At 35.8% G+C, this 144179-nt stretch overlaps 3 protein-coding genes and 1 long non-coding RNA gene across 4 annotated transcripts; 2 read left to right on the plus strand and 2 right to left on the minus strand.

Annotated features, from left to right (window-relative positions):
* Positions 1 to 421: 421 nt before the first annotated feature.
* Positions 422 to 1114, plus strand: LOC121410522. Its single transcript, XR_005969353.1, has 2 exons — positions 422 to 579; positions 1043 to 1114. It is a non-coding gene; the product is annotated as an uncharacterized LOC121410522 (long non-coding RNA).
* A 152-nt stretch (positions 1115 to 1266) lies between these two features.
* LOC121410521 (26S proteasome non-ATPase regulatory subunit 6-like) lies at positions 1267 to 30770 on the minus strand. The gene is made up of 8 exons (XM_041602671.1): positions 30563 to 30770; positions 12893 to 13098; positions 11462 to 11607; positions 10684 to 10903; positions 9580 to 9688; positions 8463 to 8631; positions 5467 to 5572; positions 1267 to 4286 (listed from the first exon to the last, which is right to left on the minus strand). Exons 1-8 carry the CDS (start codon positions 30705 to 30707, stop codon positions 4218 to 4220), a joined length of 1170 nt encoding a protein of 389 aa, XP_041458605.1. The 5' UTR covers positions 30708 to 30770; the 3' UTR covers positions 1267 to 4217.
* A 15728-nt stretch (positions 30771 to 46498) lies between these two features.
* Positions 46499 to 61854, plus strand: LOC121410523 (ubiquitin-conjugating enzyme E2 N-like). The gene is made up of 5 exons (XM_041602672.1): positions 46499 to 46653; positions 54541 to 54642; positions 54859 to 55003; positions 56685 to 56825; positions 59507 to 61854. The coding sequence occupies exons 1-5, from the start codon at positions 46624 to 46626 to the stop codon at positions 59542 to 59544; spliced, it is 456 nt and encodes a 151-aa protein (XP_041458606.1). The 5' UTR covers positions 46499 to 46623; the 3' UTR covers positions 59545 to 61854.
* A 6532-nt stretch (positions 61855 to 68386) lies between these two features.
* Positions 68387 to 115150, minus strand: LOC121410524 (DDB1- and CUL4-associated factor 1-like). The gene is made up of 34 exons (XM_041602673.1): positions 115070 to 115150; positions 99283 to 99409; positions 98382 to 98532; positions 97914 to 98027; positions 97152 to 97289; positions 96170 to 96877; positions 95684 to 95785; positions 94180 to 94379; positions 93439 to 93577; positions 92217 to 92423; positions 91545 to 91714; positions 90751 to 90870; positions 90372 to 90474; positions 89748 to 89870; positions 88430 to 88583; positions 87925 to 88002; positions 87349 to 87492; positions 86781 to 86884; positions 86310 to 86498; positions 85495 to 85712; positions 84963 to 85038; positions 83639 to 83700; positions 82220 to 82298; positions 81552 to 81623; positions 80860 to 80916; positions 80452 to 80534; positions 79380 to 79464; positions 78852 to 79085; positions 78301 to 78394; positions 77527 to 77631; positions 72389 to 72462; positions 71737 to 71841; positions 69147 to 69378; positions 68387 to 68787 (listed from the first exon to the last, which is right to left on the minus strand). Exons 2-34 carry the CDS (start codon positions 99384 to 99386, stop codon positions 68711 to 68713), a joined length of 4701 nt encoding a protein of 1566 aa, XP_041458607.1. The 5' UTR covers positions 99387 to 99409; positions 115070 to 115150; the 3' UTR covers positions 68387 to 68710.
* Positions 115151 to 144179: the final 29029 nt, after the last annotated feature.

Genomic DNA, 144179 nt, shown 5'->3' on the forward strand with positions numbered 1-144179 from the left:
CCAATTCAAAAGCATTGCTTATTAGGGATAAAAACCTTTCACTTATATGTATTGTATTACCTTGTATAAATATTTCATTTGTATTACATAGACCTGAAAGTTTGCTATTTGCCGATCTCCCCTCTCATTTTGTTCACTTTTCCGCCTTTTGTTTTTTTTTTTCTTCTTGATGTCTTTATCCCTCTGTTAGTTTCGTTTTTTTTTGTGCTTTGAATTCTCGTTTTTCTCTTTGGCTTGTTACTAAAGGCCCTGTAAGTTGCCCGTGAGTTTTGGGTAAGGAGGCTGTCGTTTGACCTTTTCTTTCTCCAGATTTCTTTTCTTTCTCAATCTCCGTTTCCCACTCTTTTGCTTCTTTTGTTTCCATCTCTCCACTTCCTTTCCTTTCCTCTCTCCTCCCATTTTCCCTTCTCTTTCTCAATCTTTTCCTTTTTTCTTGTATTCCCTTCCTTTCCTTCTTTTTCCTCTCTCTCTTTCAAATAAAAGAAACCCTTCAGCTCATTAGAAGTACATGAATATAATAGCGCTCATCAATCTCCCCAGACTATAACGCGCGCTAATCTTTTCCATTAAGTAGATAAGGTGTCACGCGCGTAAAACATTCCCCATAGACTTGTGTGTTAAAATGGCACTTTTGAAAAATTCATAAATGTGAAATTAGAGGGTGGAATGTTTACTACCACTGGATAGGATATATATCTGGTATTCCATATCTGACCAGGAAAGGGTAGCGTAGCCAGCTCATTTTCAAAATAAATTGCCATTTATGAAGATAACTATGAATGGATCAAATTCATCGACTCAAACAGTAAAATAGCCCTAATTAGTCCGCCAGTCAAAAAAATAGTTCCAAGTCACTTTTTTATCTTCCCAGTTTGGGCGAAGGAAGTTCAGTAGTTACCATTTCTAGAATCAGTGTTAGATTTTGAATCATATTCATACAGTTTTGTCAATCAGCAACATCAAATTGAAAAAAATTCGAATGGGTTGGGTCGAACGAATATCTTGAGCCCTCCTGATGTAATTAGGCTCATGGCACCATAAGTATGTAGTTTCAACGTCGATCTATTTGTTGAATTAGAACTTTGCATAATATGATGGCGCTCTTTAAAATTCTGAAAAGAAGTTTAGAAATGGATGAGAATCGGAATTTGGGTAGACAAAGCAGGACATGATTATACTAGAATCACTAGTTTAATTTTGAGACAAATCTCAAATCAAACACAGGACTCGCTGATCAAAAAGAAATTGAAAAAAAATAATATCATACTCATTCCACAGAAATATTTATTTTGTAGAGTAATTTACGCTGAAAAATCACAAGTACATCTCTGCACATTTACATATCTTTCAAAGTGAAATCTAACAATATCATCTGATTATTACAACATTGTAGAAGAGTATATTCATATAAATCACCAATCCAATACCTTGTACCATGATGTACTTAAGAGTTAATTTGATCTCAAGGTGGATGGTACCATGATATACAACAAACATTTGGATTGATATCAATGGTAAGTCTCTAGAAAAAAAACATTTACTAGAGGCTTAAATGGACCTAAGAAATGACTTAATGTTAAAGGACACTTGGTATTGACAATATTTGTTTACCCTACTGCCAAGGGACCTATGGCTTTATATCCTCTCAAAGCAAATGTAGTGAGGACCTTTATCTTACCACATGACAGAGCATAAATTGGTTTGGAATGTACCTTCACTTTGTGGTACATATGGGTAGTGTCACAAGGGAGGTACTCCCCCATCTGCTCCAGCCGGTACCACTGACTACTGAGTTTTTTTAAATAATGACATGAATTGCCCAATTAAACTTTATTGAAAACTTGTTTGGTCTCATTCAAAATGGTTTGAATCCTTTTTGTATCTACCAGTATATTAAACCACCATTCAGTCCCATTGCCTCTTAGCCGTACTACCAGTTTGCTTATGACAATTTTACTCAATGATCATTTAATCTATTACCCATTTCATCCAAAATCATTTTGTGTATTGGATTAGATGAACTAGTATTAGACCAAATGGCCATTACATAAATCGAGGGAATAAAAAGAGCAAGGCAGTAATTCAACAATTTCATCAATTGATAAAATGATAACTAGCACAAGTACCATTCCAAGTGAATATATGACATAATGGTAATTAGACTGAAAGGTGATTAAACCAGGAAAGTGGTCTAACATCCTCCTTTACTGATTAATCCAAAGAGATGATTAACAACAAAGGGTTTTAAACCAAAGTAATATTAGATAATCTGAGAATCAGACTAATTGGTACTAGACCAACAGGGTATGGATTTAGAAATGTAACTTTCTAAGTGATTTTAAACTACATTACCTCACTTGGCATACAAAATATATACAAAATGCTGAATAAGCACAAAGATAAACACTTTCTACCACTCTGTCACATAAAGAAATTTAGCCACTTGTTAATTGCATAAATATTTAGTCACATTCAATGCCTTTTCCTATGCCTTGTTGTGTTAAAATATGAATAGCAGTATGTTACAATCTACCACATGTTATGTGTTGTTTATAGAGACACTCTGATCTAGCAACATTATACTGCATATGACATGAGTATTTAGATTTTATCAAAGGTAAAGCTACTTGAATATCATTTCATCAACAAAGTTTGTAATGTGGTCGAACAGAGACAATAATTATCTTTAGAGGCACTATTACATATACAATAAGATCAAAACTAAGAGATGCTTTTGGAGCTCCTGATTCAAAATTCAAGTGACCCAATTCTACTGAAAAAAAAATCCCTTCTTCAAGGTAAAGATAAGTTCAGGTAATGAGATTGAATTGCGGTGGGAAATACCTCAAAGTGATTGGAGAATGTGCTTGTAATGCACATAAGAATGAATATATGCTGTAAGATCACCAAAATGACTTGATATTTATTGCATATTGTTGTAAATCACATGCAATGCACACAAAAAATACAATTTTGGGGGACTACATACAAATGTTCCAGCAGCTTTATTCATAAGTTAAATTTAAGGGCATCTGAAGATCAATTATTTTGCATTTGACCATTTTACCATATGGATATCCTTCCTAAATATTTTAGGCAATACATGTAGGAAAAATTCTACCATTTCATTTTTCTCTAAACATTTTCACTTAAAAGCTATGCCATTTTGATGTTTGTGTGTGTGATGCTTGGGAGATATATTTTTTAATTCTATAAAATGTGAAATATAAGCTACATAAGATCTCTAAGAAAGATACATAGTTCTGCTCTAATACTACAATGTTCAGCAATAGTTTGATACCATTTTCATTGGTTGGAGTAGCAATAAGTTAATATTATGATAAGCATACTCTTTAGTACAGATTTCTCTCCCAAAGTCATATCTTTTAGAACAAAAGAAATCTGTTCAACTTCAGCAAAATTTCAATAAGGATACTAAACAACATACAGTTTGCACAATCTCGTCTGGAAAAGTGCTTGAATTTAGGCCATTATTTGACTGAGAGAAATAAACTCATGCAGACTTAACAATGTATTTCTTGCATCCTGTAACTATTTCTTTAGCACCAAGTACGTGCAATGAATCTCAGTAATATTTTCCAAAGTTCAGAATTGTCCAGACAAATTTCCTCACTTATTCTACTAAACATAAATTATACACTTCCAGCATAATATGATTTTTGTCAAAGTTGCAGGCTAACTCATTTCTTTATTACCTTATCATGTCATGACTTGTATGGAGTAATGTAATGAGATTTCCCATGAATATACAAACAATGTATTTTGAACTTGAGTTTTTTTTACCAAATGTTTGCCTCTTATCCCACTTACTCTATACACCTTCCTATTAACAGAGCATTATAACTGAACATTGTTATACCATGTGTGGATAAGCCATAAGAGATGTGTACATCCAGCAGATGATACGCATATTTTACAGCTATATCCTACATGTTTAAATAGAATAAAAGTATTCTTCATTCATATGTTACATCAATTAGATTGAATACTACTAAACTAATGTGACACTTATCCATTTATATTTAGGCAAAAAAGGTATATGCTAGTATATATTTGAACAAAGATTCAATGTCTTTCTTGCTCAAGCATAAGATGATGTTTGAAGATGTAGCCTTCCAATTAAAGTTTTGTATGAGGAAAATTGCAAGGCATGACTGAATTTCTTCATGTGACAGTTTGTTTGTTCACTAATTGGTCTATATGTTGATAACTCTACTCAGCTTTTGTACTCTGTTCAGAAGAATATCACCCTGCTTGATGGTAGCCTAAAACATACAAAATCAAAATGAGAAATAAAGAAAAGAAGCATAAGACACAATCACTTTCTATCAAATACTACAAGGATTTAGATTCATCAGGTTGCTTGTTTCAAACAATGTCACTAATTGCTGTTTCTTCCACTGAGATAGGATGAATGTTTGGCTCATCAAATTCGAGTGAAGCTTGATAATGACCAAACAAAAAATGAACTTTTCTAGGTACGAAAATAAAACATATGGTTGATAAACGACTAATGTATAATAATACATAGCATTAATCAGGCATCGATTATCTAGTTGCCTAATCAATGGCGCACTATATATTACCCCGGCTTTAGCTCCAGCGGCTAAAGGCGCTTGGTGCATTCAAGGGATAAATTCAGCAGGGTACCTGTTCCACCTCACCTGGATTGAGTGCAGCACAATGTGGGTTAATTTCTTGCTGGAGAAAAATATGCCATGGCTAGGAATCACACCCACGTCCCTCTGATTGAAAGACAAGAGTCGTAATCACTAGACCATGATGCCCCACGTATTACATTCACAGAGATAATTTATTTTGCCAATGGAGCAGATAATTCATTTTAAAAGGAAAAATCACATCATCTCTGGTTCTGAATTGCCAAATTATGAAAACCAATCTATTTTCAATGCATTTTTTATGGAAAAGGAACAATGAACTTCACTTTTAAGTGAAGTAAAGTGGTTATCTATCGGTAAGCAAAATTCCATATCAGTGTGAAGCCAGGTTTAACTCTATACTAAACAAGAATTTTAAACCACAATCCTTAAGCTTAACAACTTAGCATTTAACGCTGCAGTAATAGAAAGTAGCAATATGCAGCAAAATACAGTATACTACGTATCAAAATATTTGGTTGCAATAACACTTTTGCATATGGGCACCATCGGAAATGCAGGGCCTTTGTCTCGCTTCAACTACGAAGGCAAGACAAAAATCATGACAATACACAAAAAGTCATTAAAATCTATGCCGTACTGAGACTTTTTCTTCTGATTTCAAAGATACAGTATTTCTTTTGTTTTCATTTCAGAAATCAAATAATTTGTACTTGGTGAATGGGTAGGTAACATGAAGTGTGGGTCTAAGCTCACACAAGGTTAACTAAACACATAATATGAAAGCGTATATACAAAAAAATGGGGTATACTTTTGGTCATTTACCTGATACTGGTAATTTTTGCTGTCTGGTCGATTTGTCTCAACAATACCACCAACTTTGTCAATTTTGCAATGAAGCCTTCCAGCTGCTATAAATCTAGAGAGTTCTCTGTGAAAATAACAGTAGTATGAAAACTGCTGAATGAAATTAGATAACATATACATCAACAGAGACATCCATAATGACACTTTGAAGATAAGTATTGAGAGAATGGTTGCTTTAATGATAAATCTGTATCATGAAAAGCTTTCTTCTTTTAAACAAGTGGAACGCCTCTGGCAGTCTCGCCTGCATTACGCGATTTAATATAGCAGCAGTGCTAACTTTGAAAACTACTCTGAAATAATCATTCACAAAAACACCATTCATATAATGACATAATACTTGATTACTCTTATGTCCAAGTTTTATAAACTAGATCCATAAACTTTCAGAGTTAGGATGGTAATTTAACAAATACATGTACCCCCAAAGTTCATTGACCTTAAATGACCATTGACCATGGTCATTTGACCTGAAACTCGCACATGATATTCAGTGGTAATTGATTAACCTAATGTCCAAGTTTCATGAACTAGATCCATAAATTTTCAAAGTTATGATAGTAATTCGACAAATACCCCCAACTTGACAAAAGTTTATTGACCCTTAATGACCTTTGACCTTGGTCATGTGACCTGAAACTAAAGCAGGATGTTCACTAATACTTAATTAACCTTATGCCCAAGTTTCATGAACTAGGTCCATATACTTTCTAAGTTATGATGTCATTTCAAAAACTTAACCTTAGGTTAAGATTTGATATTGACGCCTCCGCCGCCATCGCTGTCGGAAAAGCGGCGCCTATAGTCTCGCTCTGCTATGCAGGCGAGACAAAAATTGTATCTTTTATCGTGGGTGACATTCATACTCATTTTTGTTGTGATTAGGCAACAACAGCCAAGACTTTAAGGGGCCAAATAAACTCCCCTCTCTCCCCTCCCCAGGCTATGCAATTTCACATAACCCAGGATATACAGGGTTTATTGGAGTTTTTTCTTTCATACCACATGCTATTATGTATCATTTCACAAAATAAGTGACAAAAAATAATGATGACTTGCTAACTGATACTTTGTGAGCATACCTAATTCAAGGCTCGACATTAGCGGTGGCCCGGTGGCCCGGGGCCACCAAAAATTCATCTCGGGCAACCATTATTGAAAAATGTTAAGTTTTGGTGGCCCGAATCGGGCAACCAATAATTTTCAAAGTAGCGCAATTTTTCTCCCGATTTTGCATGCATTTATCAACTTTCTACAGTTCAAATTGCAAGTCAATTCGTCATGCGCCTTTTTTGTTAATCTACACACAAATACACACACACAAAGATTGCAGTCATGACAGTATGTAGACCTACCGCTAGCATACAGTGAAATCACTGCAGCTGGCTGTGCGCTAGCAGACTATTCAGACTCAGGGAGCTGCGATGCGAAATGTTACTGCTAAGAAATCTTCCCCAGAACTTTGAAAATCTACGTCAAAGTCACATTTTACACCAATGAAATGCCCTTCTACAGTCCATATTACTGAAACCTGATAATTTGCAAGCATTAAAAGGAGGAATTATGACCTCTCTTTTGACTCAAAAAGACCGATTTCCAAATGCATTAATACACATAAAACACATAGGTGAGTACATCACAGTCCCACATGTGCATTTGTATGTATGTTGATATTTCTTTCTTGTTTATAAATGACCTCTTAAACCACTCCTAAGGAAGTAAATACTTTGGGAAGGCATTTTATTGATATGAAATGTGATTTTTCCATCATTTTGTCAAATATAGGGAAGGAATTTTCTCACTTTTTTTCCAGATAACTTTTGCCGTTTTCTTATTTTTTTCTGTCATTTTTTTTTACAGTGATTAAACCATTTATACCCCTTCCCATTGAATATGCCTGATTAAAGAACATGTTTCTACTGAATAATAATAATAATAATAATTTTCCCATTTTTTTTTAATAATTTTGTCTTATTAATTTTTCTTACATTTTCTTTTGTCTTTTTTTCAATTTTTTTTCCTGTTCTTTGTTTTTTCTTACTTCATTTTTTATTTGTCTTATTTCACTTATTCATTTTTACAATTTTTGTTTCTTTTTTCAATATACTATTCTAAAAATTATTTTTGTTTATTTCCCCCTTTTATACATTGTTCTAATTCTGCAGCATATTTTCTGTGATTTTCTCCTGCTATAATATGCTGGAAAATAAACTGGATTTGGGGCCTGCATAATCTAGGTTTTACGATCAAAAAGGAAGAAAGGAAAAATCATTGTTTTGTAAATCAATCTGAGTTTGCTATATGCACTATTTATTTACTTTACCATTATGAGTGTGTGTCTACATTGTATATGGAGATTAAAAGTCCACACAACCTGGGAACAATACAATTCTTTTAATCATTTCATATTCACAATGATAGAACAATTTATATATTACCACAAAATAAGCAAAGTAAAATAACAGCAAGCACGATTTACGTACAAGATGTACAAAGAATAGTGGTACATGGTAGTGACTGCAGAATATTTCAGTTTGTTTTATTCATTTTTAATTAATGTTTTTCTTTATATTTTTCGGGCCACCAAACTTTACTAATGGGCCACCAAAAAAAATTATTTAAAGGTTTTGGTGGCCCGAATGGGCCACCACCAAAAAAAGTTAATGTGGAGCCTTGCCTAATTGTTGATTTCTCAAGATAAAGCTGTCATTGCATTAGAGGACAGATTTTAATTGGATAACACAAGTAATCACAGGCTTTGCAAAACATCAGAGAAATTGGTACATCATGCACTATGTGCCATGCAAGAACAGTAGAACATTATTTGAATTGATAGCAACACTTCTGAAGAAGTTTCAATAAAGAACTCTCTTTCTCAAAAAAAAATCTATACTTCTATTAACATCACTGTACTAAATTCCATGTAAAAATCTTGATGGTCACAGATTACTTACTGGTCAATGAAATCCACACTGACCCCAAATGTGTCAGCCATGTACTGCAGGGTCAAGCTACGATAAGACTCCAATAACTGTGTGTAGGCAAGAATCCTCATCTCTCTTACATAGTATCGATAGTGGGGAGCAATCAGCCTATCTGTCTTCATTTCCTGTTCCACATTTGCTAATAACAATTGGAAAGAAGAAAATACATAATAAGTACAATAGGCCTACACTTCAATATTTGATTTCATCTGATATTTTGAAGGAAATTGAGCACAAATTTCAAAATCACTCTTTAATAATGGTAAAATTATCATTTTTGCATGTTTTGAATGTGTTCTAAAGTCCTTGGGTGGGGCCCGTGGGGGTAGGGGGCTATATCTACAACAGTTGTAATTATACTGGTTGGTAATGTTTGGGAAAAGTGGAGAACTCAATGTATAAAACCCACCAACTAAATATATGTTTAAATAAAAAAAAGGATTTAATAGGGGAAGTGGGAAAATTACGCAGTATGCTAGAGGGGTTTTTTATGCAAGCAAATTGTGTTACAACAAACAACCTAGCTACAACACTGATTTTCCATTTAATGCAATTTATCTTTGGTTAAAATTTTTTAAAAAAGGTGTGAATGATGACATTCAATAAATCATTCCTATCTGTTACAATATGATTTCTACCTTGATTTCATCTCAGTTCATAGCAAATTTTGGATATTCAATCAGAACATTTCAATGTGCCTCTGTATACCTTCTGTAATCTTCCTTCATCCATACTAACATTTTGAAGATAATTTTTGAAATCTCTCAAATAATTATAAAATATTCTTTGGAATATCAATATGCTATAATTCTTCATTTCAACACATTTTTAAACATATTCCTACATTGATACCCGAGTATGAAGCTCTTTAGCAATGATTAAATATGCTTGAATACATTTTTAAAACTTTGCTCTACAAAGAATCTGCAAATATGCACCTTGTAACCCAGCTATTGACATCATTCAAAAATAAAGGGAAACTAGTAAGAGATGGGCTTTTAAAAATGAATTTCAAATAACATATTAAGTGACACATAAATGCACACTAGACATTATACTTTCATCTTGACAGAGGTTTGTATCTTACCTAGAGTCTGAAAGAATTCCCCATACCGACACTCGTACAAAGAGAAGAGGAATGTACGGAGTTTGGGCAAGCTGTGAAGAACTTCTAGAATCTCTGACCCTTTTACAACCTGTAAACAAATGAAAATTGCACAAAAGAATTATTCATTCAAGAAAGCACAAATATTCAGTGACTTCTAAAAATGGTCATTATGATCTAACATTACATACCGGTAACACAATCTGTTTCATGAAAACATACTCTAAATTTTGACGGATAAAATTACAAAGAACTCCAGATTACTTGTGCAGAATGAATCTCATAAGACTGTGAAGCAAAATCATAACCAAAAATAAGATTATTACTTGCCTTGAAGAGACTAAGCAATCTATTTTATTCCTAAATATAATCTTCAATACTAATGCAGAAAAAAGGTGAATTACAACAAGTCTCAAGTCAAGTTCTTTGTACAGTCATGATCTCCATGTATCAAATGCCACTAGGGTCAGTAATGTGGTCTGCAAACTGGCTGCTCTCAGGTACGGTGAGAGGATGTAGCTCAAATATTTGTCATATTTCAAGATAGTTAAATGACTTCTTGTTATCTGTAAAGTTCTGGTATTGTTGATTATATACTAGGAAGAGATACGGTACAACTCTCATTCTGTCTGAAGCACATAATTGTAATTTTGATGTGGATTCGGAATGACATAACTGACTTCTCTAATCAGGGACTGCCTGAAATCATGAATCATGGCAATGCACACAATGAGCTCACTAACATTGAAGACTGCATCACTGACATAATTTCTTGACCAGCTTATATTTGGCAAAACTTTCAATTAATCCATGTAAAGCAGATTAACTCAAATGTAAAATAGGCTACAGCAATCAAATATTGTCAATAAAGGGAATAATTTTCCTGTTCCTGATATCACATCGCAAATTGCTCCACATTATTTAACGACTGCAACCTAAAGTCTTTTGTGTAGCAGATTTTTACATAGGACTGTACAGATCTTAACTCAAAAGCTTATGCTTATGACCAAAAAACCTAATCAAATTTGGAAAGCAAAATTATTCCCTGCAATAGAATGATAAAACAAATTTAAAAAAAAAACTCACCTTAGTTCTAAGTTCTGTCCTCTCTAATGCTATCATAGATACAATGACTGTGTATTTGACAAACTGTTTGTAGTCCATTAGCTCATAGGAGGTGAACGTTGAGACAGTATCAAGAAAAAAGTTAGCAGCTGTCTTGAACTCCCTGATAGACATATTGTAGACACCTTGATAGACTTTGAGACGATTTCTTCTATCCCAGTCTCCACCCTCATCAATCATGCTAATATAAATTAGAATTATTAAAAACATACAAATGGTCAGTTTTAACAGTTCAGTTACTAAAGGAAACTTGATCTACCATGACAGTTGAGTTACCAGTACACTTCCATACAGTATTAAAGTCAATATTGCATTGGTTTCATTTCATCTCATCATTATTTCACCCTATTCAATTATGAAATCATAAGATACACTCTTTTTTTCTAGTATATGTCCTGCCTCAAATGAGTTTGGACTTGATTACACTACTACGACTTTCAATCTTTTTTTATTAAAAGCTTAGGTGATAACATTCAGTTGTGTGATAACAGTTTCTTTACAATCCACTTAAGCAGGTTTATCATTCGATATTATAGACACATCATTGGGAAATTTCCTCACCTAAAATTTTCACACATTAATTTCAAATTTTTAATCAATTAATGATGACTGTAGTAATCATTATCACAGCAATACCTTTAAGGATTCATGAATGTACCTTGGTATATGTACAGTAGCTTCAGAGTAAATTTGCCTTGTTCATATTTGGGGGAGGAAGAATTTATCTATCTGAACTCACCTCTTGGCCTTGTCTATATTCCTTGTGATAACATCATTATCATTCCAGAAAAGTCCAACACGGATGAGATGAAAGATAATATCAAGACGGTGTCCTAAAGCAACTGTTTTATCAAATGCCTTCCTGAATACAGTCATGCAAGATTCCTAGAAGAAAAAGTTATACTAGTTTTGATATGTCCACTTGTACTCGCTATACTGGTTACAGATGTAAATTTTATTGTATTTAGAGAGCTGTAATGTTTAGATAGCCACCCAGAGATTTATTTGTATTGAGTAAATTAAATTTACTGCTAATTATTTAACATTGCTGTATTGGAAAGTGAAGACTTGCAACATGCTCCTGCTTTCTATTTCTTTGATATTGGATTCAAACAACTATTATGCTAAATACTTGTATTACAGATAAACATTTAATCGTTAAGAACGTAAAATCTATGTTTTTTAATTCTTTTATTGTGTTAAAAATTTTTGAGATCAGAAAACTGGTTCAAAAATTAGGAGCATCCGTGCAATCTGACTCAGTCCAAGTTATATTAACAATGTACTTAATATGACTGTATAAGCATTAACTAAAAATATCACTGAAGGTGATTAATACTAGAACTGAGTCATCCTGTTTTTTTTTTCATTGACCGGTGCCTGCCCTGTATTTTTGGACGGAGCCCGGTGTTGGACCGCTGAAATAATGTATATGTATTTCATTATTTTAGCAGCGCAACGGTCTGAAAAAAATTTGCACTGGTGACCATCATCGAAAGCAGGCCCGATGAACCACCAGGTTCAACTTAGGCCTAAAGATAAATTTATACCTCTACCCCATAGACACACTATTTCCAACTCATTTGGAAAATGGGTATTGCATGTCTTTACCACAAGACCAATATTTGTGCAGTGTTTGAATACGCAATGAGTTGTGCTGGGTTTGGGCAATACCATGCTATTACCATGGAAACATTTCTGACCCATGCAAAAAAATTATCCTTGCACATTTTTTTCTCAAGACCAATGTGTGTGCCAAATTACAAGAGAATTGTTAAATACTGAGGAAGAAGCTTGATCCAAAACATTTGTAATGGACAAATCACCCCACCAGTCGCTGATTCCTATATACCCCATTGAAACTTTATTTGGCATGGGTATAATGACAAACCATTTCTATAGCAAAAGAGCTTGAAAGGAATAAAAAATAACTTGTGTATTTATATCTTTAATCAAGCTCTAATTAATGCATTTTCATGAACATTTACTTTAAAAAACAAGTTAAGATGTAAATTAATCCACAAGAATTTTCTCTGGATTTTCTGTAATGATAATCCTACAAAATACTGAGCACAACACTACATTCTACAGGGTTATTTGTAAATCAATTAACCATATCATTCCTTACAATGAAAACTCTAGTTCTCATACTACCAAACACTCTACCTACCTTATCTCCTATCCGACAGAAGAATTCTGCTTTTGCTAAAAGAGCATCCCGGACTTCAGTTTCTCCGAGATTCTGTTCAGCATCTTCCAGTGTTTCATCTAATTTCTTCATTTCTGTCTGATTTTTCTCCTTCATCGTTTTCAAGAGAGAAGCATCTACTTTCCAGCCAAGTTCTTTGCATACATCTTCATAAAATGGAGCCATACCTTCATTTAGGTAAAAATGAAATGAACAATCAAATTTTGATTAATACTAGACTGTCTCACTGTATATCAAGGATTTTCTGCACAAGTCATAATACCTAAATGCCTGACAACCAACCATTTATAAAAGGAAAAACATCAGTGCATGATCAGCTACAAACAAATGGGTGAAATAAGCTAAACTATGTCATCCTACCCTATATAATGTTGTAAAGGCATTGATTATTTTGGGGCTTCATTAACCCTAATCTAATAGTATACTGAACTGGGAAAAGTTTATGATTTAAATTTAATGCAAAATAAATAGGGGTTCAGGTTTGTTTTAGACAATCCAAAAGCAATTAAATATGGCATACACGATGTCAACAAACCTGTTCCTGCCCTCTGTGTTTGTTTGGCGAAATCTGACTAACAATTCAAACAAAGACGGCAAGATTGAAGCCAAAATAATGCAGTTTCCGATGCTCTATGTGGCTGAAATTCATGTTAATGATCGATTAATTCAGATTATTTGGGGAAAATATACAACCTCAGTACACTCATGGAGGTAAATAGTCATAATATCTCGCTGCTTATTTGGTATTTATTAGACGTAACAGCTTCTGATCTTTGCTGTTTTTGCTCTAAAAATCCACAGACCAGCTTGACCCAGGAAAAACCACTCCAACTCGCCGGTCTCCGAATACCAGCCCAGCCCGGGTCCCAGCATTATAGATACAGTAAACATGTATTATTTAACTAAGCCTGAGTCGAATCGATTTTAAAATCGGTGTTCGATCGATGGCATCGAGGCCCGATGCAGATTTATCAAATTCGGTGCATCAAAGAAAATAAAAGAAAAAAAAAAGAAAAGAAATAATGACTTTTCATTTCGTACAAAAATCATCAAAATAGCAAAATGTCAATATCTAACTAAACTACTACTCACTTGAATTATATTCCCCAAAATGAAACAATTCATTTGTTTATGACCCGATTATTTGCCATTATTTGAAGTTTATTTTTATCAAAGTTTGTCTTACTCGCGCGTGCACGGCCGAGATAATTTATGCCTGATGATGAAATTTAATCATGAATGAAATTTCTTCATCGAGATCGCGCATGCGCACTGCATCAAAAGACCAAAATGATACTCCCGATGATACTGCTTGGATATGATTTAAAAAGAAAAAAAAACATTTCTTCCTAAGGCTAAGACCATAGAACATTATTTAATCGTAATATTTTAACTTTAATTTACATAAAATAATCATAAATATGAATTAAGAGCTCGATTTGTGAATTGGTATTTTGTTTCAATTTGTGAATTGACATCGTATAGAATTGGGCAGCGCGCTGCAGCTGAGCTGGATCTGGCTGAGAGCTGTGCCAGCGCACTTCATTCTTGAAAAATAAAATCATGTCTGGATTAATTCTCGAACATCGTGACGGTGTGACAATTGCGGAATATTACAGTAAATATAAATTTAGGGGCTCACTTTTACATGGCCATCCCGAGAAATTATGTTTTTTGTTATTTATTCAGAGCTCATTTTCATCTCCGCGGTATGGCACCGGTTGGCTAGCTATAGCACGCCGGTAGTTTCGGGGTGATAAGAGCGTGGTGCCCCGCCGCCGGTACCGGGGTACTTACGTGTGTGATTGTGACTCGATGCGACGGAGCTGAAAAAAATTACTTGATTTCTCCGCCAAACTGTCGATGCATTGATGTTCGATCGAATTTAAGCTGTCGAACACCGGTTTACAAAATAATCGATATGACTCAGGCTTATATTTAACATTAATTTAAAAGCCAGTTTGAGGGATGTGAATTCCCCGAGTTAAGCATTGCATATTTCAAGTAACTTTGGTGAAATGCAAGATATACATAATGGTTTGAGTAAAGTTATAGTTTAAGTCAATGACATTTAAGATAGTAAAGAGCCAAGGTAATTTTGATTTTAAGTATCATTAGTTGATAAGAAAGACAATGCAAATTATTAGACAAATGAGACAGAGTCAAGGTTTTTGTTTATTTAGCCACATATATTTGGCAGGTTCATTCAAGGTTCTTTGTCTGAACACAATGACAGAAAGTACATTTAGTTACAGAAAACAATATTTATCCAAGATTCAAATGTCACAATAAATTTGTGCAATACAATTTACATTTATTTATTTCATACAGGTAAATCTAATGTAACTGCATGCTTATTGTTTGTTTATGCTACACTACACATTTAGCATGCTTGATGGTGTGTTTGATGGTATACTTAATGCATGCAGCATCGTATAACAAGAATTCAGCATCACAGAGTCTTTTGTTTCTGAGTACTATTGAGTCACTTGCAGTTAACGTCACAACCGCCCTTCTTACATGTATTTTGATGATAAATATCACCCCAACTTCAAAATGGAATTAACAAGGGTAATTGTACCTAAAACAACATTTTGATATCAAATATTGATATCTTGCATTTGTAGGGTCACCTCAAACCATGAACCATGGGGGCATCACAATCTGTTACCCAAGCAAAATGATGGCTAATACATGTACTAGGGTCATATGGACTAGTGTATAAGTAAAATTTTCACTGCACTAATCTCTTCTTCACTTTTGTTTTAGCTAAAAAAAAATAGAGTTTCAAATGATATTGTCTGTATCAACACGCAATAAATACATCTTTGGCAAGTACAATGTAGTCCCATACATGCATTTGTGTGGGTAATACTATGTTTTTAATGTAAGTTTGACTTTGAGTAGGGAAGAATTATTTTTTTTAATTTGTTTTTGGATAAGACATAACTTCCTCCTTCTTTCTTTTTGTTTTTCTTATTTGACTCCTTTCTTTTTTCTTGGTTTCATTCTTCATTCTTACTTTTTTTATCCTTCCTACTTTGCTTTGCCTTGGCTCTAAGTTTTGGGTCCCTTTTTGTTTTCTTCCTTTTTTATCCTATCTTCAGTTTACACTCCTTTCCTCCCTTCTATTCATTTTTTTTCTTCCTTCCTTCTCTGTTTTCATTCCTTTTCTTATTTAGTTCCATTCTTTCTCTGTTTAAACGTTCTTATATTTCTTTACTTCTCTATTTCTTTCTTTCCTTTTTTAAAACATGTTCATTCATCCGTTGACCTGCTTTCATTCATTCTTCATGATCTTCTTCCTTTTCAAAGATTTATCATTTCCTTCCCTCAGGCTCTTATTTCTTCTGGCTTCCCTTCCTTCTTTCTTTTCTGGCTTCATATTTTTTAATAGAACTTTTTTCTCTCCAATCCTAAGAAAAGAATTTATAACCTCAATCCTTTCTTCCCTCAATCCTTTCTTCCCTTTTCCCCATGTTTTTTACTTTCTTGATTTAGACCCTTGGACTAGGTCTAAAGGAATAATCTATTTTAACTTTTGTTACTTCTTTTTTTTTCATTTCTTCTTCAAATTGTCATTGAGATACTACTAGGGTGTCTGAATCCACACTGAAAAGTATGAGCATAAAACAGTTGGCAGTAGAGCTGCCAACTTGGATTTAAAAAATACTTGCATCTGCCGATAGATATCAGGAATCGCAAAATATTTGTTTTAATCAATAAATATCATATAAATTACTTTATATTTATCAACCGAAACAAATATTTTACGAATCGTGATATTAATTGGCAAATGCAAGTATTTTTTAAATCTAAGTTGCAGCTCTGCACGCGTACTGTATCTAGGTATCAATAACAAAAGAAATAAAAATGGCGAAGTAAACAGACGGGGTAAGTGAATGCTCTTGCTCTTAACTTCTTTCAGTTTTAATACTTTTTACCCAAAAGTATGGTCAGTTCCCCCATGTCTGCGCGGTCTCCCAAGTCTGCGCACCCGCGTATCTGCGCAATTCTAGTAAAAGAATATACGCAACGAGCACGAACTTTGCACATTCAATGCATAGACAGGGATTCATAAAAAAATCCGACTCAAAATGGTGGAAAAATAATGAATTCAGGGCATTCCATGTGATGGTCTCAAAATGCAGCCTTTTGTCATCAAAATCCCCGAATCGTGAGCAAAGTGAATGAGTGCGCAGACATTTTTTTTTTCAATCTGAAAATGACTGCCCGAGGTTTTTTCCAAGAAAATCATATATTTCTTTCAAATTTTTATGAGATATTTGGCACACTAACTCATTTATGATGTAAGGAACATTATCAACTGAAAGATTTTGTGAAATAAGAAGAAATTCATGTTAAATCTTAACTCAAATTGTTAGGTGCGCAGACTTGGGGCCCATCATACTTATGTAAACAAAAACAAGTTTTATAAAAAAATGGGAGTAAACATAAAACTTGCCTAGTCTTGAGGACGCAATGATGATGATTTTTTTAAATATGTCATATATTTCTTCATCATTGACGTCTTGACACTCTCTCCATAGTGCCTTCAGCGAACGACCAAAACAAAGATGGATTCCCCCAAAAAATCCATCCTTTTAAACCGAATTAAAGAGCATTCATTTAATTTTATTAATTCTTACACCTTCCTACGCCTAATGCGTAGGAAGGTTTTAAATATTACTATCTAAAAATGTAAAAAAATGAAGATTTCTTACCTAACTGATGCCGCGTAGACCCCTCGTTCCACATGTAAACAACGGAAATACAATAGCGTCGACCCTTGAACCGCTTATGTATGACGTACTTCCGGAAAGCAATGCCGTCTTAACGAACAATTTAGAGATAAAAAATCTTATTTAACAAATATTAAAATTTATTTTGTGATCATAAATAATTTAAATATATTAAGATGAATTATTTATGATCACAAAATGAATTTTAACATTTGTTAAATAAGATTTTTTATCTCTAAATTGTTCGTTAAGACGGCATTGCTTTCCGGAAGTACGTCATACATAAGCGGTTCAAGGGTCGACGCTATTGTATTTCCGTTGTTTACATGTGGAACGAGGGGTCTACGCGGCATCAGTTAGGTAAGAAATCTTCATTTTTTTACATTTTTAGATAGTAATATTTAAAACCTTCCTACGCATTAGGCGTAGGAAGGTGTAAGAATTAATAAAATTAAATGAATGCTCTTTAATTCGGTTTAAAAGGATGGATTTTTGGGGGGAATCCATCTTTGTTTTGGTCGTTCGCTGAAGGCAATATGGAGAGAGTGTCAAGACGTCAATGATGAAGAAATATATGACATATTTAAAAAAATCATCATCATTGCATCCTCAAGACTAAAACTTGCCCATGTACACTCACACATTGTACGAGGTTAGTATGTACTAACCTCGTACAATAGACCGTGTTTGACCCTGGATTTCGAAGTAGTCGGCAAACATCGCTTCATTGCTGAAGTAATATTTGCCGAAGCTCCTTCTCGCTACGCACCGGGGCTCTTGCCGGTAAGTAGCAAGAGTTTGTTGAATATAAAATAATAATCCGATAAAAAAAAGCACATTTTGCTTACCTCGGCCTCGAAAGTGACTTCGCTTGTCTCTTCCACGGAAATACAAGGAAGCCCGTTGGTGGCGCTAATAATTTCACAACCTTGATTCAGCTCCTCGGTAATTTTATAACTGTATCTAAATTCTTTGAATGCGCAATCCTCATGATTAATTTACTAATTATGGGCACCAATTAATGAAATGCCTTCAAAAAACATAATTAATGATTATTATTGGTGATGATAACACTCATTTGCATTAATTTAAAAAGATGACTGATTAAAAAAAAATGAAAATAATATACGTGCCTGGAAAGAAACCAGCAGTACAAGCTTTAACTGGGCGTTGTGGCGTGCGCCTGTAATCCAAGCTGTGGGGAAGTTACAAATTGATGCAGAGGTTCAAGCCCCGGGTTCGAGCCCTGGTCACGTCTTTCGGATGGTGACGTTAAAGGTCGGTCCCAGACGTAAATAATCATATCTGATTGATACACGTCTGACAAAACTCAAACACACACACACACACACACACACACGTACGTCAATAATACGTATACGGTGTACCAAAGTCTATACAATGAAAAGATTGGACACTTCACGGACTTTGCGTAATGCCTTGCGTCGATATGCGTGTAAAATAGTGTAGGTGCCTATTCTTTCCCTTGTCGTGTCTTTGATATGAATATAAATCGCGCGCCCTCTTCAGGAGAAAATTGATATCAACGCTGACTGATTTCTATCTCCGTAAAATCTTCACTAAAGATCAAGAAAATATACATATTTTTAGAAAGAAACTTCAAGGAGAAGTCACGGAAGGATCTAAATGATTCGGTAAGTGTCATAGCAGGATGTGGAATGTTTATTTAAACATAATATTTTATGTGGGCAAAAGCCCACTGTATTTTCGAAGTGTAGTGGTGTGTCGCGTGCGTATGACTGATAATCCTTCACTCGCGAGACGATATGAACCCATGGGTGGCCCATGTAGGCCTACATAACTTTGGGCGAAAAACAAAAAATAAAATTGGTGATTTAGGTCTGGGTTCAACACGGGTAATCCTGGCCTCCACTGAGAGGCATGTAAAGCAAATCCAGGCGTTAGGGGAGTGATATACGTAGAGTATTAAACTTTCACTCCCCAGACGCCTCCAGGCCACTCCTAGTACCAATGAGGTCCAAACATTAACATGTATGGACCTCATAGGCGACATTACCCAAAAATATGGGTTAGACAATGCTGTTCTGATTTCCAACCCAAGACTTTGGTAAATGTACGCCTTAATACAAATTGGAGTTACGTGATATGACTTTCATTTGTTGGGGAGACATTAAAAGTATTAATTAAGTAGTTCAAATTAAAATATATTATCATTAAACTTACATTTCAGGCCCTTTTTGTTGATTTTCGGTGAGCGTTCCACACAGCTGCGACGAGTGATCAACTCCGAAGTGATACGCGAACTGGTCAGCTGATCGGTCAGGTGATCGGTAGATTATCTTTTTGTCAGACGTTCATAATTTATGTAAATCGTATCAATCTTCAGTATCTTGATTCCAAAGTATCAGTATTGCAGATAAATGTCATTATTGATTGGAATCAGTGGCGGATCGGGGGGGGGGGGGGTGGAGGGTGGGATTGAGCATTTCTGCCCGATCCCCCTATTGAGATTTGTAGTAAATATTTTGGAATTAAATACGTTGTTCATACTAGTTATGCGACCCCTCCCTTATGATGATCACAGCATTATTTGTAATGGGGATATTTCGTTCATAATTATTCTTGTCTCTTCTTTCTCCTTTTTAGCCTTTTTTTGCTTGTTAAAACCTTTTTTCCTTTTTTTTTGGGGGGGGGGCTCGCCAAATTTTACGTGGGTCAAAATTACCTTCATTTTTTTAGTGACAATCTTTTTTTCATTTGACCAGTTCTACGCGAGACAAAATTACCTTCGATCATTGTTATAGTTAAAAACTTTTTTTTATTTTTTATTTATTTATTTTTTTTTTTTGGGGGGGGGAGGTTGCCAAATATCATGCGAACGTTTGTCAGCTTTTACTGTTTTATTCGACTTATAATCAAATATTAAATGGGGCTTACCACAGTTTTTTTTAAAGTCAATTCATATAAGAATATTCCTCCTCGGGATTTGAGCTTTCTTTCATGAAATATCAATTTTTTTCATGATTACCAAAAATACTTAAAATTTTTTATCGGTGTATGCCTATAAAGCTTTAGCTCATGCGTTGCGCCTGCCATATTTTAATGCTGATCAACTTTATGCTTTTAATGAATTCCTAAAAACAATAAATTCTCAGATCATCAATTTTGTCGCAATCGAATAATTCGATTGCGTCTCTCTATCAGTTTTGAATATTCATAAAAAATATCAGCTCGTGCTTTTTGCTCATAATATTTTGATTAGTAAATTCTTCTCTTATATAATCGAGTCGGATAGATAGATAACTAGAGAGAGAGAGTTGGGGGGGGGGTCCCTCAGCTACTTGTCCTCGCTTATTTGTTATTATTTGTTATTATGCTCATGTTGTGAGAGCTTTGTGTTTTCACATTTTTTTCTTTTTCAACCTTTTTATTGTCTCGGAGCTTCCCTCTATTTCTTTACACTATATTATAATGTAGTCCTGTTTCAATCATTGGCGGCGGAAGCCCCAAATTTTAGGAGGGGACAACCTAAAAAATTTTGACAAGCAAAAAAAAAGGCTCTCAACCCAAACATTTTAGGGGGGACGTAGGAAAATAAATTGACAAGCAAAAAAAAAAGGTCAACAACAAATTTAGGGGGGAACGTCCCCGCTTCCGCCGCCTATGGTTTCAATTCTTTTTTGTTCTCATTTCAATGAAAACATCATTATTAAACTGACGTACATGTAGAAGACTTTATTACGAAATTTTGACATTGTTTTGTTTCATTTGTTTGGCTTTCTTTTTTTCTTCTCCTCATCTTCTTTTTCTTCTTACTTTTTCCCTTTCCTTATTTTCTCTTCAGTATTTCATTCAGGTATCCGCCAATTTATACAACACCAAGCATATAGAGGCGGATAATCAGTGAGGGAGCATGACGGTGTGCCGCTCTAAAAAAAGGAGGAATATTGGAAGAAAAAAAAAAGAAGAAGGGATGGGGAAAAAATAAAGAAAAAAAAAAGATGATGATGGCAATGACGATGATGAAAATTATCTTGGTGATGATGATGGTTGTGGTGACGGTTGTGGTGATGATGATGGTGATGCTAATGATAGTGGTGATGATGATGATGACGAGATGTAATTTTGTTATTTTGTCTTTGAAAAAATTAAGTAGTGCAAAGTTGAATTCATTTAAAGTTTATTATGAAAATAGCAGAAAAAAAATTGGTATGCGTTCGAGGAAAATCCATCCCCCACCAATCTTTTTCAAAGGTAAGATTTTTTTTTTTGCCCGGGGGGGCCACTTCCATTCACGAGTGGATACCATGCGCGACCATGGGGTCTCGAAAAGCACCCCAAACACGTAATTTCCATATTCTGAAAATGCACCCCTTAACAAGTATTGGCGTGTGAAACCCTACCCTTAACAAGTATTGGAAACAAAACGATACTCTTGGCAAATATTCCCTGAAATGAACCCCTAAACAAGTACAGGAATGTTTTATTGTTACGGGTCCTTCGGTCGTCGACTTTACCTTATTTGGTTTAGTATGACCCCACCTTCTACACCTCGCGCAAATCGGACTCTAAACACGAAGTGTTGGAGCAAAAAGGACATCCTTTATAAAACATTTTGATTTTGTTTTATCATCCCCGCAAATTAGACCCTAAACACGACGGTTTTCCTAGCGAATTAATAGATACCCTTTTTTCGTTATTTTTGTGTTTTTGACACCCTTATCACGTTACGTAGGTAACGTGCCCTATCGTGAAAAGGACATCCTTTTTACGTTTTTTTTGGTCGCGCATGGTATCCACTCGTCAATGTAAGTGCCCCCCCCCCGGCCCCGGGTTTTTTTGTGACGGCGTAGGCCTTTGCAAGCAGCTATTATTATGGTAAAAAAGTAAATGAAATGTCAAGAAATACATGATAATGATTTTTATGGTACATTTTAGTAGGCCTATATCAATTCATACTTGTTATCAAAAAGAAAAAAGTGGGTCGTTACGGACCATTAAAAATGGGAAATTTGGGCATTTTATATTTAGGATAGAGCAACTGCTCGTTATAGACGTCACGATAAATCAAGCATTCTAAATTCTATCAACTCCATTTTTTGTCAAATAACACCTTCATCGATATTTTGAAATGATTTTTCTCATATTTTCATCATCTTTTTATCAGGGTGAAATTCCCCTTTAATTTACAAAACAGATTCGCAAACAATATCAAGAGTAGTGGGAGGCAAGGGTGGAAATCTAAGGTAGGGGACCAGGGGCTGGAAAACAGGCAAAAAAAAACAAAAACAAACTAACAAAAAAAAAAAAAAAGGAAGGTTTATCACCCCCAAAAGAAGGTCGTCTCGTCCAAAATACATGTTTTACTTCGATTTAAATGATGTAGGCCTATTTCTTTCCATCATATATAAAAGAACAAAAATAGTAGGGGGACATTTGATAATGTGCCCCTACTATTTTGGGTTAGGGGGAAGTGTCCCCCTGGGATTTGCGCCCATGTGGGTGGGGGGTGCTGCACCTCCTTTCGGAATCATTATGGAACAGTGTGAATAGTCGCTGTGATTTCGATCTCATACCTATAAAAAAAATAGAACAAAAGAACGCCTTGACCACAGGCCAAAATGCCTAACAATTTTTCCGCGGCATTAACAACTCTCGTAAGGGGCGCTCCATTTATAAATAGAGTTGCATGTGTAGCTGTCTATGGCAACAGAATCCATCGCAGAATTGAAGCCAGAAGCGTGGGAATTTGGCAGAAAATTCAAGAAAAGAACCGGTGAGTACCGATTTAAGAGTAATTATATATTCATTAACATTTATTGAATCATAAGAATAAAGATTTTTTACGGAAAGAAAGCTTAGTTCTAAGCTAGGGCTGCCCAAATGCGCGTGAGTGGAGTCTCAGTTTCTTAACACACGGGTAAGTATCACCCATGGGTTCATATCGTCTCGCGAGTGAAGGATTATCAGTCATACGCACGCGACACACCACTACACTTCGAAAATACAGTGGGCTTTTGCCCACATAAAATATTTTGTTTAAATAAACATTCCACATCCTGCTATGACACTTACCGAATCATTTAGATCCTTCCGTGACTTCTCCTTGAAGTTTCTTTCTAAAAATATGTATATTTTCTTGATCTTTAGTGAAGATTTTACGGAGATAGAAATCAGTCAGCGTTGATATCAATTTTCTCCTGAAGAGGGCGCGCGATTTATATTCATATCAAAGACACAAGGGAAAGAATAGGCACCTACACTATTTTACACGCATATCGACGCAAGGCATTACGCAAAGTCCGTGAAGTGTCCAATCTTTTCATTGTATAGACTTTGGTATACCGTATACGTATTGACGTTCGTCAAAGCTTGTACTGCTGGTTTCTTTCCAGGCACGTATATTATTTTCATTTTTTTTTTATCAGTCATCTTTTTAAATTAATGCAAATGAGTGTTATCATCACCAATAATAATCATTAATTATGTTTTTTGAAGGCATTTCATTAATTGGTGCCCATAATTAGTAAATTAATCATGAGGATTGCGCATTCAAAGAATTTAGATACAGTTATAAAATTAGGCTTACCTTTAGAATCCAATGTCATGAATCGATTACAAAAATCTCTAGATTTTAAAACGAGAAAAACAATGGATACGACGTACTTTTTCAGAACTTTATACTTAATAAGTCTTTGAGACAGAAGTGGATACATGGATACTAAGATACGTGGATACACATGGATACGAGGATACGTGGATACTACTGGGATACGTACGTGGATACGTAGGATAAGTGGATACATGGATACGATGATACATGGATACGAGGATACGCGGATACGAGGATACGCGGATACGTGGATACGAGGATACGGCCGGGCATCTGGGATGTTTGTGGAAAAGGGGGAAAGGAAGGGAGAGTCCAGGGTGACCAGATTTCACAAAATGAAATACGGGACAATAAGATCAACAAAGAAGCCCACACAGTGTGGGCTTCTGAGAATCCATAGTATAATTATAAGACTTTCGAAAAAAAATATAAATAATTAGAAGGAAGGTGAACGAAAGAATGAAGGAGAGAAAGAAAAGAGATGATTGGGAAGGAAAGAAAATAAAGGAAAACAGAAAAAATAACAAAGTTAGAATAAAAGAAGGATGAAAGAAATAATAAAAGAGATAAAAAAAGGTTTCCGTCATTCTTTGAAATGAATATAGAAAGAAAGAAAGAAAGGAAGGAAGGGAAGATTACTAAATGTCTGAAAGACAAAATAAAGGAGGGAATTAAAGGGGGAAAGGTGAGAAAAAGAAGGAGGAAAGAAAAATGAAGGAAATAAACATGTTTCCTTCATTCTTTGAAAGAAAGAAACAAAAGAAAGAAAGTGAAAATAAGGGAAAAGAATAAGAAGGGAAAAATAAAGAAAGGAATAAAGAGTGGAAGGGAAGAATGAAGCTAGGAGGAGAGAACGAAAAAAGAGAAAATAATGGAAGGAGAGAAAGAACGAAAAGAAACAGGAGACGAAGAGAGAAGGATGCCAAGGTAATTATAAGGAAAGAAAGAATGAAGGAAATAAAAAAGTATAATGATTAAGAAGGAAAGAAAGAAAAATGAACAGACAGAGAGAGAGAAAAGAAAACGCTAGGAAAGAAAGATAGATGGAACAAAAAAGGCAAGCAGAAAGGATAGGGTATATATAAAATAGAGAAAAAGGGAAAGTTCAAACTTCAAGTAAACAAAAAAATCCAATCATCTAATAAAAATCATAATTTTATTTGGTGTTTTTTAATGTATTTTCAAAATTTTAAACATAAAATGTTTTAGAAATGAATAAAATTTCAAAGTGAAATATATTGTCAAACTTAAAAATTAGATTTTCGAAACATCGCGGCATCGTGCACACCAAGACTCAAAACGAAAGCTGAAACAACTAGATCTATGAAAAGTCAATAACATGTTCCTCCGATTACATCTCCAAATCATTAATCTGAGAATCCATAGTATAATTATAAGAATTTCCCGCCGATTTTGTGATTATTTTGGTGGAAAAACTGTCATGTGAGATGTTTGCACCATTGAGAATTTGCTTCGATCCTCCATGCCTAGCTAGTAGCCTGCCACACACAGGCAGGAGGCCAGTTCGTTTGCAATGTATTAGGTTAGCAAGAAATCACCGCAGAACTTGCAAAAGTTTACAGTTATCGATTTAATTGTTGTCCCTGCTTCGTCAGCTGTTGGTTATTTAATGAAAATTCGCCACTTTTAAATGTATTAACTACATTTTGTTCAATATTCTGAAATACGGGACAAATAGGCGTCCCGGGAAGGGTTTGTCGGGACGCCGGGACACAGGAGCAAAATACGATTTCCACACAAAAAACGCGCTTCGGACTGATTGTGTATATACAAAACGTGATTAAAATATGAAATTTCTGATCGCAAGCCAATAGGCCCTATAACATATTTTTATTCGCGCTTTGCACTCGAATCACTAAGTTTAGTCAGATAACATTCCTCTTCACCACTTCAAATAGCGCTAAGAAAGTCATGTCTTTTCATAAACCGGTCACTTTATTCAATTTTTATCTAGGTATATTAGAAATTACATTTCATAATAAAGAATTAAGAATAAAACGAGTCATATAGGACTAATACTTATTCGTATTCATAATCAGAACGAGACATTCACATAATAACCAACCAATGAAAGTCAAATCCAATTTGTGCTCAAAACGAAATATTATATCAAAGGCGTCATTGCATGCCGATGTTCTGTTACAAATGCAGTTCTATAGTACTCCATGCTCTTTTGAAAGTCTTCTGGATGTATAAGTAGGAAGATAATTTTTTTTAAATAAGTAATTTATATGCCAATGATGCAGTATCTCATTCACAAAAATTTTATTGCACTCCCTTACTTCTTATTCCTATTTTTCTTCATTCTCTTCTCCCTCTTTTCCTTTTCTCTTCATCAAGTTCATTCTTTCTATAATTTTTGAAAAAAATAAATTATACAATGTATGCCATTCATGCAATAACTCATTCACAAAACTTTATATTCACTCCTTTACTTCTTATTCACATCTTTCTTAAAAAATCGGACAAAAAAAATAATTATCAGGTCAATTTTGAACTATTAAATCTCTAGTTTTAAGTTAAAAATGATAAATAGAACGACTCATATTAGATAATTCATAATCAGAACGAGACATTCACATTGACGAATGGCTAAGATACACCCAGGGAGTAGGAATGACTGCTTAAATCCGATGACCGAATCTGTAAGCGTTTAAGTAAAATTGGTTCTTTAGCGCTTTTTAAACAACGAGATAAAAGCGCAACAAGACATAGCCCTGAATGAAATTAATTTGTTTAAAAAAGGGATTGTGATGTAGGCCCTGTACGATGTGTCTCTTTGCAATCACAAGCAGGACGGGGTGAAATTAATCGTCGAATTGTAACCATGTCAAATATGTCTCTATGCGACATGTTTTGAAATTGATTGGTTATTTCAATATAACCAAAACGTCTCAGTGTGGTATATCGTTCTTAATATCCCCTTTCTTACTATTTTGTTGTTATCTGTTGCTCGTGTCTTATTACTTATCACTGAGCTGTACACTTGTAATTGGTTTGCGTAATATATGCAAAAACTTCAAAAGGCATAACTTTCTTATTTTACATATTTTTTTTATGAAATTGGCTTGTTACTTATTTTTCTACTGATTCAAATCAATAATTTTTTGGGTATAGACTTCACCTTTTATAAGCTGCATATTCGTACATGTTATTATATTAGCCTTTACTGAAAAATCTGTAATAATCCAAATAGTTTATTTATGTTTTGTTTACTGAAATCAACTTAATTAAATAAAATCAATTCTAAAAAGGATTAAAATTTATAGGTCAAATTGTAATAATATGGGCTTAGGCAATTGATACATGTTTCGCTATAAAGAGAACAGCCAATTTGGAACAATTCACTAAAGTATACCCTTTTCTATCTTTCTCTCAAGAAAAATACAAATTAAAAACGATGTAAATTATCTGGCAGAAAGGGTAATTAGGGTGTGTGATGCTTCGTTCTAAAAGTTCTTTTAGTATCATGTACTTCTTTATGTGGCTTCCATGTTCTAGAGTATCAGGAACTCCTTGATGTTCCTTCATAGTACCAAAGTATCCACGTATCAGTTTATCCGCGTATCCAAGTATCCAATAGTATCCACGTATCCATGTTTCCAATAGTATCCAAGTATCCACGTATCCGCGTATCCACGTATCCAATAGTATCCAAGTATCCACGTATCCGCGTATCCACGTATCCACGTATCCACGTATCCAAGTATCCATGTATCTAATAGTATCCAAGTATCCACGTATCCGCGTATCCACGTATCCAAGTATCCATGTATCCAATAGTATCCAAGTATCCACGTATCCGCGTATCCACGTATCCAAGTATCCATGTATCCAATAGTATCCAAGTATCCACGTATCCACGTATCCACGTATCCAAGTATCCATGTATCCAATAGTATCCAAGTATCCACGTATCCGCGTATCCACGTATCCACGTATCCATGTATCCAATAGTATCCAAGTATCCATGTATCCAATAGTATCCAAGTATCCACGTATCCGCGTATCCACGTATCCAAGTATCCATGTATCCAATAGTATCCAAGTATCCACGTATCCACGTATCCGCGTATCCACGTATCCAAGTATCCATGTATCCAATAGTATCCAAGTATCCATGTATCCAATAGTATCCATGTATCCAATAGTATCCAAGTATCCATGTATCCACGTATCCAAGTATCCATGTATCCAAGTATCCATGTATCCAATAGTATCCAAGTATCCACGTATCCATGTATCCACGTATCCAAGTATCCATGTATCCAATAGTATCCAAGTATCCATGTATCCAATAGTATCCATGTATCCAATAGTATCCAAGTATCCACGTATCCAAGTATCCATGTATCCAATAGTATCCAAGTATAAGTATTCATATCCATAACATAAAAATCTCCCAGTATCCCTGTATACATATCAACGTATATCATTCCTTAACCCACTCACACATTGTACGAGGTTAGTATGTACTAACCTCGTACAATAGACTGTGTTTGACCCTGGATTTCGAAGTAGTCGGCAAACATCGCTTCATTGCTGAAGTAATATTTGCCGAAGCTCCTTCTCGCTACGCACCGGGGCTCTTGCCGGTAAGTAGCAAGAGTTTTTTTAATATAAAATAATAATAAAATAATAATCCGATAAAAAAAAGCACATTTTGCTTACCTCGGCCTCGAAAGTGACTTCGCTTGTCTCTTCCACGGAAATACAAGGAAGCCCGTTGGTGGCGCTAATAATTTCACAACCTTGATTCAGCTCCTCGGTAATTTTATAACTGTATCTAAATTCTTTGAATGCGCAATCCTCATGATTAATTTACTAATTATTGGCACCAATTAATGAAATGCCTTCAAAAAACATAATTAATGATTATTATTGGTGATGATAACACTCATTTGCATTAATTTAAAAAGATGACTGATAAAAAAAAAATGAAAATAATATACGTGCCTGGAAAGAAACCAGCAGTACAAGCTTTGACGAACGTCAATAATACGTATACGGTGTACCAAAGTCTATACAATGAAAAGATTGGACACTTCACGGACTTTGCGTAATGCCTTGCGTCGATATGCGTGTAAAATAGTGTAGGTGCCTATTCTTTCCCTTGTCGTGTCTTTGATATGAATATAAATCGCGCGCCCTCTTCAGGAGAAAATTGATATCAACGCTGTCTGATTTCTATCTCCGTAAAATCTTCACTAAAGATCAAGAAAATATACATATTTTTAGAAAGAAACTTCAAGGAGAAGTCACGGAAGGATCTAAATGATTCGGTAAGTGTCATAGCAGGATGCATGTGGAATGTTTATTTAAACAAAATATTTTATGTGGGCAAAAGCCCACTGTATTTTCGAAGTGTAGTGGTGTGTCGCGTGCGTATGACTGATAATCCTTCACTCGCGAGACGATATGAACCCATGGGTGTCCTTAACCAAAACATAAACATCATCAACATGATTATATACCTTTGCACATGTCCTCCATCACGCGCCCCCTCATTGATCCCTTCATAAATCTTCCCTTTATAAGTCCTCTCATTATACATCTAATATTGCTGCCACTCTCTCTTATACATCAACCCCCGGGCATCAACCATATTGGACAAGTCGTGTACCCGTACTCCTTACGGGGCTATCCCCCCCCCTATCCTTTATCCATCTCCCTATTTATTCGTTCACGAACGTAGAGGGCGACAAAATTGCTATCATTGCACAACGGCAGCAACAATTAGGAATAGGAGGTTGCTCTTGTAATCGATTCATGACATTGGATTCTAAAGGTACTCCTAAAATTACCGAGGAGCTGAATCAAGGTTGTGAAATTATTAGCGCCACCAACGGGCTTCCTTGTATTTCCGTGGAAGAGACAAGCGAAGTCACTTTCGAGGCCGAGGTAAGCAAAATGTGCTTTTTTTTATCGGATTATTATTTTATTATTATTTTATATTAAAAAAACTCTTGCTACTTACCGGCAAGAGCCCCGGTGCGTAGCGAGAAGGAGCTTCGGCAAATATTACTTCAGCAATGAAGCGATGTTTGCCGACTACTTCGAAATCCAGGGTCAAACACAGTCTATTGTACGAGGTTAGTACATACTAACCTCGTACAATGTGTGAGTGGGTAAGTATTGCGGTGTCGCTCCCCAGACGCCTCCAGAGTCCAGGCTACCCTCTAGAACCATGCATGAGAACACACTTTTTTTGTTACGAACGGGACTACGTACGATATCCAATGACAAAGCAATAACACGGTTTAATCTACTTACTTTCTTTTTCAATCGCTGCCAAAAGATCACCTTTCGTTTTCTTGTCATTCTTATGACTGTCTAATGTTAAAAGAAATCGAAGCTGCGCTATCTGTAAGTCTGGGTTCTTCTGAAGACCCTCTTCTTCGAAGTTTTCCGAAGGCATCTTGTCCGTAAATTTGTATAGAAATTCACCAAATCGACATCCTATGCTTGCTTCGACGCATGCGCAATTTCCGGCGCGCGCCAGTACAGTGGCCTGATACTATACAGAGAAAGATAAAAAAAAAAATTTAAAAAAAGAAGAAGAAAAAGAAAGACTCGGGGATTATTTTATTTATTTACATGTATTTATTTATTTCATTTTGTTATCATATTTTTATCTATTTAATTATTTATTCATTCATTCATTTTTTATTTATTTATTTATTTATTTTATCTATTTAGTCATTTATTTATCTATTTTATTTTATTTATTTACACATGGTTTTCATTGGGGCCTTTTGTAAAAATATAATGTAAAATATGCATGGAAATAACCACAAAGATGTATATCAGCCCACAAACAGACAAAAATGATAAAACAAGACTTAAACTAGAGTGTGTCCCCCCAAAAAACTATACACTTTTGAAATGGCTGCCAAATAAAAAAATATATATCATATATCCATCGCTATATACCCCCCCCCCCCCTTCTCTCCTCCTAAGAGACTAAGCTTGGCGGCTGGGCTGGGCAGGAATTTTCCTTGCAACTTTTGAGAGGTTAGTCCTTTTGGAACTTACAATGCTGATCAACCGCGTAGCCAGGATTTCATTTTGGAGGGGGCGGTAAATGCACGCGAAGCGTGCCAACACTTACAGAGCGCGCGAAGCGCGCTCCCTAGGGGGTGGGTGCAGGGAGGGGGAGTTTCCCCCTCCCGTGCGAAGCGCGAAGCTTTTAGTGTTTCATAAATTAAAATGAAAAGGAGCCGTTTCTCTTGTCTCTAGTACCTCCAATTCGGTTGATTTTGAACCTTATTTTCAAAAGTGATTGTGAACACACAAAAGAGGTATACAATGGAGGAACTTAAAATGATAACTCCGCGCGAAGCGCGGAAGCTAAAGTGTTTTATCAATTTTTCTTGCCATAAAAAGGGTCCCGAGAAAAGGGTATTCTCAAAGATATATTGAAACTTTCTTTGGAAAGATCAGATTTGATTACAAACAATTTAGCATCAGTGCATACTTTTAACTCGCAAAACAGAGGAGAAGATTGGTAGAGGAAGATATTCCTCCCCGCGCAGAGCAATGAAACTCTGAAATTTCAAAGGGCGGACGTTTCATCAAATGTAAATATCTCTAATACCCAATCGTCTCTTATTCAATTGATTTTCTAAGATTAATGAACTTCATTACAAGGAAAATAGTGCGCATAAAGTTGAAACTTCTGTGATTTATTGAAATTATCTATCTATATAATAAAGGATGATTTTTTTTTTTTACTTATCCTGAAGCGCTTCATTTTGAATATAAAGAAACTTAAGTGTCATTCAAAATTTCAAACTGAGGGCGCAAAACAGGACAGGAGATGAATGTATACAGGGAAATGACATGAAGTTTAATACAATTTGATAAAAAAAATATTGTACTTTTTTATTTAATACGACACGAATTCCATACCTTCCTCTTTTTAAATTATGAACCTGTTTGCCCCCAAATTATGGTTGTTTATAGTAATGAGCTGAAAAGCGGGAGAAGCTGACTTTATGGAGGTGACGGCAGAAACTGATATAAAGATTTTACCCGCTCGGAGCCGACCAGACCAGAAGTTGCGCGATCAATTGAAAAAAAAAGATAACTTCATATATTTACTTCGGCCTAACTTTACTCAAATTCATGCCCTAATGTATACAATTTTAACTTTAACTGGCAAGAAGCACATAGCTGAGGTGGAAAAACAGGGTTAAGGTGGGGGAAGAATGGAGAACTTCAATATTGTCATTTAACCGCGCGCAGCGCGGAAGCAAAATTCATATAGTAATTTAGAGCAAGAAGAGTGAAGGAGTTTCTCTTTTGAGAAAAAAATAAAGAATAAAAAGAAAAAACACAAAGCTACCTTTCTTCCCTTTCCTCCCTTCCCTTTTCCTTTTCTCCTCTCTTTTTTCCCCGCCCCCACCGCCCCACCCTGGCTACGCGCCTGATGCTGATGGTTATGTTGAATGAGATAAGTTTTGGTTTCTTACGCAACTTTCATGAGTTACTGAATTGAAATTTAATGCATGAGTGAACAGGAATTGGTATTTTATGTGTAGCATATTCATCTTGTGGACTTCAGCAGTATGTTCGTGAGAGTCAGAGTAATGTGATGGTACCTGTTACAAGCAAGAGGGCGAGATATGGTAAAACTTATATTCCTCTTCTTTGTGTCATTTTACAAATTTAAGTAAAAGTAATGTTTACCCCTCCACCTCCATTTCCCAGGCTCAGTGGCGTAACTACGGGGGGGCATGGGGGGCACGTGCCCCCCCAATCGGCTGGCAAAAAAAAAAAAAAAAACGGGGAAAAGGAGAAAAAGAGGGAAAAAGGAAGAGAAACGTAGTGGGGAAAAGAAGAAATTGTTGTTTATCATAGTGTTATATTATGTTATATAACATAAGAAGCATTTTTCACAACTTTATGAAACATTATTTGCTTAATTGTATCTTCATTGTTCCTGGTGCTCACATAGACTTTTTAACGAGATATATAAAACTGCTGTACTAAAGCCTCCCGTTTTCAAATCAATGTACAACAAAATAATATATTTCCTCGCAATTAGAGTTATTATTGTTTTAAGTAGTAATATATTCTTCTTTTTTATGACTACTGAAAGTTATTGCCCTATTTTAAGGTCTTAATATAAAACATTTCCTGTCCGTGCTAACGTTCGCATTAGTGGATTGGTGAGATTTCTGCTCTTCATGAACTCCTAAAATCAGTCCTTAAAATGTCAATTTTTCTGATCTGAATATCAAAAAATTTTAGCTCGCGCTTCGCGCTCGCAGTATTTCATTAGTGAGATGCTTATGATAATCATGATTACAATGACTTCAAAAAGTGCTCCATGTGTTTAGATGTAATTCTAACAAAATCAGCAAGCGCTTGGCACTTGCATTAGATTACTATGGTGAGATATGTATACTCTGACTTAATGGATTCGTAACTATAATCCTTAAAATATCCATGTTTGGGGTCAATATATACAAAAATTTCAGCTCGCGCTTCTCGCTCGCATCATTTGGTTAGTCAAATAAGTATGGTCTGAGAGAATTCCTATAAACAACCTTTAGAATGCCCCTCTTCAGGTCTATATTTCCTAAATTTTCAGCTTGCGCTTTCGCGCTTGCAGTATTTGATTAGTAAGATACGTATGGTAATCATGATTACATGACTACAAAAGGTGCTTCATGACTGTGTTTAGATGTAATTCTAACAAAATCAGCAAAGGATGGCACTATAGCATTAGATGACTATGGTGAGATATTTATACTCTTAATGGATTCTAAAATATAATCCTTAAAATTTCCTTGTTTAGGGTCAGTATATACAAAAATTTTAGCTCGCGCTTCGCGCTCGCATTGTTTGTTTAACGAGACAGTTAAGTATCATGATTACAAAACAATTCGCTTATAATGTCAATTTTTAGCCCTCAATATCAAAAATTTTCAGCTCGCGCTCGCATTATTTAATCAGTGAGATACATATTCGTTTGATGGCACTGCATGTCCTTAAAATATCTCTATTAGGTCAGTATACCTGACAACTGAGCGCGCTTCGCGCGCTCCCTAAGTGACCCGAAATTTTTGCTGGTGCCCCCCCAATGCCGTGACCCACGGTACGCCACTGCCCAGGCTCCCTCTCTCTGTCTCACTTCCTGGATTGTAGCCCATTCAAAACTGAACTGCCAAGTGACCGGTGGCTGATGGTCATTTTTCATTGAAAGATTACCAAGAAATTGACTGATTATGATGATTAATAAAATAATTTATTGAAAAAAATGAATGTTGATTAATCACATTGCACATTGAATGAGTTGATTTATTGATAAATGGCCTAATTTTCATACCCTTTGTTTCAGTGGGCAATGTTCGCTCAAGCATGAATAGTTTCCAACTTTTTGGTGTCATTTGAAAGTTGACTTTATTGGCTTTCCATATCTATAAATCTTTTCCCACAAAGTGCTAACGTTTCGGACAGGTTGACTGTCCGAAGCGTCGAGTCTCTCTACTACTCATCATCTCTACTCGCCGACTCAAGCCAGTATCTCCTCATCAGCTCTACTCAAGCTGTTCTCACTCATCAATTCCTTCTGGTTTACAGTCCTTTTCAGGACTACTTTCAAGAAAGAATACTCTACTCTCAAATCTCCACTTTCTCGCCTATCCATTTCTACTCTTCTTCTATCCACTATTTCTATAACACTCCACATGTACCGTAAACCACATCAGCAAACAAAAGAATATAGAAATGTAAAATTGAATTTGGCTAAGCGAATTAAACTCAACACTGTGTCAACCGATGATTCGCACACAGTATTTATACACCCATCATAAAAATATTGATTCATATTTTGTAATAAGGCATGGTCCTGGAAAGCGTGGCTGCTGGGGGTGAAGCACCCCAACATTTTTCTTGGGGGACGGAGCTGCGTGTGTTATTTTCCATAGGCAGCACCCCCTTGAAATGATAAATGACACAAATGTAATGAAAATGAACAACGTTTTGTAGGAAACCGCCCCTTCAGAATTTTCCTACACAGTGCTTAAGCTAAATTTACCCTTTTCAGATCGAAATGTCAAGTATTCTTAGCTCACGCTTATTTATATAAAACGTGCTTTAAAAAAAAATTCATGCAGATCAGAATATAAAAAAAACATTTGCTCGCAATTCGCGCTCACATTATTAATGTAGGAAGACATCCAATTACCCACCCTTTCCTGATTTACAAAATAGGAATAGAATGTCCCATTTTAGGTCTGAAATCAAAGTTTTTTTTCCACTCGCGCTTCGCGCTGGCATCAATTGTATACATATCCTGTTCATAATGATAGTGCTTAGAATGCCCCGTTTTAGGTCTGAAATCTCAATTTTGTTTTTACTCGCACTTCGCGCTCGCATTAATTGTATAGTTATATACCTATCCTGTTCATGATTACAAAAATTGCTTAGGATGTCCAGTTTTTAGGTCGGCCTTCGTCAAATTTTTTCGGCTCGCGCTTCGTGCTCGCATTATTTCATTGTTGAAATATGTATCGTCTTTATGGGTAACTGCAAACTGCAAACTGTCCTTATAACAGCTCCCTTTTACGATCAGACTATAACGTATATAAATATATATATATCGCGCTGATCGCGCTCGCAGTAATTATTTGTTAGATACTCATCTTTTTCTGGATCACAAACATTGCTCAAAATGTTTAATTATCCGGACACAATACATTAAATTTATTATCCGAGCGAGCGAAGTGAGCGAGAAAAATATAACATTTTTATGAGAATCGAACTCTGAGAATGATTTTTACAATTCAGAAAATAACATATCTTACATCTTCCTTTCCTTTCATATTTTTTCGGTTGTAGAACTTTTAGGGGCAAATGTTATGCATATCGGCACCATGATTTTAAACAAAGGAGGACGCAAAATAACCTGGAGGCAACACACATTTTTTGCCTATTTCACAAAATCGAGCGAGAAGCGTGAGCTAATTTTTGTCAATGTTGTTGTTGTTTGTTGAAAATTAATGGCGACCAGTCATATTTGACTATTATCGCCAACTCGTTAGGCCAACTATTATTTCTTTTCTTTTTTTCGACGTGTCTTTAAAAAATCGTTCCTCTCCTTCTTTTTTTTTTCTTTTTTATTATTATTATTATCATCATAAAGACTATCGTATCTTACAGGTTACCGCATGATCCCGTCCTTTCTAACGACACCGTCCAGACATCGTCCTGTCTCTCCGGTGTAGACAGGGGGCTCCCTTTGGGATACTCTATAGTCTTGAAACTCGAAAAAGAAATAGAAAAAAGTATACCTGTTAAGAACTACATGTAGCTGTTTGCATTATTGGGTCATGAAGATGATATCTCACCAAATAAATAATGTGAGCGCGAAGCGCGAGCTGATTTTTTTTTATATCCCGAGGTGATTACTGGACGTTCTAAACATTATTTCGCTATCATGAACTGGATGGCTATCTAACTAAACAATTGATGCGAGTGCGTAGCGCGAGCTGATTTTTTTTTTATGTATGAAAATTATGAATACGCAGGATGTGCATCTCATTAAAACGAATAATGGAAACTCTAATCGCGAGAAATATATAGACTTGAGCACTGGTATTTTAAGCCATATGTGAACAGATATTTACTTATCTCAGTCAATAGTTACTGCGAGCGCGTTGCGCAAGCGAAATTTTGAATTTTATTTAATGACCTGAAAGATTTATTTTGATAAAAATGTTGGGAGCTATCAGTGAATGGATGATAAAATTCTTAAAATTAAAAGAACGAAAAGGCTATTTTGGAGCACTTTGCAGCTTAAGTAGGATGCTTGGGGCTTTTGACATCATGTACAATATATTTTTTTCAAAATTTCGGGGGGGATGGGACAAGTTGGGAGGCCAACTCACTGGGACAAATGCCCCGAAAGTTCGTAATTCCGAAGGTTCGTTAGTCCGAAAACGATGTGAGGTTCGTAATTCCGAAGGTTCGTTAATCCGAAAATGAAATGAGGTTCGTAATTCCGAAGGTGCGTTAGTCCGAAAACTAAATGATTAATGAACCTTATTTCGTTTTCGGATTAACGAACCTTCGGATCGGACCTTATTTCATTTTTGGATTATTGAACCTTCGGAATAGAGCCACAAATGTTCGGATTAACGAACCCTTTTTCGTTTTTGGATTAACGAACATCGAGGTATAGGCAATTTACGTGTTTCGGAATAAAGAACCTTCGGAATTACGAACCTTCAGAATTACGAAGTGTAACCAGTACACAACATATAATTTCAAAGCAGTTGCGGGTAATAAACAAAATATTTTGAGGCAGCATAGCATAGCAAATTTAAAATTTTGAAAAGTCGCCAACGAGCGAAGCGAAAGAGGATTTTTTTTTTAATTTATTTATTTAATAAAACATCTTTTTACAGGATAACATGTTCAGATAAAATACACTGTCTTTCAACACGGTCCTGTTACATAAAAATATCAAACAACAATAAAAATGCATACAAACTTAATTAAGTTAAAATACTGGGTATGCTTAATTTACAAAAAAGTTGCACAAAAAAGGAGTTCCATGTCTTTATTGCACTAAATTTAAAGGATTGCTTGAAACTTTCAATATTTGGCGTAGGTAATACAGCATTCAGTGAATCAGCATTACGTGTATACATTCCATGTCTATATATCAATAAATAGTTCATTATCATTACAGAGTCTATAGGGGCAAGTCCATTGGTAAGCTAAAATACATACAAAATAACCCCTCCTTTTATCAAAAGATTGCCATTTCAGTTTCTTCATTAAATCTGTACAACTAATAGATATTCTTTCATTACAATACGTGCCGCTCGCCTTTGCAGTCTTATTATGATAAGTTCCCTATTTTAGTCAATGAACAATTACCCCCCAAAATAGGCCTGTTAAACTTATTTTGAAATGAAATTCTAATTATGTGATAATAGCTTTGGAGAGTTTAGCCAAAGTAAACAATAAGAGGCTTTTTACAGTAAATCTAGCCAGCGTAAAGCTTTACTTAGAGGTTAGGACATAGGGGATATAACTAGCCCTTGACAAAGGATTTTTTCCTGGGGAGCGTTTCATCAATATTTTCATCCGACAAGTTGTCAGATCTGACATCTTTCCATTATTTTGATTGGCTGAGAGGCACTGTTACTATGGTTAACTGTCGGATAAAATGGGACTTGTCGGATAAAACGTCCGACAAGTCCTTTCATGAAACGCCCCCCAGATTGCATAAGATACAGCAAGCTTATAAGAGGCGCCATCTCCCTTTCTTCCCTGTCTTTTTATTTTTCAATCCTCGGCATGCAGCCCGACTGTGTTATAAGTTCTTTTCTTTTCTAATTTCTTGTCCCTTTTCTTCATATTCTAATTTTTCAACTTAGCTTTTGGTTCTATATCTTCATTTCCCGTTTTTTTTTTGCCTCTTTCTCCCATTTTCCCGCCATTCTTGCCCGTGCCATTCAGGAGTCATATCTTTTGATTTTATAACCCTCTCTTGCTTATCATGATAATGTATTAGTATTTCATTTTTTGTACTTTCTCACAGTCATGTTCCTTCCCCCCTTTTCCCACTTTCCTTCCATTTTTCCTATTTGTTTTCTTTCTTTCTGTCCCTTTCTTTTCACTTTTTCCCTTTCCCTTTCCTTTTCCCCTTTCCTCTATTTTCTTTCTTTCCTTCCCTGTCTCTATTTCTCACTTTTCTCTTTTCCTTTTTTTTTATTTTCCCTGTGAAATCCGCCCGGGGGCCGGGGGGGCAGCTTGCCCACTCCCCGCCGTCGACAGTGACTGGGAGTTTTTTATATTCAAAACGGTGAGCGTATCATAACCAGCTTATAGTGATCATGCTCCTGGTCAGGCGCGGATCCAGGAGGGGGCCGAGCCGGCCCCGGCCCCCCTATTTTTTGACAACCTGCAGAAAAAAGTGTACTCTTTATCTTGATAGGAACTACGAAAAGCAGGAAGAAAAGTAAGAAAGGGCTATTATACCCATGCTGTGTAATTTACAGCCTCGTAACGGCCGGCTCGACCCCGAAAGGAAACAAGAAAAAGATGAAGGGGAAGAATTGGAAAATAGACTTTATATAAAAAATTTCGCTCGTGCATCGCGCTCGCATTGCCTGTGTAATGAATCCCATTCAAGAGGATTAAATGGCACTTTATATATCCAGTTCTGAAATCAATTTGCACACAATATTTTAGCTCACACATCAAGCTTTCATTATTTTGTTTGATTTCCACAAATTTTCAGCTCGCGCTGTGCGCTCGCATTATTTCATTTGTGAGATACCTAACCTCTTTGGAAATTCTTTCCAAAATTTGTCAAAATGCTCCTGTATCATGTCAGTATATAAAAAAATTAAGCTCGTGCTTCGCGCTTGCATTTAATTGTTTGAGACACACAAGCTTGTTCTTTAATTTTAAATAAAAACGCGCTTAGACCATCCAGTTTTCAGGTCGGAATATCACTCTCATTATTTAATTGGTGATACTTGTATCCTCTTCATTAATCACTACAAACAGTCCTAATTGAGTCCCTTAATTTTCACGTTACTGTAATAAAATTTCGACTTGCGCTTCGCGCTTGCATGCGGTTTAGTTGGATACTTATCATTGTTCATGATTATAAAAACTGCTCAGAATCTTCAGTTCTAAGGAATAAAATATCAAAGAATTTTTTGCTCGCGCTTCGCGCTCGCATTACATATTAAGACCACATGAGATACCTTATCTTGTTTATAACAATAAAAAATTAACATATATACTTAAAACTTCAGTCTTTAGTTAGGACTACCCCCTGAAGAACCAACAAAAAATAGAATTATGGCGGCCAATCGAGAAAAACATTGCTGAAAATATTTTTCGGCCCCCCCCCCCCTATTGGCGAAAGCTGGATCCGCCCCTGACTGGTGGGTGTTTCATAAAGCTGTTCGTAAGTTAAGAGCGACTTTAAGAACGACTGGTATCCTTTCTTATGGCGAATGGTATATTCATTAGCGATGGTTTTGCGCGTAAGAAAGGATCACCAGTCGTTCTTAAAGTCGCTCAAGATTACGAACAGCTTTATGAAACACGCACCAGATATACAGTGCGTATCAAAAAAAGTTTACACTTAGAAAAATCCTGTGAAATTATACATTTATAATATCCTGAAGATTTTTCTACATTTTAACATTGGTACAGATCCATTTAAGCAAATGAAGATATAAGTGTCGAAAAATATTATTTTCGTCTTGAGTGAGCACCACTTACTTTTGAAAAGTTAGTGAAAAATGATTTGCGCAGAACTTTGAAATAGTTATGCGAATAAAAGTAGACCTTAATCCTGAAGAACATGTGGAATTTAGCTATTAAAATTGATTTGGAGATATCTTTTACCATTTTTAACTTGTTTCCCTGCCCAAAACACTTTGAAGAATACATTGCGCCCCACACACACCGAGGCCATCGTGACGATATTTGCTTTACACTGAGCTGTGATTTACATGAAGTGGCTTAGGCTTGATTTTCATTTTGTTTATCATTGTCAAGCTTGGAAAAAAGTGTGTAGAAACAAGTATTGAATGAAAAGTGAAATGTAAACCCACTTTAAATGATAAAAACTTAGTGAAAAAATGCTGTAGATTTCTGATATAAACTTTTGTTCAGATTTAGTTATGTCCTCAGATCCAGCTGGCATAATAAGGGTAAAAGTTGTGCTTACTAAGTGTTCAAATTTCAATTTGGGTGGCAAAATTGTTACAGAATGTTTGAATGTACCCGTTTGATTTCAAGTGAGTAAAAGTGCAAAGGAAATGTATGAGAAATGTTTCGCAGGGTAAGTTTGATTTCGCCCTTTCCCCTTGACACAGCGTGAAAACGAGCATTTCTGCGCAAACAGATTTCTGCGAGCTTTACAAAAATGGACAGTGCTCTCTCAAGTGTAACATTCTGTCAAAACTTTTGCTTTCATTTGATAGATGAGACCCAAACCCAAGATTGTATGTGAAAACACATTACCCACATGTTGTATATTTTTTAATTCCCTGGGCTTTTTCAAAGTGTAAACTTTTTTTGATACGCACTGTATAGCACCGGCAGAACGAAAAATCACCACTTTTTAAAAGTCACAAGCAAAATATTATGACTCTGGTTTATTGGACATTCTCATCATGAAAAATAGTAGAAGGTACACTCTTGGTTAATTATGTGTCCGATCGATAAAATTGGTCAATATCAACCAAAATTTTGGTCGATCATAATTTGGTTGATATTGACCAATTTTATCGGTCGGACACATATTAACCAACAGATTGGTCATTTTGACCAATCCTTTTTAAGAGTGTACTTTCTAAAAGACGATACAATTTTTTGCTAAATTTCACGGTTGAATAAACACAGTCAAAATTTGCTATTGGAATTTTTACACATTAATTTATATCAATGAAAATGACCGAATATGCATGATGACAATTATTTTTTGGAATCATATCTTCAGGTATATTTCCGGGATTATTTCACGGCTCAATGAACATATCATTGGTAAATTAATGTTTCAATTTGGCAACTGAAATTATGTTTTCTCAACCTTTTCCGTTTTGTTCATGACCACATGCTTCAATGATTCAAATGCGTTTATTTGGAATGTGATTAGCTCTGGCGTTATTGGGGAAAATATGCAATTGCTAACTATGGATATCTGCCATAAACCTTCTTGCCGTTTAATTTGATTGGATTTTATAAAAATCCCGATGTTTACTGTTCAGTGAGCACACAATTATCGAAAATTATGCAAATGAGGAGAAGTTCAAGGCCTTATTTGGCCTGGCCACTCTGTGCCGTATGGTTAAGGGGGTTATTTGAATGTGCGAGCCCTTTGGATAGTGTCACTCTGAAGCCATGTGCAAAGTTTCATGAGAAAACTATTGGCAGAGGAAGTAACCGTCCATGAAACAATCCCTATATCACTTCTGTTAAAATTTTGATTTCCTTCTCATTGCAACTTTAACAAGATGATTACACATTTATGTTATTTACTCATTAATCAGTAATGAATCTTTCAATGCTTGGTCTATCATATTTTTGCTGACCTCCTGAATATGATTTCCTTTTGTTTTACCATTTTTTTTTGTTTTGCTTTCTTCTGTCTATCTATGCAATATGTGATTTATAATTTTCTATCTTAATGAAAATATTTATGTAATTCAATCGATTATATTGAATGATTTTTTTTTATTATGTACTCTTTGTAAAATATCTTTGTATGTTCATATTTTGTCAACATGTATATTTCAGCCACTGGCTGCCAAGCGTGTATTATTTGCCAATAAACCATTACTATATACTATACTGTACTATACTATATATTTCACTATGGGCCTATGGGTGCACAATGTTTTAGAATGGTGAAACTTCTTTCAAAGCTGTGTTAAGCAGTATCATTTGGCAGTAATGTTTGGTCGACAACATATTCAGTCCCCTCCCACCCGATTTGGGGGTATTCGCCACTGAACTATTCGCATGGTCATCGGCGCGCGCTATTCGCCGACGCAAAGACCATAACTCTACGCCGACGACCCAATGCGACGAACATAATCCGCGCGCGCGTAAAAAGGTACCAGCTGAGAATAGCGCTATACTTTAATAGCGACCATTAACAAGACAATAAAGCTAGCAGACCAGAAATCGTTCGATTTTAGTAAGATGTATATAAATGCGCAAATCAAAATCCAACATAAAAAAAACAAGAACAAAAAACTCATATACATTCAAGTAACGCCCGAAAATTAACGTACTCTCGCTGTGTAACTATGCAACGGATAAATCACACAAAAGTTTGATGAATCAGCGCAGAATATATAATAAACCTAAATATGGCCTATATGGCATGACAACAACTGCATTGGCCATTGAAATATTTGCCCTCGTTTACCATTCTTTCCTCTCAGTGAATTTGATCAAATTCCAATTAGTATTACCTTTTGCAAATGCTGCATCATAGTAGGATCGTATCATTCAATGACTTGAATTTAGACTTGAGTATTCCGCGCCCTTTTCGTACAAGCCAGCATAATATGCCATGTCACGGGATAACGGTTTCGTCACGTGACAGATCGAGGAGTGTGTATTTGAGTTTTGTCAGACGGCGTGTATCAATCAGAAATGATTGATTAGGAGTCAATCCTAAGGGGGGGGGCAAGGGGTTTGGGACGATCGGCCACCAGTGAAAATATTGGGGTGCCAATTAAGCATATATCGTTTTGCCCCGGCCCCCCCCCCATAATTCCGTAAGTGCAAAGAATAAAATGAAATTGTAATGTTACACAGAAATCAGCAAATTAACCATACACAATATAAAATTTACATCTATTTTTACACTAACATACGAAACGATGTCATCTATCATTGCAAATTAGCAACTTTTGTTAAGGTAGACCCTACATTTACGCAGGAATCTCATCATACAGGCATAAATTAATCAATAAGCAAGAAAATATCAAACCCCTTTTCCACGCCATTTCCATATTATGCGGATCCAGGTGATATGTATATCTGTAAATTAATTCTAACAAACTACTTTTAAAAACCTTTCCATGAGCGACAGTTGATCAAAAAATGTCTCCTTGAGATTTACGCTCGAATCGATTGTTAAAACATATGTATACCGATGCATCCTATTCATAGTTTAAAATTATCAACTTTCAGCTCGCACCATTAATTCATTGCAACCCATGCATATCCACCACTTAACAATTTCTCTACATAGTCCTTGAAAGAGTGCATGAATTAACTGACCCTTCATCAGATCGGAATATCATTTTTTCCATAAAAATAAAAGTATGTAGAATGCCCAGAATCCAGGTAGCATTATTAATGTAGGAAGATACCCAATTACTAATACTAACCCAATTACTCATCCTATCCATGATTTCCAAAACATTAAAGGAGAATGAAACCATTGGAACAAGATAGCTTGTGTGAAAACAGAAAAATCAAAGAAACAGATCAACAAAAGTTTGAGAAAAATCGGACAAATAATGAGAAAGTTATGAGCATTTGAATATTGCGATCACTAATGCTATGGAGATAGCAAATTGGCAATGCGACAAAGATGTGTGATGTCACTTGTGAACAACTCTCCCAATTACTTTAGTATATATTTCACTTGAATTGCTTCTTTTATCACATCTATCCATAGATCATGTGTTCATTCTACATGAGGGCATGTAATACATATTTTTTTAGAATACATCATGGATAGAGAGTTTGTATCATCATAAGATAAAGCAAAAAGAGACATTTTGATGGTATTTTATAGTCCACCAAAGGGATAGTTGTTCATCAGTGACATCACACATCCTTGTCGCATTGCCAATGGGAGGATCTCAATAGCTTTAGTGATTGCAATATTCAAATGCTCATAACTTTCTCATTATTTGTCCGATTTTTCTCAAACTTTCTTTATTCTATTCTTTGATTTTTCTGTTTCTACACAAGCCAATTTGTTCCAAAGGTTTCATTCCCCTTTAAAGAGTGTCAAATTTTTAGGTCTAAAAACTGTCATTTTTTTCTCGCTCGCGCTTTGTGCTCGCACTGGTTATTATCTTGTTCATGATACAAAAAATGCCTAGAATTTCCAGTTTTTAGGTCGGAAAAGATTTTCTGCTTACACTTTGTGCTCGCATTAATTATTTATACGCATCTTGTTCAGGATCACAAACGTTGCTCAGAATGTTTAATATATAAATGTGTGAAGAACCTACCTTCACCCGACAAAGGAAATTATAATTGGTATGGTGTCGAAAATCTGTCGGTCCGATCGGATCGGGTTCGCCCTATCCACTAACCCGACTCTGTGGTCTAGTGGTTAAGGCACTGGCGTTCAAAGCTGGGGGCTCGGGTTCGATTCCCGGCAGAGACATTTTTTTGGCATCACCAATTTTTCCAAAAGGGTAGATAGCTCTGGGGAACCTTGATTTAAGCTACGCCTACCATTGTTCTCTTTATCCATTTCTATCACACACAATATATATATATATTAATATTCATATTATTATTCATAAAATATCAAAAGATACAGGTTATTACATTTACAAAATTCACATACCACACGACAGTATTTTACAAGAAATACAAAAAATACAATAAAATATTTTACTTACACTACCAGTCACAATTCCTCGGCCCTCTGTCACCCGTCGAAAACCAGAGAACAATAGATTCAGTGGACTGAATCCATTGTTCTCCGGCTCCAACAGGCCAGCCAACAGCGGACCATAAAAACCGTGACTGGGAGTGTATTCACTCAAAGTAACGTATCTTCCGCAACTCAGTTTCATTAAATCTTTTCTGATTATACTTTAAACTTAGATGAAATCTTATTTCTGCTTTCAAATCTTTCAATAGATAGTTTCCATTTAACACATGTTTCTTTTTATCATTACATTCTTTGACATAATTCTTATATACAGTATATTGGGCATAATTAAGGATGAAATTGACGAGTTTAGTTTTTCGGTTGCCTATAGCATATCCTATAATAATCATTTTTTCATTAATGTCAATATCAAGGCCAATAATATTCCGAATAAGACACGAAACTATTTTCCAAAATAACCTCACTTTTTTGCATGTCAATAAAAAATGACATATAGTTTCTTTGCAATTGCAAGTACGACATAAATTATCATTCAAAATTCCCCATTTGCATAAATTGTCTTTGCTGGGCAATATTTTGTGAAAAAGTTTAAAATTAAATTGTTTTATTTTATTGTCATTAATTTGCTGAAATTTGAATTTAAATATTTCACTCCAATCAAATTCGTTTGACAAGTCTAAACGATCTTGCCAAAAATGTAAACAATCGGGTTCTTCTTTATATTTATCCACTAACAAACTATAATAGTGTTTAGCTGACAACTTCTCGACATTTATTGAGTCACCTGTTGCTATACTAGTAGTATATTAGTAGAAGTAGTACCGTAGGAGTAATATCTCTCATTCATCTTTAGCCGTTGACTTTTTAAAATGTCATTATAAAATCATGTGAGAGAGAGAAAAGGGCTATTCAAATCTTGTAGAAAGACAGTTTGATAATCATTTATTTTTTATGAGAACCCCCAACTATCAGTTTCCTTTCCGTTGCCTCTTTTCTGACGTTTTGTTTTTCCTGGTCGCGTTTTTCGTCTAAATGGTTGCGAATGTAAGTGGTCGCTAAGTTTAAGCGACGTTATTTCGAGTCGATCCTGATCGATCCTGAATGTTCTCCAATTCCTGTCGCAAGTTGGCCAACTTAATTTCATCATTTAGAAGATTAATTGAAACAGACATATTGATTACTGATGTCGGGGCTACCTAGAAGAATAATAAAGGTGTGAATTTTGCATAAATTTTACTTAGAATTTTCACTTGTTCCGTGAAGACCGAATAAACGCTTCTGTTTTTCGTGTTTGCCTTCCTCAATTTTTTCAATTCTCGATCTCGAGTCGAGTCACTACCGTACGGATGACAGGGCAGCCATGTCGGTATGCTTAGCGTTAGTGCAGTACGGTGCCTATGCACGTAGACTCTCCCACACATGGGTGGTATTCTGATAATTAAACTGTATTGCAACCCGAGGCCATAATCTAAACCGGAATTTCAAACGACCATGTCAACGCTTCTTGATTTCTAACTTAATGCCTTTTTTCAATGCTGGCTTTATAATATTTCTTCCAATAAATTCATGACATGCATTAGGCCTAGATAGATCTACAAATACAATGTAGGCCTAGCAATATTTAATAACATTGCTCGTTATTAGGCCTAGGTAGATCTATCTATTGGCGATATGGCTAATCTGATCAGAACCGCAATGCATTATGTATTTGCAAATGGGGCAGTTAGCTAGTTCTGTACACGGACACTCCGCTATTGTCATGATTGTGTGTGCGCAACGGCCTTTTTGCGATCCCATAATGCATTGCGGTTCTGATTAGCGATAGCCAACGTTACTCATCAAGACGTTAGCTGGAGACTGCCAATTTCATGGTCAAGTACCCGATGCGTTTATGCCTAGACCTACATGTAGTATACATCCAGATGTCAACTCAAATTATGCCATTAAGCCTAAGGCATTAATGATGATATGCTTTTTTGAGTTTTTACCTGGATTATTACACTTTTGAGGGCAAATGCCTTTGCCCTGCCTTTATACTTATAGTTTTATACATTTTGGGCAGTGGCAATATTCGCCTGATTGTGTATCTTTAAGTTTGACTTTGTTTACATGATCACTCTGAAAATTATTATCATCATTCACATGTTTAATAATGACTCGATATTGTGCTTTTGCGGGTTTTTCTTCTTGGATTTAGATCTATCATGGATTTAAGCAAAAGAGAGAGTATCACTATCAATCAAAATACAAAACAGAAGACAAGATCCTAGAGTGAAATTCGCTTAATAACGGAATTATAAAGTATTTTAAGTAGGTCAAGGATTTTCATGGTATCGCGATCTCAAAATTCTATGGCAATCGACTAGTGCGCGCCCAACTGAAAAAGTGTCATTACTACTGTAGGTACTCTAACAAAAAAAATGAAACGGCCATTTTAATAAAAAGCATTACTGTAAATATTTTCTTTATTTACAATATCATCAAAGACATTGCTCGAAACTTACCTCAAAATTTCCTAAATAGTGGAATATAAGGTTTAAATACTCCATGAAATGTGCTTGAAATGCATGTATGCATATTGGTCCTTATACTTCGTGGGCTAGTGGCTAAAAATAGGCATTTTTCAGTCTTTACGCTGACCTTGGACTGTGTGAGACTCTGAGAGAAGCCGTGGAAACATGTCACATCAATTAGATAACCAACTTGGCTGTCATAAAATGTGAAGATGTTGCTCCATGTAACTTCATTGTTCACTCAAATTATAAAAGAAAAGTTGGGGCCAACTTAAGTATTGACTTTTGGGGCACATGTCTACCGCATAAATCTAGTGCCAGAGCCCAGCCTATTATAACTTATCATCAGAAAGTGTGACCTTAATTTGCACATGATGGTTTGGCAAAGCTTTAGAAAATAAATTAAGCTGAAAAATGTGAGGTAAATGTATCAGATCATTCAGATGGAAGGTAAGATACCTTAAAATCAGTCTGTATCACATTTTACTCGTTTGAAGACCTCTGCTTGCAAAATATCAATTTCTTGATGCTTGTCAAGGAGTTTGGATTCTTCCTAAACAGAATTGCTGATGGTTTGCCAATGTTTTCACAAGTGGAGATCTTATCTTCAAGAAAATTTTAGGTCACTTTTTCTGTTGGTGTTATCAGATTTTCCAGATATATTACTTTTTATTTCACAATATGGTCCAAAATATGGTGACACATGAGTTATGGTCACGCCACCATACAAATTAAGTAAAATTCATTTTATGCTTTTCTTTCCATTTCACAACTAGATTCTGTATAATTTCTTGACAACTTTTTGCAGCAGGATAAGAATAACTTTATTGTTTAGTAAGTTGACAAGTGGCACTTCATAAAAGTGTGGCCTAAGTTAGCCCAGGTTGAACTAAACCATGGTTAAATGAATATCACCCTATGATGTTAAGCATGTTAATCCTTTTAAAGAATAAGATCTAAATTGTCGGATAGATAGCAATTGAATTGATGTTGTACTTTGCATTGTATGCCAACTTTAGCTGAAAAATGATGAGTGATGGATATTTGGTAGCCACAGGGCACTACCACTGTGGTGGTGCTGCACTTCTGCAGTGCTGGCATTCATTTTTTGTTACTCCTGCATGGGGAAGCCAGGATAAGAGGCTTGAACAATAAAAATATTTTGCTAATTCAAGGTTACTCTCCAAGACACCTGGTACTGCTATGTACTTCTTTGTATCATTTTCAGGAAAAAGTTTCATATGGGCAATTCCACAGGTTGGTGGACATGAGCTTAAAAATTCAAATTCAATATTTTCTTGAATTTTTTAATACTTTAAGTCCTTCATACATGATAGTTTCAGGAACAAGAAATAAAAAGTTTATTTTCATATGTATACTTTGGAAAAAAATGGTCAAAAGTTGTGTCTTCCATTTTGTACCAAAATACAAGAAAAATAGTGAAAAATGAAATATGCCTTATTACCATTTTGTTATTGCAACAACATACCACTTTATATATTTCTGAAGTTTAGAAGGGTCAAATTACTTAAAATACACAACAGCTTTTCAAGTAAATTTGTAGTACTCATTCAAAACTGAATATTGCAACCTGTTGAGGTGATGTAACGTGAGTAACCAAAAAACTGACTTTGTTTTCTGAGAGAAAAATTCTTCACAGTTAATTGGTGGGATTTTAAATTCTCTTCCTTCAAACAAGCTTTGACACAGTGATGACTATCAAAATCATTAAAAAGTACAATTTTTTTATAAAAATGATGAAGAAAAACTGTAACGTGAGTAACTTTGTAACGTGAGTAACCATCATGTAATGTGAGTAACCAGTAAAAATTAATCAGTTAGGTAACATTTTCTGTGGGATGTCAAGTTTTAAGTCTCATGGTGAGTTGTGAAGTTATTTTTGATTAATTAAAAGCAAAATGAGGGTACACATCTTTGATGTGACTCTTTGTTCATCAAAATATCAGTAGTCATACAATCACACAAAAAAATGAATATTAGTAGAAGTATTCACAATGCGAGAGTGCATTAGTAAGGCTTGGTTTTGATTAACCAAACTTCCGAGTGTTCGAAGAGTGTTCGAACAACACATTGAATGCCCTTTATACCTGTAACCCTATCTAGACCGGGGTATTTTGGGAGTTGATATGGCCCGGGGGGGGGGCCTCCCAGGCCCTTCTTGAGATCTCGGCCATTGGCCGCACGATCACGCCGAAAATTTGCGTGCAGGTTGTCTTGGACATAATCTACAATACTATACAGTAATTTATTTCATGCAAATTGGTACTAAGCAATTATGCTAATTTATGCATAATTAGTAAGCGAAATCATACTTTCCCTCCTACACCCTAATAAAGCTCCAATTGTTCCAATTTTTGGTATAAAATATCTTTTTGATGTTCCTAGCAATGAATTTTACACACATTATTGAATTTTTAATGACATGTGTGTTGTTAACCATACATGGACAAAATGTAACGTGAGTAACCGTAACGTGAGTAACCACATTATCTGCACCCCAAGTAAAAACCATGTGTTCTTTATTTTTTTAATTATATACAAAGTTTGTCTCCCTAATATACTTCTTTGAAATGGATATAATCAACTTTCATAAAAGCCTTGCATGAGGAGACTTTTCACTTACATGTATGTCGACTTTTCATTTAATGCATGTCCAAATCATGTAACGTGAGTAACCGACACATTCCAAAGATTTGCCAGGAGCATAATGAAATTTCCCAAGTTTTGTTTTTATTCAAAGGATAGTCAGACTGTGTACTTTGTTGTGATAAGAAGATGTTTAGTTCCTATCAATAATAATGGAGTTACAGGTCCAAGTATGAGTCAAGGTGTCTCCAAATGTAATGTGAGTAACCGTGGAATAGCCCATATGTCCCCTTTTTTTTCAAACTGCATGGAGCCTTAAAGAGGTCTGAAATGTTTTGATAATAAACGATGATCAAAATTGGATTGCTGTTAGCGAATTGCAATACTAGTTGAGTGACTTTCTGAACCACCAGGAACAAGGAAAACAACTTTTGCCATTGGTTAGACCACCATCGTGATTTTTATCATGGAAAGTAGTGGCACAGCCATATAATTGAAAGCATTTTTAACTGGTTTGGGCTGGGGTGGGGCAAATATTTTAAAAATCTAAATGAATAAAAAAATATAAGGTAGCAGGAACCAAGCAATCAAGCAATTATTGTAACAAAGGTTTCATTAAATAAATGGTAAAATTTTTGAATGAAAATTCATTATTCATTTTGTCTCACCTGCATAGCAGAGTGAGACTATAGGCGTCGCTTTTCCGACGGCGGCGGCGTCAACACCAAATCTTAACCGAAGGTTAAGTTTTTGAAATGACAGCATAACTTAGAAAATGTATGGACCTAGTTTATGAGACTTGGCCATATGGTCAATCAGGTATTACTGCACATAATGCCTGAGTTTCATGTCATTATGACCAAGGTCAAAGGTCATTTAGTGTCAATGAACTTACGGTAGACCATGTTGGGGGAATCAACATCAAAATCTTAACCTAAGGTTAAGTTTTTGAAATGTCGTCATAACATAGAAAATATATGAACTCAGTTCATGAAACCTTGACATAAGGTTAATCAAGTATCACTGAACATTTTGCATAAGTTTCATGTCACATGACCAAAGTCAAAGGTCATTTAGGGTCAATGAACTTTGGCCGAATTTGGGTATCTGTTGAATTACCATCATAACTTTGAAAGTTTATGGATCTGATTCATGAAACTTGGACATGAAAGTAATCAAGTACATGTTATCACTGAACATCTTGTGCAAGTTTCAGGTCACATAATTCAGGTCAAAGGTCATTAAGGGTCAATGAACTTTGACCAAATTGGGGGTATTTGTTGAATTACCATCATAACTTTGAAAGTATATTGGTCTAGTTAAAAAAAACTTGGACATAAGAGTAACCAAGTATCACTGAACATCTTGTGCAAGTTATAGTAGTTTTCAAAGTAAGCACTGCTGCTATATTGAATCACGTGATGCAGGAGAGACCGCCAGAGGCATTCCACTTGTTTTTAAATATTTTTTTTTCAAATATAAATGTTTGACTTTTATTGTAATTTGTTATGACATTTAAAAGAAGAAAATAATGAAAATGAGAGAATGATGTACTGTAGAAATGGAATCTTAAGGACAGAAAACTGTTTACATTATTTGTCATCTACATGAAGATTTGACTATGATTGAAATCAGGAAATTGTTTTCAGAATTGAAACATAGAGATTAACAACCTCTACACTTGCTGGAAAATTCACATTTCGCAGTATATGAAAAAGCTTTCTGATACCCCTTTCATAAACCCAATTATGCGGCTAATAGCAGCATAATTTGGTCGTAAAATCGGAGGAGGACCAGAGTTATCCGCATTATTTTGATGCTGCAATTATCCGCATAATAGCAGCATCGAGACAAGATTTTGACTGTATGAACGCATTTCGAAAGTAATGCGGATAATTGCCATGGAGCGGTCACAAGGTCACCCTTTTCCAACGCAACCGCATCGGAGGGGGTGTGTGCGGTTGCCATGATGATTATCCTCCTTTTTCAGGACGGGCGCTCGTAAAAATAAAGCGGCTTATTTTCGGAGTTTGTGAACGCAATTTTTATTGAATTATCCGCATTACTCTTAGGCGGCTAATTGGAGGATAGGTTTTTGAAAGGAGTATTTAGTCTGTTTTCTTAAAGTGGTTTAATCTGGTCATTTATTTAGCATAAGAAGAGAAATAACCAGTACCGTGACTCCCTTATTGGCCTAACATGATTGAATTTCAGTGATTTCAAGCACATTATAACACAAAAATAAGTATTTGATTGGGTTAGAATTTTCTTTACATTACAGTTTCAGACAATGGAAACCATACAGTGTTAAATTATCTCACCATGTACTGGTAATCAGCCCATTAGCATTACACAAAGTGCTGCTTTCCAAAAGCATTGTGACCATCAGCAAATACTGGTCAGGATGTGCATATAACTTTTTTGTGAAATCAAGCAAAGCTTAAAAATATAATTTTCTTTTTTACATCCAATTTTTATGAAATTGTTAGTGTTATGCTTGTTGAGTTTTCCTCTTTTTATTCAAATTAATTTTTTGTTGGGGTGGACTTTCCTTTAAACAAAGACTGATTACATGACCAATTGTGATTGGTACTGATTGTGATCAATTACTTTCAAACACCTATTCTCTGACACTAACAATTCTAACTTTGAATATCCTCCTATTTCATGACAATAAACAATAAATTCATGGTTATAAATATTCTAAAATTTATTAAAAATTGAGTAATAAGCTTTTGGAGTGGATTTTTTTCAAAATGAAAATTTGGAAAATGATTTTTATGCAATCACTAACCACTTAAGGTGTGAATTATTTTGTACTTAATGCCTGTGTTTAGCTTTACTGTTTCACAGGAATTGCAGATTTTTGGTAAATTTAAATCATTCAATTGTTGCTGTAATTTTGGTATAAATAGGAAGTGAATACTACCCACTTTCTCAAATCATGTACCATAATAACAATTTTTACATGTCTTGAATTGTATAAATGGATGAAAATATATGACAAGTGAGGTATAATCAGTAATCTTTCCAAGTTAGTTGTATGCCCTAGGCCTAAATAGTAATGATGTGGAGGATATGAATTGAAAAACATGCTTTACATTACAAATTTGTGATTTTGCATGAAAATATTTCTATCATAAGAAAACACTCAGTTTTGTGATTCTTTTTTTTTATAAAAACCTATTCCAAAGCATGGAATAGGCTGAAATTTGCAGGATAAAATCTCTGCATCTGATATTAATTTAGTTTGTGTAAGATGAATGCAAGTCACAGTATTAAGTGCTCAAAGAACCCCTTTTGAAGAAATAGAAACATATTGCTGAGAGAACGCACTAGATATGTTAGATTTAAATACAGTGTATTTGAATTTCATAGAGAATCTGCAGTTGTGAAAAAGATTCAACGGCTGCAGCATCTCTCTAACATTGGAATGCTAGAATAGATGATACTTACGTATGACCATTTACCAAAACTTTAGCCAGGCTTTAAATTGACAATTTCCCTTGCATGAATAGTGTTTTAAATAAGCACTTGGTCACCGTTAGGGGCCAAATCAGTGAACCTTATATTTTATGCTTGACCCTAACCCAAGTGACAACCAGGGAAGCGTTTCATCAATATTTTCGTCTGACAAAATATTAATTCTGACAACTTGTTTGGATTCCGATTGGCTGAGTAGCACTGTTATATGGGAACTGTCAGATAAAACAGGACTTGTCAAATAAAATGTCTGACAAATGACAACTCCTTTCATGAAATGCTCACCAGAAGTTGTTTTGTGTCACTGACAGACTGTACAAATACAGATCCCTTTCTCCCAGAGTTCTATTTAGTTCTCATTTAGGACGACATTCAAGTTTCAACTTCTCATTATTATCATTGCATTGTTGTAAATATTCATTTATAACTAAATATATTGGAATTATGAATTTTTTTTACTTTTTTTATCTCTACCTTTCTACAACTACCCAAAATAGGAGACACAGCGTCTCAATACTGAGCCTGTACCAGGAATAAAAGCAACCCCAGATGAAGCAAATTGCAGACTATTCATGGTGACAATAGATGGACCCAAAGATGTAAGTATTGCCAAGGAGTAGAATGCTACTTCAAGTATTTTCTCACTCTTTAATATGGTAAAGCCATTAGGTCTCATCCTATTACATCTATGACTAAATTTTCAAATAATAACTTGGTCTATATTTGCCTTTCATTTATGCCTTGTCATCTGCCTGTATGTTAATTCTAAATTGATTTTTGCTGATTATCTTATTTATTTCTCCCTCTCTCATCAGTCTCCTTTTGAAAATGGGACTTTTAAACTAGAACTTTTTCTTCCTGAAGAATATCCAATGGCAGCACCAAAAGTACGGTTTATGACAAAAATTTATCATCCTAATGTGGATAAATTGGGACGTATCTGCCTTGATATACTCAAAGGTAAGTACAACCTTTTTGCTAATAATATGATCTGCATGTTTTTTTGTATTTTTTGTTTCCCCTTCCCCTGGCAAAATTCCATAGTATACTTTTTATTTATGTGGCTACATCATTATCGTATGCACGCTAACTGCCCCATTTTAAAGTGATTTGTTTGGAATTAGTCTGAAGGTGTATCTGTAAAAAATGAACCTTTGGTGAGGCTACCACCAGCATTTGGTCTTTTAGAGGTTACTTTGGAAGATTTGTGTACACTCTTAAGACTGCCCTCCTTGACAGATAACTGCAGAATAGAGATGTATCGTGGTGTAATTTAAGATGCTGCCACCAATGTTCTGTCGTTGGTGAAAGTTCATATTGTAGATGAAAAATGTCATGGGGAGATTATTTACCCTCTTATGGATATCAGTGCCAGCGATTGATCCTTATTTAGAGCTGCAGAATGTGTAAAAACTGAAATTTTGTAAAAACAGGGGATCACATTTTTGTCTCGCCTGCATATGAGAGCATGACTATAGGCGCCACTTTTCCGGCGACGGCGGCAGCGTCATCAACATTGAAATCTTAACCAAGGTTAAGTTTTTGAAAAGTCAACATCACTTAGAGAGTATGTGGACCTAGGTCATGAATCTTGGACATTAGGGTAATCAAGTATTACTGAATGTTCTACCTGACTTTCAGTTCATATTACTAAGGTCAAAGGTCATTTAGGGTCAATGAGCTTTGGCCATGTTGGGGAATTTGTGGAATTATCGTTTAAACTTTACAAGTTTATAGATCTAGTTTGTGAAACTTGGACATAAGAGTAGCCATGTATCCCTGAACATTCTGTGTGCATTTCAGGTCAAATGGCCAAGATCTAAGGTCATTTTAAGGTCAATGAACTTTGGCCATGTTCGGGGTATTTGTTGAAGTGGCATCATATTGCATAACTTAGAAAGGTTATGGATCTCCACGTGTAGTTCATGAAATATAGACATAGGGGAAATCAAGTATGATTGATTGTTTTGCACACATCTTAGCACACATGATCATGGTTTTGCACACATGATCATGGTCAAATGTCATTTTTGGTCAATGGAAATATTTTATTTTTGTGAATAATTATTCAATATCTGTTTTCAAAGTCAGCACTGCTACTATATCAAATCGTGTAATGCAGGTTAGACTGCCAGAGGCATTTCACTTGTTTTATTCTGAATAGAATCGTTAATTGATGACTATCCATTCCATTGTGAGGGAGATATGTCCTGGATCACTGAATTCTTCTTAATTCATTGTCATTAAGCTCTCTTTTTTTTAACTCACATATTTTTTTAAAGCTATAAACTCATCTACACAGTTAAAGTGTGCTCTCATTATTCTTGAGGGAGTATCATTGTCTTTTATTTGAGCAAATTGTCAGCATTCATGCTTTCTTTATCAGGTAAAAAAATCACCACCATATATTAAAAGTCAATGGTGTCACTCCTGCGTAGACTTAGTGTACCAGTATGCATAATTGAAATCCAGTAATCTGGTGAAGACTTTTTGTTTAGAAACAAATGATCATTGAGGCAATTGTCTTGGTTTGCCTTCAGGTATATGATATCTAATACGGTAGTCTTGAGATTTTAAAGTATTCAGTGTAAAAAAAAAATGTACATTAAATGGCAGGATAATCCTTCTTTGATCTTTGCAGACAAATGGAGCCCTGCTCTTCAAATCCGAACAGTGTTGTTGTCAATTCAAGCCCTTTTGAGTGCCCCTAACCCTGATGACCCATTAGCAAATGATGTTGCAGAGAATTGGAAGTTAAATGAGGCTCAGGCAATTAAAACAGGTGAGTATTTGAATGTCTCATGCATCTCATACATGATTATTAAAGTGTTGCATCCCATTACTTCAGCCCCCTTGTCACTCAATTCAATTTCCAAATATGCAATATCACAGAAATCTATTAAAAGAGATCAACCACTTAAGCCCCAGTCACATATAGAGCCCGGACCACCCCGGACCATCCCGGATCTGATCCGGGGTGGTCCGGGGAGAGATCCGTGTTGGCGCCTTGGGCATCCTTGGAGGTCCGGGGTGGTCCGTGTTGGTCCTTGAACGTCCGGGAGGCCAACACGGCAGTTTTTGACTGTCAAAAACATCCGGCGTCATCCGTGGACTGCCGGGTTGGCAAAGCCATCCGGGATGGTCCGTGTAGGTCCGTGTGGCTGCCGTGTAGGTCCGTGTAGCTGCCGTGTAGGTCCGTGTAGCTGCCGTGTAGGTCCGTGTGGCTGCCTGGAGTATCCTTGGCAGTCCGTGTTCTGTTTTCCCCATCAAAATTATTACAGCGCTATTTACTTTATGAACTTTTCAGTAGTTGTTAAACAGTTGACACAAACATGCTTAATTTATTCAAGTGGATGATTAAATGATTCAGGATATTTTCTTACGCTTTGGAGATTGGCCCCAACCTAATATTTGTAAACTTAGTGCATGTATGAAATTTTTTTTTCTCTTTTTTCCCTAATATTTACCCACTACTTTGTCTGTTATTATTATTTCACATTTCATTTAAAAAAATATTTTATATGTATATGTTATATGTTATGTACCTGTTACATCGAAATTGTACATTAAGGTTTATACTACTGCCCTACATCGACAGTAATATGCGTTATAACCTGGGCCTATCTTAATTGTTATTATGTTTTGTATAGACTTTGCAAATATCTTTCCTTTATTGTGATTTCAATGAAGTGATATCAAATCAAATCGAAATTACATTTGTCGTTCAAGATTTAAAGTACTTAACATTTAACAACTACTGTTAAAACAGTAAATTGTGTTGTATAAAAAACTGCGTTTCTACTGGTTAAGGAAGTTTTGATATATTTTTAAGACAACATGATAATTTTGCGACAAGGATGAGAAATAATTAACAAATAGATAATAAATAAATAATTAGATAAATATCAGCTCATTGTTATGAACAGATTTTCATTTGCCGTGCTGGTCAATATAGCTGCCGTGTTGGTCCTTGAGCTGACGTGTTGGTCCGTGTAGCTGACGTGTTGGTCCTTGTAGCTGACGTGTTGGTCCGTGTTGCTGACGTGTTGGTCCGTGTAGCTGACGTGTTGGTCCGTGTAGCTGACGTGTTGGTCCTTGTCGCTGACGTGTTGGTCCGTGTTGCTGACGTGTTGGTCCGTGTAGCTGACGGGTTGGTCCGTGTTGCTGACGTGTTGGTCCGTGTTGACGACGTGCTCTGCCGGCATGGTCCGTGTAGATCCGTGTGAAGCTGCCGTGTTGATGCCGTGTTTACAGTCATCAGGGGCAAAACTATCCCGGACCTTCCCGGATCATGCCGGCATTGCCGTGTTGATCCGTGAGGATCCGTGTCTATATGTGACTGGGGCTTTATTGAAAAAACTAAGATCTACCTTAATTAAAAAGACTAAATACAAGATATTTTAAGTCCACTTCTATAGACTTCAAGTCAATTGTTCTTTCAATCTGTAATGATGATAGTGAATAGCTGATCACAGTGGCATAGCTAGGATTTTTTTCCTGGGGGGAGGCACTGGGGGTTATTGTTTTTTCAGGGGGCACCATTTTTTTCTGGTGTGTGTGTATGTGTCACAAGGGTGGATCCGACTTTCGCCAATAGGGGACTGAGCCCAAAATCATCTCCACCTATATTTTCCCCGATCAGTCACTTTTTATTCTTATAAAATAACATAAACATGAAATAATCTCATATTAAAGCCTTATAAAATATGCGAGCGCGAAGCATGAGCGATTTTTTTTCATGTATTTTGTCCTGAAAATTTAATATTCTGGGCAATGTTATGTGTGATCCTGAACAAGATTTGTATGTAACTAGATGGTTACTGCAAACGCCAAGCGCGAGCAGAAATTTTTATTAACTGTTCTAGCATTATCGAAAAGGACCTGTTAAGGACTGCTTACAGTTACACATGAATACAGTATACATTTCAATAATGCGATCGTGAAGCGTGAGCAGACAATTATTGATATTCTGATGTGAAACTGGATAATTTAAGTACATTTTAAATAAAGAACATGCAGGCAATTGCGCATGTTTTAGATTTAGACCTAGATTCTGTGCATTCTGAATAAATTTGTTTAATGGAAAATTGGAATAGGCCTACACGTAGACAATAGGAACTTGGCAAATCAAACAATGTGACCACGCAGCCTGAGCTTAAAAATGCTAATATGTAGACCATAAAACGGACATTTTACAGAACACTTAAATTTGTAAATGAAAAAAAATAATGAAAGGTCGAAATGAAAGGCACAACAAATCTCCCCCCCCCCCCCCCCCCCCCCGTAGCTACGCCACTGGCTGATCGTCTAAGATCATCCCATACAAATTGTATTACATGCATTACTATTATCATTTTTCCCTCATTTCCCAGCTTTTTATGCTTTGTTTTTCTACTCATTGCTGCCTAGAGCTTCTAATGTTTTTGTTTTGTTTTGTTTGTTTTATGTTTTTACTGTTCACAGCTCAACAATGGACCTTAATGTATGCCTCTAAGAGTTAGGGAAGGGTTCTGTGGTGTTGTTGGCGGAGATATTTACCAAACATGTACTAGGATGCAAGTGGATCCTCTTGGAATGAAGATCATGCTTGTAAACCACACAGAGCAAACAACAAAGTTATATAAAATGGTAGTGTACTGAATCTAATAAAGCAGATTTGGTTCAAAATGATTTTGATATTAAACAAACTGTTCATACCTTGCCCCAAAAGAAATGAGTTTATAAAATCAGTAACAGCTTGTTTAAACTTCATGCATGGATATAGTAGGCAGGATATCCAAAGTGGCAGATTTTTTGTACATTTGAAGTTTTTATTGTAAAATTGGTTTTAAAATACTTTGTACCAGGTAACAATTGTAAAAGATTTTTATTTGGTTGCTGTGTTTTGTTTACTATCACAGACAACAATTCATGTCATATTTGAATGGCACAAGTTGAATATGATTTTGGACTTTATACATTCTTGATATTACATACCTACCTGAAAAAGCATTGGATATTTAGCAGGGGTTACTTGTGCGGTTATTTAGACAAATGCTTCAGCATAAATGGTTGTAAACCTGGTAGCTGTTATCACATATCTTATGTCCAACTGCCAAAGAAAATAATAAGATAACAAAATATCTGCCCTTATTAGAGACAGAACACTACCATTTCAATTGGATCCAGCAGTAATGTAAAAAAAAAATAATGCAAAAATAGATATTGAAAGAATTTTATAATATCTTTCCTTGTGTATGAATATTACCATATACATTCTACCTGTTCGAACCACAGGCAAATATCTTTTTAACATTTTCCATGAGTTTGGCATTGTGCCTTTAGATAAAGTAACACTGATATTATACTGCAGGAGGAGGGTGGGTACACAAATGTGTTGATGTACAAATATTGTGTTTGTCTATCATGGATCTGAATCTTCCCAAGAAGCAGAAAGTTAAAAAATCTAGGAGTTCCCAGTTATGCTATTTTTACTCTTATGATAATATATAGCAGTTTAATGATTAACCTTTTATATGCTGTAAAATTATTTAATTTGATGACATGTATGTTTCTCTATTGTAATCATTTGATACTTTGATTGAAGCCAAGGGAATGCTGTTAGTTGTAAGTTGTTTGTTGGATTGTTTGGGGGAGGAGAGTAAGGCAGGGGAGGGGGGGGGGGGTTCATAATTGGAGTTTGGATGGATATCATATATGAAGACCAGTGTTGTAAGTTTATTATTTACTAGTAACTGAAGGATTTCTTTTCTTTGTTTGATGTCACTCCTTTGGTTTAAATTTTGTACCAGAACCCCAGTGCATTACCACTTGTTTGTAAATTGAGTGAGTGATTTTATTTGTCATTCTATTAGAGGACTACAACTTGTTTCTGAGCTATTAAATGTATATTAAGCTCATATACTCTCAAACCAAGTTACTTACATGTACTATCTTGAGCCAAGTACATTAACCCTCTATTCCTAGCAAGTACATTTTCCAGTTTTACTGAGAATTCTTGTTTATTTGACAGAATTTTTTTTCCAGCCAATAACATATTCCTCATTCTTGGTAGAATAGTTTTCCCTAGTTCAATAAAAGCAAATATCAAGTACATTCTTTAATATGGAATACCTGAATTCAACTGATTGCAGATTTTTCATATTAAATGTTGCTATATAATTTTTTTGTGCAAGGTATAATATGCTTAACATGTAGTTATACATAGTTTGAATAAAAAATGTACCATGTCTGCTTATATGAAGGACAGTGTATTTGTATTTCCTTTTAAAAGTACATGTACCATCTTGTAAAGATAATATTAGAGACGTCAGACCTGCTAATTTTTTTGAAGAAATCATCAGGGTTTGGCACTATTTTAAAAAGTGAATGTGAATCTTGAAAAAATAGTCTTTTTTAGTTAAATTGCCTTTGTAGCTTTTCCCATTTCTCTCTTACGTTTTTAGACCTTCTGTTTTAGTGTACATTATACAGGCACAGGTAGAAGGAGCAAGAGAACGCAATATTGTCCAGCTATTGTATAAATCTGGACATTGTATATGACCTTCGACGTTGTGTATGGTTTTGTTGTACTTCTAGGAATACGGATGTAAATTATTTTTGTGCTCAGAACTTTTTTTTTCTTTTTTTACATTGTAGGCATCATAGATGTATTTGTTACTCTTTACTTTCAAGAAGGAATATTTTTTAGACTGCTAACAAGTCACCCATACTGAAGAAAGTTTGTCATTTTGCTCATGTCTGTGCATGTGTCTGACCATTTCTAACCCAAACCTATCGTTTCAATTCTATAATTAAAAATGTAAGTATGTCTATGAAAGAAGAAAGTCTCCTGGTCATTTTATTTTTTGTGTGTGTCCATGTCTTCTTTGCATTTCCATCCATATTGTTATTTCATCTTCTTCAAAATACTTTGTCAGATGAAATAACTTTACCTCAATTGTAAGCTCTAAGGCATTGCATACAGTAGATAAACAAATAACAGATAGGTGGAAGTTTGACATAAATCACACAAGAAATAAGGAAACTACGGCTGTTTGAAAAATAGTAGCACCCTTTATAACTTAAAAAAAATGTTAAAATCAGAAAAAGTTAGTGGCGCCCTGTTCCTATTTCTTGGACCCCCTCCTTTTTGTTTCAAATTCTGGAACCAGTAATGATTTGTACATAAATCAACTGATTGTAAGAAATTGTTAATAAAGAATGCATTTATGCAATGTGAATGTGAACTGTATTCATTCTCAAGTTTTCATGTGTGATTGCTCAAACCATGATGATAAAATCAATAACTATGAAGTTACAGTTAAAACAGAATTTGTTTTACAGCCCCATTAAATGAGTCTGGCAACTTTTTACTAGTCCATAAATCAATTTCATTTCTACTCAGAATTCTGCCTATAGGTTGATAAACATAACTGCCAAATGATATTGCTAAATACATTGTATAAGCCAAGGGGTCACTTGCTTTTCAAACATATGCACCCATATTGTACACAATGTCTATGAGGGAGGAAATCAATATTTTAACATAAGTGAAATGAGGCTTTGTTTTTATGAATGATTCTTTTTACTTTTGCTGAAAGTTTTTTCATGAAACTTTGCATATGGCTTCAGAGTGACATCCAAAAGGCATGCACTACAAAATAATCACTCGATGCAGCAGAATGGGGCCAAGGCCTGGAATTTCTTCTCATTTCCATAATTTTCCAATATTGTGTACCGGTACTCACTGAAGCATAAAACAATAATAAACAAATTGGCAATGCAACAAAGATGTGTGATGTCACTTGTGAACAACTCTCCACATTACTTCAGTATATATTTCACTTAAATTGCTTATTTTATCACATATATAGGTAGATCATGTGTTCTATCTATAGGAGGGCATGTTATACAGATTTTTAAAGAATACATCACAGATAAAGAGTTTGTATCACCGTAAGAAAAAGCAAAAAGGGACATTTTGAGGGTATTTTATAGTCCATCAAATGGAAAGTTGTTGACATGTGACATCACACATCCTTGTCGCAATGGGAGGATCTCCATAGCATTAGTGATTGCAATATTCAAATGCTCATAACTTTCTCATTATTTGACAAATTTTTCTCAAATTTTCTGTTCTTATTTTTTATTTTTCGACACAAGCCCACTTGTTCCAAAAGTTTCATTCCCCTTGAAAAGATTTCATACTTTATGCAATGCACTTTGAATGAACATACTCAAAACATGTCACACTGACCTGCAAACCGACAATTTCTTAATCATGATGAAAAGTCACCGCTCAATCCTAGTTCCACAAACTGTTCATCCACTCTCACAAATTCTTTATAATCAAAATGGGCTGAATAAAGAAATGATCTACAATTTTTGTTTGCACTTAATATCAAGAGCAAATGCAAGAACAGATGACAAAATCAAAGTGAATTGGAAGTTAATATGAAACTACAGCAGGATTATCTTTTATTGTTGCCCACTATTTCCCATTATTATTTTTTATTTAAAAAAATAGCTGATAAGTCCAATATGCACAATTCTGACTCAAAGCAATTAAATACATCAATCGCTCAAAATGTTTCATTGAACAAATTGTGCTATTGAGACTACATGTGATTTTTATACCCTTTCCACAATGGACACCTGATACAATATGCAACAATGTTTGTGCTCCAAAGAAAGAAGACTATACAGAGTTACCTGGATTTAATTCACTTTTTTAGCATCAAAATTACTTAGAAATTGAGCATTAAGAATTATATCAGTAATGGTAGCTCAATTGCAGGTGGTTGTGGAACTATGAAACCATGGTTGTGAAATTATGCCCCACCCCAAACTAGTCTCCCCTTCCCTCTCTCTCTATCCCTCTGTATCTTTCATTCTTTCCTTCCCTCCTGAACTCATTTCTCATCCCTATTTTATTCCAAGGGAATCAAATCAAACCATGATAATCATTTCTGAAGGAAAAAGAAATAAGAAAAAACAAAAAGTGAAAGCTTTTTCTTTAAACTTGGACCAAGAATAAGACAGTTTTGAAAAAGTCGGATCAAGAGGAATGATTCTCAGATTTGTATATTTTAGCAGACTCTGACAAGTGGTAGGGAATCATGGGCTTTTTGCAAGAACATTTTTCCAAGGGGTGTTCATTAGAATAGAACAGAATATTTGTATTACATCCTAATGAAATAGAAGTATTTTTTCAGACTTTTTAAGTAAAACTTGTGAAAAATGTATCACTTTTAGTCACATTGTGTATGGAACAAATGGAGGAATCGTCCCTAACCTCCAATGATATCATCTTTGTGGTCATTCGATAATCCCCATAGATATACCAGTTTTAGCAATTCATGTTCATCTTGTTTGATTCTGTTCAAACTTTATTTAGACTGGATTCCTCTTTGATGATGTTCCCCTCCTCCATCCTCATCATACAAACCACCATACATCACCTCCTTTCCATCAATCAACATAGGTACACACAAAAACCAATCAAATTTATAGTTTGTAGCTTGTAAATCCATAATTTATATTTTCCTTAGATTTAGCATAGTACATACAACATTATGAAAATAATGTACGATTTATAACATCTTATACAGAGAATCTTTTAGAACCATCTTGAATCAGTGGTCACATTATAGTGTATACTTGTACATCAAGTATATACACAACTACACATACGTATGTGTACAAGTAAGGCAAACTATACAATTCAAGCATTTAAAACATTGGTATTCAGGTGATCCATCCAATGCACAATTTTTCAATAATCATTAAAAAAAAATGTGATGAGATCAAATGACTCAGGAAAGAAAAAATTATCCATGAAGGCAAGAGAAAGAAAATAATGACATATTACCACATAAATATCACGGGGTATAAGGTAAATGTATTTTTGTGCTTTTGTGCCAAATACATAATTCCCTTTGGCTATGCAGGCATTACCTGGGCCTGTTGCGATAGATCAAACTAAATCTAAGACTGTTTTGTCGCCTTCCAACACAAAGGCCATTCGCGCGTCGCCTTCCCACGAAAGAGCCGTTATTTTGCAATGAACACTATGCGCTAACGGCCTTTGTGCGGGAAGGTGACATGCAGTGTGCGCTAACAGCCTTCCTGTGGAAAGGCATCAATTTGTAAATTGTATAAGAGATAGGAATTGAGATTTAGTTTAATATATCCCAACTATTTGTTAGACAGGGCAATGGGTCCGTTGTCGGTGAAGAAATAAAGTATGTATCACATCACTAAGTGCATGTTTGACATACACCTTAAAATTAAGTTAAGCACAAAAATAAGGAAAGGGTAAAGGAAAAACACATTCAGAACATTCACAAAAAGACACTTATGTGCTTCTGAATAACCTTGTTTGTAAAAATCTAACCATTAAGAGGACTCTCAATCAAACGCTTATCTTATTAAAGTGCATAGTGAAATCACAATTTGAAATGATACATATCAATGATGATTAGAGGGGTAATGTGTTTTCTATATCAAACCAAAAGTTTTACATGTGGCTGTCTGTATATATGTAAGGAGTAATCCTATTTAAACATTATAGTCGCTACACTTGCAATTTGTGAGGTATTATTTAAGTTGTTGAGAGTGTATGCACATCTCAAAGGAAGAAAGTAACAAACCTGAGTTTTATATCACAATCATGATGCACAATGTAATATCAGTATCAGTCTATTAAGCAATTCAACCTATACAAAGTATTTCTATAATACTGCCAAGAAATAATAACTATAATGTTCTTTGTGTCATCTCTAAAATATTACTTCCAAGGTGCATGATGGCTCAAATTATAAAACTAGTGGATATTTCATAAAGCTATGCTTATATGTCACGTATGGCTTTACCTTTGAAGAACAAACATTTTTTTTTTGTACAATAATTTCCCAACAAAGTAGGACCATATTTCCTGTTATGAAATCCAGATCAAATAGTGATTTAACCCTATCTAGGCCGGGGTATTTTGGGAGTTCCTATGGCCGGGGGGGGGGGCCTCCCAGGCCCCCCTAAGATCTCGGCCGTCGACCGCGCGATCGCGCCGAAAATTGGTACACGGGTTGCCTGGAGCATAACCTACAAGATTGTATAGTAATTTATTTCATGCGAATCGCTATTAAGTGATTATGCTAATTTATGCGTAATTAGTATGCAAAATCATACTTTTCCCTTTAACTCCCTAAATAAAGCTCCAAATGTACTAATTTTTGGTATAGAAACTCTTTGTGGTGTCCTTAGCAAGTGTACATGAAAAAAATTGTGATAGCAAATCTTGTTCTTATGTATTATATTGTTTTTTTGCAATTTCTGATGTATTTCTTTGTTTTTTTTACCTTTTGTTTTTCATTGTTTTTTCAATGAAATTTGTTGGGGACTCTTCTGTGATCATAAAAAGCATAAAATGAATACATTTAGACGAGAAAAACTAAAAATAATCATACATTTATGAATTTTGGTTGAAAACACAATTTGCATTGACTTTGTAGATGAAATCACGTTTTGAGCAATTTTCGGTCTGACATGCACTTACATAATGTTGCGTAATTTTGGAACCACGTACCCGGGTGACGCAAAATTGGTCTCAAAAGTTGCGCAAGACTTAAAAGTAAAATGTCAGCAAGCGGCGCGGTCAAAAAATTTAGCACGACGAAAATATCACGCGATTCGTTGAGGGGGGGCCTCGGAGGCCCCCCCCGGCCTAGATAGGGTTAAATTTGCATTGGATTAATACTTATTGTCATAATATCAATTTATACATGTTCATTTACATCAGTATACAACTGTGGTTTTGCAAACCAAATAGTTTGAAAATGCAATTAGCTATTCAATGACTTGAATTACATTGCTTTATAAAACACCCTCCCTTTACTAACAGATGATTAAGGCAATTTGATGAAGTTGTACGGACATACAAAAAATACACTTGCCTAAGAAGCTCACTCCATGAATGAGTAACCTTTTTCCTCATCAAGTTTGAAACAAATATAAATGTGACTGCTAGCAAAAGACACTCGAGGTTAACTATTGAATTATTGACCAAAAATAAACCTCTAATACAAAACCTCCGTGATAGTCAAGATAATTATGTCCAAAAAGCCCTTTGGCGAGAGCATGTTTACCATAACTCATAAGGCACATATAAAGCAAAGCAATACAATAAATTGAATGTAGAACCATTCATAGTAGACATGTCCATCTACATTTATTACCATAGAAACAAACATTTCTTCAATCATGTTACAAAGCATGACACAGGTTTATAACAAAGACATAAAATCAGGTTTGCCAATGATGCTCATTATCTTAGTATTTGGCACTTGTTCAACCTGTCACAGGGCAACCATTCTTATAACATGTAGCACCTTTTCATAAGCTCATTTCATTTGTAAGTTTTGCAGGGATTTAAATACTTGACCACAGGACTGGTGACCTTTTCTTGTGCTAAATGAAATGAAGAACATAAATTGCATTTAAATGTCTTTGACAATAATAATGTTAATCTAAATAGATCATATTTCAACTTTAGCTAATGGAAAAGCAAATTATAGAGAATCTGATCTTGCACAAGAACAGATGGCCAGACTTGTGTAAAGTCATGAAGAACTTATGAATAGCTTCATAAAGAACCACCGAACTGCACTCTGAAGACATTGGTCAAAATATACAAAAAGGTATTTACTAGGAGAGGTGATGAGTCCCCTTCCAAGTTTGTTTTAAATACACTAAAAATAGGAGCAGATTTCCAAAGTGCAAACCTACATTTAATATATACTTGTAATTGGATAGTATTCAATGTATGTGCAAACTTAAAGGACAAGTCCACCCCTACAAAAAGCTGATTTGAATAAAAAGTGAAAAATCCAACAAGCTTCACACTGAAAAATTTTGTCAAAATCAGATGTAAAATCAGAAAGTTTTGCTTAATTGAAAAAAAAACAGTTACATGCACGGATCCTAGTTGGTATGCAAATGGCAAATGAGGAGACTGATCATGTCATCCACTCACTATTCATTTTGTATTTTATTACATGAAATATGGATTATTCTATTTTCTCCTCATTGTCAAGTAAAACAACAAATAATTCCTCCCTGAACATGTAGAATTAGCAATGTTTAATACTATATGGTACAGTCAAGTTGGTCCTCATTGTCAAATCTGTAAAAAACTAAATATTGTATAATTCAAACAATAAAAAACAAAAGATACAGTGAGTGGGCGACATCATTGACTGTCTCATTTGCATGTCACTAAGTTGTGCATATCACTGTTTTGTGAAAATCAAGCAAAACTTTAGAATGTCATAACTTTCTTATTTTACATCAGATTTTGATGAAATTTTTAGCGTTAAGCAAGTTTTATTTTTCTCTATTAATTTGAATTAACATTTATTTGGGGTGGACTTGACCTTTAATGAGCCTAGATAGGTAGGGGGGGTAATCTCCTTTTGTGAAAAGTATTGTCAAATGTGTTCCTTGGTCTTCCCGTACTAGACAGGTATTGATACCTATTTGTTCTTAAAACTGTCAAGTTTAACATCACACAATTTTCCCAACTCAAAGGTGAAAAGGTTGAGATATTGAGTATTGTTCTAGCTCTCTTCATCTAAAATTGGAATGTTGTAACATATCTATATATCTGAATAGATTGGTGACATCAAATGGCTACCAGCTTCCAAGTGCATAACGTAAATCATCTTCATCATCATCATCCTCATCATCAAAGTTTGGTCCCAAGGAATCTATACAATTATTTAAAACAAACAAATTATTAGCATCAATAAAATAGTTCCAATGAACTAAACTATTCATCATCAGGCATTAAAATTGTGGTGTTAAGTACTATCCTATCAGTACTATTTTAAACCAATAACCATCAGTATAACTAGAATCCTCTCTCTTTCTACCTTCCTGTGTTTGACATGGAAGGTATACTGAATAAATCCTAAGCTCATTGTTTGCCTTTCTAATGGGTTTAATGTGTGCAGAAGTTACCACATTTCCCGCAACTTAGACTTCAAAAAGGTTTGAATATTTTGTTGGTTTCAAAGGTTAATTATGGTATGAATACAATATATCTAATATCAAAGTATACTCATACCTGAATCATTGAAGATGAAACTCCCAGGTGAATTCAATGACCCATCAGACCCAAGTAAACTCCCACTTCCTTGTGACAGAATGCTGATGTCATCATCATCATCATCGTCATCATTATTGCCATTATCATCATCGTCACCTCCACTGTTTTCACCATCAAAGTCATTGATCAAGTCATCAAGGTCATCCATACTGTCATCGTCGTCATCGGATCCATCATCATCCCCCTCCGTCTACAAAACAATATTCGAAGTTAACATATTTATGATTCAAGAACAATAATGTATCACAAAAGAGCAGGTATGTGCATTGAAAACAAGAATATTTTTACTTTTGACAAATAATGCCAGTAGATTAACAAGTGGAATGCCTCTGGCCGTCTCACCTGCATCACGCGATTCAACATAGCAGCAGTGCTGACTTTGAAAACTACTATAACTCGCACAAGATGTTCGGTGATACTTGGTTACTCTTATTACCATGTTTTATGAACTAGACCAATACATTTAAGGAGATAGGATGGTAATTAACAAATACCCTAATGTGGCCAAAATTCATTGACCTCACATGACTTTTGACCTTGATCAAGTGACCTGGAAACTTGCACAGGATATTCAGTTATACTTGATTACTCTTATGTCCAAGTTTTAAAAGTCAGATCAATAAGCTTGCAAAGTTATAATGGTAATTCAACAGATACCCCCATTATGGCCAAAGTTCATTGACCTTTGACCTTGGTCATGTGACCTAAAATGCCCACAGGATGTTCAGTGATACTTGATTACTCTTATGTCCAAGTTTTATGAACTAGACCAACATACTTTCAAAGTTATGATGGTAATTCAACAAATACCCCCAATTCAGCCAAAGTCTATTGACCCTAAATGACCTTTAACCTTGATCATGTGACCTGAAACTTGCACAGGATGTTCAGTGATACTTGATTAAACTTATGTCCAAGTTTCATGAACTAGGTCCATATATTTTCTAAGTTATGATGACATTTCAAAAACTTAACCTCAGGTTAAGTTTTCGAGGTTGATTCCTCCAACATGGTCTAAGTTCCTTGACCCTAAATGACCTTTGACCTTGATCATGTGACATGAAACTCTAATAGGATGTTCAGTAATACTTGATTAACCTTATGGCCAAGTTTCATGACCTAGGTCCATATACTTTCTAAGTTATGATGTCATTTCAAAAACTTAACCTCAGGTTAAGATTTGATGTTGAGGCCGCCATCGCCGCCGCTGTCGGAAAAGCGGCACCTATAGTCTCACTCTGCTATGCAGGTGAGACAAAAACTATGTAAAATCAATGCAAGGATACAGCAAAACCAGTCTCTACACTTTCTTGCCATATTTCTTGTATTGAAAGAAATTATAATTATGTAAAGAAGGTGCAGAGCAAGGAGGAAGAGAATGAAAAATATTGTTGTGTTGGGATCGGTAATTATAATCAAGAAGGGAAGCGTAAAGAAGAAACTTTAGAGAAAGTTATACAGTTCAAAATCACAGGGTATTTAATCATCAGTTACAGTTTACAAGTTTACAATCTGAAGTACATGAAGATTCAGATATAACATGAGACCATGAATATAACTATTTTGAAGTATAGGATTAAATTCTGAAATTCAGATAACATTTGATGGACGTCTAAGTCTTGAAGTCAGTCAGTCTTTCTCGATGAGTGTGGGTCTGGCATTATCCTCTATTTATATCATTTGTTCTGGGGGTGTAACAATTTAAGGTGGGAGTGATCTCTAAACTTGATCTGATTGGTCTACAGGTAACTGTCTATCAAACTCTCTCTGGTATAAGGAGTGTGCTGATCAAGGTTCCCACAGAAATTTGAAAACAGAATTCCATGATTTTTCCATGACTAAATTGCTGCTTTTCACGACTTGCTTTCTGACATGGTTTCCAAAATCAGACACAGCAGAGTATGATAATTAAGTATGAGAGAACTTTGCGAGACATGTAAAATGGAAAGCTGCCATAGCCATGAGGTAAATGCAATTCCATGACTTTTCACAAATTTTCCAAAATCCCTGACTTTCCAGGACCACAAATTTTTCCAGGATTTTCCATGACCGTGGGAACCGTGGGTGATGCTCTGTGCAAGTGACTTGGGCTGGACGTGTGTGTCATAGTTCTTAGAACTTTTGTTCCTTGAAGTTAGCCAACGTCACTGAGGGTTGGTCTTTATGGTCAAGGCTTGGGAGTTAAATGGTATTGGAGGTTTAGCAATTCTTTGATAACACTGGGGGAGTTTGTAAACAAGTGAAGGTGAATGACTGAAAGGATAACAGGAAGTTAAATTACATACTACACAAAAATAGTAGTGGGACAAACCCAAGAGGATAAAATAAGGAGAGGAAAGAAATTTTAAAAAGATGGAGGAGGAAAAACCGGATGTTGTAAAGAGGAGAATACAACATCATATATACAGACTAAATAAACCTTCATTTTTTCAGTCGAACCACTCATGTGGGCTTACATTATTTAAACTTAGCACAAGAAACAGCACTTCAGTGTCTAATAGTGCAAGTTTCTTTGGTGGCTTAGCTATATAACAAGTTATAATCTTACCTGCTCCTCTTCATCATCATCTTCCCCATCTGCCTTGCGAGGGCGCCCTACTTCATACATCCTACAAATGCTTTCAACATCCAGGCTATCTGCACCCCCTTGTTGCTGTACAAAATAAAATGGAATATATTAATTTACCCCCATTAATGCATGTAAGAAGGAAGACTGTGTTCAACACAATAATCAAAGTCACAGAACCTGTTCTTCAATTCAAGCCTGAAAAAAGCACTCTACAGCTTTGACAAGAAATTAATAAGGTTTTTTTAATCACTCCACAGGGTAAATGTTAAACAAAAACTAATAACTAACTGCAGATTGCAATTCAACACTAACAAATCTGGTGAAATTACAGATCCACATCATATTCAAGGAAATCAATTCTTTCTTTGGTTACATGAATACATCTCTTTGAAACCTCAAAACTTTGAAATTTGGTCAGTCTGTCATTGATATGCAGATGTCCTTCCATATAGCAATTAAAATGATATAGTGAACTTAAAGCTTTACCTATGACCTTCTTCAGGAGAAAAGATTTATTGTAGTTCCAATATCATTGTCATTTTAAATGTGATCTATAACTGAAATAGATTGGCGTTGGACTAATGATGTAATTGAAAAGTAATTACTTTCTATCATTTCTGAGTATACTCACTTCAACCAAAGCTAGATAAGTGTCTTGAGGATCAGTGGCAAGATCAAATATATTCCTCTTCACATCCATGGTCGCTACAAAAGGAAAGCAGTAAAATCATGGTTCAAAACTTTCACATTGTAATCAGTTGTAAAAAGGCAATAGACTTGCACAATTCATATTAATGGATCTAGACTGCATGGATCACTAGGTCATAGGGAGTCAAGATTCGCATGATATTATGATTTACAATATTGGCCTTATAAAGTACTTCATCATAAAATGACTGATGAAAGGGGCTCTTCATTACAATGTATGTAAAGACAATTGTGAATTGTCTATGTTGTTCACAACTAACAAACGCTTCTACAAAGAGTACCAATAAAGATATTTTCAATAGTAATGCTTATATTCTATACAACTGACTCAATTTGGTGGATTAAGAACACCATGCACCAAACTTTTGGGTCGACATAGCAGGTGCAGGCAGCACAAAGTGCTACTGCTAGTATACTAGTGTGATTGTGTGTGTTTACCATCCACTACACTACCTAGTAGCATTCTGATACTTCACAAATGAAAACCGTGCCAAAAGTCGACCAAATCGCACCGACCAGCGCAATATAATCACATGCGTGCTGTACCATACCACAGAGATTAATTTCAATGTTGACTTTTTCCAATGAGGCAATGCGAATTTCAGCCTGTCCGCTGCAATTAATAGGGGGCACACCGTAATGCGAATCCATCAAATTCCAGGTCCCGGTTTCATAAAGGCTTACAAATTATGGTAACTTTGCAATTCTTGTAACTAATGTTGTAAATCGGATCAAAAATAAGATCGAAAATCGGATCGGCAGTTAAGCTCCTAAAATCGAAATCGAATCGGCGATGTTTAAAAACAAAGGAATACATCAAAATTTTGTTCGCGGTCGCGCGCATCTTCCTGACAAAGTCACAAAGACGAATGCATTGGAATGGAAGTCGCCAACATGCGCGATCGTTTGGAACATTTAAAGGGGTTTTGAGGTGTTATTGCTTTAAAATAAACAGAGTGATTTTTATTAGAAAGATAAATGAAAGACGCATCTTCCGAGCAAAGGTGCAAAGGAAAATAAAATGAAAATATTTCTCATAGATCACAGGTTAATGAACGATCGGCGGGACATCTTTTATAAATATTTTTAAGTGATAGCGATTTAGAATTATTGGAATGATCTCTTGATCTCTTACGACGCATCATCTTAAAGTCGTAAGTGCAATTAAAATGTAGTAGAAGACGCAAGCACGCACGATGATTTGAAATATGTTATTAAAATCTTTTGGGTAGCTAGCGTTTTCAAATCAATTTATTACTATTTTGAGAAATGAACTTTTGATATCTAAGAAGAAATATAAAAGAAGCATCTCCCGACGAAGTTGCAAAGACAAATATATCACTGAGGTTAAGAAGATGTATATCCTCATAAACGATGTAAGAGAGTAACGCAATGAGCTCTGTCGATGGCATCGATAGTACGACTTTTAAAACTTCACAGCGGGGTCCGCTATCACCATGAGGTTGAAGAGAAGATGTCTAGCATCATAAAGAGGGTAAGAGAGTAGCGCAGTGAGCTCCGTCGGTAATACGACCTTTCAAAGTTCACAGCGGCGTCCGCTATCACCATGAGGTTGAAAATAGGATGTATATCATCCTAAACGATGTAAGAGAGTAGCGCAATGAGCTCCGTCATTATCACGATCTTTAAAAGTTCACGGCGGGGTCCGCTATCACTACAAGGTTGAAGAGATGTCTAGCATCATAAAGAGGGTAAGAGAGTAGCGCAGTGAGCTCCGTCGGTAATATGACCTTTCAAAGTTCACGGCGGCGTCCGCTATCACCACGAGGTTGAAAACAGAATGTATATAATCCTAAACGATGTAAGAGAGTAATGCAATGAGCTCTGTCGATAGAGGAGACTTTTAAAAGTTCACGGCGGGGTCCGCTATCACCACGAGGTTGAAGAGAAGATTTTACGATGTAAGAGAGTAGCGCAATGAGCTCCGTCATTATCACGATCTTTAAAAGTTCACGGCGGGGTCCGCTATCACCACGAGGTTGAAGAGAAAATGTCTAGCATCATAAAGAGGGTAAGAGAGTAACGCAATGAGCTCCGTCGAAAGTATGACTTTTAAAAGTTCACCGAGGCGTCCGCTATTACCACGAGGTTGAAAATAGAATGTATATCATCCTAAACGATGTAAAAGAGTAGCGCAATGAGCTCCGTCATTATCACGATCTTTAAAAGTTCACGGCGGCGTCCGCTATCACCACGAGGTTGAAGAGAAGATGTCTAGCATCATAAAGAGGGTAAGAGAGTAGCGCAGTGAGCTCCGTCGGTAATACGACCTTTCAAAGTTCACGGCGGCGTCCGCTATCACCACGATGTTGAAAATAGAATGTATATCATTCTAAACGATGTAAGAGAGTAACGCAATGAGCTCCGTCTATAGTACGACTTTTAAAAGTTCACGGCGGGGTCCGCTACCACCACGAGGTTGAAGAGAAGATGTCTAGCATCGTAAACGATGTGAGAGAGTAGCGCAGTGATCTCCGTCAGTAATACGACCTTAAAAAATTTCACGGCGGCATCCGCTATCACCATGAGTTGGAAGAGAAGGTATCTATCCTCTTAAACATCGTCAGAGATAATACCGCGTCTTTCTCCCTGAATAATGAGACCTCTAAATAGCTAGCACCTCAAAAACAATCTTGAAATATGTTCTGAACGATCACGCACTGTAACTAGATCTACGCCGATTTTTTATTTTCGATTTTTTCCTTCAAGGGGCATGATTGAAGATCGGCAAGTGATCGCCGATTGTGGTGAAATCGAATGGAATCGGTTGCCGATTGCAAAATCGGTTACAAGCTTACTTGTAACCATCATAGAAGGCTATATTTTGATTGGATGTTGAGCCCTTTAACCATCGTTGTTACAATAAAAAATAACTTTCCATCGATAAGACTTACAGTGACAATCACTTCTCAGTACTTGTAATTGCTATCCACTTGACTCCTCAAAGTCCTCATGAACAGGATAGTCTATCATACTTATTAGCATATTGAACATGCTAGGATACGATATTACTTACAACAAGCAATAATAGCTTTCAAAATCTCCTGTACTACACAATCAGCATCTCATTTCAGGGAAGTAATCATGATCAATTAATAACAAGGCAAAAGCAATTTTGTGTCTCGCCCACTTATGAAAATAACCAGAAATATCCCGATTTGTGAGGGCACGCAAGAGAATTATATCGAAACTTAATTGTGAAATGACTGGGATGGAATAACACTTGTCATAAGAGCCTTGCACAAAAACTTTAATGTTGACCTGAAAGTGACCTTTGACCTTACCATGTGACCTCCGACTGCAGCGTAACATGCAGGTCGCCTAAGTACATCTACCATCCACTTTTTGTTGAAAAGTAACTTACGGTTGCAGAGTTAGGTGTCATAAGAGAGTCTTGCATGTAAACTTTAATGTTGACCTGAAATGACCTTTGACCTTATCATGTGACCTCCAACTGCAGCATAACATGCAGGTCCCCCAAGTCCATCTACCATTCACGTTTTGGTTGAAAAGCGACTTACGGTTGCGGAGTTAGGTGTCATAAGAGAGTCTTGCATGTAAACTTTAACGTTGACCTGAAAATGACCTTTGACCTTACCATGTGACCTCCGACTGCAGCATAAGATGCAGGTCCCCCAAGTCCATCTACCACCCAAGTTTGGTTGAAAAGCGACTTACGGTTGCGGAGTAAGGTGTCATAAGAGAGTCTTGCATGTAAACTTTAAAGTTAGGTGGAGCTAGGTGTCATCGCAGGTTTGTGACGGACGGACGACATTTGCAGTCAGTCGGCAAGCCCCTGAGTTAATGAGCAAATGGGCAAGATTTATCCAAGTCCTCTCGTGGCTGAATTCATGTTCCTGCAAAATCTCGTGAATTGTGAGACTTTCTTTCTCAAAGAATTCAACCACTTTCTCCTTGAGTAAAATTGATTATTTTTGTACCATGGGGAAGAGTAGATGTTACTTTTATATATTGGTCATTTCTTTTGAATGAAATATTTTGATCAATAAATTAATTTTTCACATGAAAAGATGCATCAAACAGAATTTTCTTCCTCTGTTTTCACTTGCAAATTGTGCAACATTTTGTGTTTTAGGCACCAATATTATTTATATCATCAAAAAGCTCAAACTCTAAACTTTCTTACAATGTTACTCTTGATATGAGGCATCTTTTAGATGGGTCAGCAGCCAGCTTTTTCCATCAAGATGCAAGATGAGATTTCTAAAATTTCTGAGTCACATAAAATCCAGAGTTCTGATTGGCTGAATAATGTTTTCACAACAACAGGCACGGGCAATTTGAAGAGATTACCACATGGTGAGTGTGACCTTGCAGAGGCCCAGTGTGGGGAACATTGGAATTTGCGTGGGTATGTGGTCTCTATGACCAATCAGAGCGTATTCTTGTTTTTGAGCTGCTAAATGTACTTGGCCTATGAAAAGCTGGCTGCTGACCCATCTAAAATACATCTTCTTATAAAAATTATATCATATTAAAGCTTAGATCTTCAGCTTTATCATGATCTAAAAATCATTTGTGCTCAAACAGAAATCAAGTGAGAAAACAACAACTTTTGTTGCATGAAAAAAGTTATTTTGTTTCATGTTTTATATCAGAAGTTTTCCCTATATCACAACATTCTTTTAAAAGTCCAAACACATGACCTAAAATAATGATTCTTCTTCTTTACAAAGATACCAAAAACATTAAATTTGGTCAATATTTAGAGCAGCAATGGCCGAATAAAAAGAGGTGTTTTGGTTCGCACCAAGCTCATTAACAATGCAAAAACCCTCTATTCATGAATATCACTTGGATAAAAGAAGCCACTTTTTCAGGGCTTGCCGACTGACTGTTTGGATCCCTAAGTCTCGCCTTCACCTCTGGTGGGCGAGACAAAAAGTAACAGTTTATTTATTTATAATCGACACTAAATATAAGTTCTCAGACATAACTGACAACATTCTGCTTTAATATATCAAAGTGTAAAAATTTCATAGGGAACTTCAATCCAAATGAATGTAAAGATTAAAGTACCTATAGGTTTGTAATCTGTAGCATCAAATGTTCTTATAGATGATCCAAATGGACTCTTCATCCTTTCCTCAACTAGCTCATCATCACTATCAGATTGAAAGATAACTGATGGGTAAAAAACAATAACAAAAATATGTTAACAAGAACTGAATCACATTTTCTCTATCATGACAATTTTGATTGATCTAGTCTCTGATCTGTTTGTATTCTTTGTTTTTTTAAATGCCAAATAAAAGAGTAAAAATAATAATAATGCAACAAATATTTATACACATATCCATGTAAATACATATAAATATTCCCAACCATCCTAAGAATGTTGAAAATTCATAAGATTTCCCATAGGAGTTAGAATATTTATTTCTCATGATAATTGGGGATAAGTGTTTAAAATACTGTGTCATGAAAATTACAATTCAGGATTTTCATTCCATTTTTTTTTTTGAAGGGGGTGTATGTATATGATGAATTGATAAAATTGAAGTTATATTTTACATGATATTTCACCAAGAAAGTCTTATAAAACAAGCATTACAACAATCAACTATCACACAAACAAACTGCAAATCAAGTATAATTAAAAGAAAGTGGTAATATGACAGTATTTGAGAATTATATGCAAGCAATTCATTATCTGTAATAGATGTAGATAAATAATATATTTCCATGTAGCAACATTTTACTTTCAATTTGTCAATTCACTAATGGGGCAAGTACCATTAAATGTGTTTTGACACACATTGATTTGTTGAGACATTATCATTCATAACTCACCTCCATAGATGACAGTGCCAAGGCTGTTAAAAACTATACGACATTGATCTAGAGCAGGTACTGTATGCAACAAATGGAAGGTCCGTATGTCCCACTGCCAGTTATGATGGTTAAGGGAAACATTAAACCTTGATAATAAAATGCATCAGCATGCTAGCGTTTTTGTTTATATGTTGTTATTTATTGGGGGAGGAAGGGGTGGTAATTTATCTAAAGTAAAGTTACTTTGACTGGTAACAGCAAGATCATATCAGCAGCAATATAATAGCATTTATGTATATCCCTCTGTCATTGCAGAATATAAACAAACATAACTCCAAACATTGAATGCAACTTGATTTTCAAGTAATCAAAAGCAAACATTTGAAACGAGCATTTGATTTCTCTATTTTTTCTGCTATTAAATGCACTTCTCTGTGCAAAGGAACATAAAAGTTTTTTCCTTAACAAGTTGTCATCACCCTAGCAGTAATTTGTTACTACATGTATGCTACCCTCAAATATAATATCCTCCAAAGTCTATGGCCAGGGTAGAGTTCTTCAAAGGATACAATCTCTGAGTTGATGATGACTTCTAAACCTGATGGATGAAAGAGCCCGCCAATCTTGTTCTGGAACTGATCAAACTTATAGACATGTTTGGCAGACCTGACGTCCCATAACACACCATCATTAAGTACAAGCTCGTCTGTGGGGTCAAAGGTCGCACAGTTGTTGGTGTAGTTGTTGCTCAGCTGGCCATCTTGTAAGGTGAGGACCAGCTTGCCAGTAGCCACATCATAAATCTAGCAATTTAAATGAAAAGTGACCTTGTAAAGAAATTTTTAGCAATGACAATGTATTCACAGATGTGACGATCTATGATGATGGACTCCTGAAATATGCAAATCTACAAGTTTTTTTTTTCAAAATAACATTATACATCTTAGGAATGTGCATACGTAGCAATAATTTCTTTTAAATTATCAAATATCAAGCTTATAAGTTTGCTAAGCTGAACAACAATGTGCAAATGAAAGTACTGTACTGATGAAGCAGTCAAATGGCAAAATAGAATTCTTCCCACTTAGTTTTCTTACATGAGCAGTGTCATCTTTAGTACCAATGATACGATCTTGTGAAGCTTTGCTGAATTCTACATGGACATCATCGTTAAAAGAAAACCTGAAAGTCAATACAAAATAAACAATAGTGACATTACAAAAATCCCTTTTTTTTTGCATTTCACTTGTCCACAAATAATTTTTATTACTTTTTATCATATAAAATGACTGAAAACAAATACAACATATACACAAAATTCATTATCTCAAAAACAGGATTTCTGAAGAATACACTAGCTTTAAAGGTAAATGCTAGTTTTGGTAACGATATCAAAACGAGTTCGTACAGAATCCAATGAAATGACTACCAAAGTGTCTGTTTGTATAAATAAAACGCATGTGCCAAATGATTCTGGAAGAAATTGCGTAATTGCTGAGAAATCAGCAAATAAGCACAGGATTCCGGTAGAGCGTCGGGCCCGACGCCCTAAGCAATAATTATACATTGTCCCACGTACGCTTATCTGTGTTGGGGATCTTCGGTGTGAACATTTTTCAGCGTAGATTTCAAGATTTCACAATGTTCAGTTAATTTAACTGTACCAGATCTAGATCCTCGATGATATACTGACAATTAAGCCTTGTTCTACAGACTTTCTCATGAAATCAGTGTTTACTGCAACTACTGGAATTTCTCTTTAAGTGAAATTTGATATAAAGACTTAATCAATTCATATAAATTCAAGTTGAAATTAATCTCATCTCATACATGCAAAGCTTAATCTGATGGTTGAAATTATTTTTGCCATGATATACCAATGCTCCTGAAATAATAACAAGATAATCTTCTTAGTCAAAGGTATTGTGATTAAACTTCTAACATGTGAATGTACCTGTGGTGGCCCTAAAGATATTGTTTTACTGAGTTTTCACTGTCTTGAAATTTCATTTATCACTGTGTACATAATGGCAATGTTATACACGATTCCCTTGTTTTAAGTATCATTGTATAGCAAAATAATACATGTAACTGTGATGCATGATCTTATGAATACCATACCATTTCAGAGACCCAAGTGAATCTGAAATATATTACAGGTAAACTTACTTCCTATCAAATGATGGCTCTGTTCCCCAAAGAGCAGACATAGGATGACTCCATGTACTAGATGTAAGGACCAGACGGCCATCCTACAATGAATAGAAAAATACACATCCTAATTTTGAAAATTTTCACTGAAAAATATGTCCATGTATAGGCCTCTAATTAAATGAAGATTTCCCAGATTCATGTTGAAATAGAAGTTTCACTTTCTCTGACTACTAGGTCCCTCTTTAATATGAATCGTAATCTGTTATTTGTTTACAGCAACATTATAATTGAAACATTAAACTTTAAAGAAAGTAAGAGCAATCTGCTTTTTCACTTATGTCATTAGTAGAGAAGATTGTATCTGCACTGTTAAAACACAAACATCACTAAATATTCAGGATCAAAATACAATTAAATACTTACTCTTGAAGGTTCCACTAATCTGATTGGAGAATCATGACAAACATAGGATGTCTCTTCCTGTTAACAACAAAAATATTGTTATTAATTCTACTGATTAAAATCTGGATAAAAGAAAATTTGTGTTGAAACGTCATTTGCTATTGAAAAAGGAAGGCTATGCATTCCTAGGTGTGAGGATGATGATTATGACTTTTGCGAAATACAAATAATTGGAATTCACAAGCTACATTATACACAATCAGAAAGTAATCTTATCTGTCATATACCCATAAGACATAGAAGTGAAAGGACAATCAAAAACTTGAATTGTTAATATAGTTTGTGTAATCTTAAAGAATTCAATAATTTAACTTAATGTTCTTTATTGCACTGAAATCTTTCATTAGGAAATAGTAAGTACACATATCCAGAAAACAAGAAATCATAGTTTTCAGCCAAATAGAACTGTAACAAATCATCAAAATTCATGAACATTTAGCTCGGGTAAACTACCATGTTCATGACAGACCCAAAAGTATTTTAACTTGTACAAAATCATATCACAAAAGCAAGATTGGATGAATATTACTACAGATTGAGGGGCAAGATTGAATTTTGAGGAAACAATGTCTGAGCAAACAGACACAATCTCCTTGTGCTGTAAAGATAATTTCAGCCCCTTGTGTGCAGGACATTATATTGCAACTACTTACATTTCCTGAGTTTAAGTTATATGTCTTGAGTTCTCCTGCATAATTCCCAAGCCATAAGAACTGATCTTTGGGCTGTATAAGAACAAGAAATCATAATAATGAATCATTAACTGTATGCAAATTGTACCAAGATTCCCTTACAAACCATCTAGATAGTATTGGTTATTAATATATAAAAAAAAACTAATAATGCTTCATGCACTTACATATTCAAATGTCCTGATTTTCTATGACATTCTAAAGCAGAAAAATATGAATCTTCATGACTCATTGACAGCATGATATATGACAGTTGTATAACAATGCTAAAACATCTGAGTACTAGGCATGCAGAAATGACCTGGGAGATAACTTGCTATCTGTACTCAATCGCTTATTGAATAGTTTTCCAGGACTTTCTAGACTTTATTTGGGATAAATTCTCTGACCTTCAAGTAATTACTGACCCTCAGAAACATTGATGTAAAAACTCCATTATGTTATTTAACAAATTTATTGAATTGAGGACATGAGTCTTATTAATAAAAATTATTCAATTTCTGAACTGGATAATTATTTCCAAGTAAACCATTAAAATCCTATATGGGGTGGGGTGAGGGTGGTGACTTTAACTTTTTCCCTTCATTTTTTTTTATAGATGATTTCATTACCCCATTGTATTTACTTACATGTAAGTGTTTGCTGAAAGCACAACAAGTAAACCAGCTATCATCTTCTGTATCACGGAATGTCTGCATTGGATGAAACCTACAAGAAACAAAAAAATATTGAAAAAAAAACACAAAGGTGGTCTTTCAATCTTTGGTCTAAAACCGTGGTTTATGCAGACTTCATGCTTTCTTTACTCTTAATTTAACAAATATATTGAGGCATAGTCTAATAACAAAAAATGCATGTTTTGGCCACATGGAATTCTAAATTCATGTTTGTTACTGAAGTTGCAATGGTAAAGAGCCCACTGATAAGATTATTCATACAAGTGGTTTGCTCTTTAATGATGTAACACCAGTAACAATCCTGTACTTACAAGCCCTGTGATATTAATGTGCACAGGCCTGTGAGTGGGGTTTCAAAAAATAGCGGAAAAATCTGAAAATTTACCTTACTATTTACTATCGCCAAGCCGCTGCATTTGCCCATCACGATTCACGGTGTATTCTAGACCAAAAGCTTCAGTCTCTGTATTTTGGTTGTTCCACTGAACTGCGTTGGCTCACTCACCAATACATAGACTGAAGAGCTTGGAGGCCCGTACGTACAGACAACGTATTTTAGCAGTAACGTTAGATCTAACAGTGGAAACCCGATTTTCCGATCGTTTTTTTGTACATAAAATGTCACATTATGAAAAAGAAATCACATCCATATTTACGAAAAAATGTTCAAAATTCAGGAATATCGTACCTTAGACCGCAGTTACCGCTAATTCCTTTGAAATAATGATTGAAACATCGTCATCTTCGATCCTTCCGTTGGTCAACGTAAGTTGCCATCTTGGATGACGTCATCATCCTTACAGACGTATTTACCAGTCGCAAAATATCGCGATTTGAGCCGCTGCTTTGCGCTTGTATGCCAACAACGGCAAAGGTGCACGGTGTGATCACAGCAGTTTCATAGAGTTACTAAAAATTCGAAACTTCGCGAAGGCAAAGTACAAGGCCCCGTAATTCACAACACACACATTCTGCTCGCATCCATTTACCTAGACTTGTTTTCCAGCCGTTTTGGATAAAATAGCGGAATTTTTACTAAGAAAAAACGGAAATGGAACACAGGAAAAAGCGGAAATTGAAATCGGTCTTAAAAATGAAAATAGCGGATTTCCGCTAAATAGCGGAGATTTCACAGGCCTGTGTGCATTTATTTATTCATATCTTTCTGAACATATGCTCTTAATTAAGCATAATTAATGCATGATATCTGGGTAAATCATTGTTTCAGATCACAGACTCAAAACCACCTTCATGAAGTCAGACCACAAAGTCAATTAATAGAAATAATAAAACAGATCAGTTTCACAGTAACAAAAAAAAAGAGTGCAATATTGAAATAATTTCCTTCAATAATCAATGTTTTACACTTACCTGCTATAGACAAAATGTCTTGAACATCTAGCACCATCCCTTCCCCCATGAGCTGGATAGATCTGGTCAAATATCAAATAATGCAACAATTTTATTTGAGGTAAATATTTGATGATAACTTTCAAGGAATAAGAATTAGAAGTAAATTGAGAGAAAAGGGAGTGGCAAGTGAAAACTTACAAAATACATCTCAATTAGTCAATATTTGTTTGACTGATCCAGCCTTTATTTAATTATCATGGATTTTTAAAGCTCGTTTGACACTTGTACGCATTGTGGTTCCTGCATAGTTTGCATGTGGGCATGCACTTATGCAGGCCAATGCGCGAAGTATGCATGCCAGCTTGCAGATAGGCGAATTGCAGTGCATGAAATGTGTGCCAAAATTTTCATCATGTTGAAAACCTAGTCGTGCCCCTGCGCACCACTGCGTGGCATCGAAATAGAAATTTTGTGGCGCAAAAAATAGTAGGCACACCCCCCGTGGTAATGGCACACAGTTCATGACAGGGTCGCACATACTTTGCGCATAGGCTAAGCATATTTCACGCAAAGTTTGCGAATGATATGCGCAAAATTGTGAGTGCAGACCATGTGATCAGTGCAAGTGGTCCTAATCAACGAACGTAGTGGGTGTCAACACCAGAACGTTGGAATATTTATATTTGTGCTAGATACGTCACAGAACAAGGTGTCAAAAATATTTGCTGAAAGCACATCGGGACAGTGCGTGAACACTGCGTGAAATATGCGCAATCAATGCGGAAACATATTGCAACTATGTCATGAACGTGTCAGAACAATGCGTGAACTGATACAGCCATGTCGTGCCATAAAGTGTCCCGCACTGGCATGCATCAATGCAAGGAAATGTGGACACCACAATGTGTGCAAGTATCAACCGGGCATTACAATAAAAATGTTCCCTAAGTTTGACCCCACACTCTATTGTATCTGGCATTATCATTCATTTTTCATATCAGGTGAAACTTCAGCTTAAATACGGGAAGAGTGTGACATATCTTACAATCGCAATTTACAGACCGAAGAACATGGTAATTTCAATTGGCAAATGCTTTCAATGAACACTAATATATCAATCTGCTAGTTATATAACAAAAAACATGAAATATAAGAAAGTACAAGAGATAAAGTCATAATATGTTCTCCAGAGTGTATTATTTCATTATCAATAGACAGTAATATATATGTATTGATCAATACTTATTGCCTAGGGGTGTTGCTAGAAACATGCAATATATTGCAAATACAATTTCAAGTCTCGGAATTTTATAAAAATTTGCAATCAATTAAGACGACTTACCAATCTCCTGAATAATCTAGAGGTAGCATTGATTGGTGCATTCTGTCTAAACTTAGGCTCAGGACACTGGTGAGGTCTGTCAGAAATATAATACATATTAATCCACCTTATTATCAACATCCAGTTTATATGATACTATGAAGTAGGTAAACAAAACACATGAAACATCCAAATGAAAGATTTCTGGCAGTTTGGTACAGATTCCTATTACATAGAATAATCCATGCAGTCTGCAAAATGTACTTCATTTTGCATGCGGGAAAAGATTTGAAATTGAAATAATTCACATCAAAATATACAATGTAATACTAAATCCTGAGTCAAACTACATAATAATATCAAACCTTGACAAATCTAAAAACTGCTGTTAACTCTCCTTTTTAAACAAAGAGTCAAACAAAAGAGATATCTCATTTTTCTTTATAGAGATATGATAAGGTTTATGACAGCACTTAAGATTTTTTTCAATGAAAAGGAATAGATATAAATTTTAAAAGCTAGTAAAGAGACTTGATTAAGAACAATAACTTACTCAAGGAGTGAGAAAGAAGGACAGGCAACAACAGGATTACTACAGTGTGCATGTTGTTCTCTGAGGTACTGTGATACAATAAGATCAAGGCTTGGTGGTGACTTGCATGGTCGTGATGATGCAATATTCCCTAATGATGTGGCTCGTTTGGATTGGCCGAGAGGTGTCAGGTGACCGTGACTTGACTTTTCTCTGATGACTCTCCTTCTGGGTGCATTCTACACAGTAATAGATATGTATCGTCATTACAAATTCATTCTATAGTAAATCATTATTCAATTTCAGACTTTCTTTGGCTATCAGACATGTATATCAATGAAATAATATGATATCATATAATGATCATTTTCTTGAATATTTTGGTGACATGCATACTAGAATACACTTAGGAAACACACAGCTAATACACACATTTTTCCACAGTGACATTCATGTAAATTTCATATACAAACTGATAAACCATTCTTTTTTTCTAAATCAACATAATCTTACAGAAAATATATGGAGAGTTTTGTCATGTTATGGTATGTGCGATCAACAAGATTTTCTATTGGGAGTCGTAAGTAAAAAATATAATAAAAATCAACAATAAATACATATTTGCCATCCACAATGGTCTTAAATGAAAAAAAAAAAAAACATCTTACCTTCTTTATATTCCTTACTCATGATAGACACTATTAAAGCAAATATGACACAAAGTTGTCAAAAAAGAAAACTTAATTTCCATTCCCCAAATTATGCATGATTAGGCATGCCAGTATCAGTCATAGATCTGTAACCACACAAAATATTCCTTCTAATTCTATACTTACCCTTGAACTTGCAGGTGAGGCCCTAGAGTCTGGACCAAAGGCTATCCTAGGAGGAGGTAAGGATGTGGTGTTGAGAGAAACCCCTGAGGTTGAAGGTTGGTTGAGTGAATCAACTTGGCTTGATGATACTGCTGCTGAGCCTACTGAAGGTGAACTATGTGCAAGGTGTGTGGTTCTTGATAGCCGAGACTGTAACATAACAACACAAGTTATTTCTTTATTCTCTCCATTATCAAGTCTGGTTCATTTCCAAAAATCATCGAACCATGATTTCTACACCCTTTTCATTTGCTCTCTAACATTCCTTTCAGTAGAACCTTACTCCTTCTTTCACTATGTGATCTTATCACATGGGGTTGGATCCAGAGCAGATAAAGTGAATGAACCAGGGAAACAGCAGACTTATGATTATAATAGGACAAGATAAACAAAACTGTTGCTGTGGTAGGACTTGCTAGACAATAAACTTACCGTGGTAGGAGTTAATTGTAGTGATGGCATAGAAGAGGATGAAGTATGATTAGCTAATCGAAGACCAGCTTCCCGCTCCAGAACTTTGGCTGTCTCTCCCAAACCTGACATACAAAATGGAAGAGAATTTCGTCATTTTTCAATAACTCAGTATTTTTTTTTTTTTTTTGCAAACTCAGCAAACAGGCCCTGGCTCAAACAGGCTCATAATAAACTGGAAATCTCATGAAACCATAACAAAAGTTCATGTTATTTCTTTCTATAATAGAAAAGAGGTGAAAAATGATCCTCTCCCTCCCCACACATCACTCACCTCTACCAAAAGAAAATTAGCCAAACAAAGACCAGCTCTCAACTCAAGGTCCTTAAGCTCTCTCTCTCAAACCGGGCAGAGAAGTGAACATGGCAACATGGATAGAGAGAGAGATACTAAGATAAGACAAGATGGAATATAGAGGACATAGAAAATTCTTCCAACAGTCTACAACTAATATTCAAAGCCACTCTTTCCTAAACTAAACTTAACAAAAATCTCCCAGATGACCCAAACTATTCTAAAAGATCTTACCTTGTCCTCTGAGATGATTATGAATAAGCTGTAGTAATTCCTTGTTGTCATATCTGATCCTTGTTTGTGCTACAATATTAGCTTTGTGGATCTTGGAGAGGGTAGCATCGGCTCCAAGGGACATTGCTTTCCCAGTCACTCTTTCTGTAAGGGTAAATATATTCAAGAGAAGCTGCTGCAATTCATTCAGTTTCAGAACAAAATACTATGATATTTACTCATAATTTATTTATATCAGAAATATGCTTTTTATTGAAAATCTTGGTAGAATATATTCCATATGACATTTCTTTCCAAGTCACTAAAAAGGGGTGGGAACCCCCAGACAAGAATGAAACCAACAAGCTTTTTTTTTGTGTGTGTGTTTTTCAAGGTGAAGATTTCAGATTTAATTGAATTTTGACACTTTATGGAGTCAAAAATAAGAAATTTTGAAAGAAAAAAATCCTGAAATTGACAAAATTTGTCTTTGCATTTAGTAGAGCTAAACAAGTGAAAAAATAAGTAAAATGGTATGATACACTCTGAAGCCTCAACTGTCATACTCTCCATCTAAGATGAGTTTAGTTCACTTACCAATCAACTCTGAAGCATATTTGCAGAATTTGAGGTGTTCTGTTCTTTTATCTTGTAGTACAGGTTCTCTCATAAGAGCTGATGTGAAATGAATGTCAAGATCAAGATTCATAAACATGAAATATGTAATGACTTTATAATTTTCAACAGAAACTATAATTTAAATGAAATACATACCCATCCTTCATCATTCATAAATTTCCTGGAAAAATTTGCAGTATATCATTGTGTAAACACACTTTTATTTCTCTTATTTCTATCCTATGATATCATATTTGTATCTTAAAATTGGCCCTAACTTTAATATAAAAGTAATTAAAAACAAACAGCAAAGTCTGAGGACAGATGCTCTTAGCTTGCCAAAAGCAATGATTTAAGTCTTGAATAGTAGGTTCTTGATCCATATTCCATGATCATGAGTAAATTAAAAACACAAAATTAGTACAGTATTTCCTGACAACTTTCTGAATAGTGAATTAATTTCTAAAAAAGCACAAATATTTACTTTGCAATCCACTCCTTGAGAAGATAGATAGCTTGCTGATAATCTGCCTCACGACCTCTGACCTTGCAAGACCACACAGAGCCTTGCAGGACATAGCTCTGATACTGTCTGCTTCAGTGATTGGGGTTTTTACCATCAGTAGGTTCAGTAGAGTCTGCAGGATAGATAGATGGATGAATAACAGATGGATTTATTGAGGAATAAAAAAATGGGTGGATGGATGAATGGTAGGATGGACAAATAGACAGAAAGATAGAAGGGGTAAAATAGAATGAGACAGGCAGAGGTATAGAAAAAGGGAGATAGAGAAAGAGAGGGAGAGAAAGGGCAAAGGATATGAAATGTGTGATAAAAACTTAAGATACATTCCTTACAGATTGCAGACATGATGAGAAACAAATGGAACGCCTCTTGCAATCTCCCCTGCAGTACACAATTCAATATAGCTGCAGTGACAACTTTGAAAACAACTAAGATGAAAAATTATTCACAAAAAACGTCCATTCATATGATAATGAAATACTATGTTCATTGACCCTAAATGATCTTTGACCTTGATCATGTTACCTGAAACTCTTGCAAAATGATCAGTGATACTTGATTACTGTTGTCCCCAAGTTTCATGTAATAGATCCATTTACTTTGAAAGCTATAACATTTCAAAAATTTAACCTCAAGTGGTTAAGATTTCAATGTTGATAAGTTCATTGACCCTACATGACCTTTGACCTGAAACTAGTGCAAGACCACTGGTGATACTTGATTACCCTAATGTCCAACTTTCATGAACTAGATCCATAAACTTTCAAAGTTATGACATAAAAAAAAAAAACATGGTCAAATTTTTATGATCCTAAATTTACCTCAGTCATATGACCTGAAACTAATGCAAGATGATCAGTGATACTTGATTAATCTTGTGTCCAATTTTCATGAACTAGGTCCATAAACTTTTTAAGTTATGATGAAATTTCAAAAACTTTGCTTTGGTTAAGATGTCAATATTAGTGGCAGCGTCAGAAAAGCTCTGCTATTCAAGCGTGACAAAACAATTGGCCTACTTCTGCTACTAAATATACGTTACACTTTCCAAAAAGAAACAAGTACACAGACAAAGATGTGTATCTCTTTCTAGACCAACCATAAACTGATACATTTTGGTAAAATTTCAGTATCAAAATATTTGGTTTTGAGGAATTTCTTTGAATGACAAAGGGATTTAGCATTATGGATATGTGGTAGTAATTTATTCCATTGGATTGGATAAATATAGTTCTATGAAGTCGGTAATTCTTTTGGTCTTTCTTTCAAATCTTACCTTTATACCATTGTTAGTACGTACTGTCTCCCACATCTTCTCAATCATATCTGTTGAACTCCTGATTGATGTACGGTTCTTCTTGCTACTGTTGCTCATGAAACGACCCATACTGCCTCCAAGCTATATCAAAGAAAGTGACAACAATACAATTATATTTCATTGTCTGGGATGGATAGATCACAAAAGGAACAAGTAAGATTGTAATACTGACAACTGCTACATAGCAAATAAGTCCTGTGAAAAGGACTGATATCTTTTTATCTCTCTTTGTATTGAGCCCTTAAAACAGGGCAGAAATTTCTGAATGCTGATAGTTAGTTCCAGTTTATCCTGTGATTTAACACAGACTGGCATTCATTCAAATTTCGGTATCCCCTACGTCACAAAAGCTATCCCTCTTGGGTGCGTTTCATGGAAGAAGCTGTCAGAAAGTTTATCAATCTAAGTATGATGTATAGCGATTGCTTCTCAACAAATCAAAATCAAGGAAAGTTATCTGACAAAAATATTGATGAAATGCGCTCCTGATTTGTCCATGCACTCCTACAATTTATATGCATAACTTTTGAACAGCCAGCAAACAATTATTTATTTTCATAAATGAAGTGAGATATAACTTACTCTACTTGATGGTCCACAAACACAGTTACTAATGACTTGCAATGCTGCTTTCTGTACATCAGGATCAGAGAGTACCTCTCCTTCAGCAACTCCATTCACAATACTGAAAAGACAAAGTCATTAGTGGTTACTTTAAATCAAGTTGAATACAAATCTTTGAATTAAAGGAAATATCAGTCATGTAATAGTATGGAAGTGTGACAACAGGATAATATCATGATAATAGCAGCTAAGGATAAAATGTAGTAGTACTGTACTTCTCCATAGTGCAGTTTTGCTTTTGGATTTGGCAACCAAAAAAATCTGTCTTTACAATAAACTAACAATCTATGTTATTGCTGTCTGCTGATAAAATGCTGCTTTTCTAAGCAATACTCACTTCATTGCAACAATTTCTGAGTTGTCTGGAAGTAGAACTTGTTCACACAGCTGAAGCTGCCCCCTATTGGTTACTGTGACAACTGCTAACACATCTAAGGCTGCCTTTACCACCTCACTCCTGTAATAAAATCAAAGCAGAAAGGGTGAAAAAAAACCCACCAAAATAGCATAATCACACATTTGTATTTCCCTCGTTATAACTCATTTTCTATAATCAATCCCTTATACTTCAGATGCAAGGCCAGCTTGTCCATCTTTCATACTCTTTCAAAAGTGTTAAAAGAAACATTATAGAATAGGAAGATATGATACAGAAAAGAAAATACTTTGTGGTTTATGAAATTGACTAACCATGTACAGGGTATGAATCAAGTAGAAGTAATACATTTGTAATGGGCTGAAGGTGCTCATGCATTGCCTTGGCTAAACTATGCTAAAGATTCACTGACGTGGTGGAAATCTAACCCCAATGTCCCCCTCCCAAACTACACTTATATTACAAGTGATTACATCAGCAGGAATGAGCTGTGTCTTCCAATGAAAAAAACAACAACAATAAAACATGTGATAAAATTCTAACAATGCACTTGCTTCAGAGTCATTTGCTCATCATATGAGGATATGAAGTCAGGCAAATTCACCACTTAAATGAAACATTAATCAAAGCACATAGAATTTGCACATAATGTTAAGAGTTTGGTCTCAGATTGACATCAGGAATATGACAGGGTATAGACTGTAGCAAATGTATAATCCTCCCGTTTTAATAGAATAGGAATAATCAAAACATACCTTGCACTATAATTCTTCCATACGGTTGCTAGGGCTATAATTTGGAGAAGGGGTTGGATCCCTTGGAGCTTGATAAGTGTTCCTACTGGAGACCAATGGAGCCTTAGTGGAGCCTGTTCTAACATTGTCTCCATGTTCTCTTGAGTAGTCTCAGGGGTCACTGGGATGTTCTGGATAAACAGTTCATACTTAAATTTCATCATTTGAGGTGCATCAAAATATCAATACTGGTTAACATCACATAAATTGATTTTAAGGAAATTTAAAGCTGTTTGAGAAATGTTATTCATCCATATATTAAATTGGTATGAAAGCAAAATGATTTGCCACATATTTGTTCATTCCTTTGTTATTTTGTAGATTCATCTATGCATTCCCCCTCAACTCCTTTTTTCATTCATCAATCATTACATGCATTCATGTTCTTAATAATTCAGGTTATAATTTTTTTATTAATATAAAATTCATCCTGCAGAATTTCAATAGATTCAATATATTCAATGCACAATAAGCTGGGTAGGAATTAAAATCAATAATATTAACAATTTGAGAGCTTGGGCTGAAGAATTTAGCTCCTCAGGAGTATGGGTATAAAATCAGGAAGAGTTATCCAATCTCTTAGCTATTGATTTGTTAAATGTTTAACTTTTCTCTGCTTTCCATTCATCTCACCTTATATTGAGGTATAGGTTCAGGAGTCTGTCCCTGGTTTCTAGCATATGATCTCTTGATACTGTCCACTTTGATGGCTAGATGAGTCTCAAAGTATCTCTTGAGTGCTAGGGTAGTGTGTTTGATGGTTTGACGACTAGAAAACACATCATCATCATTCTGATCAGCATTTTGAGCTTCAGGGTCCAAGATGCTAAGAGTACTCATCTAAAAAAGACACACAAAAAGATAAATTTTTATTTTATGCATGTTTTTGTTTCTATTGCTAGTTTAAACTCCTCTTATCCTAATGTAATTTAAATAAAAATTATTATAATCTACTCAGATGAGTTAAAGTGGCAGAAAAGTGAGAAGTCACATGGAAAGCTGGCTTCGCTTGGTTCAAGTTCAATAAAGGAATAAACTATGCTGACATAATTTATTGCCTTAAGCATGTATTGTCTTGTGCTATGATAAGTCAATAAAACAGCTGATCAAATAGAAAACCAATTACAACTAGACTCCAAGACAAAGCCTAAAGGGGTGTTATGCAATTGGCACTGATGTGTCTGCTATTGTCTGGGAGAAGAATCGGATGATAGACTTACCAACCAGGAGGGTGTTCATAAAGCTGTTCGTAAGATAAGAATGTCTTTACACATGACTGATAACCCTTTTTTGTGCTAACGATACATCCCTATGTCATTCAATTAGGACATCAGAACATGTTCTAGTCGTTCGCAAAGTTGTGCATAACTTTACGAGCAGCTTTATGAAACATCCACCAGTATGCCCACCATAAGTACACTACTTTTTCACTTTGAACATATAACTTAATACAGAATGTTTGGTTTGGTTTCCCAATCATGAGACCACATATGACTTTTATAGGTCTATTCATGCTTTCCAGTTCTAATTACCATACTCTCATGGACTTGCATGAAAAACATATTGTTATATTTAAGTAAATAAGTAAATCCTGGATGATTTATTCTCCCCACAATTCAGAAATTATATGTCCTTTTTAACAGATAACCTTACATGGATTTATTCCTTGGAATGCTTTAATACTAAGTGCCATATTGGAAACAATATTAAATCTAAGCAACAAAGAATGTCACATCTGGCAGACATACAAAAAATACACAAGTGCTATTAAATTGGCAGTCTTGTTGTGGTATAAGCTCCTCACAAGGATCCTGAAAGATCTCTAGCTCAGGAATTGTAATGAAAGAAAACTTACTGAATTCAATAGTTTACGAAGGCCATCTTTCCTGTCAAATAGATCCAGGACAGCCCCAAATCCTAGACTTGTCATCAGGAACATTGTAGCATGACACCTTCCTGATTCATGAGAACACTCTAAAAGCCATAACATGTAACTACAGTAAAATTGGAGAGAAATAAACAATGAATTAAAGATCATTTACTGCTTAAATGACTCATTTCCAAAATTAACATAAATTAAATAAAGAAGTACTAATATTTTTCTTATACACTACCTACTCCAGTAACCTATCAAAGTATCAAGGTATTTTGGGTGGTTTCTAAATTCTTGTAAAAATAAATGATCTGGGTGCAAGTAACAATATTCTTGTAAAGATGGAACAACTAAAGATTCTGAATTAGAGGCATCATATCACACTCCAACAATATTTTTTTAACTGTGGCTTGCTTTTGATAAACAATAGAAGATTCCAATTTCTTGTCTCAATAGGAGTTTGGAGCTTGTATAAATCTAGCAATAGAAAATCCTATGCAGATGTCTTATTGCCACTCTACCAAATTGTCATTCCTACACAAATATTGTTATGAAGCAGTTTCTGCTGTTTATGTATCTATTTATTTATTTATTCATTCAGTTGTTTATTTATTCATCATTTCATCCATCCATCTAATTCTTTCTTACAATACCCTTAACTATTCATTTATCTAGTTCAAATAGGGGATTTACCGACATTGACACTTGAAAAGAAAGCCTTACTTCATCATCTGTAATAATACAGGGGCTGGTAGGAGACAGATACGTTCCATGGTATCCTCATTATATGCCAGGTAGTAGAGACAAAGAGACACCCCTGTGGCTGCTATCGATGGACGAGGTATCTCTAGAAGCTTCTGAAGGCCATTCAACTCTAAAAACTCCATGGCAAACTTCTTGTGACACAGCAAGGATGATAGGTACTACAGAAAGATAGATGGAAAATAATGCGATGAAACTCAAAGCCCATAATAAGTTTGCTGTCATGTAAACAATTATTTACATCTATAGATCTCCCTTGCAATGGACCTATCTACTACATATAATTCATTTACAAACAAAAAATAAACAGGGATGATATTTTTCGACCAGAAACATCAGTGAATTTGAATAATAAATAATAGTCAGGCCTTCTCAGAAGTTTTTGTATCCTCTATTGTCTTTGTCACCTGTGTGTCCCCATTTTTGTATATTTTTTCCCCTTTTTGTCCTTGTGCACTTCTGCTATTTTTCAGAGCTAAGTTCTTTTTCTTCTAATATTCTTGTCAGCAATCTCTTGTATGTAACTTACTTGTCAAGGATCTATTCACAACAATCTGTTTCACTATAGGTCCCAGCCCTTTGAAAGCTTAAGATTTTTCTTTTCGTATTTCTAATCATTGTAATCAATTTACTTTTTAGAATGAGTACCCCATAATAATTGCATTCAAATTCATGATTAAATCCAAATCAACAGGCCTACAATTAGACAAAATTTGATTTTTGACAATGCTTTTAAGAGTATTATCTTCCTTACCAAATAGACACATACATATATGACTGCAAGAAAAAAAATCTTTATCATCTGGTCCAAGAACTATTAAAGCCTGTGTATAGCTTTGGTAAAGGGTCAATGATGTGATTGATAATCGATTATCATCTAATACGACAGTCTTACTGAAGCGTAGAGACCGTTAGATATTTTTCCAACTGCACTTCTCTGAGAAAATTTCAAATATTCAAATCTTGGATATATAGCGCCCTCTCTCGGCGATACTTGTTTTAAATTAAAAAATGGGCATTCAAGCACTTATCTTATAAATTTAGTGATTAGATATCCAAAAGTTACAGACAAAGAACATATCTTGAAAGTTTCAGCCCATTCCATGATTTGGAATAGGATTTAATTGAAAGACAAAAACACACAGCTATTTTAATTTGATCGGGTGACCCGATCAAGTTAAATTTTCATGTAAAATCGCAAAATTTATCCTGTAAAACACATTTTCATTTCATATCCTCCACATCATAACTGTTATAGGGCATATCCATTCATATAAGCTAGCAATGAATTGGAATAGTGATAGGTGCATTTTGGTGGATTTACCAAAACTATACACAAGCTTTAAATTCAAGATATAATACTATAAAACTGAAACAACTTTCTTTACTTCTTATAGATCTGGTAGCACCAATAACCTAATATAAAAAAAGAATCTTTCATGCACAAAACATTACAATAAATTACCTTGAGAGCATCGAAAGTGAGTCTGACATCATTAGTTTTATTGAGGTCAATGTAGTGAAAAACTAACTCCATAGATCCATTCTCAAACATAGTACCAAGAAGCTAAAAGGAGAGAATAATCACAATAAATAAGATTCAACTCAAAATAGTATGAGAATTGAAGGATAATACTGCATAAATAATGTTGAAATTTCATGAATTGGTGCTTAAATTGACACAAACTCACTGAGGGATAACAGAATACTGTTGACAGTGTATATGTGATGTCACTTTTATCCTAAATGAATAGGGGCTATTTTTTCCAACTACTGATATTTTTTTTCATTTAGCATAATAGCCATTTAATAAAGTGGCTATTTTATATTCCCACATTTTTATACATATACATCTATGGCATCCAACCTTTGTTAAACTCATTTACAACAAATACAACTCTCAATAAGGACAGAATTACAGTAATCAAGGTGACATAAGTATAATACTCACTTCCTGATATTCCCCAAGTGGCGTCAAATACTGCAGAATAAACCTCTGTTGCATGACGGGATTGAGAGGATACATACAGTGGGAACCAATGATATACTGTGACATTTCCGCCCAGCTACTGTTGCTAAGCTCAACTTCATTATCACTGAGCTTACGGGCAGAACGTTCTGGATCAAAGCCTCTGACTTTTGTCCTTCGACCCTTGACCTTTGACACAGAGCTCTTCTTCTTAACTGACACATTTGACTTTTTCATCCTTTTAGAAGCAATTGTCCTTTCCTTAGAAATACCAGGAGTGGATTCTTCTATTTTTGATGTTGTATCACCTTCCCTTTTTAGCTGCATGTTTTCAGAACCCTTTTCTACTGGCTCCGCTGTCAGATCTATCAATCTCTCCTCTGCAGCATTGCCCATAAGGGATTCATTTTTCATCAGGTTAGTCTCTTCCTTTGTTGTATCTATTCCATTCTCTTCTCTGGATGACACTTTGTCACACGAAACCTCCTTGGAGCTTGATTCACTCATCTGTGGTTTACCATTCTGTTTGCTCTGATTAGGGGCTTTCTCATCAGTGTTGGTCTCTTCATTAGTCTTATCGAAGCAGCTAAAAGGACGCTCTAGGGCTTCAGAAATAGGCGATGTTGAGGAACTACTTGCTTCACTTGCTGCATTCTTGAAAGTATGTAATCGCTGAAGCATGATGGGAACCTACAGCAAATTCAATATAGATAAACAGAAGAAGACCTTTTAAAAAATTTCTTCATACTTTTTTCACAAAAAAGTCAAACTATGAATTACAATGGGATGCTCAAATCAATGAGTATACAACTTGTCTCAACTTCATTTTTTTTCATTAAAGAAATAAATTGGAGATCATTATGATAGTGGCTCAATGGCTGGAAACTAAAGAAAAAAGTTAGTGAGAGCCCAAAGATTTTACAGAACAGAAGTGAAAGAGCAATCATTTGAAAGGAATTATTACCAGTCTGGCATTGACATCTTTGAGATTGCCTGCAATGTCTTGAACTTCTACAGCAGCAGCTAGTAAACCAGTAGCATATGATTTCAAGGGCTCTTCGGCATCAGTTGCCCACTCAACAAATCGATCAACACATCCATCCTGGTGAGAATTACAAAGATATTACAGATTGTAAAGGTGAATCCATTGTTTAATTTCAAAAACATTTATCTCATAAACTCATTGTACAATCATAGAAATCAAGACTTTGTATCATTCAATTATATACAAATAAATTGTGAATTATGAGAATGGCAATGACGTTTTTGACTACATGGTACAATTGTTCTAGATACTGAACATGTTGTATTATGGTGTTTTTTGAAAAAAAAATTGCTATTTCTTAATTTTTCAATTATCCTAGAAGTCAAATTATGAGAGATATTTTCCATGCAATAAATACATGTATCAATTTTCATGATTTAAAAACCTAAATTATGGGGGGGGGGGTTCAGCGATACAAAGATTTTGCATTACTTATTAGCTGAATTCTATTCATCATCTTTGAATACATGATTGAACATTTACATCTTTTCATCATTTTATGTGTGATTCATTACTGATAATTTTGCTAAAACTGAAAATCCATCTCATTGAAAACCAGATTGACATAATTAAAACTGTTTGTTTCTGCTTCTAATGAAATCAAATTTGTATGGACCATTTCTATAGATAAAGAAACATATTGCTGCATAATAAATAAAATGTAATAAGTATCATGCTTACTGTTTCCTCAAAGATAATAGATGTTTCCAGACCAGGAACTACATCTAAGAGAAGACGACATGCCAGAGTGTTGATCTCTCTATCTCGAGATGACACAATGTAATCACCTCCCAGCTACAGAAAGGAGGAAAAAGGGTAACAGGATGGTGTAATATGGTAAATATAGGAAAACAATGATACTTTTTTTTCCAAATCCTGCACTATTCACTTCCAATATATAGTTGATTGAAATATAATTACCAATCATTTTCAATAACTGCCAGTATGAGTTATTATTCAACTATTATCCCTATTTTGTTGTAGGAACAGAGTCCACCTGCCCAAAATAAAATACAAAGAAATGAAGTAGAACAAATTGAATTCACCATTCAGATAACTATTATTCAATCAATTTTTTTTTTAATAATAACTACTGAAGAATCCAGAAAAAAAAAATTCTTATGCTCTTTTGAAATCTTTAAAACTTACTTTTGCCATGAAGTTGTCATTCTTGAAGAGTGAGGTAAAAAGGTCGCCCAAGGAACAGCTGGGGTCAACTCGACCTGGATGACGATCATCGAACGGATCAGCATCCAGCTTCAAGAAATTTTCTATTTCCTTCTCCATGATTTCAGCCATCCTGTTATCATTGTTAGATATTTAAAGAAATAATCAAATGTTCAAATCGCATAAATATAATTTCATTTTTCCAGCAGTCCAGCTGTATATCTGGTACCATTATTAAGACTCCTCATATTCAAGAAATAAATCACATTAGAAACCCATATCCTAAAAGTGGATCAATTGTCAGATATATATATTGGTATGGGAATATTAGGTCTGCAGTGTTTTTTACACCACAAACATTGTGCTTTATTATTTATTTAAAAATTCTATTGTTGTCAGTGGCATACTGACTACAGGCACAAGCTGCATCTGAATTACCGCCAGACATTGTCATTCCATTTGAACTTGATCTAAAATGGACATTCTGTTTTGTCACAGAATATGCACACAGCAAAAACTTGTCTTCCTTTTGGCACATGTAAATTCAATGAATTCTAACATAAGAATAAAGAACCAAAATGGATTTGCTGTTCCAATATATTGGTAAACAGAAAATCATGGTTCTATAGGGTGGAAAAACAGTAATTTCACCTTTAAGCAATACACATACAATAAGAAAAGAAGTATTTTGCCGGGACCTGCAGTATTTCATTAAAGAAAACATGCAAAATAGTGGCAATTTGCATCTTTGTGTTTCACTGGTACAATGATAGAAAATACAACAATTTTATTGAGATTGTTCAGTCTTATAGTATGATTAAAAATGCTGCCAAAAAAACCTAACTTTACAGAGTTTTGATATAAAAGAAATTTTGAAACTTACTTTCTCAGTGCTGGAACTGGTGATGTTCCAGAGCCTTGATCTTGATCCCATCGTGCTAGAACATCATTAAATTTGACCAGGGATGAAGTCTCCTCTTCTGCCATTTGAGAATTTTCACTCTTAGACACTATTTGGTATGGTAAGAATAAAACAATAGATAAAGACATTGAGAAAATAAAACTTAACTTAGTTTTGATTGAAGTTTTGAGATTGGAGCTATTGTCTTAATATTAGAATACCTGTAAGCTATTACAATTGGGAATATATCTAGGTAAATTTAAGTATGAGTAGTCACAATTGTGAATGACGCAATTGTGAACAAGCTGGAAGAAGTTCTGGTGAAATTTTCTGCTGAACAGACATGCATTTAAAACAAATTAGAAGGGAAGGAGAGATGGTGATAATGAAACTGAAACAATTTATAGAAATATCAAGCCTGAATGAGACAGATCTTGATTGTGATTTCGCTTGGACCATGAGATTGCAAAATGTACAGCACTGCTCAACTCATTAAATCGTGTTAGGTGTTCTTAATAGGGGTACGTGTCTGTATACACTACATGCCAAGTTTTTTTTAGACTAGACAAGGCCTAGGTCTAGTTAGATACACTCAAGTCTAGGATCCATTACCATTGTGAGCTGTGCAAATGTATATGTACACGTAATGTTGTCCTCTAATTAATGTTTTTCTTTTTTCTTTCTTTACTTTGTATCAATTCATTATTTTCATATTTTTTACTTTCCAACATTATATCTGGATTGAACGAGAAGTTGTATTTTGCTTTGAATTGTATGGAGTTTTCCATTTCATAATAAACTATTGCAGAAATGGTATTCCTGTGTCTGTAGTGACCATTTCAAGCCAACCAAACACCATTATGCATGCGATGAGCATTTTGTGAAAAAGGATCATTTGTCAGGAAGATCCTTGATAATCCATTAAAGAAATTTAAAGGAAAATAAAACCTTTGGAACAAGATAAGTTGTGTGAAAACAGAAAAATCACAAAAAAAGATCAACAAAAGTTTGGTTTTTTTTAATCTGACAAATAATGAAGTTTTGAGCATTTGAATATTATGATCACTCATGCTATAGAGATCCTATATTGGCAAAGCGACAAAGATGTGTGATGTCACTTGTGAACAACTCTCCTAGTACTTTTGTATATATTTCACCAGTCAAGGAGGGTGTTTCAACAAAGTTGTCAGCAATGACTAATAAATGGTCAGACTCAGTGCTGACTATTTCAGTGAATTCCTTGGTTTTGATTGGCTAAGAAGCACCAGCCTCTGACTGTTACTATGGTAACTGTTGGAGAAAGACAACTTGTCAGTACTGACAACTTTCATGAAATGGACCCCAGATTGGACCTTTGTGTACGGAAGTTCCCTTTTCCAAAGCTAACATAGAGTGCACGACTCCTAATCCAGCACCATTCCCCTCATCTACATCCTCAACAGGTGAGGCATTGAGAGTAACGATGTGCCGATGTCACAACACTCGTGCTGGTCAAAATTTGTATCTGCCACTGTACCCACAACGCAGTAGAATCCATACTTATCGGATCTATACGGGTACACAAAATATTTTGACAAACACATTTAACATGAATATATCCTCACCTTTCACATTAGCATTATTTTACGTTTGAATGAAAACTATAGAAATGGGCACTCTATTTTCAAACGTGTAGCTACCGCAACAAGCTTGAGAGTTGGGCCAAATTCGTCAGAAAAGTGGGGGAAATTAAAAAAAGAACTGGTAACAATTTGGATTTCATTTATTTATTCATATTTGATTTGATTTGATTTATTGTTTTCTGCTGCATCCATAACATTCGTATAATACACTTTTCATAACATAATAAACATATGTTAGCATTTTTGGCATGAATCATAAATAAAGAGTACTAAGATATAATTCCAGACAAAAATTATAAATATATGATATTCACAATTTGCAGCAGAAGGATTGTCATCATAATCAGATTGCTTGAAAAATGACATATAAATTAAGTATAAGAGAAATTGATCATGAAATTCATGCTAAGGCTGGGCTTAGGCATATATATGGGTGTCAGTCTTAGGCCTAAGCATGTATATCATAAGATATATCATATATCATAAGAATCTTTTTCATATATTGAAGGGTGCCATTGCAGGGTTTTTTTGCAATAAATCAAACATGTGCGATCTTAGCGGCGATATTTCAGGCAAAAATCACTTCCCCCTCAAAAGATTTTGGGGGGTCATCGATCTTTTGGAGTCCATAACTATCAAGGGTCATAAGAATCTTCGGAAATCAAATTCAAAATCATGGATTTTAACCCCTGGATCACTCATACTAGTGCGAGGTTAGTATTACATTGTAGTATACTAACCTCGCACACAGAACCGCATTTGGCAGTGGATTTTAACTGGTGGGTCGCGCATCCTGCGACGCCACTTCAGGCATCTACAACGCATGATTTCTATGGCTTGAGTTTTTCTGTGTGCAGCGGCATGTAATGAACCCTTGAGCACTCTAGGCTACATGCCTATAGTTTTATATGTTGAGAAAGTGAGTCCAAACGGGTGAGAGTTTAACGTTTAATGCCAGCCTAGTCCTCTAAATTATGGCCCAAATTTAGGTCTAGCTGGTTCTTTAAAATGTACAATCGGTACTCACTGGTTCTTTTGTTTATGTTTTCCCTACTTTTATGATGAATTTGCACCAACTTGCATATCCCTGATATGCGTCTTGTAGCTTGATGAAGAATAAAAACAAGATGGAGACGTAAACATCCTGGCAAGTTTTCCAGGTATTTTCATGATGTTTTTCTCATTTTTATAATGGATTCATGTTTGAAAATGAAATCAATGTCATATAAATGTCAGAAATGAAGCTTTAGAGTAAATTAAAAAAACATCAGACGGTTCCAAATATCGGACGAAAATGGCTTCAACTACCTCCCCATAACTACAGGGACCCGCACTGGCAGTGGACTTGCATGCAGAAGATACATGAACATACCTGCTATTGAGCTGCACACACACTGACACAGTACATATAGATCCAAGTTGCTGCTCAAAAAAATATTTCAGGGGTAGAATCCAGAGATTCTTATGACCCTCTATAATTATGGACTTCAAAAGATCAATGACCCAAAAAAATTCTCATAGGGGCGAAGTGGCTTCCACCAGAAATATCGCAGCTGAGATCGCACATGTTGGATCTATCGCAAAAAATCTGCAATGGCTGCCACAGGGGTTAAAGGTAAATGCTAGTTTTGGTAATATCAAAATGAGTTCGTACAGAATCCAATGAAATGACCACCAAAGTGTCTGTTTGTATAAATAAAACGCATGTGCCAAGGATTCTTGAAGAAATTGTGTAATTGGTGAGAAATCAGCAAATAAGCAGAGGATTCGGGTAGAGCGTCGGGCCCTAAGCAATAATTATACATTGTCCCATGTGCGCTTATCTGTGTTGGGATCTTCGGTGTGAACATTTTTCAGCGTAGATTTCAAGATTCACAAAGTTCAGTTAATGTAACTGTACCAGATCTAGATCCTCGATGATATGATGCACCACGCCGTACACCGGGGTACCGTAGAACCCCGGGGTACAGCGTTGTGCAGCGCCATCTCGTGTTGTAATAGTGTACAGTTACATTGTTGTCATGGTGATCACGGTCGTACAATCGGTGCGACAATCATGACAATGATGGGGACAATTATCACAACGCCTATTTCCTTTCTTTGATACAATCTTATGCCAATAATAGTAAACAAATAGAATAAAGTTATCATTTGCATGCATTAATTGTTACATAAGATCACTAAAAAGAAAAAAAAATCTGTACAAAACATTAAAATATACTTGTACACATTTTTGGTAACCCAGGGTACAGCGCAAAAAATAAAATAAATAATTCAACAAAATGGCGGATTATTATTTGGTACCCCAGGGTACCAAATACTGCATCATATACAGCGTTCTCGCCAGTGTATAATACGCATGGTGCAAACACCATGCGTGCGGAAATGGAGACCAAGTGGAACCATGCGTAAAATTTCAGCGACATGCGTGGAAAAATTAAATGGAAATATTCAGAAAAAAATAATACACTCCATGAACTCATCTTAGCGATATCAACTTCATTTATCGGGTTGCGCCGAAGTCCCACCAACTTAAGACCACTTACAGGCCTACTACGGCTAGGAAAGTGGCAAGGCGCCCAGCTAGCTCGCGGCTGCTATTGCGGGCATATGACGGCACGGTACGGTCGTTCCGTTGCCTATATAAAGGAGTTTGAGAACTGTGCGTGACCGCTATGGTGCATGGATGTTAGGCCTGGGACGATTGTCATTTTTATCATTCAATTATTTCCTGAAAAAAATAATCAAATGATTCGATTGTTCGTCGGGAATCAGGTCTTTTAAGTCACAATAGTTGACCTACTTTATGGTGAAATCTCCATCAAAGTCACATGTTTAGAATAAATGAAAGTAGGACCTTTTTCCCCTTCTCCATGATATTTATATCAAAAGAAACTACATGAAATGAGATTAAACTTTCAGTTTATTGTTCCAATGAAAATCCTTCCTAAATCCATGCTGGTACTCTGGTATTATGCATGCATCCCTCCAAGTGCCACACCCCTGCATATGAATGAATCAGCCCAGATCAGCCAAGTCCAAAGTCCAAAGCCCAAAGATGTAAACAACTCATTCATGAACTATTCTTTGAGACTGACCCCAGGTGGAGCATTTCTTGAACAATTTCATCCCTTGCCCACACCATGTCCCCGCCCCCACTTGTGGCACTGCCCACGATTCGACACATGTATTTCAAAAAAATATTTTGCAAAATATTTAATTTGAAATACCTTTTAAAATTACGATTCTTTATCATTTGAACCTACATGTATAACTGAGTCTATTTTTGGAGACTAGTCGAGAAAGTACAGGTGAAGACGGGCGCATGTTGGAATGTAGTTGTGTGAGGGGGATAGAAAAAAGGTTGCATTATTGTTTTGAAACATGAAAGGAATTCTCCGGCTCCCACCCTTATCTTTCTCTCTCCCTCACACACACACAGATGGGGGAGGGGTCAATTTATTTCTGAAGTCATGACCTCTCCTGATAAGGGAACCACTGCCTTCTTCTTTGTTTCCCCAAAAGTTTCATTGGCTATCCGAAGGTCCAATCAGCTCAAGTGAGCTTGGTTGTGTGTTTTCTTCTTGTTTTGTGCACGCAGACAATGAACTCATTTTGTGTATCGAGGGCAAGGTTGGGTGGGATTAAAAAAAAATTGGAGTGCTTTCATGTTGGTGTGTAACTGTGAATGTAATACAATCATTGATTATTTTTGAAAAATTATCTCGGTAACATAATTTTTAAACCTGTATGAAGTGCCATCATTGTTTTCTTGTCATTTTGTTATTATTACTTGGGTATTCGAGTTCTCCCAATGTCATAATCGGGATCTGCCGAACATTCGATTTGTGTAAATTTTGCTAATCGATTGGTGATTGGCGGCATGCCAATCGAACCATTCGATCAATCGATGTTTACTCCCAGGCCTAGCATTTATGTACATTTGTGTGGGCTTAAAAATACGCCACAATAGGGCTTCCTTGGCGTCTCTATTTGATAAAAAGGCCGTCACTTCCGCGCTCCGCACCCACCAGGTGCATATGAATCCTTCACACACGAGATGATTTGAAACCATGGGTGACCTCGGCTGTCACGCAAATTCACTTCCCCGTTTTGTCCGATCATAAACATATGGCCATTGAGTCCCCTGTACAGATCGCGCTAGAACTTCGGTCTCTGTATTTGGTGAGTGAAGCCAACAGAGTTCAGCTGAACAACCAACATAACATTAACAGAAACCGAAGCTTTTGGTCTTGGGACGGGTTAACCCAGGGAACTCCCACCCGCTACGCGGGCGGGAGCCCAGGAGCCTACCGTGTAATTGACCATACTCACGGGACAAGGGTAGATTATGGTCAAAATATCTAGCAAGATAAATATTCACGATTATGAAAACAGAAATTATGCACTTAACACGATTATATGGATGATGGTCTAACGAGTGGCAGTTTTTCTGACAAGTGACATCTGGGCACAGACTGGAACCTCAAAAAACGAAAAGTTTTCTCCTTCTACCCCCGTCTCGATCGGCCATTTTTCTTATGAATTGTAACAAAATGGCCGATCGAAACGGGGGTAGGAGAGAACTTTTCGTTTTTTGAGGTTCCACGACACTCTGTGCCACTCCTAGTACCAATGAGGTCCAAACATTAACATGTATGGACCTCATAGGCGACATTACCCAAAATTATGGGTTAGACAATTCAGTTCTGATTTCAAACCCAAGACTTTGGTAAATGTACGCCTTAATACAAATTGGAGTTATGCGATATGACTTTCATTTGGTGGGAAGCCTTTAAATACTTCCAAAAATGAGTTGAAATTAAAATGAATTACAATAAACTTACATTTCAGGCCCTTTTTGTTGATTTTCGGTGAGCGTTCCACACAGCTGCGACGAGTGATCAACTCCGAAGTGATACGCGAACTGGTCAGCTGATCGGTCAGGTGATCGGTAGATTATCTTTTTGTCAGACGTTCATAATTTATGTAAAGCGTATCAATCTTCAGTATCTTGATTCCAAAGTATCAGTATTGCAGATAAATGTCATTATTGATTGGAATCAGTGGCGGATCGGGGGGGGGGGGTGGGGGTGGGGGTGAGCATTTCTGCCCGATCCCCCTATTGAGATTTGTAGTAAATATTTTGGAATTGAATACGTTGTTCATACTAGTTATGCGACCCCTCCCTTATGATGATCACAGCATTATTTGTAATGGGGATATTTTGTTCATATTCTTGTCTCTTCTTTCTCTTTTTAGCCTTTTTTTGCTTGTTAAAACCTTTTTTCCTTTTTTTTTTTGGGGGGGGGCTCGCCAAATTTTACGTGGGTCAAAATTACCTTCATTTTTTTAGTGACAATCTTTTTTTCATTTGTCCAGTTCTACGCGAGACAAAATTACCTTCGATCATTATTATAGTTAAAAACTTTTTTTTATTTTTTATTTATTTTTTTTTTGGGGGGGGGGAGGTTGCCAAATATCACGCGAACGTTTTTCAGCTTTTACTGTTTTATTCGACTTATAATCAAATATTAAATGGGGCTTACCACAGTTTTTTTTAAAGTCAATTCATAAGAATATTCCTCCTCGGGATTTGAGCTTTCTTTCATGAAATATCAATTTTTTTCATGATTACCAAAAATACTTAAAATTTTTTATCGGTGTATGCCTATAAAGCTTTAGCTCATGCGTTGCGCCTGCCATATTTTAATGCTGATCAACTTTATGCTTTTAATGAATTCCTAAAAACAATAAATTCTCAGATCATCAATTTTGTCGCAATCGAATAATTCGATTGCGTCTCTCTATCAGTTTTGAATATTCATACAAAATATCAGCTCGTGCTTTTTGCTCATAATATTTTGATTAGTAAATTCTTCTCTTATATAATCGAGTCGGATAGATAGATAGATAACTAGAGAGAGTTGGGGGGGTCCCTCAGCTACTTGTCCTCGCTTATTTGTTATTAGGCCTATTTGTTATTATGCTCATGTTGTGAGAGCTTTGTGTTTTCACATTTTTTTCTTTTTCAACCTTTTTATTGTCTTGGAGCTTCCCTCTATTTCTTTACACTATATAATGTAGTCCTTTTTACCTCATTGTTTCAATCATTGGCGGCGGAAGCCCCAAATTTTAGGAGGGGACAACCTAAAAAATTTTGACAAGCAAAAAAAAAAAAGGCTCTCAACCCAAACATTTTAGGGGGGGACGTAGGAAAATAAATTGACAAGCAAAAAAAAAAAAGGTCAACAACAAATTTAGGGGGGAACGTCCCCGCTTCCGCCGCCTATGGTTTCAATTCTTTTTTTGTTCTCATTTCAATGAAAACATCATTATTAAACTGACGTAGAAGACTTTATTACGAAATTTTGACATTGTTTTGTTTCATTTGTTTGGCTTTCTTTTTGTCTTCTCATCTTCTTTTTCTTCTTACTTTTTCCCTTTCCTTATTTTCTCTTCAGTATTTCATTTTATGAGGTATCCGCCAATTTATACAACACCAAGCATACAGAGGCGGATAATCAGTGAGGGAGCATGACGGTGTGCCGCTCTAAAAAAAAAGGAGGAATATTGGAAGAAAAAAAAGAAGGGATGGGGAAAAAATAAAGAAAAAAAAAAGATGATGATGGCAATGATGATGATGAAAATTATCTTGGTGATGATGATGGTTGTGGTGACGGTTGTGGTGATGATGATGGTGATGCTAATGATAGTGGTGATGATGATGATGACGAGATGTAATTTTGTTATTTTGTCTTTGAAAAAATTAAGTACCGTAAGTAACGGTGTATTAACTAGTGCTGCAAGTCAGGCGGCATGTTCGGGTTCGGTTCGGTTCGGCAGGGTTCGGCAATTTTTTTCCGAACTTTGGTTCGGTTCGGGGTTCGGCAATAAATGCCAAATTATATTTAACATATAAAAAAATAAAGATCGCCGACCCACAAACGAAGTGATCCAAGTATGATCTATCATATATTTATAATAAATTTTGTTTCTAAAAAGAATAGTTATGAAAATTGTTGAACTTTCTTTTGTTTTAATCTTTAAACAAAAAATAAGTCATTTCTACTTTCTTTTTTAAAATGAAAATTAAAAAAAGAAAAAATATTGATAATGAGAGAATCAGGACAGAAACAGAATTACAAAGATCAGAATATTTTTTTCATGATTATTTCAAGTAGCTATGATCATGATCGATTACGATTAGGCCTGGGAGTAAACATCGATTGATCGAATGGTTCGATTGGCATGCTGCCAATCACCAATCGAAAAAAAAAATTAGAAAAATTTACACTAATCGAATGTTCGGTAGATCCTGATTATGACATTGGGATAACTCGAATACCCAAGTAATAATAACAAAAACAAGAAAACAACGATGACAACGGTTTTTGAATACTTCATACAGGTTTAAAAATTATAATGTTACCGAGGTAATTTTTCAAAAATGATCAATGATTGTATCACATTCACAGTTACACACCAACATGAAAGCGCTCCGAAAATTTTAATCCCACCCGATCCTCCCGTCGATACACAAAATAAGTCATTGTCTGCGTGCACAAAACAATAAGTAAACACACAACCAGCTCACTTGAGCTGATTGGACCTTCGGATAGCCAATGAAACTTTGGGAAACAAAGAAGAAGGTAGTGGTTCCCTTATCAGGAAAGGTCATGACTTCAGAAATGAATTGACCCCTCCCCCATCTGTGTGTGTGTGTGTGTGAGAGAGAGGGACAGGAGAGAGAGAGAGAAAGATAGGGTGGGAGCCGGACAATCCCTTTCATGTTTCAAAACAATGCAACCTTTTTATATCCCCCTCACACAATGAAAACGACATTCCAACATGCGCCCGTCTTCCCCAGTACTTTCTCGACTAGTCTCCAAAAATAGACCCAGTTATACATGTAGGTTCAAATGATGAAAAAATCGTAATTTTAAAGGTATTTCAAATGAAATATTTTGCAAAATATTTTTTTTAAATACATGTGTAGCATCGTGGACAGTGCCACAAGTGGGGGCGGAGAAATGGTGTGGGCAAGGGATGAAATTTTTCAAGTGAAATGCTCCACCTGGGGTCAATCTCAAAGAATACTTCATGAATGAGTTGTTTACGTCTTTGGGCTGATCTCTGTCAGACCGCAGGTCCCTATGCTAATGAGCAAAAAGGCCAGATTCATCCAAATCATCTCGTGGCTGAATCCTCCTCCTTGCAAAATCTCGTGATTCGTGAGATTTTCTTTCTCTAAGAATTTACCTGTTTTAACCTCAAGTTAAATGAAATATTATTGCACCATCAAATAGAGTAAAAGTTACTCTTTCATATTGGTCATTTATTTTGTGTACAATATTTTGTTAAATAAGTAAATTTCTGGCCTGAAAGTGTGCCTCAAAACTGAATTTTCTTCCTCTGTTTTCTTTTGCAAATTATGCAAAACTTTTTATTTTGAGCCTCAATGATATCTATATCACCATAAAGCTGAACTTCTGTACTTTCTCACAATGCCACTCTTGATATGCGGCACCTTTTAATCGGGTCAAGATCACACTTTTCCCACCAAGGTACAAGACGAGATTTCTGAAATTTTGTACTTGCATGAAATCCAGAGTTCTGATTGGCTGGATAAGGTTCACAGAACAACAGGCGCGGGGTATTTGAGGAGATAACCACATGGGAAGTGTGACCTTCCCACGAACCCAGGCACTGGAGCCGTTGGAATTTGCCACTGGGTGGTCTCTTTGACTAATCAGAGTGCAGTATTCTTGTTTTCAAACTGCTTTATGTACTTGGCAAATGAAAAGTGTGATCTTGACCCGATTAAACCAATTCTTATTTTGAAACCTATATCATTTCAAAGCATACATATTCAGCTTTATCATGATATAAAAATCATTTGGGCTCAAACATAAATAAAGTGTGAAAATAGCAGCTTTTTTCAGGTGAAAATATTTATTTTGTAGCATATTTTAGATCAAAATTTTAACCTATATTACCAAATCTTTGAATAAATCCAAGCACATGACCTGAAAGAACCATTCTTTTTCTTTACAATGGTACCAAATTCATGAAATTCGATGCACAATTAGAGCAGCAATGACCGAATGAAAAGAGGTGTTTTGGTCCGCATCAAGCTCATTAAATATGCAAACACTCAAGTCATGAATATCACTTGGATGAAAGAAGCCACTTTCTTGGGACCTGCAGTCTGACTGATCTGGGCTGATTCATTCATATGAAGGGGTGTGGCACTTGGATGCATGATGCCAGAGTAACAGCATTGATTTAGGAAAGATTATCATTGGAACAATATACTGAAAGATTAATCTCATTTCATGTAGTTTCTTTTGATATAAAAATCATGGAAACGAGGGAAAAGGGCCTACTTTCATTTATGCTAAACATGTCTTTGATGGAGATTTCTTCATGGGGGGGGGGTCACCATAAATTAGGTCACCTATTGTGACTTAAAAGACGTGATTCCCCAACGAACAATCGAATCATTCGATTATTTTTTCAGGAAATAATCGAATGGTGAAAATGACAATCGTCCCAGGCCTAATTACGATGTCATTGCCAACGCAGCTTCTCAAATTGGAAAGTGTTGATCGGGAATGTCGAAACAGTAGACTAACAACCTCCACTCAACTGTTATTATACCGGTAAAATTCACATTCCAAAGAATATGAGTGTTTTAGAAAGTCCCTATTTTCAAAAGTGGTGAAATCTGGTCAATGAATTACTTTAAGATAAAATATCAGTCCATTCTTTGTCCAGAAAGATCGACGCTACGTGACTTCAAACATATTTCCAACACGAAAATGAGTACATGGGACTACACTGTATTTTAGTGTTGTGAAATCACCCGGCGTTGATCGTCAGAACTAAGACGGAACTGATAATTTATCATTTCATTTTCAGTAATTGACCAGATTAAACCACTTTTAAGAAAATATTGACAATGGAAAAACATTTCAAGTTCGGAATACGAATTTTACCTGTATAATAGCAACCGAGAGCAGGTTGTTTGGACTTCCTGTTTCAACTTTCCTTACCAACCATTTCCGGAACATCGATCAGGGAACATGCGTTGATTTGGTTTGAATTTTTATATTTTCTGTTTTTCACCCTCATTTCTTCATCTCTTATTTATTTATCTTTTATATTAATATGGAAATTTCAGAAGATGGAATATATATACTTTACCATTACTTTGTCAGTCACAAGGAATTAATTTGTCTTGTCTTTTTCTTTTTTTTTTAAATACAAAACAATTAAATGTACGTCTGATTACAGCAATACGTAATTCAACTACACTTTTTAACTGAGTTAAGCTTAAAATGTCCCCACATTTTATAAGGAAAAAATATATTCATGTTTTTAAAAAAAAATTGAAAATGATAAAAATTTAATCAAACACGAGACCGAAACTGTCATACTTTGTCATTTACGAGGAATGAATTTATGTCTGGTTCTTTTTCTTTATTAAATACAAAATGATTAGGTCCGATTACGATCACGATCGATTATGGCAATACGTAATTACACCACACTTTTATACCGAGTTAAGCTTCAAAATGTCCCCTCATTTTATCAAGAAAAAATATATTTATGTTAATAAAATGTTCTTAAGTTGATAACAGTTCAATCAAAGACGTGATGGGAGCTATCAAAGTGGATTTTAAAAATATATTGAGTGGAGTTCTCTTTGTGCACAATCACTAACCAATATTTTTTTGTTCAATTTTATACTTAAATCTAGTATGTAGTCATCACACTTACGCATTGCATGTTAACATTTTTTTTACCGAACTTCCGAACCAGGCCTTTGTGTTCGGTTCGGTTCGGTCCGGTTCGGAAGTGCCAAGTTCGGCGAACTTCCGTTCGGTTCGGCGGTTCGGCTGCAGCACTAGTATTAACTGCACCTTTTTCTCGGCGGGGTAGAAGCAAAAGTCTGGGGTGCGGTTTATACACGGTGACGGGTCTGAGCCAGCCCGCCGTAACCCCTCACGTACATGTACGATGTCTGCCAGTTCACAACACATCGAGTGGCCGGGCGTAGCCGCCCAGGCAATGTCGTTTAGAGGGGTATGAGCCGCGGGTAATGGGAAGCGATTGTTGCAATATTCATTAAATGTTGTCCATAACAAACGCACCCACCTTCATGACACTAATTTTGACTTTATTCTCGATTCAAAGTAGTGAAGTTCCCTGGCTAATTTAAAAGAGACGCCAAGCATACTCGGTAATATTTTGTCACCGCTGAGCGAGAGTTGAGTGAGCTTAGAGATTGCGTTGTAATATGTGGTTGTAGTGCGACTTAAGCTGGCGCTATTCAAAGTCCCGTTTCGCGCCAGCTTGTTTTTTTTTTTCCTTCCTGTTTGCTTTTCATAAGATACCATGTAAACCACGCACGAGAGAGACGGCACGAAGCCGTAAAAAACAACTGTAAAAAATGCAAATTTCTTTGTTTCTTGAACCTTCCTATAATCCCGTATCCAAAATTCATGCTAAGACATCAAATTTCTGAAAGTGATTGTGAGATTGTGATGGAAGAAATGTGAATGTTTCTTCCTCCTATGCTGGGAAAGACACAGATCATAATTTGATAAGATGTATTGGCATGACTTGTACTGTATCGTAGTTTGCAATGTAATGGCAGTGCTGTGTGTGTACACTTACTGTGAGGTGACCGAGTGTGTAAGTTGCCAATATTGTCGGGACCGTTCTTTCTTTCTAACATTTGTAGATGAATTGATCAAGAACAGCATATTTCTGCATACCGGTAATCTCTTTGGATACTTTGGAAATCTGAAAAACTTAGATTTTGTTTCTTCGTACCTCAAATATGCATGTAAATGTGAGATTTTTTTTTTTTTTTTTTTAGTCCAAAGTTGGGGGTGCGGTTAATACACGGGTGCGGTTAATACACCGTTACTTACGATAGTGCAAAGTTGAATTCATTTAAAGTTTATTATGAAAATAGCAGAAAAAAAATTGGTATGCGTTCGAGGAAAATCCATCCCCCACCAATCTTTTTCAAAGGTAAGATTTTTTTTTTGCCCGGGGGGGGGGCCACTTCCATTCACGAGTGGATACCATGCATGACCATGGGGTCTCGAAAAGCACCCTAAACACGTAATTTCCATATTCTGAAAATGCACCCCTTAACAAGTATTGGCGTGTGAAACCCTACCCTTAACAAGTATTGGAAACAAAACGATACTCTTGGCAAATATTCCCTGAAATGAACCCCTAAACAAGTACAGGAATGTTTTATTGTTACGGGTCCTTCGGTCGTCGGCTTTACCTTATTTGGTTTAGTACGACCCCACCTTCTACACCTCGCGCAAATCGGACTCTAAACACGAAGTGTTGGAGCAAAAAGGACATCCTTTATAAAACATTTTGATTTTGTTTTATCATCCCCGCAAATTAGACCCTAAACACGACGGTTTTCCTAGCGAATTAATAGATACCCTTTTTTCGTTATTTTTGTGTTTTTGACACCCTTATCACGTTACATAGGTAACGTGCCCTATCGTGAAAAGGACATCCTTTTTACGTGTTTTTTTGGTCGCGCATGGTATCCACTCGTCAATGTAAGTGGCCCCCCCCCCCCGGGTTTTTTTGTGACGGCGTAGGCCTTTGCAAGCAGCTATTATTATGGTAAAAAAGTAAATGAAATGTCAAGAAATACATGATAATGATTTTTATGGTACATTTAGTATATCAATTCATACTTGTTATCAAAAAGAAAAAAGTGGGTCGTTACGGACCATTAAAAATGGGAAATTTGGGCATTTTATATTTAGGATAGAGCAACTGCTCGTTATAGACGTCACAATAAATCAAGCATTCTAAATTCTATCAACTCCATTTTTTGTCAAATAACACCTTCATCGATATTTTGAAATGATTTTTCTCATATTTTCATCATCTTTTTATCAGGGTGAAATTCCCCTTTAATTTACAAAACAGATTCGCAAACAATATCAAGAGTAGTGGGAGGCAAGGGTGGAAATCTAAGGTAGGGGACCAGGGGCTGGAAAACAGGCAAAAAAAAAACAAAAAAAAACTAACAAAAAAAAAAAAGGAAGGTTTATCACCCCCAAAAGAAGGTAGTCTCTTCCAAAATACATGTTTTACTTCGATTTAAATGATGTAGGCCTATTTCTTTCCATCATATATAAAAGAACAAAAATAGTAGGGGGACATTTGATAATGTGCCCCTACTATTTTGGGTTAGGGGGAAGTGTCCCCCTGGGATTTGCGCCCATGTGGGTGGGGGGTGTTGCACCTTTCGGAATCATTATGGAACAGCGTGAATAGTCGCTGTGATTTCGATCTCATACCTGTAAAAAAAATAGAACAGAAGAACGCCTTGACCACAGGCCAAAATGCCTAACAATTTTTCCGCGGCATTAGCGACTCTCGTAAGGGGCGCTCCATTTATAAATAAAGTTGCATGTGTAGCTGTCTATGGCGACAGAATTTATAGCAGAATTGAAGCCAGAAGCGTGGGAATTTTCAAGAAAATTCAAGAAAAGAACCGGTGAGTACCGATTTAACAGTACTAATCTAATTAGTTACATGTATTGAATTATAAGAATATTCAATTTTTCGTGAAACAAAGCTTAGTTCTAAGCTAGGGCGGCCCAAATGCGCGTGAGTGGAGTCCCAGTTTCTTAACACGGGTAAGTATTGCGTTGTCGCCTAGAGTGCTCTGTGCCCAGATGTCACTTGTCAGAAAAACTGCCACTCGTTCGACCTTCATCCATATAATCGTGGTAAGTGCATAATTTCTGTTTTCATAATTTATCTTGCCAGATATTTTGACCATAATCTACCCTTGTCCCGTGAGTATGGGTCAATACATGAGCTCCTGGGCGCCGGACCGCTCCGCGGGCCGGCGCTCCCTGGGTTGGGGACGGGTTAGCAGTAGCACACACAAAGCATAAGTAACACAACACGGATACAAATAGCTGGGATCACACTATACAATCCGCATCACTCCTAAGCTGCAAGTCCCATGAAATAACCTGAAAAACTCGCAAAAAATACAACAATACATATCAATAATTGTTAAACTATATTTCTCATAGAATGAAAACCTATCGAAAATGAAAGAAATCATACAATACCGAATCTAGAATATAATGTTTTTTCGGTAAACTTTCAGCCAGATCGACCGCAGTCCAACAAACGCGCACGTGTAAAATAAGAAATTGCGTAATTGTTGTATTGTTGTAATGGTTGAAATATAGAAATCGAAGCTTTATACTATACTAGTACTGTGTTTAGTGGGGTTTACTGTGGAAATTTATCTGTCAGCTATATAACCAAAACCAATAAACGCACGGCACAAACCCTGGGCCCCAAAAACAATTGGGAATGGGTTTACTGGGATGGTGAGTCAAGCAAGTTTCTCAATCTTGAATCTAACTTGTTGAAAAAAAAATTTTATTGAGCAAGTGGGTAAAATGTTGAGATGTTTATTAAAATCAAATTTCAACTTTGTGATAGATTTTGACCGTATAAACTATTCAGAATATCATATTTCACCTTCAATATTTCCTTTTTGAGCTTCCCCTTTTATTTTGCTGTCATGATTTTTTTTGGGGGGGAGTGGGGCCGGGGCTTGGCCGCCCGACCCCACCACTCTGTATGCCACTGGTGAGGGTGCGAAGCTCTATGCAAGAGTGTAAAACGATAAGGGTGGCAACAAGGGGCAAGTGGCAAGTTTCTCAAAAGTTTCGTAATTGCAATCTTAATTAAATAATATTTAAGATAGATTTTAACATGATATACCAATAATAACATTACATCTTCCACTTTTCCGGTCATTCCTTTTTTTTTTTTTTTTCGTTCTTGGACGATCGATCGTAGAATCTTTTGGGGCCACAGTTAAGCTCCTAAAAGACCACATCACAGTGCTATGTGGGTGGGGCTTGCCGGGCGGATGCGGAGCCCCAAAAACCTTACAAAATTCAGCCATTTTAATCCTGAAAGATGGTCCCTTTCAATCAGATCAGGGATTTGTTTTGCAACCACATTACTTCATCGTAGTGGCATTCATAAACCAAACCTTTTGAGGGGTTAGGCCTATATACAATGGGTATAATGTGGAAAAATATCCTGATCGAGCCGGGGATCGAGCGAAGCGAGCTAGGATATATTTATTGCCTTATGAAATAACAAAAAGTCATTATGTAATTGAAAGCCGGGCGTGTCAATCCCTCGGCTAGGGACATCTATAATTCTCGAGCGATACCTCCGGAACCGTCTCTCAAATTTCAGTATTTTTTTTTCCTGATTAATTGCGACCGATATTGCATGAAATTCATCAAACTATTCTAGACTTCACATGCACAGATGCACGTACCTGCGGGAGAGCCGCAGAGGAGGCAGACTGCCCGGTCGTGTTCTTAATTTCTTTCTTTTTTCGATTCAGATTTCATGTCAGCATTTTCACTCAATCCATTCTATCCAATATCCCGCTTCTTTTGCCCCACGCTATAAATTCCCGTTCCATTTTGCCATCTATTAAAGGACAAGTCCACCCCAACAAAAACTTGATTTGAATAAAAAAAAGAAAAATTCAACAAGCATAACAGTGAAAATTTCATCAAAATCGGACGTAAAATAAGAAAGTTAGGCATACAACATTTTAAAGTTTTGCTTCATTTCACAAAACAGTTATATGCACATCTCGGTCGGTATGCAAATGAGGAACTGATGACATCACTCACTCTCTATTTCTTTTGTATTATTATATGAAATAAGAAATATTTTTATTTTCTCGTCACTCTCATGTGAAATGAGGTTTCATTCCTCCCTGAACACGTGGAATTCCATTATTTTAACATTTTGTGCTTCAGGCAAGGAGGTCCTAATCGTCAAATTCGTAAAAATTGAAATATTGTATAATTTCAAAAATAAAAAACAAAAGAAATAGTGAGTGAGTGACATCATCAACTCTCTCATTTGGATGTAACTGGCTCGTTCATATAACTATTTTGTTAAAAATAAGCGAAACTTTGTCATATCTTTCTTATTTTACATCCGATTTTGATGAAATTTTCAGCATTGTGCTTGTCCGATTTTTCTCTATTGATTCAAATCAACATTTTTCTGAAGTGGACTTGACCTTTAAAGGGGTGGTCCGGGCTGAAAATATTTATACTAGAGTAAAATTCACAAAGCAAGATGGTGAAAATTTCATCAAAATCGGATAACAAATAACAAAGTTATTGAATTTTAAAGTTTATCAATATTTTGTGAAAACAGTTATATGCACATCGTCATGCATATTCATTAGGTGTGCTGATGATGTCACATCCCCAGTTTTAGTATGCTATTTTATGATATCATAGATGTTTAATTTTTTCATGCATGTGGAAATGATGTGTCTCCATATTATGATGAAATAAGTTGCGGCACTAAATCTAAACACTTTAATTAGTTGTCAATCCATTTGTTCTATACTATATAGTTCTTGGTAGAAAATGTTTGAATAAACCTAATTTCATATAATAGAATACAAAAGAACAAGTGGGGACAGGGGCGTCGATCCATTTTTCAGATTGGGGATGGGGGCAACTTGAACCAGGGCAAAATCATGAATCAACGTTCTTAACCCAAGACAAGACAAGAGAAAGTAGTGGCATATGATTTGCATTATTTTGGTGAAACTGTACTAGGCATGTCTTAATGGATATTCAATGAGCAAACTTATGATGTCATATTCCCACATGTAGGCCTTCATTCAAACACCAAAAAATTGGAATGATTAACCGAGTTTCACAATAAAAAAATCGTTATTTGAATGATTCCAGTAAAAAATAAGGCTAATGACGAATAAAAATTTCCGTAAGTGTGAAAACAAACTAGAACAAGATTTGACTAGAATCAGACTTAAACAGAACCACGATCGTAAACGTGTTTAAATTACGTCATTTGGTACATGCTTCCGGTGAGATGAAAATCCGATTGCTGGTCGCACGTTACCTCCACGGAATTACCTCTCATCTCCCTTGTTTTGCATACAGTATTACTCTTCCAATTTGTCATCACGATGAAAGTTCAGGGATTTACACCAAAACCTGGATCATGAGTTATAATGAGGGGACATCGTCAGATGCCTCAGTAGCATAAACAAATAGATATTTTATTATTTTGTGTACTTAATATTCTTCATTTTTCTTACTATTATCCTCACCATGGTGGAAATCATAATGGCTATATAAAGAAGCTCCATGCAAATAATCGGAAATTGTTCGATGTTTGTATAACAGTCGACGTACCTTCCCCACAACAACACTCGGAAAAAAAAACTTTCGAAAAAGGGCGCGCCCCGGGGCGCGCCCAATTTGACCTCGCTTTCCTGTTCAACAAAAATTACGATGCGAAGCCAGCTGGAGATCGTAATTTCACCTCTGAAAAGTTAAAGGTCAAGTCCACCCCAGCAAAATGTTGATTTGAATAAATAGATCGAGAAAATCAAACTAGCATAACACTGACAATTTCATCAAAATCGGATGTAAAATATGAAAGTCATTTCGCTTATTTTTCACAAAACAGTGCTATACACAACTCAGTGACAGGGGCGTCGATCCATTTTTCAGATTGGGGGGGGGGGGCAAAATCCTGAATTAACTTTCCAAAGGCAAAACAAACAAACTCACACACATATATATGCATATATATATATATATGTAACTCATGAGATAGAGACACATATCTCACCAATAAATTAATGCGAGCGCGAAGCGCGAGTTGAAATTTTTTAGTATACTGACATGAAAACAGGAAAAAGGTACTCGTTTAGGACTGTTTAAGGAGGATAGATACATGTATATCTCACTACACAGATAATGCGAGTGCCGAGAGCGAGCTGAAATTTCTTTATTTTTTGGCCTGAAAGCTTGATATTCGAAGCATTTTTGGTACCAATGATTAAGACGAGTATCTAAAAGAACAATAAATGCGAGCGTTAAGCGCGAGCTGAAAATTTTGATATTTCGATCTGAAACAAAGACAGTTTAATGGACGTTTTTGATAATATCCAACAAATCGAAGCGGGGGTTCTGTTGAGGTTTAGAACTGAAAACGGGACGTTCTATTCACCTATTTAATCATGGAAAGTATGGGTTTTTTGCTACATAAATGATGCGAGCGCGAAGCGCGAGCTGAAAATTTTGATATTCCAATCTAAAAAGCGGACATTTTGAGCACAATTTTGAACAAAGAACGAGTTGGTATCTCAATCTCGCTTGCTGATTTCTGTGCAACATTACAATCTTATTTTATTTCTACACATCAGTGGAATTATTGGGGGGGGGGGGGCAAAACGATATGTTTGCCCCCCAATATTTTCATTGATCGCCCCCCCCCCCCCAGGATCGACGCCTCTGCTCAGTGATATGCAAATGAGTCAGTCGATGATGTCCATCACTCACTATTTCTTTTGTTTTTTATTTTTTTCAATTATTGAATTATACAATATTTCATTTTTTACAGATATGACAATAGGGATCGACTTGACTGAATCATATAGTATTAAGCAATGCCAATATCACATGTTCAGGGAGGAATTAATCGCTGTTTCATTTATAGCAATGAGGAAAAATTAAAATAATTCATATTTCATATAAAATACAAAAGAAATAATGAGAGGATGACGTCATCAGTCTCCTCATTTGCATACAAACCAGAATGTGCATAACATTATAACTGTTTTGTGAAATTAAGCGAAAGTTTAAAATGTCATAACTCAGGCGCGGATCCAGGAGGGGGCCGAGTCGGCCCCGGTCCCTCTATTTTTTTGACAACCTGCAGAAAAAGTGTACTCTTTATCTTAATAGTAACTACGAAAAACAGAAAGAAAAGTAAGAAAGAGGTATTATACCCATGATGTGCAATTTACAGCCTCGTAACGGCCGGCCCGTCCCTGAAAGGAAACAAGTAAAAGATGAGGGAAAGAATTGAACTATAGACTTTGTATAAAAATTTTCGCTCGCGCTTCGCGCTCGCATTGCCTGTGTAATAAATCCCATTTAAGAGGATTAAATGACACTTCATATATCCAGTTCTGAAATCAATTTGCACACAATATTAGCTCGCACATCAAGCTTTCATTGTTTTGTTTGATTTACACAAATTGTTATATGAAAATTTTCAGCTCGCGCTGCGCGCTCGCATTGTTTGATTTGTGAGATACCTATCCTGTTTGGAAATTCTTTCCAAAATTTGTCAAAATGCTTCTTTATTATGTCAGTGTATTAAAGAATTAAGCTCGTGCTTCGCGCTCGCATTTAATTGTTTGAGACACACAGCTTGTTTATTTAAATAAAAACGCGCTCAGTGTCCAGTTTTCAGGTTGGAATATGAAAAATTTTGAGCTCGCGCTTCGCACTCTCATTATTTAATTGGTGATACTTGTATCCTCTTTATTAATCACAAAAAACAGTCCGAATTGAGTCCCTGTTCACGTTACTACAATAAAATTTCGGCTCGCACTTCGCGCTCGCATTCTTTAGTTGGATACTTATCTTTGTTCATGATTATAAAAACTGCTCAGAATCTTCAGTTCTAAGGACATAAAATATCAAAGAATTATTAGCTCACCCTTCGCGCTCGCATTATATATTAAGACCACATGAGATACATTATCTTGTTTATAACAATAAAAAACTAACATATAATTAAGACTTCAGTCTTTAGTTAGGACTACCCCCTGAACCCCCCCCCCCCAAAAAAAAATCAGATTATAGCGGCCAATCGAGAAAAATGTTGATGAAAATACTTTTCGGCCCCCCCTATTGGCGAAAGCTGGATCCGCCCCTGTAACTTTCTTATTTTACATCCGATTTTGATGAATCTCAGTGTTATGCTAGTTAGATTTTTCTCCTTTTAATCAAATCAATTTTTTGTTGGGGTGGACTTGTCCTTTAAGCATGCATAAACAGCACTTCCAGAACCACGTTTACGATCGGCGTTTTGAATCGACGTTTGAAAACGGTCTGATTCTGTCCTCGCAATGGAAGCATAAAGACACCCATAAGAAGATCACAAACGCTAATCAAAATCCCGAATTTGATTTCTTCTCAAATTACGGTACGAATTTAGGGGAGTGAAAGGCTTGACCGGCTCCAAAACATCTTTTGGGAGCGGGGCTTACGAGACTTGTCAAGCACTTCCATAGATAATATAACTGCACTCATCACAGTTTGTATTTGCGATGTAGGGCTTTGATTGACAAGTTAGTCACCGAGGACGCATATACCGCCTTCGCTCCGGGAATTCGAATTTAAATCACAGTTTTCGAGTAAGCATGTGAAATGGATGATTCTAAAGACAAATTGCAATCATGATGACGATCAAGGGCGCCGGAAGCGGGGGGGGGGGGCACTCGCCCCCCGCCCCCCCAATCAAAAAATTTTGGGGGGCAAAACGAGATTTTGCCCCCCCCCCCTATAGGTAGAAAAATTATTAAGTATTTAAGGACAAAAGTAAACGATGAAGGCACTTTTCTGCCTAAAAATTGTCATTTCCATTGTCAAAAATGAAAAAAAATCGAAGTGAAGGGGCAATTACTTAATCACAGTAAGCCTCGCGTTTTTTGACGAACATCTCCCTCTGTGAAACATACCTTTGATAAGCCCCTTTTCCATCTTATTACAGTGTGATAACGTTTAACCTTTAATGAATACATTTCAGACTAAAACCGAATGGCAAATTGAAAGTGGTTCACAAATTAAATGCATGCTGGCTTTGTCGGCTAACAACGCGCGATCGCCCTGAAATGCTCAGACCGGACCCGATATCACTAACGCGCGTGAACGCTTGTTACTCGAGCAACATAATTATGCATAGCTGCATGCAAGCCCAGAAACCATAACGTCTCGACGTCGTCATAATTTTACTCTAGGACCTACTCTCAATCTTCCAATTTCTCGCCTATCAATTTTACTTCTATTTCTTGAAAATATGTGTAGTTCTGAAAATGACTGTAAAACAGAAAATGGTTAAAGAGTTAAATAAGCTTGAGTAGTTGGATTGTTGGATAAATGAGATGATGCTAGCTTGAGACGGCGAATTGAGTGCAGAGCAGGAGTACTCATCTATCAGGACTAAGCTCATTTAAAAGGATGTTCCAGGTTAAAAGTAATAGTTCAATAAATAGAGTAGAATTCACTGAGCAAAATGCCGAAAATTTCGTCAAAATCGGATAACAAAAAGCAAAGTTATTGAATTTTAAAGTTTAGTAATATTTTCTAAAAACAGTAGTCATGAATATTAATTAGGTGGGCTGATGATATCACATCTCCACTTGTTCTTTTGTATTTTATCATATGAAATATCCAATTTTTTTCTCCAAGAACTAGAAAAATTGGATTGACAACTGATTTAGTGCATTAGATATTTATTGCTGCAACTTATTTTATTATAAGGGAGACATATTATTTACACAATGAAATAATGAAAAAATCATGATTCTATGTAATAACATAAGAAAACGGAAAGTGGAGATGTGACATCATCAGCTCGCCTAATGAATATTCATGACGACTGTTTTCACAAAATATTGCTAAACTTTGAACTTCAATAACTTTATCATTTGTTATCCGATTTTGATGAAATTTTCGGCGTTTTGCTGAGTGAATTCTACTCTATGTATTAAGATATAAATATTTTCAGCATGGACCATCCCTTTAAAAAAAATTTACTCGACTATCAACTGTCCACTTCCTCCCCTTTCAATTTCATTTCTTCCTCTGTCCACTTTTTCGAAAACTCTACATGGTGTACCGTCAACCACATCCGCTATTGGAATGTAAATGTTTTCTTCTAAATCAAATGTTACATAATGTACATTATGAACTTTTGAATTTGAAAAGACATTCATTAGAATTTATTTTGTTTCTGTTGTTACGCTTTTTCTGCTTAATACTCCTTGTTCTGACAGGAATTACTTAAAAACTTATGATGATTTGTGCTCTCTCGAGGCGTCCGTGTATGTAAATGTACATAAATAAATATTTCTGAAAGGATATTGCATGAAAAATGTAATTTCTGGTATTTTGAGTCAATATAAGCGTAATACGTAATTCAATTAATCAGACACGAAAACCACATTCCGAAGCGATCGTTTTGCGTGTAGATTTCATAGGTTCTCATAAATTTTGAGTATAGTTTTTCGTAATGAATTCTATGTTTAATTCTCAAGAAATCTATTTTTGAATGCTCTTAGAAACGCAACTTTTATACTCCATTTTTACACAAAGTCCTTACCTGGGGGGGGGGGGGGGGTCCCACACCCTCTCCCGCTTGATCGCTTCGGTATCTCACGCAGTGTCAAAAATATTGTGCGCCGTTCGGGAAAAAAAAATTCTTGAAAGGGGAACATTCGAAGAACCGTTTGATTAATAAAATAGGTGATAAAACTACGTAACTGAGCGCAGGCCTGATACCGGGCATGGTGGCTCAGCGTCTGCCTCATGAAAGAGAGGTCATTGGTTCGATCCTCGGCCGAGTCATACCAATGAACGACTTATAAAAATGGGATCTTCTGCCTTCTTGCCAGGTGCATCAGCGATTTAGATTGGAGGATGGTAATGATAACATATTAAGTTATGGAGTTATGCACGACCATAGGCGGCGGAAGCGGGGGGGGGACGGGGGGGACGTGTCCCCCCCTAAATTTTAGGTGGGGGGGACGGTCCCCCCTAAATTTTGTTTTGATAACCTTTTTTTTTTTTTTTTTTTTTTTTTTTTGCTTGTCAATTTTTTTTCCTGCGTCCCCCCCTAAATTCACGTGGACCCCCTTGACACGTGTATTGTCCCCCCTAAAATTTAGGTTGATGACCTTTTTTTTTTTTTTTTTTTTTTTTTTTTTTGCTTCTCAAAAATTTTTGGGTCGCTTGTCCTATTTTTTACATGTGTCCATCCCAAAATTTCAGGTGGACACCCCCTAAATTTATTGGCTTCCGCCGCCAATGTGCACGACCCGCTGGTACTGAGCAGTTTTCTAACTTAAGTGCCTACCCTGGGTGAATAAAACGTTATTATACATTGTCCATTATTATTTTTTTATATGAACAGCCCCTGGGGCCCGTTGCAGAAAGAGTTGCAATCAATCGTAACTCTCAAAATCATGCGCAACTTGATTTTCAACCAACACACATTTGGGACTTGCGATTGACTGTTTGACTTACATTTAAACGCACCTCTTTCTGCAACGGACCCCAGGGTGAACTTTTAAAGGTGAAGTCTACCCCAGCTAAATGTTGATTTGTATAAACAGAGAAAAATCAAACTAGCACAACACTGAAAATTTCATCAAAATCGGATCCGAAATAAGAAAGTTATGGCATTTTAAACTTTCGCTTTTTTTCACAAAACAGTGATATGCACATCTCAGTGACATGCAAATGAGTCAGTCGAGGATGTCCATCACTCACTATTTCTTTTGTTTTTTATTGTTTGAATTATACAATATTTCATTTTTGACAGATTTGACAATAGGGACCGACTTGACTGAACCATATAGTATTAAACAATGTTAATTTCACATGTATAGGGAGGAATTAATCACTCTTTCACTTGACAATGAGGAGAAAATTAGAATATTTCATATTTCACATAATAAAATACAAAAGAAATAGTGAGTGGATGACATCATCAGTCTCCTCATTTGCATACTGACCAGGATGTGCAGATTTGTGAAATTGAGCGAAAATTTAAAATGTCATAACTTTCTTATTTTACATCCGATTTTGATGAAATTTTCAGTGTTATGCTTGTTGGATTTTTCTCTTTTTATTCAAATATTTTTTGGGTGGACTTGATTGCTCTAGACTTGATTGTGTGTTGCTGCCCTCTACGTTCGTTGATGGATATCTTGATTATGATCCATGATATGATCAAGCGCTGATGATACCCTTGGTTCGAACAGGCCGAAACAATGTTTGGGAAGACCTGGCGGCGATATGGCATCTCGATCTGGACTCCGATTTTCACAAGCCTGGTTGTGGTTGTCAAAATCAAGAGCGTGCAAAGCTGTACAGCAGCAGGCGACTGGACAGACAATTTCTCCATCGGTGGGTAAATATTTGACATCATCGAGTTCAGGTTTCCTTCTCCAGATCCAGCGCAATCGTGAGTAGAATGTGGGCCGACGGATCCCCGTGCCGTGGCGTAACTGGGGTGCACGTGCGGGGGGGGGGAGTTTTTAATGAGCTGACCCTTTCCTTATACTTTCTGGATTTGTTCTCTCTTTCTGTATTGCTTGCTTCATTTCTTTCCTTTCATTTTCTTTTCTTTCTTTCTTATTTTTGTTCCCTTTTTATTCCTTCCTTTCCTTCTTTAGACTTTAGTTTAGTTCTTTTTCAAATCTATCGTTTTTACCTTTTCTTTTTTTCTTTCTTCCTCCCTCCCTCCCTCCCTTTTACTGCTGGCTAGCGACCGACGGGTTTCCATTCTCAGCCGTTCTCTGATTGGTCAATTAAGGCAGTGCGGTGTCTGTGTGTTCCGTGTGTGTATATGTGATGCAAAGCGTGCAGTACATGTGTTCACTGGACGTGAGGGCATAGAGTAGAGATCCAGTCGTTTTCCTGATTTTAACTTTACAATAACAAAGGTCAGTGAGGGATGGGTTTATTTTGTTGCAGTGTGTGCATGTGAAGGATATTACAGCTCTTAATCATGCAGCTGACTCTCTTTCCAAACTTAAAAGTGTGATGATAATTGCTACATTCCAGTTATTTGATTTGTTTGTTTTAGAAAGGGTGTTTTATTTTTTACTCAGTCTATCAATCCTCTCATTGAGAGAGTCTTCACTTAATTGCGTTGAAACAGAATGTCCACTGTAATGAAAATGGAAACATGCCAGTCAATTGACCAGCGTAATGTGAAAATGGAAACATGCCGGTCAGTTAACCATATGTTTCAGTGTATAATGAAAATGGAAACATGCCGGTCAATTGACCAGCAAAATGTGAAAATGGAAACATGCCGGTCAGTTTACCATATGTTTCAGTGTATAATGAAAATGGAAACATGCCGGTCAATTGACCGATATAATATGAAAATGGAAACATGCCGGTCAATTGACCAATATAATATGAAAATGGAAACATGCCGGTCAGTTTACCATATGTTTCAGTGTATAATGAAAATGGAAACATGCCGGTCAATTGACCGATATAATATGAAAATGGAAACATGCCGGTCAATTGCCGATATGATATGAAAATGGAAACATGTCGGTCAATTGGCTATATGTTTCAGTGTATAATGAAAATGGAAACATGCCGGTCAGTTTACCATATGTGTATAATGAAATGGAAACATGCCGGTCAATTGACCGATATAATATGAAAATGGAAACATGCCGGTCAATTGACCGATATGATATGAAAATGGAAACATGTCGGTCAATTGGCTATATGTTTCAGTGTATAATGAAAATGGAAACATGCCGGTCAATTGACTTATATAATATGAAAATGGAAACATGCTGGTCAGTTTATTATATATTTCACTGTATAATGAAAATGGAAACATGCCGGTCAGTTTACCATATGTTTCAGTGTATAATGAAAATGGAAACATGCTGGTCAGTTTACCATATGTTTCAGTGTATAATGAAAATGGAAACATGCCGGTCAATTGGCTATATGTTTCAGTGTATAATGAATATGGAAACATGCCGGTCAATTGACCGATATAGTATGAAAATGGAAACATGCCGGTCAATTGACCAATATAATATGAAAATGGAAACATGCCGGTCAGTTTACCATATGTTTCAGTGTATAATGAAAATGGAAACATGCCGGTCAATTGGCTATATGTTTCAGTGTATAATGAATATGGAAACATGCCGGTCAATTGACCGATATAGTATGAAAATGGAAACATGCCGGTCAATTGACCAATATAATATGAAAATGGAAACATGCCGGTCAGTTTACCATATATTTCACTGTATAATGAAAATGGAAACATGCCGGTCAGTTTACCATATGTTTCAGTGTATAATGAAAATGGAAACATGCCGGTCAGTTTACCATATGTGTATAACGAAATGGAAACATGCCGGTCAATTGACCGATATAATATGAAAATGGAAACATGCCGGTCAATTGGCTATATGTTTCAGTGTATAATGAATATGGAAACATGCCGGTCAATTGACCGATATAGTATGAAAATGGAAACATGCCGGTCAATTGACCAATATAATATGAAAATGGAAACATGCCGGTCAGTTTACCATATATTTCACTGTATAATGAAAATGGAAACATGCCGGTCAATTGACCGATATAATATGAAAATGGAAACATGCCGGTCAATTGACCGATATGATATGAAAATGGAAACATGTCGGTCAATTGGCTATATGTTTCAGTGTATAATGAAAATGGAAACATGCTGGTCAATTGACTTATATAATATGAAAATGGAAACATGCCGGTCAGTTTACCATATATTTCACTGTATAATGAAAATGGAAACATGCCGGTCAGTTTACCATATGTTTCAGTGTATAATGAAAATGGAAACATGCTGGTCAGTTTACCATATGTGTATAATGAAAATGGAAACATGCCGGTCAATTGGCTATATGTTTCAGTGTATAATGAATATGGAAACATGCCGGTCAATTGACCGATATAGTATGAAAATGGAAACATGCCGGTCAATTGGCTATATGATGTTTCAGTGTAAAATGAATATGGAAACATGCCGGTCAGTTTACCATATGTGTATAATGAAATGGAAACATGCCGGTCAATTGACCGATATAATATGAAAATGGAAACATGCCGGTCAATTGACCGATATGATATGAAAATGGAAACATGTCGGTCAATTGGCTATATGTTTCAGTGTATAATGAATATGGAAACATGCCGGTCAATTGACCGATATAGTATGAAAATGGAAACAGGCCGGTCGTGGCTGTATGTTTCAGTGTATAATGGGAATGATGAAAACATGCCAGTTAATTCTGTTCATTATTTTCCCTCTTAATTTTTGTTTATCCCTCATTGTCTATCTACTAAAGACGGAGAAAGACTCAGATGCAGTGTGTTTTTTTATTTTACTTTTTCATTTTATATTCTTTGAAAAACAGAATGTGACAAGAACGTTAATCAGCATGATATATGATAAAATGTGCGCATTGAAAATGAAATTTGGCAACAGACAAATGAACATGATTTTTTTTTCATTTTTTCAACATTTTTTTTATTTATTCACCATGCAACACACAATAAATCGACAGAAATATAGATATAATGATACATAGGAGGAGCTGAACATAAACAAAATATGGCAGATAGTATCATAGGCAAATAAGTCATTTGAACTAAACCATTGGTTCTAAATAAAAAAAAAACTAGAATAATGATCTATAAAGCATGTTAAAATATAGACATTACCATGATTACAGAGATTATATCATCTTGACTATACCTCAATGAGGAAAAGTATGCTTGGAAAATCATAACAGAAATCCATACTGTACAACTATATACATGTATAACATATTCTCTGATAAAAAAATTCAGAATATTCTTATGATGAATTGGGCAGTGTTGATAGCGGTATATAATTCATCCACGGTGGCCAGTTCAGTTAAAAAAACTGTTCTCTCAGCGGGCCCTGCCATACCCCGGCTTTATAGCTGGGCTGCCTAGGTGGCTATAGGTGCTCAAGCATTCAAGGAATGTTAAGGGGAGTGATCAAGGGGAGGGGGAGGGGGCATCATGCCCCAGCCCTTTTTGGGGTTAAAAAGTGTAAATTTATTTTTAGTAATACCAATTTGATAATTGAAAAATTATTGGGTTCATATAAAATAACAAATACATATATTTGCATATATTTTCAACTGAATTAAATCTGTAAAATCAGTGCACCATATATGTAAACAGGGGCCGCGGAAGCGAGGGGGGCTGGGGGCTTCAGCCCCGGCCCCCACTTTTTTCCAAAACCGTGTACAAAAAGTTAAAAATGACAAAATAGGTTTGTGATTTAATTTTTGCATGGTCAGCACCCCCCCACTTTGAAAACCGTTCCGCGGCCCCCACCTTTTTCTATTAACCGTGTATACAAAAAGTTAAAAATGACCATATAGGATTGTGTTTTAATTTTTGCATGGTCATGCAGCACCCCCCTCCCCCCACTTTGAAAACCGTGCCCCTATGCCAGTTTCGTATCGATCACTTTAATATACATATATAACTGCATTGCCAGATCCAAATTATTTAGTAATCTATATATGTCCCATTTTTGGTCCAGGCTGGGATTAAATATTTATATCTCGATCAATAGAATAAAATTTACAGAGCATATAATTCTGAAAATTTGTTCAAAATTGGATAATAACTATCTGGGCATTAGTAGGCCGGATGGCTGATGATTTCACATCCCCACGTTTATTATATGAAATCCCGGGTATGAAATAAGAAAAAAATTCTACCAAGAACTAACAACGGGATTGACTGATTAAGTGCATTATTTTGCCGCAACTTATTTCATCTTCATGCATATTATAAGTGATCGACACATTTACGATTTCATGTAATTTACACTGAAGAAAAAGGAACAAGTGGGGATACGTGACATCAGCCCACGAACCTAATATGAATTTTCATGACGATGTGCATCAGTATACTGTTTTAAAAAATATTGATAAACTTTGAAATTCAAAAACTTTGTTTTATTCTCCTACACACAAAAATTAATTTAAAAAAAGGCATTAACATTCCGAATTATTAACCTTTCTTTAAATATATATAGCTATAGGGAACTACACTTTATGTCATCATATCAAACTAAAACAACTTGAAATACAGCTGATATAGGCCTTCTCCACTACCCCCCCCCAAGCCCCGATAATACCCTAACACAATAATAGCGTGGTAATCCCTTGTACTCATGTATTGAATTGATATAGTCTCATGAGAATTAAAAAGGGGATTAGCATGGAAGTTAAGTCCCTTCAATAATAAACTTGTCAGACTTTAAGCATCCTGCCATATAAATCAACAATATAAAAAACAAAATTACAACTATTAAATCATATGCTATAGGCAAACCAAACGCCCATGGGCTGTTCCACGGTTACTCACGTTACATTTGGAGACACCTTGACTCATACTTGGAGCTGTAACTCCATTATTATTGATAGGAACTAAACATCTCCTTATCACAACAAAGTACACAGTCTGACTATCCTTCGTATAAAAACAAAACTTGGGAAATTCTATTATGCTCCTGGCAAATCTTTGGAATGTGTCGGTTACTCACGTTACATGATTTGGACATGCATAAAATGAAAAGTCAATATAAGTGAAAAGTCTCCTCATACAAGGCTTTTATGAAAGTTGATTATATCCATTTCAAAGAAGTATATTAGGGAGACAAACTTTGTATATAATTAAAAAAATAAAGAACACATGGTTTTTACTTGGGGTGCAGATAATATGGTTACTCACGTTACGGTTACTCACGTTACATTTTGTCCATGTATGGTTAACAACACACATGTCATTAAAAATTCAATAATGTGTGTAAAATTCATTGCTAGGAACATCTAAAAGAGATTTTGTACCAAAAATTGGAACAATTGGAGCTTTATTAGGGAGTAGGAGGGAAAAGTATGATTTCGCTTACTAATTATGCATAAATTAGCATAATCGCTTAATACCAATTTGCATGAAATAAATTACTGTATAGTATTGTAGATTATGTCCAAGACAACCTGCACGCAAATTTTCGGCGAGATTGTGCGGCCAATGGCCAAGATCTCAAGAGGGGCCTAGGAGCCCCCCCCCCTACCCCCCAACCCCGGGCCATATCAACTCCCAAAATACCTCGGCCTACATGTAGATAGGGTTACAGGTAAGGGCATTCAATGTGTTGTTCAAACACTCTTTAAAGTTAGGTTAATCAAAACCAAGTCTTACTAATGCACTCTCGCATTGTGAATACTTATATTCATTTTTTGTGTGATTGTATGACCACTGATATTTTGATGAACAAAGAGTCGCATCAAAGAGATGTACCCTCATTTGCTTTTTATTAATAAAAAATAGCTCCACAACTCACCATGAGACTTAAAACTTGACATCCCACAGAAAATGTTACCGAACTGAATAATTTTTACTGGTTACTCACATTACATGATGGTTACTCACGTTACAAAGTTACTCACGTTACAGTTTTTCTTCATCAATTTTATAAAAAAATTGTACTTTTTAATGATTTTGATAGTCATCACTGTGTCAAAGATTGTTTGAAGGAAGAGAATTCAAAATCCCACCAATTAACTGTGAAGAATTTTTCTCTCAGAAAACAAAGTCAGTTTTTTCGGTTACTCACGTTACATCACCTGAGCAGGTTGCAATATTTATTTTTGAATGAGTACTACAAATTTACTTGAAAAGGGGTTGTGTATTTTAAGTAATTTGACTCTTCTAAACTTCAGAAATATATAAAGTGGTATGTTGTTGCAACAACAAAATGGTAATAAGGCATATTTCATTTTTCACTATTTTTCTTGTATTTTGGTACACAATGGAAGACACAACTTTTAACCCTTTTTTTCCAAAGTATACATATGAAAATAAACTTTTTATTTCTTGTTCCTGAAACTATCATGTATGAAGGACTTAAAGTATTAAAAAATTCAAGAAAATATTGAATTTGAATTTTTAAGCTCATGTCCACCAACCTGTGGAATTGCCCCCATACTCACTGACTTTTTTTTGCACTGGAACATGTCAACTGACCGGCATGTTTCCATTTTCATTATACACTGAAACATATATAGCCAATTGACCGGCATGTTTCCATTTTCATTATAAACATATGGTAAACTGACCGGCATGTTTCCATTTTTATTATACAATGAAATATATGGTAAAGTGACCAGCATGTTTCCATTTTCATATCATATCGGTCAATTGACCTGCATGTTTCCACTTTCATATTATATCGGTCAATTGACCGGCATGTCTCCATTTTCATTATACACTGAAGCACATAGCCAATTGACCGGCATGTTTCCATTTTCATATCATATCGGTCATACGGCATGCCATTTTCATTATACACTGAAGCATATAGCCATGCAATTGACCGGCATGTTTCCACTTTCATATTATATCGGTCAATTGACCGGCATGTCTCCATTTTCATTATACACTGAAGCATATAGCCAATTGACCAGAATGTTTCCATTTTCATTATACACTGAAACATATATAGCCAATTGACCGGCATGTTTAATTCCATTTTCATTATACACTGAAACATATATAGCCAATTGACCGGCATGTTTCCATTTTCATTATACACTGAAGCATATAGCCAATTGACCGGCATGTTTCCATTTTCATATTATATCGGTCAATTGACCGGCATGTTTCCATTTTCATTATACACTGAAGCATATAGCCAATTGACCAGCATGTTTCCATTTTCATACTATATCGGTCAATTGACCGGCATGTTTCCATATTCATTATACACTGAAACATATAGCCAATTGACCGGCATGTTTCCATTTTCATTATACACTGAAGCACATAGCCAATTGACCGGCATGTTTCCATTTTCATTATACACTGAAACACATATAGCCAATTGACCGGCATGTTTCCATTTTCATTATACACTGAAGCATATGGCCAATTGACCGGCATGTTTCCATTTTCATTATACACTGAAACATATATAGCCAATTGACCGGCATGTTTCCATTTTCATTATACACTGAAGCATATAGCCAATTGACCAGCATGTTTCCATTTTCATACTATATCGGTCAATTGACCGGCATGTTTCCATATTCATTATACACTGAAACATATAGCCAATTGACCGGCATGTTTCCATTTTCATTATACACTGAAGCACATAGCCAATTGACCGGCATGTTTCCATTTTCATTATACACTGAAACACATATAGCCAATTGACCGGCATGTTTCCATTTTCATTATACACTGAAGCATATGGCCAATTGACCGGCATGTTTCCATTTTCCATATTATATCGGTCAATTGACCGGCATGTTTCCATTTTCATTATACACTGAAACATATATAGCCAATTGACCGGCATGTTTCCATTTTCATTATACACTGAAGCATATAGCCAATTGACCAGCATGTTTCCATTTTCCATATTATATCGGTCAATTGACCGGCATGTATCCATTTTCATTATACACTGAAGCATATAGCCAATTGACCGGCATGTTTCCATTTTCATTATACACTGAAACATATATAGCCAATTGACCGGCATGTTTCCATTTTCATTATACACTGAAGCATATAGCCAATTGACCGGCATGTTTCCATTTTCATATTATATCGGTCAATTGACCGGCATGTTTCCATTTTCATTATACACTAAAGCATATAGCCAATTGACCAGCATGTTTCCATTTTCATACTATATCGGTCAATTGACCGGCATGTTTCCATATTCATTATACACTGAAACATATATCCAATTGACCGGCATGTTTCCATTTTCATTATACACTGAAGCACATAGCCAATTGACCGGCATGTTTCCATTTTCATTATACACTGAAACATATATAGCCAATTGACCGGCATGTTTCCATTTTCATTATACACTGAAGCATATAGCCAATTGACCGGCATGTTTCCATTTTCCATATTATATCAGTCAATTGACCGGCATGTTTCCATTTTCATTATACACTGAAACATATAGCCAATTGACCGGCATGTTTCCATTTTCATTATACACTGAAACATATAGCCAATTGACCGGCATGTTTCCATTTTCATTATACACTGAAACATATGGTAAACTGACCGGCATGTTTCCATTTTCACATTTTGCTGGTCAATTGACCGGCATGTTTCCATTTTCATTATACACTGAAACATATGGTTAACTGACCGGCATGTTTCCATTTTCACATTATGCTGGTCAATTGACTGGCATGTTTCCATTTTCATTACAGTGGACATTCTGTTTCAACGCAATTAAGTGAAGACTCTCTCAATGAGAGGATTGATAGACTGAGTAAAAAACAAAATACCCCTTCTAAAACAAACAAATGAAATAATTGGAATGTAGCAATTATCATCACACTTTTAAGTTTGGAAAGAGAATCAGATACATGATTAAGAGCTGTAATATCCTTCACATGCACACACTGCAACAAAATAAACCCATCCCTCACTAATCTTTGTTATTGTAAAGTTAAAATCAAGAAAACGACTGGGTCTCTACTCTATGCCCTCACGTCCAGTAAACACATGTACTGCACGCTTCGCATCACACATACACACACGGAACACACAGACACCACGCTGCCTTAATTGACCAATCAGAGAACGGCTGAGAATGGAAACCCGTCGGTCGCTAGCCAGCAGTTCCCTTTTATTCTTTCTTTCTTCGTTTCTGTCTTGCTTTCTTTTTAATTGTCATTCATTCATTTTATCGGGGGGAGGGGGGGGGGGGGTAGCCATTATTCATTTTTAATGAATTCTTGTCTAAAAATAAAATCCATAGCATAGAAATGTCAGAAATTAAGTTGTATCCCATGTACATGATTTAGGGCTAGATCTTTCAGAGAGAAAGTAGAAATCTCGGGGGTGAAAGTTTCAGGTTTTGGCTGCCTACACGCACATGTATAGAATAGAAGCCCTGGCTTTGTATGAGAGTAAGTTAGTGAGTTACGTTAGTAAATGATTTTCACTCTCTAGAAGCCTCCTGGCTGGGGGGGGGGGGGGGGGTAACGAAAGGCTAGAAAAATAAACTTGCGCTTTTTCTTATGCTTTCTTTATTTTTTGGGACCAGTAGATTTTAGGTTCGGACCAGTAAAATTTTGAAAAACTGGGTATCTACTGGTCCGACATGAATAGGTTGGACCAGTAGAAAAATGGGTTAGTGTGGAGCCCTGCTTGAGAGATTTGATTATCTCCATATCAGAGACTTTTGTAAAGAATTTGGGTATCCAATTTCAGAGACAGTCTCTAGATACCTATTTCCTTTGTTTACATTTGCTTCAAAAGGATTACCTTGGCAGCAAATTGAAATGTGATAAGCAGATTCCTCATGAAAAATTACCCCTTTTCACTGTCTACCTTAAAAATTCACCGTCTACTTTAGTTTTGATAAGGATTTTTGTTGTCATCCACACACAAAACAAATGGGATTCTGACCTCAGTGGGACAAGAGTTTGGGTAGAAAAAATCATGCTTTTGTTGGTGTAATTTCTTTTGTTCTTTTGCAAAGTAAGTCTCTAATAATGGAGATTATCTCCCATATTGGAGAGAGTCTCCCATATTGGCCATGCACCTCTACTGATCATGCATAAGCCATAAGGCATCGTTTTGCCAATCAGATTGCGTATTAATTAACGTATAGTTGTTTAAATTGAACACCCCCAAACTAAAGCAAAAGTAGCCAGGAGGCTCTTAAGGGCCGTCTGCACCATCCCGAGTTTTCAAATTAGCGCGCTATTTCTGATCCAGCAAATTATCTCGATCTGAAAAATCTCGAGATTTTTTGCCATGGAGACGCAATTATCGCGCTAGTTCGTAGGATTTATCTCGAGATTGCAATCCCAAGTCAACTCGGGTTTATTTGCAAAATAGCGCGCTTTTTTACGAATAATCCCGCTAATTCGTAGGTGCAGATGCACTCGAGATTGGACTCATGGTAATTTATTCATGACGTCAGTCCTAAATGCAATTCACGTTCCACTTCTGCCATGGTCAAAGCATAAACACATCGCGATCGTACCTAACGCATGCGAAAGTCAACTTTATTAAACGCGAATAGACATAGCGAATAGCGTTCATCAATTCCCCAATCAGCAACGATGGTGTCCAACCAGTGAATGGATTTCGGGAGATACCAGACCGATGGGGGAGGCGCTCATTATCGATGATGGTCATAGTCAATAACAACACTGACAGCAGTGTCTTATTCCTTCGCAAAATGTGAGCAAATAGCATTCTTTCTCTCCCTCGTTGCCTCCTTCTCTGCCATCATATGTAACAAAGAATACATCAATTTTTCACTCGCTGAGTGCGGCTGAGCTGAGAGGATTGTTGTATAACACCGGTCGAATTTGGTGAAAGTGCTAGTGAAAGGAGTACATGTATTTGATTGAATATAGTGGGAAGTTTATGTTAAAAAGTGCGGGCCGTTGAAACTCCAAGATCCGGAAGTGCGCATGCTCGGAATATCGGGCTTGTTGCCTCGCTCGAGCAGGAATTGCTTTCTTGCGATGGTGGAGATGGGGTTTCTTGAATCTCGAGATTAATCGCAAAGAGGGCCGATCGGGCTAAAATCTCGAGATTGAGCAAACTCGGGATGGTGCAGCACCGCCTGATGAGAGTAAAAGTCATTTAGTTAACGTATCATGCTTACTCTCCACGGAGCCCTGGATCACTGCTACCATCCTGCCTGTGGGGTTCTACAGATAGGACTATGGTTAGACAGGTATAACCGTTTTTTCAGGGGATTATTTAACAATTTCTGACATTTTACATTCACAGAGCCAGGGATTCCATTCCATTCATCTGCTTGTACCGCCAAAAAACCTTAAACTTTCTCCCACAAGATTTCTACTTTCCTTTAATTGTTTAAAAGATCTAGACCTAAATCATGTAAATAGGATACAACTTCATTTCCGACATTTCTACGCTATCTATTTCATTTTTGTCTCACCTGCGAAGCAAAGTGAGACTATAGGCGCCGCTTTTCCGACGGCGGCGGCGACGGCGGCGGCGGCGTCAACATCAAATCTTAACCTGAGGTTAAGTTTTTGAAATGACATCATAACTTAGAAAGTATATGGACCTAGTTCATGAAACTTGGCCATAAGGTTAATCAAGTATTACTGAACATCCTATTAGAGTTTCATGTCACATGACCAAGGTCAAAGGTCATTTAGGGTCAATGAACTTAGACCATGTTGGAGGAATCAACATCGAAATCTTACCTGTGGTTAAGTTTTTGAAATGTCATCATAACTTAGAAAATATATGGACCTAGTTCATGAAACTTGGACATAAGGTTAATCAAGTATCACTGAACATCCTGCATGAGTTTCACGTCACATGACCAAGGTCAAAGGTCATTTAGGGTCAATGAACTTTGGCCGAATTGGGGATATCTGTTGAATTCCCATCATAACTTTGAAAGTTTATGGATCTGATTCATGAAACTTGGACATAATAGTAATCAAGCATCACTGAAAATTTTGTGCAAGTTTCAGGTCTCATGATTAAGGTCAAAGGTCATTTAGGGTCAATGAACTTTGGCCGAATCAGGGGTATCTGTTGAATTACCATCATTACTTTGATAGTTTATTGGTCTAGTTCATTAAACTTGGACATTAGAGTAATCAAGTATCACTGAACATCCTGTGCACGTTTCAGGTCACATGACCAAGGTCAAAGGTCAATGAACTTTGGCCGAATTGGGTGTATCTGTTGAATTACCATCATAACTTTGAAAGTTTATGGATCTGATTCATGAAACTTGTACATAAGAGTAATCAAGTATCACTGAATATCCTGTTTGAGTTTCAGGTCACATGATCAAGGTCAAAGGTCATGTAAGGTCAATGAACTTTGGCCATGTTGGGGTTTTTTGGTGAATCTCTGTAAGTTTATTGGTCTAGTTCATAAAAAGTGGACATAAGAGTAACCATGTATCACTGAACATCTTGTGCGAGTTAGAGTAGTATTCAAAGTCAGCACTGCTGCTATATTGAACCGCGTGATGCAGGTGAGACGGCCAGAGGCATTCCACTTGTTAAACAAGAATTCACTAAAAAAATGAGAAAAATATGAAAAGACAGGGGAGACTTGCCCAAATGTTTACACCGCCATGTTGATCGCTAACGTTACGGATGCAGCGTATTTTCTCCTCTTTTGTTAACTACAAAATCAGCTCTGGGCATCATAAAAAATGGCTATCATGAATTATGTTCTGTGTGTGCGTAGGCCTAGTTTGTTTATATGTTGTTGTGGTTTTTTTTGGGTGGGAATAAAAGCAATATAAAAGAGAGCAAAATATTCTCAAGTCCGTTTTTATGTTTTCCTTTATTTGGGGGACCAGTAAAGTTTTCCATCTGGACTCCAGGCATCTCCAAAGAAGTGGAGAGATCAGCTAGAGAGTTGCATACAAGTGTTGTGCCATCATTTTCCTGTGCATGACGGCATGTAATGAACGTATTGGTGCTCTGAAAGTACAGTTTAGCTAATTATATAGCGTATGCATTACACACAGCAGAAGGCAGTCAACACAGCCAACAGACTTTGAATTTGAGAAAACTGGATATAAATAAGCTTAATGCATCTCAAAAATGGTTATCAAAATCAGGCTAATAAATTGCTACTAGGGTTGAAATTATAGTTTTTCATCCTATATTTTGTTTTATTTTTCATGGTTGTTCTTTTAGGATAAATAAAAGCACTTATACCCATGGCTTATTTAAGTTTAAGAATTTTTTAAATCAGCTGCTCAGAAAGTCCAATGACCTCTTAAAAACTTAGTCCCTGATTTTTGCCCAAAATGTTCTGTCCTAAAAATTAATAATAGTAATAATAATAGGCATTTATATATCGCCATCTATCTAGGAATATTCTATTCTGAGGCGCGGTATTGTTATTACCTCGGCTTTAGTTTGAGCTGCCTTTCAGTGCTCATGCATAATAGGAATTAATCCTGCCGGGTACCCATTCATCTCACCTGGGTTTAGTGCAGCACGGTGTGGATAAATTTCTTGCTGAAAGAAATTACGCCATGGCTGGGATTCGAACCCACGACCATCTGTTTCAAAGTCAGAAAACTTAACCTCTGGGCCACAACCCTCCACCAATTAAGCAATTGCTAAAATGTAATTGCAAGATCAAAGAAGTGAGTTACCTTATGCCTCAAAATTTAAAAGAAATTTCATTTCAATTATACAAAAAAAAACACTTTGTTTTCAGTCAAATGAGATAGTTTGGTTATCCTGATTATAAAACAAACCATTCATGAAAAAAAAATACCATCCCTCCAAAATTAAATCCTGGTTATGCATTTGATTTATTGAGGCACTTATGCCCTTTTTACACAGGATTTTCTTAACCCCGGACTATCGCTAACCCCGTACTATCCTTAACCCCGTACTATTTTTTTTTCCTTTTCACACATGCCAAATTGTTATTGCTAACCCCAGATAAGGAATGCTTGCTTTTCACACACGAAACTCGCTAACCCCGGACTAGTGGTTTTTGTCGATCATTCGTAGTACAAGTACTTCACTTGTACACTTTTTACACACGCTACAATTTCCTTAACCCCATACTATAGGTGGGGCCAAATTGCCATTTAGCCCCACCTATAGTACGGGGTTAAGCTTAGCCCACTTTCGTTTTACACATGCGATCTTAACCCCGTACTATTGGTCTTAGCACCGCAATTGGTGGGATAACCCTGCTTTTTTGCAGGGCCAAATAATCCCATACTATAGGTGGGGTTAGCCCACTTTGCAAAAATGCTGTGTAAAAAGAAAGTGGGCTAAGCTTAACCCCGTACTATAGGTGGGGCTAAATTGCCATTTAGCCCCACCTATAGTACAGGGTTAAGGAAATTTTAGCCTGTGTAAAAAGGGTATTAGATACTCCTAGACACCAATCAAATTCAGTTTGGAAAAGAAAGTGTGACATATTTTTACCATAAAGAAGGGGAAGAAGAAAGAAGAATCATTCTTTTTCCATTCTGAATAATATAAATTATGTGGAGAATTGGTCTATGCTATGGTAATCTTTTCTTACTTGCTGCCATCTATTGTTGCAGTTCAGTCATTGTGTAAGTTGACATTCACTACGAGGCATGACACCTTGCGTGCAATCTGCTGGTAATGGTGGATTAGTTGAAACCAGGATCTTTGTGTGGGTGTGTGCTTGAACTCAAGCTCATTGCTGTAAACATTCTGCAGAATAATTGCATTGTCATTAGAAGTAAAGGAAGTGTTATTGAGCCTGAAACTATGCTATTCATGGACTCTACAGCTAAACCAAATTATTGCTGTGAATGAAGATTGAAGCTGACTGCTCCCATTTCCAACCTCACTGATCACTCTTTTTATTTCTCTACCTGATCAGAACAGCTCTACTACCTGTCTTTTATTCAGCATTAAGATAATGAGCATGGGTAATACACAGCAAACGCTATCAACAGGTTAGTCATTATGATTATTATCAGTATGTCCTTGTGAGGCTTGCCAGTTAATTTTCTTGAATGAGCATGCTCTCTACTTCCAAATCAACTAGGTTTATATGGGAGATGTACATTTAAATTAATAGCATGCTCAAATTTTGTTTTCTTTTTGGCTCATCCGGCCCGAAGTGCCAGATGAGCTTCTTCATCAGTTCATGTCTGATTTCAATTTTGTTTGCTTTATATGATATCATTAGATTGGGGATTCAAAACTTCTACACAGAATTATGAAACTCATTAAATATGGTAATTCATGCACATTTTCAAAATTCATAAAAATGTTTCTTCATTTGTTGACTGATATCGATTTTTTGCTCCATCTGGTAGAGCTTCATGAGGTTCACCAAACTTCTACACAGAGTTTTGAAATTTTGACTAGATCTATAGAATTTTTTTTCATAGACTGCAGTCTCCAACATTAGTTGATTAAACAAGAAGAAAAACTTTGGACGTGTCTAGACAAGGTGACAAGCACTTAAATGGAATTCAAGCATTATTTTAAAGGTTTAAAGAAAGTAATTGCAGCAAACAATTGTTTTACGAGAAATCAAGTTTACATGTAATTACCACCATATTATCATACCGGTATATCTAGATCTGATACATTGAAATCAACTCATCTTTGTGAAATCATGGAATTGCTGAAAACTGATAATTCTGAATCTGATGATCACTCACACATAAAGGCATATGTGGTACAGTGCATTAGTATTTTTGGGAAAAATACCAGACATTTTATGGAATTTTGTGCTTTTTTTGCTCAATTTTCAGTTATTTCAATTTTTTTTTCCTGAGCCATTCGGCACATATTTTTCATTCATACATGTACATATTAAAATGTACATTCAAACACTTGGGTAGTCATTTTATTGGATTCTGTTTATAGACGTCTGACAAAAAAATCTTATGCTAGCGTAGTGTGTTAGTGTGCCTCACTGCTGTGTTCCGTTTGGGTGTGAATGCAATTGGAAAACACTCTGTCCATCAGAAAGGACATAAATGATGGTACTGTGTATAGGAGAGTCACAACCGATGCATGTTAAAACCAGTACACTATTAATCAAAGAGTAGGATGTTCACCGGGTGTATTGCACCTGCCGGTCCCTGATACTACAATACTGCGAGAATCTTCAGGATTGAAGGAGGCAGTCAGTGTAGCTTGAAACCTTGAAACTAATTTTTAGATCATTACCGGAATTGGTATTTACTTTAAAAGTAATTGAACTTTGTTATTTTGTGACCATTTACTTTGATTGAGGTATATTCATAGAGCAGATATTATACTTTTTAGAAATTCAGATATATGCCTGCCAAGTGGCATTTTGGTATACTTTCTTCAAAATTGTTTTTACTCCTTCATATGTGAATGAGGAATCATCTTAATTATACCAGATGGAAGAAGAGACTATTATTTACAATAATGATATGTCATTTGTGATTAAGATATTAATATTTGATAATTTTTTTTTGGGACACACTGTATAGTAATCAAAGGATTAATGTACTTATTTAGTATGAAAGGGATGTCATACAGTATGCATATTGAATAGAGAAGGTCAAAGTCAATCCTGACAGTAGGCAACATACAATATTGTAGAGCTGTAGTGTGAACAGTTTTTCAAAAAAATTGCTGTCATTTATAGATGTTTTCCTCTTTATCTTTGATCATACTCTCTCATTTGTTAGTCATCAAATTTCCATCTTTTCTTCCATCGCCTTCTTTGTATTCCTTTCAACATACCAGATTCACTCTTCCACGTTCCACCTCTCAATTTTCATGCTAATGTTCACACATACTTGACTCTTGCTAAGTTCTAATTAGGTGGTCTGTCTTTGACAGATCACCTCTTAATTTCGTCAGAATTTTCTTATTTCTTTCTTTCTTACTTTCTTTCTTTCTTTCTTTCTTTATTTTTACGGATTTTCTTGTCGCCAACTTTTCTCCGAATCGGCTGAATCAATTTTGCTGATTTTTTCGTCATACATAGGATCTGTCATGGACACGTCAAAATAAGCTTTTCAAGGTCATCAGGTCATGATGACGTCATCTAGGCGCCATTTTGTAAAATCACATTATCAATCATATCTCCATTATTAATTATCAAAAATCAATCAAATTAACATCACATCAATTTAAGGTCAAGGGTCATCAGGTCATGTCATCAAAGGTCACCTGAAGGTCACGACGCGCGCGTACGCGCGCGTCAAAATTTAAAAATGCTCAAAATCACTTTTTGACCGAACGAGAGTACGTTTTAGGTCATTTTAAGCATTTCAAAAATTTTGCACGCGCGCGCGTTTCCGCGCGTAACACCTTAACACAACGCAGAAACACCGTTTTTTTTACATCATTTCATTGATAATAAAATTCTGAACAATTTGATACCTTGATCAACCTTCTACAACCATTAATAACGAAATTAACACCCGTTAAACTTTGCAGCACGTGTGCGCGCGAGCTCTCACTATAGGCCATATATGGGCAAAAACATGCCTATTGAAAATTCACTGTAGCTCTTTAAATAGTCCGTTGACCCCCAATTTTGTTTTCATATATCGATAGAGTATGAGTTATAGATTCGATTTCATGTCACCATTGTCCCTAAATTATATCGTGACGTCATCAAAATGGCGCCTAAACTAAAAATTTCATTTTTTCAAAAATGACGTCATCAAATTTATGCAAATTTGGTTGTAACTTCTCGAATATAGATTATTTTTCGCCCAGATTTCGATATGTTGTAGTTTAGAATGTACTCTTTCTCCTCAGTTTTCATGAATTTTCGTTTTGAGAAACGCATCATTGCGTAAAACAGCGATGAAAAGAGGCATGTCATTTTTCCTCATTTTGCGTGTAATCTCTATGGGACATGACTTTTTCTCAAAACTAGATTCGACATTCCGCTATTTCGTGAGCCATATCTCCATTTTTTCTTGTCAGTTTTCTTTAAGCTTTTAGTATGTTGTAGCTGAGATTCTAAGCTTTCGCAAGTGTGCCCTTCATTTTTTGATCAGATGCCGGGATCATGCCCGTATTTCACTTGCAAAATTTGACTAATTCTCAAAATTGCTTACGTGTATTCTCTATGGGGAATATCGTGGCTTTGACTGCTTTCTAAAGGGCGCGGGTTCGAGTCCTGGGGTGAACAAGATGATTTTTTTTTCAGTTTTTTTTTCTTTTTTGCCACTTCTTACATGATCCTTTATGATATTTAAAAGGTATAAAAGTTAAAATTTAGCAAGATAAAACAGATGATAATTGCTTTTTTCATATCACATGTGTTTTGCGTGTAATCTCTATGGGACATGACTTTTTCTCAAAACTAGATTCGACATTCCTCTATTTCGTGAGCCATATCTCCATTGTTTCTTGTCAGTTTTCCCTGGGCTTTTAGTATGTTGTAGCCGAGATTCTAAGCTTTCTAAAATGTGCTCTTCATTTTTGATCAGATGCCGGGATCATGCTCGTATTTCGCTTGCAAAATTGGACTTGTAATTCTCAAAATTGTTTAAGTGTATTCTTTATGGGGAATATCGTGGCTTTGACTGCTTTCTAAAGGGCGTGGGTTCGAGTCCTGGGGTGAACAAGATGATTTTTTTTTTTAGTTTTTTTTTCTTTTTGCCACTTCTTACATGATCCTTTATGATATTTAAAAGGTATAAAAGTTAAAATTTAGCAAGATAAAACAGATTATAATTGCTTTTTTCATATCACATGTGTTTTGCGTGTAATCTCTATGGGACATGACTTTTTCTCAAAACTAGATTCGACATTCCTTTATTTCGTGAGCCATATCTCCATTGTTTCTTGTCAGTTTTCCCTGAGCTTTTAGTATGTTGTAGCCGAGATTCTAAGCTTTCGAAAATGTGCTCTTCATTTTTGATCAGATGCCGGGATCATGCTCGTATTTCGCTTGCAAAATTGGACTTGTAATTCTCAACATTGTTTAAGTGTAT

This window comes from Lytechinus variegatus, chromosome 3, assembly GCF_018143015.1.
Source record: "Lytechinus variegatus isolate NC3 chromosome 3, Lvar_3.0, whole genome shotgun sequence".
NCBI classification, from domain to species: Eukaryota; Metazoa; Echinodermata; class Echinoidea; order Temnopleuroida; family Toxopneustidae; genus Lytechinus; species Lytechinus variegatus.

Coding starts and splice junctions, on each gene's coding strand:
- LOC121410521 (XM_041602671.1), bottom strand. CDS start 30,707: ATGCCTTCGGAAAACTTCGAAGAAGAGGGTCTTCAGAAGAACCCAGAC. Junction 13,099..30,562: donor GGCAGCGATTGAAAAAGAAA/GTAAGTAGATTA, acceptor ACCTAAATGAAG/GTATGGCTCCATTTTATGAA. Junction 9,689..10,683: donor GGACAGAACTTAGAACTAAG/GTGAGTTTTTTT, acceptor ATTTGTTTACAG/GTTGTAAAAGGGTCAGAGAT.
- LOC121410523 (XM_041602672.1), top strand. CDS start 46,624: ATGTCGGGGCTACCTAGAAGAATAATAAAG. Junction 46,654..54,540: donor TACCTAGAAGAATAATAAAG/GTGTGAATTTTG, acceptor TACCCAAAATAG/GAGACACAGCGTCTCAATAC. Junction 55,004..56,684: donor CTGCCTTGATATACTCAAAG/GTAAGTACAACC, acceptor TGATCTTTGCAG/ACAAATGGAGCCCTGCTCTT.
- LOC121410524 (XM_041602673.1), bottom strand. CDS start 99,386: ATGGCAGAAGAGGAGACTTCATCCCTGGTCAAATTTAATGATGTTCTA. Junction 93,578..94,179: donor GTATTATTACAGATGATGAA/GTAAGGCTTTCT, acceptor ATTTTACTGTAG/TTACATGTTATGGCTTTTAG. Junction 88,003..88,429: donor CTCAAGGAGTGGATTGCAAA/GTAAATATTTGT, acceptor ATTTCACATCAG/CTCTTATGAGAGAACCTGTA.